Raw genomic sequence first — 142,645 nt, forward strand, 5'->3', positions numbered from 1 at the left:
CTCCAGTGTTCTCTGAAGCCTTGTCCTTCAAGCCACACCTCCTCCACAAAGTCTTACCAAGCCGCCCAGACTCTTAAGCATCACTCCTTCCTCTGAGTTCCCTATTGGGGAATGGCAATAAAAAAAGATATTCTGTCCTCACAGGCACTTTAGTCCACACAACCCAAAGTTCATGGGAGAACTGCGTTCACCGCATACTTAGCTTTGCTCCGTTATGTTTCACCTACTTTCATGTTTATTCCCCACCTCTCACTAGAAGCTCCCTGAGGGCAGGGTTTATTAACAGTTTGGATCCTGTACCTTCAGACACAGCACAGAGTAAATCCCAGGGGGTGTTTGGCCGGGTTCTTGTTGCTTAGGACGTAGTCCGTTCCTGCTCCCTGGGGGGCATCTGGCGGGTTCCCACTGCCCTGAAGTGATTGTCTGGATGCCCAGCTCTGATACAGCCCAACACAAAGCAAAAAACAAGACCCAGTCTTTTCACAACCACTTCCAAAGGGCTGGGATGACTAAACTGTGCTTCCGGTGAAGGAATTTTCCCACTGAACGTATCAAGCGTTTCAAGTCAAAAGAGCCAGGAAATAGGAAAGAAGGCAGCATTTCAGTGGCGGGGGGTGGGGGGGAGCAGGGCAAAGCCCACTAGCTCACTTCCTGTTTTGCCCGGGATCTGTGTGCCAGGTTTCCAGGCAGGCTTCGTGCCACTTTCTCTCTTTCGGAAATGGGAACAGAATTTGTTTTCCTCTGTGTAATCAGTAGGCATATTAGTAGAAGCACACGAGACCATAGGAACTGCTTTGCTCTGGAAATCTGATTATAGGTCATTAGCCCTTTGCAAGATCATTTCTGGGGACGTACAGAAATAGCTGACCTAAGAGGATGCTGGCTTCTCAAGAGACACTTTCACTTTTTACTGATGTCGAGTTAGAAATCAAGATTTCAGTCCTTTAGAAATAAAATAGTTGGGCCATGACTCAATCATGATGCATTTCAACAACGTAAAGGAAGCCTTAACGCAAAGGCTCCTAAAGGTTGAAACTTGTCTCCTAACTTCCGTTTTCCAGTTTTTCTCCGTTAGTCACCACGAGTCTTCTGTGCCCCATGAGGGCCTCCAGGCAGATTAAGTACAAAATCATGATTCGCTCCGCAGAGAAGCAAATCGCCACGGCTTATCTTGAGAAACTACCAAAGGAAAGATGATGAGATGATCTGGCAATGGTTAATTGTCTGCGTTAATTTTCTGGCTAATTCAGGAAAACAAGCCCAAAAGCAGAATTGTCGAGACTATCCATCATCACCTAGACCTGATTTTGCGTATTCCGTAGATAAATCAGCCAGCCTTTCATTCGTCCCTGGCTTGTTTAAAACTAGTTTGGAGCGGGAGTTCCCATCACAGTGCAGAGGAAACGAATCTAGGAACCACGAGGTTGCGGGTTGGATCCCTGGCTTCGCTCTGTTGCTGTGAGCTGTGGTGTGGGTCACAGACGTGGCTCAGATCTGGTGTTGCTGTGGCTGTGGCGCAGGCTGGTGGCTGCAGCTCCAACTAAACCCCTAGCCTGGGAACCTACATATGCCGTGGGTGCAGCCCTCAAAAATACAACAAACAAACAAACCTAGTTTGGACTGTTTAGAGCAATGCATCTGATATGAGATCTTTGTTCCTGGTGGTGGATGGTCCTGGCTCCGACCTTGGCCAGGATCTCGGGAGGCACCATCAAGCATTAGGAGAGGCTGGAGCTGCCTGGGGTGCAGGCAGAGAGCACAAGGGACCAAGGCCAGGGAGGTTGAAGGGGTCCTGGAAAGAAGCAGCAGACAGCAAGCAAGACCAGTGTGTGTGTGATGACAGGTATTTAATTTCCCCTGTGAAACTTTTCTTTGTAAAACTGGAGCCTGGCTTACACATCAGCAAATATGGTGGCTGGAAAAAGAGACCAGATCATAGTCCTCAAACTTGCATTTACTCTCATGAAGCTATGGTGATAAACCAACTCAAAAATTAATGGGCTATGGAATTCCCTTCGTGGCTCAGTGGTTAATGAACCTGACTAGGATCCATGATCCCTGGCCTCGCTCAGTGGATTAAGGATCTGGTGTTGCCGTGAGCTGTGGTGTAGGTCTCAGTCACGGTTCAGATCCGGCACGGCTGTGGCTGTGGTGTAGGCAGGCAGCCCGTAGCTCTGATTTGATCCCTAGCCTGGGAACCTCCATATACCACAAGTGCAGCCCTAAAAAGAAAAAAAAGAAAAAAGAAAGAAAAGGTTCCTTCCTGCAAGTTTGATGAAAGAAAATAAGAAGTCTAAACCTTTTAGATAATGATTGAAAAAAATCAATCATACTCCCAAGCCCTGAGTCTAGTTGTTCGACGTCATTGTGTGACAGTAAAGGGTGTCCTTCAATACACTTTCAGGTTTACCTTGTAAGTAAACTAGAGGTGTAGAAATAGTACAATTTTAGAGTGACAAGCAGCTATACATGCCCCAGAGGCTGAGGATTTTCTGCATTTGAATCCCACGTGTGTAACACCCAGCAGCCCTGCCATTGACACATGTAATCTGAGTAAGTCTACCTTTTCTAAATGATACCCACCGCAAAGCCACCTTTTGTTCCCGGAAGTCAGCGTGTCCACGCGTGAGAACTGCCCCTGCCCTCTCACGCCTTGTTCACTGCTGATTGGACCCGGGGTTCATGCCCATCCTGAGAAGCCAATTAGATTCCATCTCTCAGAGATTTGGGGTTAGGACGCTAGCCAATCTCTGTCAGCCACGTGAATGAGAAGCGATCGGAAGGCAGGGCTGAAAAGGACCATTTGACCTTGAGCACAAGGACAGAGCTTGGCCCAGAGGGATATGACGAACACAGGAAACCCAGAGCCCCAGAGTCGGAATGCAAAGCCTTCGATTTCTTGTTTACTTGTCTAATCCTTCATGTTGCCCCATTCTCGAGGTTTTTTGGTGATCAACCTAAGGACTTTTTATTTATGCATTTATTTTTTGTCTTTTTAGGGCCACACCCGCAGCATATGGAGGTTCCCAGGCTAGGGGTCTAATTGGAGCTGTTGCCGCCTGCCTACACCACAGCCAAGCAACATGGGATCCAAGCCATGTCTGCGACCTACACCACAGCTCACGGCAACGCCGGATCCTTAACCCACGGAGCGAGACCAGGGATTGAACCCTCAACCTCATGGTTCCTAGTCGGATCTGTTAACCACTGAGCCACAACAGGAACTCCAACCTAATGACTTTTTAAGATATATCCCTTTTATAAAATATTTTCCAGGATAGCTTCAGTAGATTTTTATTGCTCAAAACCCAAACAGATCTAATTAAGAAACCCTGCCATGTCAATGTAGCTGAGTATTTAAAATTCATTTCCCACGAGTGTCACTTAAAAGACTTATGATAGTTTTTATTGCTAGTGTAGACATATTTTGGCTCTTTCAAGGTTTTTGATAGGCAAAGTTACATATAAATGCAAGTGTTGGAAATTTACCATCGAAAAGAATGATTATAATTTCATGTATATTATTTAAAGCACTTTCTATAAAATATTTAAAGCAATACCTTACTGATTTGTCTATCAAAAATTTCCTTCTTTTTGGGGGGATTACCAGAGGCAAACTAATACATACAGGATGGATAAATAAGAAATGCCTACTATACAGCACAGGGAACCAAATTCAATATCTTGTGATGAACCACAATGGAACAGAATATATAAAAGTATATGTATAATTGAGTCACTGTCCTGGACAGCAGAAATTAACACAGCATTATAAATCAACTATGCTTCAACAATATTTAAAACAATTTAGGAGTTCCCATCGTGGCGCAGTGGTTAACGAATCCGACTAGGAACCATGAGGTTGTGGATTCGGTCCTTGCCCTTGCTCAGTGGGTTGACGACCTGGCGTTGCCGTGAGCTGTGGTGTAGTTTACAGACGCGGCTCGGATCCCTCGTTGCTGTGGCTCTGGTGTAGGCCAGTGGCTAGAGCTCCAATTCAACCCCTAGCCTGGGAACCTCTATGTGCCACGGAAGCGGCCCAAAGAAACAGCAAAAAGTAAAAAAAAAATAAATAAAAAATAAAAAATAAAACCACGTTATAAAAAAAACAAAAAACAATTTATTTCTTTGAATATTGAAAAAGAATAGTAATTCCAAATTTCCCCTAAAAGACAGTTTATTTATTTTCTTTTTGGCTGCACCCACAGCATGTGGAAATTCCCAGGCCAGGGACTGAACTTGAGCCACCTCAGTGACAACGCAGGATTCTTAATCGACTAGGCTACCAGGGAACTCCCAGAAAGATTTTTGTGTTTGATTCCTTCTAGTTGTTCTTCATGGGAGGACTGATTTACCCCATCCAGGGGAAAGAGAGAGCCCTTTGCTGGCTCTTGAACAAACAATCTCTACTTAGCAAGAGTGCACCAAAGAATTGATCACCTGCAGGGGATCTTGCTAAGTAAATCAGGTCCTTCCAAGTCTTCCTGGATGTAAATCTTGTTAACTTTACCTTTATTTGCAAGTAAGTCCCTGGCAGATGGATGGCAGTGAGGGTGTGAAGATGAGACTCGAACTAAAAATAGATAGATAGATAGATAGATAGATAGATAGATAGATAGATAGATAGATAATAGATTGATGGGTGGATGGATAGATAGATAATAGGTAATACACAAATGACAGACAGATGGATGGATGGATGGATAGATAGATAGATAGATAGATAGATAGATAGATAGATAGATAGATAGATAGATGGATGCACGGATGGACGGACAGACGGACAGACAGACGGATAGAGATATGTGTGTGTGTGTCTACATATTGAAGCCTTATATAAATACCAAGAATTCACGATGAGGTATGACTTTCAGCGCTCTCAAGTACCTCTCCAACCCACTAGAAACCTTCTCGTAAAATCACCTGGACCCTATAATCGTCCAACAGTTTGGGGTACTTTCCAGTACTGTTTTTTGTTTTTGTTTTTGTTTTTTCCTTCTTTTCTTCAGTCCTCTTTGTACTGGGCCTTTTTGCAGTGCCACTAAATACCAATGACTGTGCTTGTCCTGAAAGTGGGTCTTGCTCACTTCTTGAGAGATCTCACTTCACCACAGACTGGTGGTGAAGAGCACAGGCTCTCAAGCCAGACCATCTAGGTTTGAAGCTGGGCTCCGAAACCTACCCCCTGGGTCCCCTGTTTCAAGATTGCTTAAACTTGGCCTCCATCTCATTATCTCCACAATGGAGAAACTAATTGTGCTGACCCCAAAGGGCTGTTGAGAGATTTAAATGAACTCATACGTGTGAAGCCCCTGAAATAGCACTGGTTCATGGCACATGGTGCGTGTTCGCTGGGGTCCGTCAGGTCGTATTTCTGGCTCATTTCTGAACTCCCGGCTGGGCCTCAGTTGTCTCTGCAGCCTCCTCTCCTTTTTCCTGGATCCCTGAGATTTCGGTTGCCAGCCAAACCCTGCTAGGTTTCCTCTCCTGGACACTGTGCCCCACGCTGCTTCATCCACGTCTCCCGGTGAAAGGACCTCATGTGCTGACTTCTCTCGGGAACTCCAGACTCACATTTTTCTACCGATGACTGAGCAGCAAACACCTACAGGTACAGAGACCCGCCCCCCCCCAAGTCATTATGCCAGAAAGGAAATTCATCACCTCCCCCTGGTAGCTTTCCAAACTTTGGCTTACTTCCCTAGCCAAGGAGAAACCTGGGAATTTAGAGACGGTATTGTCATGTTAAGCCTGGCCAGAAAGATGGCAATTGGGGGTGTGGTGTGTGTGTCTGTGTGTCTGTGTCTGTGTGTCTGTGTATGTGTGTCTGTGTATGTGTGAGAGGGTGGATGCGTGTGAGGGTGGCCTTTCAAGCTTTTTAAGGGGTAGAAATAGCATCCACGGGAAGGGTTTGGGAGCAAGATGCGAGTGGCCAGAGGGTAGAACCCAACTCCCTTCTGCTTCTCTGGTCCTGTAAGCTGAAGCCCCTGTTCCCAAAGCAGAGCCTGGATGGAGGAGATGACAACGTGGAGCTCAGGTTACTGACCACAAGAGGGGACTGGATTCCTAAGGAAGAAGCAGCACATGCTAGAAAATGGGGAGGAGGAGAAGACACCAGGAGGGGAAAGGGTTAAAAAAAGGGGGGGGATGGGGAATTCCCTTCATGGCTCAGCAGTTAAGGAACCCGACTAGGATCCATGAGGATGCGGGTTCGATCCCTGGCCTCGCTCAGCGGGTTAAGGATCCTGCATTGCAGTGAGCTGTGGTGTCAGTCGCAGACTCGTCTTGGATCCTGCATTGCTGTGGCTGTGGTGTAGACTGGCGGCTACAGGTCCAAATGGACCCCTAGCCTGGGAACCTTCATATGTCACGGGTTCAGCCTTAAAAATAAGCAAAAAAAAAAAAAAAGAGAGAGAGAGAGAGAGAGAGAGGGACACTAGGGACACTAAGGGAGGGAACAGTGCAGCCTTAAAAGACAGGGTCCTAACCAGGAGCTCCTGGAGCATCTCCTTGCCTGAAAGGGGCCACAGGAAGGGGCTCAGGGGCTCAAAGCCTGTGTTTCCACCCTCTGCCCATTTATGGTTGGGGTTCCTCCCACTGAGGAGAAGCAGTCCTTCTGTGAAGCACTATTTAAACACTCTTCAGAATCCAGTGTGTTTGTTTACTTGAGGCAGAGATTTTCCAAACAGAATCTGGAATGAGGGAAGGGTTTTCACCCTTTCTCCTGAGCTGCAGGCAGCATGGGTGGGCTCCCCAGGGAGACCAGGAGGACTGAGCTGCAGGAACCCTCATTTCACGAGCCCCAAGGTCCTTGGAGAGGGACACACCTGGTCAAAGGTTTGGGGATGATCTGACCCAGCAAGGCATTGTGATATTCTTTTTTTTTTTTTGTCTTTTTGCCTTTTCTAGGGTCACTCCCAAGCCACGTCTGCGACCCACACCACAGCTCACAGCAACGCCAGATCCTCAACCCACTAAGCAAGGCCAGGGATCGAACCTGCAACCTCATGGTTCCTAGTCGGATTCGTTAACCACTGCACCACGACAGGAATTCTGGCATTGTGATATTCTTTTTCTCTGAAGCTTCTCTACTCCCCATCCCTGAAAAAGGATAGCAGCTTCAAGCTATGGAAAACCCCAGGCAGATTCCCTCTTTGTCCCCGAACCAGCAGAGTTTTAAACTCCCACGATGGATTCTTACCCGTTCTACCCTAAAAATGGCTTCCCCGCCTGCCCCTCCATCGGGCTGACCACAGCAGACCCATCAGCAGTCCCTGGGCCACTTCCTCGGCCTCCACGTGCATCTTCTGCTTTCAGAACGGATGACTCAGCTCTCTAGTCTCTAGTATCGTCTTTCCAGAAGAGAAGGCTGCCTCGATTATCCCTTTGCTTTCACGGGGTCCGTGGCTCCCACCCCCATTGGTGAAACTTCCCAGGCAGGTGTCTTCTGCTCGGACCAGGATTTCCCAGTGCCAGGCTGAGGACATTACATGATTTTAATTAGTTGTCACATGGATGGATTCTTTCATTCGAATAATCATTGTAAGGGTGTGTGATAGGCAAATAAAACTAGCAGATCAAAGCTGCGATTGCATGAAGATTATTGCCTACAAGGAGGCTAAAGCGGGCGGCACCATGGCAACCTGCTGATCACAGAATTTGTGAAGGACAGACTGGGGGCTCAGGTGCCTGGGAGAGCTTTTACGCAGAGGAAAATTAGTGTTCTCATTGTTTTATGCACACGTAGGCATGAACCAGGATTCCTCTGCAAGGCAAGCAAGACAACCTTGGAGAACTACACAGTGAAGCTGCTCAAATTGCCTATAAAATTAAAAGATAGTGGCTGAGAGGAGTTCCCGTCGTGACTCAGTGGTTAACGAATCCGACGAGGAACCATGAGGTTGCAGGTTCGATCCCTGGCCTTGCTCAGTGGGTTAAGGATTTGGCATTGCCATGGGCTGTGGGGTAGGTTGCAGACGCCACTCGGATCCCGAGTTGCTGTGGCTGTGGTGTAGGCCGGCATCTACAGCTCCGATTAGCCCCCTCGCCTGGGAACCTCCATGTGCCATGGGAGTGACCCTAGAAAAGGCGAAAAGGGAAAAAACAAAAAAAGATACTGGCCGAGAAATGTTGTGAACTTATAATGAAAGGCATGAATCCTCAGGCTTGGAGATTGGAAGGAGTGCCAAGGAGGTCAAATAAAACTCACAGAGACCCATGGTCGTGTGATCGCGGCACGTCATAGACAGAGCAACGATGTTCGGAAGAATTCCAGGAAGAAAAGAAGTCACACCCAAGGATGACAGTTCAGCTCGCAAACTTCTCAGCAGCAGCCATGGATGCCACCACACCGTGGAACAGCGTTTTCGAGCTGCTGCAAAAACAGGGAACCTAAAATTCCATACTCAGGTAACTAAGGTTGGAGTATGAAGGTGAAATAAAGCTTTTCTTTTTTTTTTCATGGAGTTCCTGTTGTGGCCTATGCCACAGCCACAGCAACTCGGGATCTGAGCCACCTATACCAGAGCTCATGGCAGCGCCAGATCCTTAACCCACTGAGCGAGGCCAGGGATTGAACCCACATCCTCATGGATACTAGTCAGGCTCATGACTGCTGAGGGAACTCCCAACATTATTCACTTTTGACTAAAACAAAACAAACGGTTCTGTGAATAAAAAGAACTTTCTTAATCTGGTAAAAGTTATCTACCAAAACCCGATGCAAAACATGATACTTAGTTGTGAATTGTTAGAAGCATGACTTTTATTTTTTTTAAAGAAACTTATTTATTTATTTATTTATTTATTTTGTCTTTTTAGGGCCACACCTGTGGCATATGGAGGTTCCCAGGCTGGGGGTTGAATCAGAGCCGCAGGCCTACACTTCAGCCACAGCAACGCCAGATCCAAGCTGTGTCTGCGACCTACACCACAGCTCACCGCAATGCTGGATCCTTAACCCACTGAGTGAGGCCCAGGATCGAACCTGCGTCCTCATGGACACTAGTCAGATTCGTTTCCAATGAGCCATGACAGGAACTCCAGAGCATGACTTTTAAAGTTAAGAGCAAAATCAGATACCTGTTATCACAACTTAACATTCATCATTGTATTAGGAGTTTAAGCTTCAGCAGTAAGAGATGAAAAAAGTGCAACAGTTGGAAAAAAGAAACTAAACTACAGTAAATTCCTAAATGACCAATTATCAGAGTTATCATAGAAAACACAGAGAATCAAAAAATATTAGAACTGACAATACGTTGTTGTTGTTTTTTTTTTTTTTTAATTTTTTGGTCATGCCCAAGGCATGCAAAAATTCTTGGGCCAGGAATCAAATCATCTGAGACAGTAATCAGAGCCACAGCAATAAAAACAATGGCTCCTTAACTCTTGGGGCCACAAGGGAACTCCAAGGGTTTTAAAAAAACAGAATTGCATTGCTACATATCATCAATATAATAGTACCCAAACCCACAAGTTTCTCAGGCAAAAATCTAACAATAAGTGTCAGGGAAGTCTGAGTTCCCACTGTGGTGCAGTGGGTTAAGATTCCAACTCCAAAGGCTCGGGTTGCTGTGAAGGTAAAAGTTTGATCTCAGCCTAGTGCAGTGGGTTAAAGGATCTGGCATTGCTGCAGCTGTGGCTCGAGTTCAGTCCCTGGCCTGGGAACTTCCATATGCCATGGGTGCCACCGTCAAAGAAAAAAAAAATCTGAAACTAATTAAAAGAAATAAAAAGGGACTTATATAAAGGTAGAGATATATCTTGTTTATTGGAAGACTGAATATTGTAAAAATACCATTGTCTCCCAAGTAATCTCTGAACTCACTGTATTTCCAACCAAAATCTCTATAGGATTTTGGCAAATGAATTCTAAATATATATGAATTCTAAAATTAAATTTAAGAGATGCTTTTGAAGAAAAGGAACAAGGTAAAGGAATTTTCCCTGCCATGTAAGAAAGCATATTATAAGTTATGATCATTAAGACTGTGGATATTATAATTAATATTGGTTCAGTGATAGGAAAATAGATCGTATCAAGCAAAAATTTGCAAAATTAAACCCTTCATACATGGAAACCATACATGACATTACAAATTTTGGGGGGGAAGGACAAACTCTTCAATAATTGATAGTGGGAGGAGTTCCCTCCTGGCTTAATGGTTAACTCTACTAGCATCCATGAGGACACAGGTTCAATTCCTGGCCTTGCTCAGTGGCTTGAGGATCCAGCATTGCCGTGAGCTGTGGTGTAGGTCGCAGACGCGGCTCAGATCTGGCGTGGCTGTGGCTGTGGTGTAGGCCGGCAGCTGTAGCTCCAATTCAACCCCCAGCCTGGGAACCTCCATATGCCATGGGTGCATCCCTAAAAAGACAAAAAACAAAAAACAAACCCAAAACCTGATGGTGGAAAAACTGATTAATTGTATGGGAAAAAAAATACATACCTGCCTCACACAGTGCACAAAGGAAAAATCTAAGTAAAATAAAGACAGAAGCAAAGGATACACAGGGGCGTCACAGAAGATATTCAAGTAACATGAAACAAAAAATGTTCCAACTCACTTATAATCAGAGAAATGCAAAGTGTCAGGAAAACGAGCCAGGATTTCCATGTCAGAGGAGGAAAAATGTGGAAGTGTGATGACATGAAGCGCTGGGGTGGACGTGGGGCAGGGGACTCTCACACATGCCAGTGGGAGCTTAAACTGGCATATTTGGAGAGCAACTGAGAAACTCATATTTATTTATTTATTTTGTTTTTTAGGGCCCCACCTGCAGCATATGGAGGTTCCCAGGCTAGGGGTTGAGTTGGAGCTGTGGCTGCCAGCCTACCCGACAGCCATAGCAATGCCAGATCCAAGCTGTGTCTGAGACCTACACCACAGCTCATAGTAACACCAGATCCTTAACCCACTGAGCGAGGCCAGGGATCGAACCCACATCCTCATGGATACTAGTCAGGTTTGTTACGGCTGAGCCACCTTGGGAACTCCCAGAGAAATACATATTTAGACTGAAGAGGAGCACCTTTGCAACTTTCAGCACCTCTCACACCCGAGAAACTTTCTCACCCAAGAAAAGAGGTACAAGAATATTTACTGTAACAGCATGTGCAACCAGAAACAATTAAAAACTACCTAAATATCCACCAGGAGTAAAATGGATCAATAAATTGTCGTACATTCATATAAAAGAACGCTATGTAACATCAAAACAAATGAACTTGAACTAAGTGGGTCAACATGGGTAAATCTCTCTTTTTTTTTTTTTTGCTTTTTAGGCTCACACTGGCATATGGAAGTCCCCAGGCTAGGGACTGAATCAGAGCTGCGGCTGCCAGCCTCCACCACAGTCACAGCAATGTAGGACCCGAGACATTCTGTGACCTACACCAGAGCTCCCTGGAAACGATGAATCCTTATCCCACTGAGCAAGGCCAGGGATCAAACCGGCATCCTCATGGATACTAATGGGTTTCATAACCCAACGAGCCACAACAGGGACTCCTGGGCATGCTTCTTCTGTTCTATTTTAATAGACAAATGATATAGACAATTAAAAATGGGGAGTTGAGAATGAAAAACGTTGAGGACTATTATACCAATCCATTCTTACCCAATTTTTATTTCTGCTTTTCCAGCAGAACATTCTTGGTAACTCATTCCTTGAAATCCAGCAAAGTATCAAAGAGGAATCTTCTCTAATTAGGCTTTAAAATCAGATCACAACCTGCAGAGGAGATGCTGGCCTATGCACACCTCCGTGATGATTGCAATGATTTTTTAAAAAACATGAATTACATCACATTTAAACAGTAAACCGTGGCTTTTAAAAAATTTTTTTTCTTTATTTTTATTTTGTATTACTCGATGAATTTTATTACATTTATAGTTGTGCAACGATCATCACAACCTAATTTTATAGCATTTCCATCCCAAACAACTGTGGCTTTTGATGGTTGTTGGAGTTTGACAGTTAGGAAGTGGTTGTGTATTTTAAGACAGAATATGAAATTCAAGCAAATACGCACACAAGAACCAAGTGGGGAGCCTGACACATTGAAGTTTCTTAGTTTGGTTGAAGGGTAAAAGCTCGTTATTAGTTAATGAAAGACATGTGGCTAGATAATAGTTGGTGTATTATTTAGTCCACTGGATGGGCAGGTGCCAGGTACATTTTACGATGTTTCTTTCTATGCCCTTGAGTTTTCCAGGCAAACCCCACGAGCTCCCGCCGCCGCCCCATGTCTAGCTGGGGTCAGACTGGAGCATGGGGTGGCTGCAAGTCGTGAATGCATCTTTGTTCCCGCAAAGCTGGGCTGCCCAGCCCTTACCATTTAAACCTCCATTTTCGGAGACTTGTAACTTGGCCGGGACACTTGATTCATCAGACAACTTTGTGTCAAGGGATTGCTGTGGTGGTTTCTTTCTTTCTTTCTTTCTTTCTTTTGTTTTGTTTTGTTTTTAACAAATTCTGAAAACACCCACACACCCACACCAGGTAAAACAAACCACACCTGCTACGGGGAGCTTGATTTTCTCCCAGCCTTAGTTGCGCTCTCACTTCTTAAGACATTTGGGGAAAGGAGGCAATTAGGAGAGAGGGTGTTTCAATAAGACCTTTGATTAAAAACCAATCATGCTCTTGGCAAGCTTTGTTTACACAATGTCCTTTTAGTTTCCGTGGGGATCTAGAAAGAACTAAGCTATTTGCCAGGGAAAAGGGTGGTCATTTTTCTTTTAGAGAATTTCCTCTGCAGAAAAAAAAAAAAAAACAAAAACCTGGGATCCTACTAAGTCGGTTAAGAAACACCCTGTAGTGAAGACCATGGAATGTTCTAAACAGCAAGAATGAATGGATTTTTGTTTGTTTGTTTGTTTAGGGCCGCACCCGAGGCATATGGAGGTTCCCGGGTTAGGGGTCTAATCAGAGCTGTAGCCACTGCCCTACGCACGCCACAGCCACAGCAACACCAGATCCAAGCAGCATCTTCGACCTACACCGCAGATCATGGCAACGCCGGATACTTAACCCACTGAGCAAGGCCAGGGATCGAACCTGTGTCCTCATGGATATTAGTCAGCTTTGGTTTCCGCTGAGCCACAACGGGAACTCCTTTAGTTGGATTCTTAAGCCACTGTGCCACAGCAGAAGCGCCACCTTCATCATTTTATTCAGCATTTTTGCCAGTCCCCTTGGGATTTCTAAAGTGACACCACATAGTCCTTGGAATTATAATTGTCGTTCCAGCATTTCATCCACTGAGCAAAGCCGAGTGACTTTTCTAAAGTGAATGCTGCCTCTAATCTTCCTTAAGAGATTGAAAATTAAGGCAAAGACACTCCTTTTTCATGTTGGAATTCTGTTTGTGCCTGAGTGCGACTTAGGGACTCACACAGTTTCAAACATTGACTGTATTTAGTTAGTATGTTTCAGAAGAGATCGTTCTGTGTAGAGTCATGCTATAATGAAGTCCTGTTAGAACACATTATTTTGAGGTTTTACTGCTTTATCACATACAATTATCCTGTAAAATGATATACCATCCATTTGGATGTTTCGTTGGAAGTGTCTGATGGAAAAGTTTATTGAAGGAAAGAAATTACCTCAAGACATAAAACATATTATAGCTGATGGACCCCAGAAAATTTTTGTCAAGAGTTTAATTTTTAAAAAGCAATAGGCCATTAAAATGCTTTATTTGTGTGAGTGACAGAGAAATGCATTGACCCCAAGATTATTACATAAACACAAAGGCTTCCTCTGTCTTCCATGGTTGATGCTGCCTTGGATCACTTCTTGCTCCGGGAGTATCCTGCCGCCATATTGTGAGGACACTCAAGCAGCCACAGAAAGGTCAGCTTGGGGGAGACCTGAGGCCCAGGGAGCTCTAGGGAGAATGGACAGTCTGTAAGCAAATTCACTCCCACCAAATGCAAGCTTTTTGAAAACTGGTACAAACAGGCTTTGCTTCTGTGTTTTCAACCATTCATCCCATCTCTGCCAGCAGATTTTCTTCTTGGCAAAAGATATGAAGGGCTTGTGGCTCCATTCTCTTTCCTCTGTTCATCGATAAAAATCAGGTGTCTAATCTGACTATTTAAGATCCTTTGTTTTCTGTTGCAGTTAATTTCAAGCATTGCCTAAGCCATAGATAAAAGAGCTATTTCCTGGAGTTCCTGCTGTGGTGCGGTGGGTGAAGAATCTGACTGCGGTGGCTCGGGTTGCTGCAGAGGTGTGGACTGGATCCCCAGCCTAGGAACTTTTGTATGCTGTGGGCGTCACCTCCTAAATTGATATTTTAGGTGAATGCTTATTAATATCAAGGTGTATTAATAACACTATTATGTGAAAGAAACAAGTTATAAATGGGATATACAAAATGATTGCATTTTGATACAAAATAAATGAAAGCACACACATGGCATATCTCTGGGTGGTGAAATTACAGGTGTTTATTTGTTTCCATTTGCTTCTCTGTATTTTCTAAATTAAAGAAATCAGTATGGGTTGCTTTTGCTATAAGAAAAACATTGAGTTACAAGTATAAAAAATATAATCAGCTACAATTAGAAGGATGTATTCTAAATTGTTTTTAGTATTAATATAAGGTTCCTTAAGTTATTTGCACTGTTTTCCCTTTTTGTGATGAAAATACTGATGAAAACATACTTTAAAAAGTGCTGAACAGAGTTCCCTTCGTGGCGCAGTGGTTAACGAATCCGACTAGGAACCATGAGGTTGCGGGTTCAGTCCCTGCCCTTGCTCAGTGGGTTAAGGATCCGGCATTGCCGTGAGCTGTGGTGTAGGTTGCAGACGCGGCTCGGATCCTGTGTTGCTGTGGCTCTGGCGTAGGCCAGTGGCTACAGCTCCGATTTGACCCCTAGCCTGGGAACCTCCATATGCCGCGGGAGCAGCCCAAGAAATAGCGAAAAAATAAAATAAAATAAAATAAAATAAAATAAAATAAAATAAAATAAAATAAAATAAAATAAAAGGCGTTCCCCTCGTGGCGCAGTGGTTAACGAATCCGACTAGGAACCATGAGGTTGCGGGTTCGGTCCCTGCCCTTGCTCAGTGGGTTAACGATCCGGCGTTGCCGTGAGCTGTGGTGTAGGTCGCAGACACGGCTCGGATCCCGCGTTGCTGTGGCTCTGGCGTAGGCTGGTGGCTACAGCTCCGATTGGACCCCTAGCCTGGGAACCTCCATATGTCGTGGGAACGGCCCAAGAAATAGCAAAAACAAACAAACAAACAAACAAACAAAAACAAAAAAAAAAGTGCTGAACAAGATTGGGAACAAGCTGTAGGTCCATGTAGCTCCAATCATTTTTTCTGACCGCCCCTGGCTCCCCTCCACCCCTCCAACCCACCACCACCATATCTCTGCTCTCCTCTCCCACTCCCACAGTTGGTCTAAAAAATTAACCCGACAATGAAACCCCAACATCAAATGTTATCACTTCCATGTGAAATCTAAAAAAAGGACACAATGTACTTCTTTGCAGAGCAGATACAGACTCACAGACTTTGAAAAACTTATACGGTTTCCAAATGAAACAGGTTGGGGGTTGCGGGGGATACACTGAGGGTTTGGGATGGAAATACTATACAATTTGGTTGTGATGATCACTGTACAACTATAAGTGTAATAAAATTCATTGAGTAATTTAAAAAAATTAAAAAATAAAATCAATTTAACATAATAAATAATATGAGTGAGTATAGACATATTATCACAAAGTCAATGCACATACTATGGCATGTGTTTACATTATGTATATACATTAAGTCTAACATGCGTTATGTTATTTGCCGTGCAAATACAAATTATATAACAACATCCACATATCTTCATGAATAAAAACAATCATCTATCCATGAAAAAAAAAATTAGCCAAACTATCTAAGTGACCCATGGGAGGTGAACCATAGAATTCATTTCAAATGAAATTAAAAAGTCAAATGACATATAGTTATCTGACCTGCTTGAACCGCCCGGCCATGTGCATATTCATGGGACAAGCAAGATCAGTGGGGAGAAAAGATTGACTCTTTGCACATGTCTAGGTGATTCTGAGCGTTTCCAATCTTATTTACCTACAAATAGAAATCTCTTAATTTTTTTTTACCAATGGTTGTTATTATTCTGAATTGTGTCCACTAATATAATGTAACAAATATATATATATACATGTTTATATATATATATATATATTTGTTGTTGTTGTTGTTGTTTTTGCGGCACCCACAGCACATGGAAGCTCCCAGGGCAGGGGTTGAACTTGCACCACCACAGAGACAACACCAGATCCTCAACCCTCTGTGCCACAGCAGGAACTCCAAAACTGTTTCAAAATACAGTAATAGGTTTACTCTGATTTAAAATGGATTAGTTAAAGCACCAGAGTCTGTCTTCCATTTTCGAGGACCCAACTTTTTTGGGGGAATTGTGGAGGACAAGGACGATCTCTGTGCACTTTCAAAACCCACTGGACTGTTTGTTGCTTTTCTTTCCTTTTCAACTCCAGCTTTCATTCTGAGGAACCTCACATCAAGTGTCTCTCCCATGGCAAAAATAATGTTCCAAGTTATCTAAGTTCCATAAAGAATATCATTTTGGATGCCACAAGCTTTTGCGTTTTCAAACTCTCAACCTCAAGCTGTAATTTTCCCCTGCCAGTTTTATCCTGAAGCTTTAAATTAACAACAGAAGAAACAAAAGAGAAGCTACATTTCTCTGATCTAGAAAATTTGGAGGAAGGTGGGGAACAGATGAGAAAACTAGATCAGGAGAAGGAAGCCGCCATATTTTGTTTCTGTTAATCAAAATCACACATTCAGGGGAGTTCCCGTCGTGGCTCATGGTTAATGAATCCGACTAAGAACCATGAGGTTGTGGGTTCGATCCCTGGCCTTGCTCGGTGGGTTAAGGATCTGGCATTGCTGTGAGCTGTGGTGTAGGTTGCAGACGCGGCTCTGATCCTGTGTTGCTGCGGCCCTGGCATAGGCTGGTGGCTACAGCTCTGATTAGATCCCTAGTCTGGGAACCTCCATATGTCACGGATGCGGCCCTAAAAAGACAAAAGACCAAAAAAAAAAAAAAAATCACATATTCAAAATCCTCCCAGTAGCCTGCCCCAAAAGATCAAGCATCAGAGGGGGTGTGGTGCGCTGTCTAGCTGTCTGAGGGTCATAATGGAAGGAGTGACACTTCCTATCTCAGCACTAGTTCAGAATCTATTTAGAAAGAGGACTACAGAGGTTTAAGCATAGCTTCTAACCAGTGCTTTAAAGGAAGACTTGATTTCTATTTTTAGTGACTAAAAAAGAAGGAAAATTTAGCCCATATGCCATGACTTGTTCAAATACCAACATATCTGAACATACCAACATATTTGAAATGACAATAATAACTGTTTCCATAGCAAATATGGTACACAAAAATAACAGAGTTTTGCTTTGTTTTTCTGAATGCTATTTGGAGCCAGTTTTGTTTAAGAAGCTAATCAGGACCAATTCACTTAGTTCAGTTGCTTAGTGCAGAGGCTTCCAGATGGGGATTTCACAGAGCAGTGAGGTTCCCAAATGAATGAAGAAATACATGAACTGGAGAGGAGGGAGCGGAGGCTTAGTAACTTTTCATTTCTCTGAATGAGGAGACATAACCTTCAACCATCATCAATCATCACCAGAATTTCATAAAAGAAAAGACGTTTTTAAGAGAAAAACATCAGGAAGGGAATAATCTCATAATAAAAAATGGTCCTTCAGAGGAAAAAAAAGTAGTTTGAAAAAATTACATTTTCCCAGTATAAATTCTAAGAAAACATAACAGACTAGTATTAGAAACCAGTGGAAACCATTTAACATAATATAGGGGATCAACTTTCCATTTTTAATTCCCATATAAGCTAGTTAAGTTATATTGATCGGTTTCATGGCCCCAGAATGTGTGTTAACGTGTATTTTTTGTTATCTGTTAATTTACTGATTCTCCTATTCAACAAGGGAGTTCCCGTCGTGGCGCAGCGGTTAACGAATCCGACTAGGAACCATGAGGTTGCAGGTTCGATCCCTGGCCTCACTCAGTGGGTTAAGGATCTGGCGTTACCATGAGCTGTGGTGTGGGTCACAGACACGACTCAGATCTGGTGTTGCTGTGGCTGTGGTGTAGGCTGGCAGCAGTAGCTCCTATTGGACCCCTAGCCTGGGAACCTCCATATGCCATGGGTGTGGCCCTAAAAAAAGACTTCCTGTGGTTGTGTTATATATTAGGCACTGATAGAGGTTATGAAGCAAAATACGGTTGTCTCTGTGGTCACAGAAAGTTATAATTCAAGACAAAACATGGCATACAGGGGCAAAAACTCATCAGGGAGGACAGGAGTGGGGAGGGAAAGCTTCTTGGAAGAGGGGGCATTTGAAGCAGATATTGAAGGATGAGAAGATTTCAATAGCTCATGTTAGTTTGGTGGAGAGTGTTACAGAGGGAGGTTAAAAAAAAAAAAATCAGGGAGTTCCCATCGCGGCGCAGTGGTTAACGAATCCGACTAGGAACCATGAGGTTTCGGGTTCGATCCCTGCCCTTGCTCAGCGGGTTAATGATCCGGCATTGCCGTGAGCAGTGGTGTAGGTTGCAGACGCGGCTCGGATCCCGCGTTGCTGTGGCTCTGGCGTAGGCCGGTGGCTACAGCTCCGATTCGACCCCTAGCCTGGGAACCTCCATATGCCTCGAGAGCGGCCCAAGAAATAGCAAAAAGACAAAAAAAAAAAAATCGGGAGTTCCCATCGTGGCATAGTGGAAACAATCAGACTAGGAACCATGAGGTTGCAGGTTTAATCCCTGGCCTCGCTCAGTGGGTTAAGGATCTGGTGTTGCTGTGAGCTGTCATGCAGGCTGACCTCGATCAGTGGGTTAAGAATCTGGCATTGCGGTGGCTGTGGTGCAGGCTGGCAGCTGTAGCTCCAATTGGACCCCCAGCCTGGGAAGCTCCATCTGCCACGGGTGTGGCCCTAAAAAGCAAAACAAACAAAGAAACAAAAAACATCTGAACCGATAAGCCTTGGAAAGGATGACACGTCTTGAAATAATTAGGCTCCATATATATTGGGGAAATGCACCCACACCATATGGAGGTTCCCAGGCTAGGGGATGAAATCAGAGCTGTAGCCGCCAGCCTACGCCACAGCCACAGCAGCGCTGGATCCTTAACCCCCTGAGGGAGCCCAGGGATCGAACCTGAGTCCTCATGGATACTAGTTGGGTTTGTTAACCACTGAGCTAGGACGGGAACTCCCGGGACAGGTCCGTTTACAGAGGATACTCAGAGTCAGGACAAGTGTCTAGACCACGTCTAGTAAAGCCAGGCAGAGCGAGCAAGCAGGCTCAAGGGATGCGGGCACTTCTGACCTTGAAATCAGGACCCATGAGTTTGAGTGTCAGTTCTATTCTCCCCAGGAAACCCTGCAGAATTATTCTCTCCAGGCCTCTATTTTCCAGCTGTAAAATGCGTTCCTCTTTTTTTTTTTTTTTTTGGCCACACCCACAGCACACAAAGGTTCCTGGACCAGAGATCAAACCTACACCATAGCAGTGACCCAAACTGCTATAGTGACAACACACTGCACCTTAGCTCACTGTGCCACAAGAGAACTCCATTCCAGCTGTAAAATGCAATCAATACCTCTATTGCATGCCATTTTATTATCAAATTAGATAAGATGCCATATGTGAAAGGCCAAGGATAGTATCAGATAATAGATTCTGAAATCATTAAAGGCTGCTGGCTGTGGATATTTGTGGAATCATCAAAATTCAGGTTTAGGGAGATTCTCCCATTAACCTGTGGGCTCAGAAAGTGCAAAGCCGTGGGAGCGGATGAGAGGAAAAGGAAGTGAGAGAGATTTGGGCTGCATGGAAGAAGGGGAGTGGAGAGGAGGGCTCCATCTTCTCCTCTATTTGTGGATACATGGGTTGCTTCCATCAAGAACTTGATAAAAAGGGAGTTCCCGTTGTGGCCCAGAGGAAACAAATCTGACTAGTAACCATGAGGATGTGGGTTCCATCCCTGGCCTCGCTCAGTGGGTTAAGGATCCAGCGTTGCCGGGAGCTGTGGTCTAGGTCGCAGACCCCGTTCAGATCCCACGTTGCTGTGGCTACAGTGTAGGCCAACAGCTGTAGCTCCAGTTGGACACCTAACCTGGGAACTTCCATATTCCGCGAGTGTTGCCCTAAGAAGCAACAGCAACAACAACAATAATAATAATAATAAATAAAATCTAGACTTTGATGACATAAGCAGCAGAACTACTGGATTTACCCACAAGCAGCTGCATTCTTCTAGTTTTGCTTTGGTCCCCGCCTTCCTTGGAGGACCCCAGGTCCTGCTCTGTAACCTCTTCTAGGCTTTCCGCACAACCCCACTGCAAAGCTTTCTGGAAATAAAAAGGAATTCCCGCTCTAAAGACTTAAAGCCCAAATGCTAGTCAGCCAACTGATTTGACCTTCAGCGTCACCCTGGTCAAGGACACAGAAGCCGTCCTTCCATTGTGGACAGCTGGCATCAGAAGTCAGACGTGGCATGACCCCGTCCTTTGTTTCACAGCAGTGGCAACAGAGAGCAGACAAGGGACATGTATTTCCCCCAATCATGTGGCCGAAAGGGACTGGACCCCAGGGTCCTCACTCCCAGACCAGCGTTCTTTCTGTGACCTCCAACGTCCTTACCAGCCTTCAAAGATTCTAACCATGATGGAAGCTTTGCCCGGTACTGGAGACTTGGGGACCGTGGTTTGAGGAGGAAGCAGATAAAGGGAAACTGTCTTAGGGACCTGGGAAAGGAGTGCTGGTTCATTGGAAACAGGGCCAGGCTGCATGGCTGGGTTCAGACACTGACTCACAGCACGGCGCTGGGGAGTTTTGTGGCCTCCCCGTGTTTCAACAGCCTCAGCGCCACGCTTGGCTCCAGACCACACAGGCCTTGCTGGGATTGTGAAGGTAGATGATGTAATCCTTATAAAACTCTGTGAGCTATGCAGACGAAAGCCACCCTGTGTCTAGAAAGGCTGGTGTGCCAGCTCTCCAGCCCACATTCTTCCACCCCAAGGTGGTTGATCAGATGCTGCTATGCTCCCTCCAACAGAGCCTCTCGTTGTCATCAGTTAGCTAAGCATTAGGGGTTTTTCCACCTTGATCATTCCTTTTTTTGTGTGTGTGGCTTTTTTTTTTTTTTTTTTGGCTTTTCAGGGCTGCACCCACGGCATACGGAGGTTCCCATGCTAGGGGTCTAATTGGAGCTGTAGCTGCCAGCCTACACCACAGACACAGCAATGCAGGATCGGAGCCGCGTCTGTGACCTACACCACAGCTCACGGCAACGCCAGATCCTTAATCCACTGAGCAAGGCCAGGGATCGAACCCGCAACCTCATGGTTCCTAGTCGATTCATTTCCTCTGCGCCATGATGGGAACTCCCCCTTGATCATTCTTAACCTGGTTGATTCAAAGGTGACTCATTCTAGTTCCTGCAGTTTCAAAATAACTTAAGGTTTTGACCGTTTACTTAAGTCCTTCGTACCTTGGTTTCTCCATTTGCCCAATGAGGAAAATAGGGCTGTATTGAGAGTTAAATAAATTAATGTATGTGTGGCAAATCAACGACACCCCAATGAAACTTTAAAAAGGAAAAAAAAAAAAAGGAAGTTCCGGTTGCAGCTCAGCAGGTTATGAACCCAACTAGTTTCCATGAGGATGTAAGTTCGATCCCTGGCCTCTCTCAGTGGGTTGATGATCCTGTGTGGCTGTGGCTGTGGTGTAGGCTGGCAGCTGCAGCTCCAATTTGACCCCTAGCCTGGGACCTTTCACATGCCGCAGGTGTGGCCCTCAAAAGCCAATCTATAAATAAATACATTTTTAAAGATAAAAAAGGGAAAAAAGAGTTCATGTATCTGGAACAGGGCCTGATACCAAAAAAGTGTGTAATAAGCATTAGCTATCATTCGTATAACCAACTGAATGTGGACATATGAACGCACGCATTCAGTTAAAGAAATAACACGTGTTCTCACCCTAGTGCTCCATGGTTTAGTGTTTGTTCCGAGGTGACGCTGAAGATTTCTGCGGCTGAAGTAGCAAAGCTTCTAGCCAAAGGAGATATCATCACGGCCATGGAGGAGAGCTGGGCTGCTCAGCCCAAGGATTTCTCTGTCTTCCTGTTCGAAATTTGCTTTCTCATCTGTCTTATTTGACAGTGTGTCCTCAGGACCGGGGGCCTCAATCGGTATTGGCTGATGAATGAAAGCTTTTATGAATCTAACCCAAGACAGTGACGTGGAAGATGATCCCAAAGAAGGAGAAGGGATCTAAACTTTCTTTCTTCTTTTTTTTAGTCGTCTTTTAGGGTCACACCCATGGCAGTGTATGGAGGTTCCCAGGCTAGGGGTTGAAGCAGAGCTGCAGTGGCCGACCTATGCCACAGGCATGGCAACGCAGGATCCAAGCCCCATCTGTGACCTACACCCCAGCTCAGGGTAACGCCGGATCCTTAACCCACTGAGCGAGGCCAGGGATTGAACCCACATCCTCATGGATCCTAGTTGAGTTTGTTACCACCGGGCACGAAAGGAGCTAATTTTTTAAAACAGAAAAGAGGAGTGTACACGTAGGAATAGTGTAACTGTTGCCTGATGGATGGATTCCAAGCCTGGAGATAAAAAGCAGAAGGATATCTGTGCAGTTGGACAAGCTGGCCCCGAGAGTCATTGGCTTTTGTTTCTGTTTTTAACCAAGTCGGGTATCTTAGGAAGGCAGCAGAGGGCATTTCTTTTGGACAGCGGTCCTCTGCAGAGATTTCCAGGTGTTAAAAGGGATCATTCTGAAGGTACCACAAAGACACCCTCTTCGAGTGTCTGTGGCCCTGAAAGCAAATCCTTCTTCTTTGTTCTTGGGGTGTTTCTCTGTTCATAATAGCCTCCCACGGTGACCCCAAGTTTCACAGCCTCCCTGAAAGTAAAAGCTGCCCTTTGTGGAGGCATTTCCCGCCTCCTTTCCTACACACACACACGCCTCCGCTTGGCTCCCAGTTATGCCCTTCCTACTAAATGCATCACCGTTGAGTCAAAGGACAGGTCAGAACAACTGTCTCTGCTGTCGTCTCTTCCTCATCATGTTTGTTTAGGTTGACATAGTTTTCTTTTCCTTTTTTTTTTTTTTTTTTGGCCTTTTTAGGGCCGTACCTGCTGCATATGGAGGTTTCCAGGCTAGGGGTCTAATGTGAGCTACAGCTGCCAGCCTACACTACAGCCACAGCAATGCCAGATCTGAGCCGCTTCGCAACCTACACTGAAGCTCACAGCAATGCCGGATCCTTAACCCACTGAGGGAGGCCAGGGATCGAACCTGCAACCTCATGGTTCCTGGTCGGATTCGTTTCCGCTGAGCCATGATGGGAACTCTGTGTTTAGGTTGACATAGTTTTCAAGAAAATTCAACAGGCATTTACTCAGCACCCATTGTGACCAAAACACTGTGCTAGGTCACAAGGCCACACGGAGTTGGTTAGGTGTGGTTTCCCACCTGGCGAATCTTGCACTGACTCACAGGTGGTCACAGTGACTGTGAAATGTTTCAGCATCTCTCTTCAACCTTTCCAAGCTATAGGTTTCTCTTAGGTTGACCTGTCACTTTAGACTTGAAGTTGAACTTGAGCTTGAAGATGAACTTGAGTACCTTGGTCTCTAAGAAACCTACCTGATCCCTTCACCTGGATGTCCCCTCTGAACTTTACATTCTTGATCTCACTTACCTCTTTTTTTTTTTTGTCTTTTTAGGGCCATGCCTGCTGCATATGTAGGTTCCTTATGGCTCCTAGGGGTCGAATTAGAGCTGTAGCCACGGGACTATACCACAGCTCACAGCAACGTCGGATCCTTAACCCACTGAGCAAGGCCAGGGATCAAACTCACGTCCTCCTGGATGCTAGTTGGGTTGGTTAACAGCTGAGGCATGATGGGAACTCAAGCACTTACCTCTTTTATGATGTATTCTGTTTATTTATGTATATGTCAGCCTCCATAATCTGAGGAGGCAGCAGGTGCAGGGAAGGTACCCCAGGAGCCAGAAGACTTGTGCTTGTTTCTGAAGCCAGACTCAGACATGAATCCACCATGAAATCTTGGCCATGCAGCTTAATCTCTAGAACCCTTGGTCCTGTACCTAGAATCAGAAGATTATAATAATGCCTATTTCACAGAATGGATGTGAGAATTAAGGTAGTTATCATATGACTGTGCTTTGTAAACTATTATCCACAGGCTAATTTTATTATCCCCTAAAGGATCTAGCAAAAGGCCTTGCCCATAAAAAACATTTTATTTTATTTCGTTTTATTTCATTTTGCTTTTTAGGACTGCATCTGCCACATATGGAAGGTCCCATGCTAGGGGTCTAATTGGAGCTACAGCTGCCAGCCTACGCCACAGCCACAGCAATGCCAGATCGGAGCTGCACCTGTGACCTACACCACAGCTCATGGCAATGCCGGACTGTTAACCCACTGAGCGAGGCCAGGGATCAAACTTGCAACCTTATGGCTCCTAGTTGGATTCAAAGACACATTTTATTAATATCCATTCAGTTAATGAAAAATGTGGTGTATTATTCTTCTCACTCATATTCTTTTCCTGGCCCACACTGTTAATAGGCTTTTCTGAAATGCCCTACTAGGTTCATGGGGGAGTATTTGTAGGGATCAAAGGGGCTTGCTTGCCAGTGAGACTGCCTTTTTGGATAGTAGGGTCCAAACACCTCCCCACCCACCATCATACTTTATAAGTCCTGCTCCTATCTTAACTGTATATAGTCCCAGATAGGCCCTAGTAGTTAAAACATAGACTTGGAGGAAACAGTCCTGGGTTCAAATCTTGGGTCACCCCGCTTGCTAGTTGTGTGATATGGGCAAATTTTCAAATTGTTCCCAACTTTATTATTCTTTTTTTTTTTTTTTCATCTGTGAAATGAAGATAGCACAGGATTGGACAATGATTAAAACTAGATAATTTTGGAGCTATCTTGTGGTGCAGTTGTTAAGGATCTGGTGTTGTCACTGCATGGCTTGGGTTGCTGCTGTGGTGAGGGTTTGATCCCTGGCCCAGGAATTCCCACAATGCCATGGTTGCGGGGAAAAAAAAATTAGATAAAGTATTGAAAGGAGATTGTGCAAGGAGTTAGTGAGTTAAATAAGCTCAACAAAGGAGAGCTGCACTAATATCCACCCTTAGTTCCTGTACATTCATTGAGCAACTACTATGAGTTGGGTGCTATTCAGGTGCTAGAGAAACACTGTCATCCTGGGAATGACAAAGTCATTGATGACGGTATGAGGGCGCAAGGGCTGGGTCAGAACAACTAGGTGCTCTGCTGGGCACGGTATCCAGAGATGTCACCGAAGGCAGGAGGCGATTCCCGGGAGATGCTTGCAATCCAAAGGGACAGAAGGAGCCCAGTGGGCCAGGACGCATAAATAATCTGAGAAAATGCCCCAGTGGGGAAACGGAGCAGCTCGGACAAAATGGAGCCATGAGGGTTTGTAGATGCTGGATCGTGCGGTTTGCTTTGTGAAGGGACTTAGGCTCTGTTGGGGGGGCACGATGGCTGTGCCCCCTCCCTAGAGAGGACATTTACGTGAGGAGCACGGAGCTGAGAAAACTATCTCAAAGTCAAGAAACTAATTCAGGTGTGGAGCTTCCCAGATCCTCAATCCTGGTCAAGCCCCACGTGTGACTTGCCTCTACAACCGTGTGGTCAGCCAGCAATCGCACCCATCCTGGGGTGACATCCAGGACTGCATGGAATTCCTTCGGCACGTCAGGTTGGCAGCAAAGTGCGTGTCATCTAACCGGCACCTTGATAAACGTCAGTTCTCCGTGCCTAAGCGCTGTGTCGCTAAACCACCAGCGCCACAGCGAGGCCGGACCCCCCCGCCTCCCCTTGTTCCCCGCCTCTTCCAGCCCGGTCAGCAGCCGCCGCACGCCCAGGCCGGCACGCCAGGATGTGCACTCGGGCGGACAAGGAGCGCAGCCGCGACCACTGCGCATGCTCCACGGGCGGGCCGGACCGGCCGGGCGGCGGGCGGGCCGGGCCGAGAGACAGCGCATGCGCAGACCCGCGCCCGGCTCCGTCCAGTGCCGCAGCCGGAAAACCGCAGCGGCGGCGGCTGAGGCGGCGACCGCGCGGGCTGCCGCAGGGGGAGCACCCAGCAGGGCTGGCCGGGCGGGCCCGAGCACCGGGCTGACGGCGTCCGCGGGGCGGCGGCGCGGCGGGGAGTCCGCGCGAGGAGGTGCGGCCGCCGGCGCCCGCGCCGCAGGGACTCAGGCTGTCCGCGGCCCCGCGCCCCGCGGCGGCTCCGGCTGCGCGGGGTGGGGGCGCCCCGAGTCCCGGGTCGCGGCCCCATCGAGCCCCAAGGCCGCGCTCGGGCCGGCGGGCTCCCCCGAGGGCAGGGCCGGGAGCGGGGGCGGCGGGAGGCGGCGCGATGGCGGGACGGCCCCCGCGACGTGACCGCTGAGGACGCCCCCGCCGCGCCTGGCCCGCCGCGCGGAGACAAAGGGGAGGCGCCGCTGGCACGCGCGCTCGCGGGAGGCTCGCGGGGCGGCCGGGACGCGGCGCCGCCACCTTCCGGGCCGAGCGGCCTGGATCCGGACCCCGACCCCGCCCGCGGCCGGCCGCGCGCCCCTCCCCGGCCGCCACCCCGCGGCCGGCGCACCATGTGAAGGGCGGGCCGGTGCCCCAAGCGCGTGGAAGATGGGGGATGCTGCAGACCCCAGGGACGCGAGGAGGACGTTCATTGTTCCGGCCATCAAGCCCTTCGACCACTATGACTTCTCCAGGGCCAAAATCGCCTGCAATTTGGCCTGGCTGGTGGCCAAGGCCTTCGGGACAGGTACGTGGTCCCCTTCCTCCCCCGCAGGATGCGCGCATCCCGGTTTTGTCTCCAGTCCCCAGGTCCCCTCCACGCGTGTCCTCGTACAGGCTCAGGGACGCAGTGGGACACTGGAAGGAGTAAAAACGAAGGGAATAAAGCACGTTTGGTCTTAACCCGAGAGCCCTCGGTTTGGGCAGGTGGGATATGGCCGGATTCCTTTTATTGGTTAGCAAAAGTGGGTGGTTTGTTTTTTTCTTCCTGGTGAGCGATTTTGCCATGTTTTTACATCGGGTGGTTTTCATTTGTGGTATTTTCCCCATTGTGCTGCATTCATTTCCCCCCCAGTCATAACATCACACCACCGAGAAATCTGAGTTGGTTTCGTTATTACTGGAAGAAGGTGGATGGCACCCAGCTCCACATTGATTTTGACATTTGTAACCATGGCTGCGATTCAGGCTCCGTGACTGTGAGGTGGCCTCTGTGGAAGGGCAGCATTAATTTTTGTTGTCTTTCTGTAAGCCTGTGTCCTCTCGTCCCTTTCAGGCTCTATTAAAGGGGTCATTTAAAACCAATATTTGGCTTGCGGGCTGTCGGCTGCTCTTTTCTTTCCGTGTTATCAGGCATGTTCCTTTTTCCAAACATTTTTGGCTTCATAAATTAAGAGAAACAAAAACTCCCTCTTGTGGGATTTTTCTTTTTAATGAAAGAGTTTTTTTGAGGGCACATGCTGTTGACACAAATTGTATAGTGCAGCAGCCATCAAAAAACACTCCCTCCATTACCCAGTCTTTGCAGAATAACAGGAAAAGGGCCTCCTGTTGTAATTCCTTAGCTGTTGCTTTAGGAGCCCATGTTGTGGAAGCCGGAGAAAATTAGCTTTTCATTTGGAGATGCTCCCGGAAGGTAATTTCATCGGATGACTTTGAGTCATTTTGTAAGATTTCTATGCCCTGCTTAATACCATTTGGATATGTAAAATATTTATTGGCATTTAGTATTTACAGACTTTTCTCCAGATGTTACATACAGTTTTTGGCAGTGGGGAGAGGACGTCCAATTTTAGGACCAAGAAATATGTGGGTAAATGGTTTCATTCGTTCTTACTGTTTCAACATATACAGCTGAGGACATTATCAGGACTGCATGTTTAGTTACCCAGCAAATGAATCTCAGTGTTTAGAAAATTGTTTGAATTAGTTTTGAGGGAAATTTCATGTTGCCTTGATTTTATGTTTTTGGCAGCTTTTGTCTTATTTGAATTCTCATGCTGTGATATTGAAGTAGAAAGATGTTCAAGGTTTTAAAACTGTCATCAGGAATAAATATAGCCAAACCATTTATTTTAAAATAATTTAGATTTTAAAGATTTCTTCGGAAATACATATGCACAGTAACACATGGAAGCACACACCAAGTGTTAGTGTATGTTTTTGTTTTCTGGCACCCCTGATCACAGCAGTGAAAATAATAGATTTTAGTCTTAGCTTAAGCATCATGCTGAAGCTAATATCCATTTGGAGGAGCAGTGGAAGCTAGGTAAGGATGTAGAAAAGATGGAACATGATCTCTGTGGAAAAGCTCTGTGTACAAAATGGAAGGCAGAGGGAATCGCAGAAATAATTTTTCTTTCCGAAACTGAGGAAGCTTACAGTACACATGGCACAGCGTTGGCCTAGATTCCCAAAGGGTGCTAAGCAGAACATGGCCAGCTCAGTGGGGACGTGCCAGGCAAGCTTACTGGGCTCTGGACCCTGGACGAACACGCATTGAACACACTTGGAGAAGAGGCGTGAAGAGAGCAGCGTTATCAGTGGAATGTGCTGTGGGCCAGTGCCGTGCTTGGGGCTTTGCATCATGGGGTGCATTTGGGCTTCGCCCAGCTCCATGGTGCAGGCGGTGGGGTCCCCACTTAAGCAAGCACCCCGGTGCAGAAAGCTGGAAACAGCTTCCCCACGATCGCATTTTTAGCCAGGGCAGATGTGAGCTTTGATCGCCTGACTCCAGAGGGTCTGGCGTTGGTGGAGGCAGGGCCCGCCGCTTGTGTGCCCCATGCTTGAGACATGTCCCTACAGCAGCCCTTGGGCAAGGCGGTGCTCTTGTTCTGCAGATGAGAGAGCTCGTGCTGATGAGTTAGCTCAAGATTAAACATCTGGCGAGTGGTGGAGCCTACAGGCCAGCGCAGGTCACTCTGCCTCTGAAGTCCACTCTTTACACCAGCCTGCAGAATCATCCGTTTATCTGCACATGTGAGGAATGTGCACGCGGTACCTGTGAACAGGCTTATTTATTTACCGCTGTTTGAAGAAGAGGCAGGTCTTAGTCTCAGATGGTTTGGATGAACCTCATTGGTACCTCGATACACTTGCCTTGGCAGCAGTTGGAATGGATAGATGTCATTCAAAATGGAATGAAAAACAAGCTCAGACGACCTTAAGAAAGGGACTTAGTAATAAGAAATAATATATTCAGAAATGTTATGTTTGTACATTTGTTTATTTCTTCATCAACAGTCTGAAACTTTGAAAAAATACACATTTGTATGGCGTGAGCAGGAAAAAAGTGGGGTTTCATTTCTCTTGATGTAGATTTTTTTTTTTTCCCTTTGCTACAGACACGGTTCTATGGCAGATGTGAGTAGACAGCATATCTCAGAGGTGTTGCCTAGTGGGAATCACTTGATCATTTAGAACAAACTTAAGTTTTAGGACTTCCTAAAATCACTTCTTTTTTTATTTTTTATTTATTTTTTATTTTATTTTTTTTTGTCTTTTGTCTTTGTTGTTGTTGTTGTTGCTATTTCTTGGGCCGCTCCCACGGCATATGGAGGTTCCCAGGCTAGGGGTTGAATCCGAGCTGTAGCCACCGGCCTACGCCAGAGCCACAGCAACTCGGGATCCGAGCCGCGTCTGCCACCTACACCACAGCTCACGGCAACGCCGGATCGTTAAGCCACTGAGCAAGGGCAGGGACCGAACCCGCAACCTCATGGTTCCTAGTCGGATTCGTTAACCACTGCGCCACGACGGGAACTCCCTAAAATCACTTCTTTAATGATGACCTATAGCATTTTCAGGCACCAATGTAGTCTTTTTTGTGAGAAACTTTCTAAATGTTAACATATTAAGAAGAAGCCAGTTTTGGAACCATATGTTGGAAAGTTCATTTAAAATGATAGCTAGAAATCAATTGTGGGCATAGAATGATCTTCCTGAACTGTACAAAATAAATAAAGCACTGCCATTGTTATCCTAGAAAGCAAATGGAGTATTTACTTAATTTGAAGTCTTGTGTCAGAGTTTGGAATCGCATGCTTTACACTAAAAGTTTTTTTTTTTTTAAACATTAGTTGACAAGCGCTTATTTTTTTATGATTTTTATTCTATTATAGATGATATACAGTGTTCTGTCAATATCTACTGTACAGCAAAGTGGCTTGGTCATACATAAATATATATTCCTTTTTTTCACATTATCGTCCATCATTACAAGTGACTAGATACAGTTCTCAGTGCTACACAGCAGGATCTCATTGCTTATCCATTCCAAAGGCAATAGTTTGCATCTATTAACCCCAGACTCCCAGTCTATCCCACTCCCTCCCCCTCCCCCTCGGCAACCACACGTCTGCTCTCCAGGTCCATGAGTTTCTTTTCTGTGGAAACGTTCATTTGTGCCATATATTAGATTCCAGATATAAGTGAAGTCATATGGTATTTGTCTTTCTAATTTACTTCACTCAGTATGAGAGTCTCTAGTTCCATCCATGTTGCTGCACATGGCATTATTTTGTTCTTTTTTATGGCTGAGTAGTATTCCATTGTGTCTGTGTTCCACATCTTCTCAATCCATTCATCTGTCGATGGACATTTGGGATGTTTCCATGTCTTGGCTATTGTGAATAGTGCTGTAGCGAACATAGGGGTGCATGTGTCTTTTCCAGTGAACGTTTTGTCCGGATATACGCCCAAGAGTGGGATTGCTGGCTTCTATGGCAGTTCTATATTTAATTTTCTGAGGAACCTCCGTACTCTTTTCCATAGTGGTATTCCAAATGGCACAAATCTTTTATTTCGTCCCAGGATGAAGATACAGTTTTGATCAGATAAAGAATAAATTTGCTTAGGTGAATTTTAATCAATAAACAGATAAGATACTCTCATTACATTAAGTAGATTGCAGAAGAGGAAGCAGTTACACTGGGCCGTCTCTCCTGTTTGGACAGTCCAACCCGTGTATGTGGTGGTGTTGCTGAGTTTGCTTTAACTGCTTGGGGGGAAAAAGGAGAGCACAAAACTTTTTTTACGACATCATTCTTCTTATTAAAATCTTGCATGTGGAGTTCTTAGCATGGAACTCAAGAAGGCCCACTTCCTAGTGTCACTTTGTTGTTTCAGCTTTACCAGCTGTCATCCTCCCTTTTGTACCATGTAGGTTGAAACTACGAAATCATTTGCTGTTAGAAACACACCTTATTGCATCATTTTGTATATCCCGGCACATCTTTCTGTAAATTTTTTTTGTTTTCTTTCCTTTTTTTTTTGATTAAAAAATCTGTTTTAAATTTTTCCTTATCCCAACACACTTTGTTGTCCACATCCTGCGTAAGACCTGCCTCTCACGCGCATCCAAAGGTTGTGACGTCCGTGGACAGCACTGTGGTTAAGAGACTGAAGCAGAGAGGCCGGCTGCGAAGTTCCTGCAGGAAGCCGGGCAGGGGCTGGAGAGAGCTTGAGGGAGCCTGGAAAAGCTCGGGTGTATGGACTGCTTGCTGTGTGTCAGTCGCTTTCCACGTAGCATCTCGTTTTTATCCTCACGACGGCCTGAAGAGCTGGACCCTGTTTGTCGCTCCAGTGTTACTGCTGAGGACAGCGAGGCCCAGAGGTTTGGGAGCTCATCCATAGCCCCCCAACTTCCGCAGGTGTATTCCACATCTGATTTCAGGCTTCGCTCTTCATCACTCTCCCGGATGACGAGAAGGCACATGGACAGAAAAACCATTGCAGAGATAGAACCCCTGGTGTTTTTAAATGACCGAATGTGGGTGCCTGCCGAGTTGTTGAAGTATGTAAGAGGATGAGGTCACCTGAGGTTCTAAGGAGAAGGACGTGTACCTGAACGTGTGGGGTTAGGTGGCTGGGAGACTGAGCCGAGATGCGGTTGGCAGAGACAGAGGCCGCAGCGAGCTGGAGTGGGAAGTCACCTGGCAACCTTGACCTTGATGTGTTGGCCAGATAACCTTATCTGAGAACTCCAGTCGAGTCGCTGGCTGTAAATGTCATGTGGAGTATGACTGAGCAGTCGAGGCTGCAGAATAGCAGTTTGAGAATCTTCTCAGTATAAAGTGTCATTGAAATTGGAAATAGATGAGGTCATAAGAGGGAGAGAAAAAAATGTGAGACGGGAATCTGGGTTAGTGAAATCTCGAGGCCTTGGAAGGAGAAGGTTTCAAGGGGGCTGGTCTTGTTGACAGTGTCAGATGCTGCAGGTATTTAAAGGACGCCTTCCTCCTAAGAGTTGTGCTCTAGTAGGTGGGCTGTGATGAATGTTAACTAGAGAAGGGTTCAGAAAATGAGAAGCGGAGTTCCCGTCGTAGCTCAGCAGAAACGAATCCGACTAGTGTCCATGAGGACGCAGGTTCCATCCCTGGCCTCGCTTAGTGGGGTAAGGATCCAGCGTTGGTGGCAGATGCAGCTTGGATCTGCTGTGGCTGTGGCTGTAGTGTAGGCCTGCAGCTGTAGCTCTGATTTGAACCCTAGCCTGGGAACCTCCATATGCTGCAGGTGCAAAAAAAAAAAAAAAAACATCGCAACTGGACAGAAGACATGGGGGTGGGGTGGGGGTGCTCGCAGCCTTGGTGGTCTGTGGAGGAAGACCTGGGAGGTGGAGGTGGAGGTCAGAGGGGGCCGGAGGGGTGGGTCCAGTGGCACATGGGTGTGGCAGGTGGAGCAGGTGGTTTGAGTGCAGGGGGTGGGAACCCAGGTGGTGTTAGGGGGACAGTTGGTCGGTCGGTCGGAGCAGCTGGGTGGAGGAGCTTTATGGGTAAAGTAGCGGGGGTCCAGCTTGAGAGGTGAGTCAGGATTGTTTGAAGGGTGAGCTTAAGGCGTTTTATTATTTTATTATAATTTTATTAAATTAAATAAATTGGTATTTATTGAATAAATACCAATTATTTAGCAGATAAATAAATTATCTTGAGCCCATTGGATTAAAAAGGATGACTACAATGTATTGAGCAGTACTTTTTGTTAAGCGCAGTTTTGAAGATTTGATACGTTATTTCTCAGTCCTCCTCCCACTGCTGAATCGTCATGATAAGCATTTGCTTGGCGTTGTTTAGAAGAAAGACATGACTGGCTCCATCGCACACTGAGGCTCCCTTTGACTCTGTGGTCTCCCATTGTGGAATTGGGGGTGTCTTTCTGTAATAATGTCAAAGAATTCTTTTTATGAAGAATGCTTTTTCACTATGAATTGGGAAAAGTAAAACCGAGGCTGGGATCCCCTCCAGCCAACGCCCTCCTCGGCCCGCGTGGCTGCGCCGAGCATCAGGTCCAGAGGGGTCTGTGAAGTACCCGGAAAGGCTTTTTTTTGCAGTCAGGCAATGGGATGTCAGCTCACTGAAAAAGTCTTTATCTCCCCACTCCATAGTTCACACGTGCCGGTTCCTGGGAATGTGTGCGCGTGTGATCCTGAAAAGCTATTTGGAAGCTGCCACGTTCCCCCACTCCCAGCCCTCTCCTGTGAACCATTTTCTGTCTCTAAAATGGGAATTCAGTCGAATTTTAAGTACTGTCGGCTCTTGGAATAAAAATCATTTGAAATGTTTGAAATATTTTAAGAGACATTGGTCCTCAACAAAGGAAAGTTTCAAAGTAGATGGTTTCATTCCCCCCCCCCCTTGCTGGCATTTTATTGCTAATTTCAAGATTCTTTTTTTTTTTTAACCGTCTTCTTGTTTTCCATTCTCTCCTCTCTCTCCATTTTTTAATGACACTCAAATAACGAGGTTGCTGACTTGTGAATTTTTCTCTAATGTTTGCATTTCGTAGAATTTTGTGTTGTAACAGATTTTGACACAGTGCAGGGAAGATGGTATTGTGGGGAGTGTTAAGACTGGTTTTTTTGGTTTTTTTTTTTTTTAACTGAGGAACAGAACAGTGCGAAGGGGGCCAGGCTGTGTGTGAGAGAAAGAAGGGGTGGGAGAGAGCAGTGCTGACGTCCTCAGGTGAGGACGGCACTGCTCACCTGAGATGGCGTGTGTGTGTGTGTGTGTGTGTGTGTGTGTGTGTGTGCGCGCGCGCGCGCAGCTCAGGTGTGGTGATGCTTGAAATAAAGACAGCAGTGCCAGGCACCCTGCAGGAGGGGAGGGGAGAGGGGAGGGGGCCTGAGATGGGGGTGGGGGTGGGGGCGCAGCTGAGGACCTGGGATTCCTCCGGCTGCTGAGGGGAAGTGGAGGCAGAACCTGACCAGAGCGAGATGGTGGTAGGACATCCTCACTTGTCACACAAAGCCCAGTTGGCCATCTGCAGAGGATTGACTGGAAGCAACCTGGGAGGGGGTGGTGCAAGCCTGGGGGTGGCGTGATGGGAGCCCTTGCTGGTGCCTGGACCAGTCTCACAAAGAGGCTCACAGACCAAACGAGAATGCTTATTAGGGCACGTGGCTTGTGCCGTCAGTTGACAGTGAAAGCGTGGGGGAGGCACGGGGCAGAGTGTACATGCGGAGAGAGGTGCGGCCTCTCCCCCGACCAGCCCCTGGCATCAGCTCGCTTTGTCCACCTCTTTCTGCGGCACTAGCCTTGCCCACAGATGCTGTGGGCCCAAGACCCGGCGCTGAGGTCTGAACAAGGAGCCCAGAGCGACACGAGGTGCACCCTTGCTCCATCAGAGACATGGGGGACAGGTGTGCCTGCCACAGCTGTGGCTTGCCAGGGAACCTGAAAAACAGCCATAGGTTTTGGGTTCCTTGGGCAGAAGACGCGTAAAGCCAGAGTGTGTGTCACCGATTGTGGCCCAGTTAAGCATTCATGAACATTAAATGTTGGTGTGTATGTTGTGTTCATTGCCTGTTGTTTGATGAGTCTCATGCGTCTATAGTATATCGTGAATATTTACTGCCTTGAGTATCTTGCATATCATGAAGAGTCAGCACCTTGGAACCTCACGAACATTGGGTATCATTTGGTTTTTCCATCCCTTTCTGGCTTTAACATAACGCATGCTGCTAACCGCTGACCTTTATTTGATACATGCTTTGAGTTCTCTAACCTTGGTTACTAGTCCTTATCTGTAATACCGTAAAAGGTTCCACATGTTTTACAAACTTAGGCATCTTTTGTAGTAGAATTGAGTAGCCTTGAAAGTAAAAGTACATTTTCTGTACAGGAAAGGCAGGATAAATGCTGTGTTCTTTCCCTTTATTGGGGGAAGTTGGGCCACACTGGACGGATCACTGGCTCCGGAGCATCTGGCAGGGTGTAGTGAAGAGGGGAGAGAGAGAGTTTGAGCAGTGGTGGACGGAAGGAGCAAAGGCTCTGCGGGGGAAGGGAGTGTGGGCGCAGGGGATGAGGGGGCCGGCAGGGACCGTGGGCAGGGACAGGGTCCTGTCTTTCTTGCAGGTCAGGGGAAGGCTCTGAGTCCTTAAAGAAGTAGGGAGGTTCGGAGTGGTGTGTGACTTGTCAGGTTTGCTGATGGGAAATGAGCAGCTTCTGGCTGCAGTAGGGAAGGTTTGGGATGGGGACCAGAGTGAGCATGCAAAGGCAGCAGCTCAGACGGCAGCTCAGGGTGAAAAGCGCCAGAGCCTGGACCAGGCCGGTGTGGGTGGAGGTTGTACGGAGGCAGGGATTTGTACTGGACTTGGTGATGGATTTGACCTGGGGTTCAGGGACAGGCAGGTGTTCATGGTGACTCCCAGGTTCCTGGCTTGTGCCCTCAGTGGTGCTGCCCTCCTTTGATGCAGGGAACACTGGGAAATGATCATGCCTGGGGGAAAATGTTGATTTGGGGTGTTTGGAGGTTTCATGACTTTTTCAGCACAATTTGAAATGTGTAAGATTAGGACCAGGAACCCAGAGTACCCTTTACCCAGAGTTACCGCTTGTTAACGTTTCGGCCACGTGTTTTATTATCATTCTCTCCCTTTCCCTTCCTTCTCCACCAGCACACCCCAGGTGGATATAAGTAAAATATTTCCTGAACTGTTTGAGAATGAATTAGAGACATTGTACCCTCTACCTCTAAACACTTCAGACTGTCTCCTGAGTTGAACAGTACATCTCAGATAATCTCAATAAAATTATGAAGATTAGGAAATATAACTTTGATATGATGCTGTCATCTAATGTGTGTCTTGTTTTCACATTTGCTGTTGTCCTAATGTCCATTACTGCTGCTTTTGCCCTGTTCCAGGATCGAGTCCAGTGTTGCGCATTTGCTTAAAGGGACTTGTCACCTGGTGTTTCCAAAATGCGTTCTGCTCCTGCCTCCCAACTACTCCCTATTTTAAAGACGTCTGGGTAATTGCTGGTGTATGGATGCAGCTGGTAGCTCACCTAGCTTTATAGACAGCTGCCTCCCTTTGCCTGAGCCCAAGCATTTCAGGCGATGGTTCCTTGCAGAGCTGAGCTGGCTGGGCTCAGGATTTATAGTAACAGCGGGAAGGTAGGTTCTTGCTCAAGTCATGGTGCACAAGAAAAACTTGTCTGTTATCCTCTGCACTTCTGGGAGTGCCCTTTCCTGAGCGATTAATTTTTTGCCTCCTTGTACTCTGGAGGTATAGGGAAGGGTGAAATGTCTCATTTTGATTTTGCCTGTTTATTTTCTGATGATGCTGTTTCAGGTTTTTTGTTTTGTTTTGTTTTAAAATATGATACAACTCCAAGGTGGTTTTGTTTTTTTGATGGTAGTCTTGTACTATTGGCAAAATGATAGACATTTTCAGAGTCTAAAACATACTTGGTTCTTGAAGACTTGTTTTTAAAAGTGACCTATTTTATAATACTCAATATGCAGTTTTACATTCTTTTGGGGTGGAATAATCTGTTTTTGTCATATTCTGGAAACATTCTTCGGCTTGCTATGGATCCCTTCCCTCTTCCTTGCTTTTAGGATCTTTTTTAAAACTTATACTTTCCTAACTTAGATTTCTGGATACATTGTAATAAAATGAAAATAGCCCCTAAGCTATGTCTTCCACCTTCCAGCTTCGTGATGTTGGCAAATCATTGTTAATTATTTAAACCATTGTTTTTTTAAAAAAATTTTATTATAATTGATTTACAGTGTTCTGTCAATTTCTCCTGTAGAGCAAAGTGACCCAGTTATACATTTATATATATTCTTTTTTTCTCACATTATCCTCCATCATGCTCCATCCCAAGTGACTAGATACAGTTGCCTGTGCTGTACAGCAGGATCTCATTGCTCATCCAGTTCAAATGCAATAGTTTGCATCTACTAACCCCAAACTCCCAGTCCATCCCACTCCCTCCCCCCTCACCCCAAGGGCTACAGGTCTGTTCTCCAAGTCCATGAGTTTGTTTCTTTTCTGTAGATAGGTTCGTTTGTGCCATATACTAGATTCTACCTATAAGTGATGTCATATGGCATTTGTCTTTCTGACTTAACTTCACTTAGTATGAGAGACTCTGGTTCCATCCATGTTGCTGCACATGGCACTATTTTGTTCTTTTTTATGGCTAAGTGGTATTCCATTATGTGTATATATCACATCTTCTTAATCCATTCATCTGTCCCTGGACATGTGGGTTGTTTCCATGTCTGAGGCTATTGTGAACAGTGCTGCAGTGATCATAGGGGTGCACGTATCTTTTTGTATGAAAGTTGTGTCCATATATATGCCCACGAGTGGGATTGCTGGATCATATGATAGTTCTCTTTTTAGTTTTCTGAGGTGCCTCCATACTGTTTTCCATAGTGGTTGTACCAATTTACATTCCTACCAACAGTGTGGGAGGGTTCCCTTTTCTCCACACCCTCTTCAGCATTTGTTATTTGTAGACGTACTGATAATGGTCATTCTGACCAGTGCGAGGTGGTACCTCAGTGTAGTTTTGATTTGCATTTCTCTGATAATTAATGATGTTGGGCATTTTTTCATGTGCCTGTTGTCCCTCCATATGTCGTCTTTGGAGAAATGTCTGTTTAGATCTTCTGCTGGTTTTGTCATTTGGGTTGTTGAGGGTTTTTGCTGTTGCGTTGTATGAGTTGTTTGTATATTTTGGAGGTTAAGCTCTTGTCGGTTGCATTGTTTGAACCTGTTTTCTCCCCTTCTGTAGGTTGTCTTTTTGTTTTAATGGTTTCCTTTGCTGTGCAAAAGCTTTTAAGTTTGATTAGGTCCCATTGGTTTCTTTTTGTTTTTATTTCTATTGCTTGGGGAGACCGACCTAGGAAAACGTTTGTACAGTTGATGTCAGAGTAAACCATTGTTATTTTGGCATCCGGTTAGCCAGATGATTTAGAGCTAAGACTGCATTTATCAGCTCTGTGGCCTTGGGCAAGGTAACTTTTCTGGAGTTTCTTATCTGTGAAATAGGAGCAAGAGAGCTGTTAGTAGTGAATGACAGAATGCATGTTTAGACAATACCTGCACGCAAAGGAGCTTTTAAGTATCATACGGTCCTAATATTTACCCATACGTTGTCTGGTTTGACAGTTGCACCGCGTTGTTTTAAAGACCACATGTGAGGATGGATGTAAAAGCATTCCGTCACTGTAAGTGGATGCCGGAGAAAGCGGTAATCCTGATAAGGAGCAGTCGCCCTTCTCCGCACAGCTAAGGTTTAGGTACCAAGTCAGCCACATGAGTCGTTTTTTTTATTGTTACAGGAAAAATCTTTTTTTATGTAATTAACAATAGTTACCTTACAGTCAAATAATTTCCCTTCTAAATTTGATCCACTGACACCCTCTTTTTGGTTCCTCTTATCCTGGGACGTAAATGAGCTCCAGCCTCGTGTTCTGGGATTTTCGGGGGGGGGGGGCTCTTGCTGTGGTGGTGCTCAGGTTTGAGGCTGGTTCGCTGCTGGTTAGTGCAGCTGTGGAGGCAGGAGCGGGCTTTCGCTCATGACACGAGGGTGATATGTTCAGACGTCTCCCAAACCCCAGCTTGGTGCACCTGCTCCTGACCTCTTTCCAGAGGTCTGTACCCCAGCTGCCTTGTGGATTTTCAACTTGGGTGTTTGTGCTGTTGTTTCCGACTCAACATGACTAAAACTGTTTGTGATCCTGCTTTTGGAGCTGGTGCTCGCTCAGATTCCCCTTTTCCACTAATGACACACCGCTTCCTGGTGACCTTGGCTATCATCTCTCGCTGCCCCCTTGACCCTGACTTGCCTTTTCCCTGGGTCCCGGGCTTGGGCTTCAGCGTCTCCCTTGCCCTCCACTTCCTCTTGGCTTCTCCTCACTGCTGACCACCGGCCCCCTCACTCCGCATCTCTACTGTCCTCTGTCTCTGATTTTTAGCACATCAGTGTGGAATTCCAGTTTAGTGTCCCCAAACGTCACTCTTACTGCGTCACTTTCCTCCTTCCTCGGTAGCTCTTCTCCAGGGAGCTGTGTACAGTGACATAGCCGTGACTGTGCAGAGGCCTCTCGCTGGGGAGCCGGTGCTCCTGGGCCTGAGTGCAGCCTCCAGGCCGGCTCTGCCTCTGCCCGCGCTCCTCCAGGAGCCCCTTCCCCACCACGGTGTCCAGTCTTCTCTCTGCCCCTGTTCTGCTAGGAAATCCGCTTCTTCTCTGATGCCACAAATCCTGCCTGCTCTTCCTGCCCCATGTCTTTAAGGGGCAGTCATGTCTGCCCACCGAGACGCTTCCTCCTCTGAACGTGAAGCGCTTGCTGGTTTTCATTCAGTCTGTGATCATGTACCGCGTGCTGTGGTCCCCAGTTATGAAGTGATGAACTTGACCGGTCTGTCCAGTCTTGTTGTAGATTATTGGCTCCCCGAGGGTAGGGCTTCTTTCGAATTCCTTGGATTCCCCAGGGACCACACTGGTATGTGCAGTGAACACGCGCTCATTATGATACTGCGGTTTGATGAAACTGTTTCCCTAAATGATGGGACTTTTAGAAAACTTGAAGGTAAAACCGCTAAGGAGCATGATGATATGTCAGTACTGTGAATACATTTTTGAAATGCCGACTTCGATTAGTACTCTGGCATCACTGAGCTTATATTAAAGCTGCCTGTTCAGGAGTTCCCATCATGGCTCAGTGGTTAGTAAACCCGACTAGCATCCATGAGGATGCGGGTTCGATCCCTGGATCCCTGGCCTCGCTCAGTGGGTTAAGGACACAGTGTTGCTGTGAGCTGTGGTGTCGGTTGCAGACATGGCTCGGATCCGGCGTTGCTGTGGTGTAGGCCAGTGGCTATGGTTCTGATTGGACCCCTAGCCTGGGCACCTCCATATGCCATGGGTACAGCCCTAAAAGACAAAAAGACCGGGGGGGAAAAAAAAAAAGCTGCCTGTTCAGGAGGCTCCTCAAACCAGTGACAGCAGGTGGCTGGCCTGGAGCCCTCCATCTCCAGAAAGGCAGGGGCCTGGCTGGTGTCGGGTTCTGTGACTGCAGCTCCCTGTTAGCTTCTTGCTCGGGTGCCTGCCTCTCCTTCCGGGAGACGGGGCTGGTCCTTGGCTGGTGTAGATGAAAAGCCCAGAGCCCGGGGGGGGGCGTGGGGGAACTCGGAAGAGATGCGGGGTGGGAAAGAGGAGAAGAGGGGCCCGCAGTGACAGGTGCTGTGTCCATCCCCTTTGTCAGTAGCCTTGCCACTTCACACTCAAGGCAGGAGCCTGGCGCCTGGCCTTCTTCACTGGAGACGCAGCGAAGAGAGACTCGGAAACTGGTCCCGCCGGGCAGCTGCCCTGTCCGTCTCCCTGGAATGGATCAGTGGGGTGCCCGGGATCCATTCCTTTGCGGGGAAGGATGGGCAGTGGCCAGTGGGAAGGTGGCACCGAGGAGTGGTGCTCTGAGGGGCTTTGAGGAGTGGTTCTTCCCTGCCCACCCTCGGTGGCTTCAGGCTGAGCTCAGAGGGAGAGGCCAAAGGCTTGGTGGCAGAGGCCCAGACGAGGTGAGCGGTTTCTCTTTGGCCACCGGGGCACAGCTTTGGGCAGGTGATTTCTGTTCTCAGGTGTCAAGGCCAGCAGTCCCTGAAGTCGCTGTTACACTGCCTTTCCTGGTTGACTGCTTAAATGTGAGGGATCCACCGGCACTGGTGTTTGGGAATCTTGTTGCTCATTTGAGTGTGCCTGGGGGTCCTTGCCCCAGAGTCCCCAGCCTCCGGTAACACATGTCTGTGTGGGTGCTTTTCAGAGTATACTCGGAACAGTACCTTCTTTCTGTAAAGGAAATTTCTCTCCTTTTCTCCTTCCAGATTATCTGCCCAGGTCCAATAAGTCTTCAGTTAAAGGGTTATGGTTATTTCTAGAAGGAATATTAACTTCCGTGACATAAAAGTAAATCGGTTGTGTTTCTTTTATAACAATCTCGTAAGGATTGTTTTTCCCCTTGATCTTTGTAGAAAACGTGCCCGAGGACCTTGGAGAACCGTTTTACACTGACCAGTATGACCAGGAGCACATCAAGCCTCCCGTGGTTAACTTGCTCCTGTCAGCCGAGCTGTACTGCCGCGCCGGGAGTCTTATTCTCAAGAGCGACGCGGCCAAGCCCCTCCTGGGCCACGACGCTGTGATCCAGGCCTTGGCGCAGAAAGGCCTCTATGTCACCGACCAGGAGAAGCTGGTGACGGAACGTGATCTCCACAAGAAACCCATCCAGATGGTGAGTCTTCATGCGCCCAGGAGGACCTCGCAGTGTGTACGGTTGAGCGGGGATTGTGTTGAAAAACAGGGAAAGCGGCTTTGCGATTGGATTGTCAGCTCTGCCTAGAATTTTAAAAATATCTTATAAACCTCATTCTCAAGTTGTTTTTTTGTGGGGGTTTTTTTGTTTTGTTTTGTTTTGTTTTTTTGTGTTTTTTTTTTTTTTTTTTGTTTTTTGTTTTGTTTTGTTTTTTTGTCTTTTTAGGGCTGCACCCGAGGCATATGGAGGTTCCTGGGCTAGGGGTCAAATCGGAGCTACAGCTGCTGGCCTACGCCACAGCCACAGCAATACAGGATCCGAGCCGCATCTGCAGTCTACACAATAGCTCCCAGCAACACCGGATCCTTAACTCACTGAGCGAGGCCAGGGATCAAACCTGCGTCCTTATGGATGCTAGTCAGATTCTTTTTTCACTGAGCCACGTCGGGAACTCCCTCATTTTCAGGTTAAGGAAGATCTTTTAAAAATTGCAGTATAGTTATTGTACGTCCCTGCTGCTAGCCATTCCCATGCTTGGTTACAGTAGAAGGCGGCAAAGCTGTGTTGGAAACACAGAAGGATGGTGGAAATATGTGTTTACCCTCAAGGAGAGTGTTCCTGTACCTAAGGAAGGGTGACTTGATCTTACCGTGTTTTGTGGTCTCTGCATCACCCGACCGCTGACACCTGCACTGGATGATGTTGAGCTTAGAATCTAGTGAGGAGGCGGACGGGGCAAAGCCAGTCAGCATGAGGAGGTGCTGTCAGTCTGGGTTTAAACCGTGGGCCTTGGAGCAGGCAGGTGGGTGTGCTGGTATCTGCCAGGGAGGCGGGCAGGCTCGTAGGGTGAGTGACTGGTGGGGTTTCAGTGGGCGGGAAACATAGCATGAGGGCTTCTGGGCTCATGTGTGACGGAGGAAGCGTGCTGTGTGTCACAGGTTACGGTGCTATCGGCTCGCAGGCACACATGTGAGGGGGAGCTGAGCCAGGGCTGGGGTTACTGGATGCTGAAGAGGCCATGAGCCAGAGCTAAGGGTTAAGGGTTTTGAACTTCTCTGTGGATTCCAGGATCATGGAATAAGTTGCCGTATTGTTTTCCTGGGGTTGGTGGTAGTGGGTTGTTGACTGTGGTTTTTTTTTTTTTTTTTTTCCCCCGCCTGTGTTAAGCGAACAACATATAGCAAAGTGCCGTGGTGTTATCAGCCTGGGTACAGCCTGCACCTTTCCAACCCTCGGGTCCCCCTGATTTTCTTCTGTCCGTCCGTATGGGGGCCCACCTCCCAGACGACTCCTCGTGTGTAGTTGACCACGTGCCGGGTGGTCACTTCCACTTTCCATCCCCGTGTTGCGTAATTTAATTTGCGCAACAACCCCTGGAGGAAGTGACTTCGTCCCCTTCCGGAGGTCGAGGAGGCGGGTCACGGAGCCAGCAGAGAGGGAGGGCGGCTTCAGGCCTCTCCGCTTCCCTCTGCGTCCCACAGTCTGAGCCCCTGAACTGCGGCTCCACCGGCCGGGGAAGTCTGCTGGTTTGGGGTCTTGGTCCTGGGCCCAGGCTCCCCTCTTCCTGCCTGGACGTCGTGTGCTGGAAGCAGCTGCAGCCTTGGCCTGGAGGACAGCGCCGGGCATGTGGATCATGCTTGGGACCGGGTCTTCCTGGGGACGTGGGCTTCTTGGGTTTTCAGGATGCGCACAGTGACCCCCGGTTACCATTGTTCCCGTGGGGCCGCAGAGGGTGTGGGACGGAGAAGCTGAGCCCGGGGCCAGCGCCTTGTCCCTTGTCCTCTCTCCTCGGCCTCCTCCCTCCCCGCATCCTGTCCAGTTGGCAGCTCCCCTTCTGGTTTCCATGGCAGCCCCATCGCCGGAACTCTCTCATTTACCCATGTGGCAGCTTAAAAAATCTTTTCCCCATTTAAGAAGATGAGAAATTGCCCTTTAGAGCAAAGGGATTATATAAATGTAACGTTACAGTAGTCGTTGAGGACAGTTGACTGTCTCGTCACCCTTGTATAATAACGCCTTGCAAAGCGGTGAGCAGAGCTTGTCTGAGAAAAATTATTTTAAATCCTCCCAACAGTGGTCGAGCAGGGCTTTGCCTTCATGGGTGGTGCTGGGTCTTTCTCTTTCTCAGGAATCATGTGCCGGATTTGGTTCTCTTGGTATTTTGGGGTAACACGTACACCTCAGTTACAGATTCACATTATGTTTTGGCGTCTTACGATCATGCTTATTATGTTCGAGTCAGTGTTTATTTGTAAGAATTTATTTAGAACTCCAGATTACTTTCTCTTAGAAATAAAATCCATGAGTGGTGCTTCTTTGACCAGATGATCTCACAAAAACCTTTATATTTATAATAAAATTGAAGTCATTCAGGCCATGTAGTAATTTATTCAGTTTACTTACAGAGCTTCTGCTGTGTGCTCCTCTTGCTGCTGTGATTCAAAAGAGGTTCTGTCCTTCAGTGGCTCACTTTCTACTGGGGGTGAGAGAAAAATGAGCAACGTTTAATATTCGGTTTAGGGGCACAGAGGCACCCAGCTTGGTCCTTCCTTGCAGCTCAGTTGTGAAGGCCTTGAAGGCATTTGTTTGCCAGGTGGGCACATAGGGTGCTGTGAGGTGGCTCGGGAGAGGGTCCGGGGGGTGCAGGGGGCCTGAGAGCCCAGGCTTTATAGTCCATGGCAGGTGTCAGGGAACCACAAGAAACCAGGCCAGAGAGTTGGATGGGGACGGGGCACAGATGACCTTCTGTGTCACATCGAGTGTCACCTCATCCTGGAGGTGATGGGGCCCTCCCTGGTGTCGGGTTTAAACCGGAGAGGGTGACATCAGACCGGGTCACAGTCAGTCTGTGTCGTGGGAGAGACACACCGTTGGAGGCCCGGAGGTCTTAAGTTTCTCTTTTCTTCTCAGCACCTCTTGAGAACGGTAGGGTGTGTGTAAGTGGAAGCGGGCCTTCCTGTGTACAAAGGAACGGAGTAAGATCGACAGGCATTTTGTTAGGGTATCTGGGGTTTCGTTCGAGTTGCACTTAATCTACTTACCAAGAAGATGGAGGGAAGCGGTTTATTAACATACTCAGTTCCCACCGTGTACTCCAGCCTGGGCGCCGGTGATGAAGTCTCTGCCCTACAGATGCTCCTGGAGATGCGGGGTGGGGTGGGAGGGGGAAAGGACTGGGGGTGCAGAGTTGTGGGACAAGGCCAGGGATGGGATCGAATCTCTGTAACATATTCAGAGTAGCAAAGGCTGAGATATTTGGAGGTGGTCTGACACTGTAGACCTGCCCGCAGTCATTTTTGATTATTGAAGGTGAGATAAATATATCCTAACTAGGACTTTTCATCTTTCACGAAGAGAAGAAAAGATAACTGGATATTCATTGTAGGTTTTTGAGCTTTGGTGGATGGTTTTTCTCTCCGTGTGTGACATGTGGCCTTGGGATATGTAATGAGATATATATGTGTGAATGTAATAGGAACACAGAGATTGAGCCAGTGCTTGGATCAGGTGGTCCCAGCGGTGGTTGGCAGCCTCCACACCCCAGTCTGTGTCAAACAGCTTGATCCCCCAGGACCCCCCCCCCCCCGCCCCCCGCCGTGATACTGACCCATTTGTATAACTGGGTGGATGATGGTAGTTTAGAAAATTGTTTCTTAATTAATGTCAGCAATGAGATTTGAAGAAGGAAAATAGATGATTATTAAAAAAAAACTTTACACACTGTTTCGTTTGGATGCTTGCCTGTGTTTAGACACCTGAATAAATGAGCTTCTGTAACAGAAAAAACAAAAGTTCGCGATACACAGATTCCTTCCAAGAGTCACTGTCACTTGGCTGGAAGGGGTTAGAATGAGTTGTGTTGGAGTTCCCATCATGGCACAGCAGAAATGAATTCCACTAGGAACCATGGGATTGCGGGTTCTATCCCTGGCCTTGCTCAGTGGGTTAAGGATCAGGCGTTGCTGTGAGCTGTGGTGTAGGTCGCCGATGTGGCTTGGATCTGGTGTTGCTGTGGCTGTGGTGTAGGCTGGCAGCTGCAGCTCCAATTCGACCCCTAGCCTGGGAACCTCCATATGCCATGGGTGCGGTCCTTAAATAAAAACCAAAAAAAAAAAAAAAGAATGAGCTGTGATATCAGGAAGTCTTTTTTTTTTTAACTCAGTGAATTTTTATTACATTTATAGGTGTGCAATGATCATCACAGCCCAGTTTTATAGCATTTCCATCCCAAACTCCCAGCCCTTCTCCCCACTCCCAACCTGTCTCCTTTGGAAACCATAAGTTTTTCAAAGTCTGTGAGTCAGTATCTGTTCTGCAAAGAAGTTCATTGCGTCCTTTTTTTTAGATTCTATGTGTAAGTGATAGCATATGACGTTGGTGTCTCACTGTCTGACTAACTTCACTGAGCATAATTTCTAGGTCCATCCGTGTTGCTACAAATGCCGTTATTTCTTTCCTTTTTCTGGCTGAGTAATATTCCACTGTATATATGTTCCACATCTTTATCCACCCGTCTGTCGATGGGCACTTAGGTTGTTTCCATGTCTTGGCTGTTGTGTATAGTGCTGCAGTGAACATTGGAGTACGTGTGTCTTTTCCAGTCATGGTTTTCTCTGGATAGATGCCCAGGAGTGGGTATCAGGAAGTCCTTTTGATGCGCTTGCAAGGATCCAAGGAGCCGATTATTGTTTTACTAAAGCCAAAAATTGTAGGTTGTGGTAAACAAACTAGTAAGCAGATTAAAGAGATGACTTTGGAGAGCAGTGAGGACCGTGAAGAAAGAGGAGTGGGTAATGTGCAGAGTCTGGGCGGGAGGGGAGAGCATCGCAGGCAGAGACCACAGAATAAATAGACCTCACGTCTGGATGGTTGAGTTCCTACCACGAGTTTCCTGGAGGGAACGTTTTCAGGAACTTAACATCTTAGGGCCACGTGTATCACCTTGTAACCTGAGATGTGACCTCCGAGATGCTGCCGGCTGGCCCCGGCGACAGGGCGCAGTGATGAGGAGACCGACCGAGCCTGGCGTCCCCAGAGCAGCATTTTCGTAGCAAAGACGAGCAGTAAAAAGCTAAGCAGGCTGCAATGATTTCAAAGAGTAGTGGCCTCGCCGGAGAAAATACATCAAGAAGAAAGAGGTAGAGGGAGAGACACAGGCTATTTTCATAGGAAGGTTCGGGGACGTCCCGTCTAGAGAGTTGACCTTTGAACTGCGGCCTGAACACCAGCAGGAAGCAGCATGCGACATCTGGGAAAAGAACATTCCAGAGCCAAAGAGGCAGCGCAGTTAATGGCCTTGACGAGGTTGGTGGTGAGCAAGACTGACAGGGAGGGTGGAGTGAGAGCCATGTAGCCAAAGCGTGTGGAGGCCCTGACCGCCCTTAGTTCAGACGTTCTTCCCGGGGACACGGAGCTCCCCGGGGCGTTTTTGTAGAGCAGTGAGTTTAGCCTTTGCCCTCAGGTTGTTTGGTAGAAAGTGGGTACAGGGGCTGGGCTGTGGGGGGTGCACAGGCACAGGGCCCTTAAGTTCAAATCGCCCTCTAGCTACTGAGGATGTGGTTGCACATAAGAGCCTGAGGCCTGGAGGTCTGGGTGGAGATTGCACTTTGGGCGTCAGCAGCGTTTGAAGCTCATGGGATCGAGGGAGAGCATTTATGGTAACTTTAGAAAAACGAACATTTCCGTTCTCAGAAAAATGCCTTAGATGCAGAGATGCTTCCGATATTTTATTAATTGCAATTCTGTGTCTTAGTACCATTTGTTTATTAGGCTTTTCCTTCCCATCTTGGGCAGAGTTTATTCCATGCTGCTAGTTTCTGTGTAACTGTAAGAATATTACCAGGGAGGAGCTCCCTGGTGGCCCAGCCCATGAAGGATCTGGTGTTGTCTGTACCATGGCTCAGGTCTCTGCTGTGGCACGGGTTCGATCCCTGGCCCAGGAACTTTTGCATGTCGTGGCTGTGGCCAGAAATAAACCAAGAGTAAAATGCAAGGTTGCTAAAAAATTTTTTAAAAAGAATATTATCGGGGAAAGCCTGCAAATACAAGGTAAACTGATTTTTTTCAGTTCTTTCTTTTGTTAAATAGCATAGTTATTGATAAACGATAGCATTTTTTCTTGAATCTTTTAATGATCTAAATTAGAATTTAGATTTGAATGTCAGTAGTTAATGATTTGTTAAAAATTAATGTTTTAAAGGAGTTACGTATGTTACAGTCTACCGCAATTATAGAGTGGGCATTGCCAAGACAGGTACCGCCTGTAGGAGTGAGCAGTACTTGTCAGTTTTTTGAAAACGCAGTGCTGGTGAGGTATGACCAGCTCCCAGGGTTAACACAAAGTCTTGATAGTCCTTTGGTGTCTTAGGCATTTCTTTGCCTTGGCTAGAAGGCACAGAGTGAAGACCTGACAGTTTGCTGGGGGGGTGCTGGGCTTTCCTGAGAGTCATGTCACTGGGTTATCTGGGGGCTGGTGGCTGGCAGCACTCATCTTGAGTGCTGACTCCTCTCGGTGAGCACACGCTGGTTAGCTGGTAAGCTGGTTAGCTGGTTGGCTAGAAGAGGCTCTGGCCAGTATCTGTGCGTAGGGGCCTGGCGCCAGCTTAGGTGAGGTTTGGCCTCTTAGCTCCTCCCCTGTGGCCTGTTGCTCTGGGCACCACCTGCCAGCAGGCATTCACCTGGGCAGAGGTGTGACCTCCAGATGCTTGCTGGGTTGGAGGAAAGGTGTTCCTACCTCTTGCTCTGCTCTTGGAGTGTCTGTCCCAGCTGTGTTCAAATCCTGTGGCGATTCCCCTGCTGATAATTCAGCTTTAACCTGCCTTGTAGGTTCTGAAAACAGGGAACGGCAACCTCCCCTGTCACCAAGGGGCACATCCCGGCCTGCCTTTTCCTGTCACTGGCAGTGCTGGTGGGGGGACTGGCTGTGACGGGGCATAACTCTGTGGGTTTCAGTCCCTCTCTTCCTGGGGACCCTGGGACTGTCAGGCACGTTTTTCCTGCACGTCCAGCTGAAAGACCTTTGCTGACAGACTTCCTTTCAGGCAATTTTTTGAGTGTTAAGTGAGCTTTTACTGATGGTTATTTTTATACGGTAAAGCGTATTTCGATGTATCTTATGCAACTTGATTTAGATTTGGAGATTTGAAGCACAGTTTCAGGCCCGGCGTCCATATGTCTGGAAAACTCTCAAATCTGGAAAACTGTAAAACACAGACATGCTTTGAAGTACACCATCTGTGACTGGCTCAACTGTACTAGGAATGTCGTATTGGTCAGCAAATGATAGGACAGGGCTGTCATTTTACATTGTTGGCACGAGGTAACAGCAATTACGTTGAGTGGTGGTGGACAGACCCGAGCTGCTGTGTATAAACTGTCATAAAAATACATCTTGCCCAGGGCACTTACAGTTGGGATGTTTGAAAAATACACATGTTCTGTACCTGAGTCTGGTTTGATTTGCTGGCTACGATCACGCGCCCGCGTGGGTTGTCCATAAAGGCCACCCTGGCTTTGTTGCCCGGGGTTGGCTGTCTTTTCCTGCTCCCACTGTCTCTGCAGGCTTGTTGCAGCCCCACCGTTCGTGGGCCAGGCACCCGGGGGTAAAAGAGAAATCCCCTGATTGAATTCCTTACAGGATTGATGGGTGCAGCAGTGATGATGACAGTGAGGTTTGAAGACTTGTCTTTAGATGATGTCCCACTCTGTAGGCTAATCCCGTAGTCACGCACTGACTGACGCCTGAAGTAATAGGAACGCTGTACCTCGTTGTGTCACTTAACAACTTTAGAGCAACTTTGAGGTACCTTGATCTCGCTTGATGCTTTGTGGAGTGAGAAATTAAGTATTACCCACATTTAGCACCTGACAGAGGTGACGCCCGGTGAAGTCTGAGGGACTTGCAGATCACAGCTTGCTTTTTTGAGATCAGCTTTGGGAATTCTTCCTGTGGTGCAGAGGATCAGTGGCGTCCCTGGAGCCCTGGGACGCAGGTTGCATCCGGCCCTGCACGCTGGGTTAAGTTAAGGACCTGGTGTTGCCGAAGCAGCGGTGTAGGTCGCAATTGCGGCTCAGATCTGATCCCCGGCCTGGGAATGCGTATGCTGTGGGGCGGCCAACAAAAGGAAAAAAAAAATCAACTTAGTTACATGATTTAAGTAAAATATACCTACTTAAATAGTTTGAGTTTTGATCAATGTATACGCTCCTGTAAATACTACTCCATTTAAGGTACAGAGTGTTTTTATCAAACACACACCCCCGCCCCTGCCCTAGTTCCCTTGTGCCTCTTGGCTGTCAGCTCCCTGCCCGCATCCCAGGCTAGGCATCCTTTAAACTCCTTTCTGTCACCCCAGGTGAGTTGTGGCTGTTGTAGAATTTCATGAAAGCATGATGCGAACTCTTTTTAAACTGGATTCCTTTGCTCGTGTTTTGTTGATTCAATCATGTTCTGTGTATTCTGGGTTTTTTTTTTTTTAATTTCTTAGTATTATTCCATTTTGTGAAAACTACAATTTATTTATTCTTTCACTTTTTCTTTCTTTTTTTTTCTTTCTTCTTTTTTTTTTGTCTTTTTGCTATTTCTGTGGGCCGCTCCTGCGGCATATGGAGGTTCCCAGGCTAGGGGTCGAATCGGAGCTGTAGCTGCCGGCCTACACCAGAGCCACAGCAACACAGGATCCGAGCCGCGTCTGCAGCCTACACCACAGCTCACGGCAATGCCGGATCGTTAACCCACTGAGCAAGGGCAGGGACCGAACCCGCAACCTCATGGTTCCTAGTCGGATTCGTTAACCACTGCGCCACGACGGGAACTCCTCATTCACTTTTTCCTTTTTTTTTTGCTTTTTAGGGTCGCACCCTCAGCATATGCAGGTTCCCAGGCTAGGGGTTGAATCAGAGCCATAGCCACTGGCCTACACCACAGCCACAGCAATGCGGGATCCGAATTGCGTCTACAACCTACACCACTGCTCATGGCAACGCCGGATCCTTAACCCACTGAGCAAGGCCAGGGATTGAACCTTCTTCCTCCTCCTGGATGCTAGTCAGATTCTTTAACCACTGAGCCACGACGGCAACTCCTATTCATTCACCTATTGATGGACATTGATGTTGGCAGATTTTGGGCTATTATAAATAAAGCAGCTGTGAACATTTATGTACATTGTTGTGAGAACGTGTATTTTCATTTCTCTTGGGTAAATACCTAGCAGTTGAATTGGTGGCCATATGTAAGTGTGTGTTTTACTTTTAAGTAGCCATCAAGCAGTTTCCCAGAATGGCTGGATTTTTAATTTTACCACCGACAATGTATGAGAATTCCAGTTGCTCCATATCCTTGCTAACACTCTAGGTATTGTCAGTTTTTAATTTTAGCCTTTCTAATGTGAATCACTCTTTGCTTGTGGTTTTAATTTGCATTTCCCTGATAACTGATGTATTTTTGTGTATTTTCATAGGCTTATTGGTCTTTTTTTGGTCAAGTATCTAAATCTTCTTCTCATTTTCCTGTTGGGCTTTTAGTTTTACTACTGTAAAAGTTCTTTGTGTATTCTGACTACGGTCCTTTGTCTCTGATTGTATTGCAAATATTTTTTTCCAGTCTGTGATTTACCTTTTCATTTTCTTTCTTTTTTTTTGTCTTTTTAGGGCTGCATCCACGGCATGTGGAGGTTCCCAGGCTAGGGGTCGAATCAGAGCTCCAGCTGCCGGCCTACACCACAGCCACAGCAACACCAGATCTCCAAGCACATCTTCAACCTACACCACAGCTCATGGCAGCTCGGGATTCTTAACCCACTGAGTGATGCCTGAGATCGAACCTGTGTCTTCATGGATCCTAGTCAGATTGGTTTCTGCTGAGCCACAATGGGAACTCCTACCTTTTCATTTTCTTAATGGTGTCTTTCAAGAAATTTCGTTTTGATGAAGACCAATTTATAATTCTTTTCTTTTATAGGTAGGAAATCTTTGCCTTTGTTGTGGTTGAAAATTTTTTCTCTATCTTATTCTTCTAGAAATGTATAGCTTTACTGTGATTCATTTTGAATTATTATTAGAAGTAGTAATAGTATAAATGGGAGGGAAAAGTTGGAGTTTATTTTATTCTTTTTTTTTTGTCTTTTTCCCATTTTCTTGGGCTGCTCTCGCGGCACATGGAGGTTCCCAGGCTAGGGGTCGAATCGGAGCTGTAGCCACCAGCCTACACCAGAGCCACAGCAACATGGGATCCCAGCTGCGTCTTCGACCTACACCACATCTCAGGGCAACTCCAGATCCTTAACCCACAGAGCAAGGCCGGGGATCAAACCTGCAACCTCACAGTTCCTAGTCGGATTCATTAACCACTGAGCCACAACAGGAACTCCCAGGAGTTTATTTCATTCTTTAACAAGAACATCTGGTTGTTCCAGAACCATTTGTTGAAGTCTGTCCTTTCCCCACTGACTTACTGTGACACAAATGCCATTGATTTAGGGTCTCTTAGGCCAGACACAGTCTTGATCACTGTAGTTTTATAATAAATCTTAAAATCTGGCGGTGTAATTCACTGAACATTGTTGTTCTTTGTCAGAATTGTTTTAGTTATTCCAGGTTCTTTGCATTTCTATGTAAATTTTAGAATCACTTGTCAATTTCTTAAAAAAAAAAAACTAAGGTTTAGCTTAGCCATAGCTTGGAATTCTGCTGCATCTATAGCTCATTTTAGGAGGAATTGATGCTTTAGAATATCGAGTCTTCCTGTGTAAACACACTGTCTTCCCATTTTCTTAAGTTTTCTTGAGTTCATTTCAGCAGTGTGTGTCATTTCGAGTGTATGAATTCAGTACACTTTTTGTTAAATTTTACTCTATTTCACATTTTTTATTTTGATTATAAATGGAATTGTTTTTTAGATTGACTTTCCAGTTGTTCTTTGCTAATATTGGAGGAGTTCCGTTGCATTTTGAACATTGATTTTTGTTAGCTGCCACCTTGCTAAATGCATTTGTCCCTAGTACGGTTTTTGTGGCGTTAGGAGGACTCCCTACATACACAATCGTGAATAAGCACAGATGTACATCTTCCTTCCTGATACAGATGCCTTCCTTTTCCTTGTCTTATTGCACTGCCTGAGACTTCCAGACAGTGTTAAGTAAAAGTGGTGAGACCAGCCATCCTTGCCTTAATTCTGATCGCAGGGAATGTATTTGGTTCTGATTGTTAAGTTTGATGTTAGCTATAGAATTTTCAAGTGTTCTCTAATCACGTTTAGGAGGTTCCCATCCATTCATTCCTGTTTTGCTGAGAATTGTGTGTATGTATGAGTGTTTTAAATCATGAATAGGTGCTGGATTTTGTCAAAAGCTTTTTTTTTTTTTTGCCTCTATCAAGGTGATGTATGGTTCCTGATTTTTTCTGTTGACATGGTTATTGATGTCTAACTGACATTGTTGTGATTAGAGAACATACTTTGTCTGATTTCATTCCCTTAGATATATTGAAACTGGTTTTTTGTCTTTTTGCCTTTTTGCCTTTTCTAGGGCCACTCCCACGGCATATGGAGGTTCCCAGACTAGGGGTTGAATCGGAGCTGTAGCCACCGGCCTACACCAGAGCCACAGCAATGCGGGATCCAAGCCACATCTGAAACCTACCTACACCACAGCTCACAGTAATGCCGGATCCTTAACCCACTGAGCAAGGCCAGGGATCGAACCCACAACCTCATGGTTCCTAGTCAGATTCATTAACCACTGAGTCACGGAAACTCCCAATATTGAAACTGTTCTATGGCTCAGCTTGCCATCTGTCCTGATGCCTGTTTGTTATGTGTATGTTATGAATGTGTATTTCATAGTTCCCATCGTGGCTTAACAGGTTAAGAATCCAACTAGTATCCATGAGGATGTGAGTTCCATCTCTGGCCTCACTCACTGGGTTAAGGATTGGCATTGCTGTGGCTGTGGTGTAGGCTGGCAGCTGCAGCTCTGATTCACCCCCTAGCCTGGGAACCTCCATGTGCCACAGGTGCGGCCCTAGAAAGAAAAAAAAAAAAGAATGTGTATTCTGCTGTTCTTTGTTGTGGTGGTCTGTACATATCAGGTCATTTTGCTTGATGCTTTTCAAGTCTTCCGTATCCTTCGGATTTTCCTTTCACTTATTCTAGTAATTCTTGAAAAAGGACTATTAATAACTTCACGTAATTGTGAATTTCTCTATTTCTCTTTTTAATTCTGTTTTTCATCAAGTATTTTGATTTCTTTCAAGACTTTTCTTTTTTTTCAGAAGTTTGGCTACGAGATACCTATGTGTGGTTTTCTTTATATTTATTCTACATCAGGTTCACTGAAATTTTCGGTTCTATGGTTTGGTTCTGTGTTTAGGTTCGGTGTTTTCTATGTTTCTGCCTCTGGTTTTGGTTCTGTGTGTCACTTCCTGAGGAACCAGCAGACGGTGATCTACAGGAACTAGAGCGTTTCACACTCTGCCGGCAACTTAGGGTGACTGAGGTTCGGCCACTTTTCCCTTTGCGACTAGGAAGCGTTGTGTGGGGGGTGCTCTGATGTGTACCCCATAGTGTCTTTCCCAGGAAAGGGCCACCCGGTGGTTCAGCATCTGTGGGTTTGCTGTGCCCCTGGTCATTGCCGTGTGGTGGTTTAAAAACTGTCATTCCTTCCATTTCTTACCTGGCACTGTCGTGTGAAGAAAAGCTTTCTCTTCCTCCCTTCTCCCCTGGTGACTGTCACCGTGGACTCAGGGGAGCATTTTGTTTCTGGCTAATTGTGTTATAGTTCACTGTTGTCATTAGTCTTTTGCATAGCCCTGTGGGCTCACCCTTGGCCAGTGGGCGCCCCAGGGGCTGGCTCCTGTATCCTGTAGATGTCTCCCCATCCACCTTTGGGTCCTTTTTTCTTTCTGTCACAGCTGTATATTCCAGGCTCACTTTGTGCCTTTCCTGTCTCTGACTTGGAATTAGCCATTTCCTGAAGAACCGTGGGTTTATTTTATTGGGGAGATGTTATTAACCAGATCTGGGCCCAGATGTGTTGATTGTTGCTTTGGTGCTATTGCTTCTAGGCCCTTCTTCAAGATAGGGCTGGGGAGATAAACCCATGTAATCATGTGTCCTTACGACATCCTCCAGTGCGCAATTGGACCAGGACACTCTTGCCCGTCGTCATCTTCAAACGAGCACCTGCCCAGAGCTCCTGCCTGGGGTGCATCCCCAGCCCAGTGCTGCTCCTGGCTGGGGGCAGTTGCATTGCCTGCCATGCCCACATCATTCTGGCTCTGCTGGCTCAGGCCCACGCTCAGCTGCGTCACCCTGGCTTCACCCACCCGCTAGGCTCTTATTAGGATGCGGGCGTGCATCCACATTGCTTTTGTGCAGTTTTCGGTGGAGACTGGGAGCTCCCACCAGGGGGCTGTCTGCCCGGACCCTCCACGTGACCGCCTGGTTACAGAGGGAGCTTTCCGGCCGTCTCCCCAGCCCATGAATTGCCTGTGCTGTTGCTATCACCCCACTTGGTTGATGAGGATAGTGAAGCACGAGAAATCGAGGACCTTGCCCAAGGTCACGTCCTGGGCACAGACTCAAAGTTGAACCCTGGCACTCTGCTTGCTGGTCAGTGGTGCTCCTGGAGCGGAGGGCTCCAGGTGCAGGTGCGGAGAAGCACTGGGAGGGGAGGGTTGGGGAGGGGCAGGCCTGGGACCTCTAGAAGAGGTGTGATTGTGGCCGTGAGCGGGAGGGGCTGTGGAGGCGGGATTTGCCAGGATGCTGTTCTGGGGCTTCTCTGAGGTTGGAGCCAGGAAATGTGTGATTTCTTGATGATGAGCCCGATTTAGAACCACTGCTGCGAGCACTTCCTTTTGTTTACCATGTTTATATGGCTGCTTCCCATCTGTGCCACCGGGCAGAGTCTCAGTTAAACCTGCCGGCCGACCTTGCCTTTGAAGTTAAGTGTGGCTGGAGGAGGTGACGGAGCTGCTCAGGAGAGGTCACTTCTGCCACAGGTCTGGGACGTGCCTCAGGAGAGATGTTGGGGCTAAACTGGTCTCGCATCTACTCCTTTGGCAGTAAAGCTTCGAATCACTTTGGTTCAGCAGTATCATTTCTCCACTGGGTTTGTGATTGTCAGATTCACCAAATGCAAGTGACAGAATGTAAACCAGATGCATAGAAGCAGGATCCAGAACTCTCAGCTGGCCTCTTGGGTTACCCAGTATTTGTTAAATTTAGGCAGCTCAGTATCACTGCGCTAATCGTTACGTGTTGGTAGCATGCTTTTTTTTTTTTTTTAATTATTTTATTTTTCCCCCCCATTGGACAGCATGGGGATCAAGTTACTCTTACATGTATACATTTTTTTCCCCCACCCTTTGTTCTGTTGCAGTATGAGTATCTAGACATAGTTCTCAATGCTACTCAGCAGGATCTCCTTGTAAATCTATTATTCTTAGTTGTATCTGATAACCCCAAGCTCCCGATCCCTCCCACTCCCTCCCTCTCCTGTTGGGCAGCCGCAAGTCTATTCTCCAAGTCCATGATATTCTTTTCTGTGGAGATGTTCATTTGTGCTGGGTATTAGATTCCAGTTATAAGTGATATCATATGGTATTTGTCTTTGTCTTTCTGACTCATCTCACTCAGTATGAGAGTTTCTAGTTCCATTCATGTTGCTGCAAATGGCATTATGTCATTCTTTTTTATGGCTGAGTAGTATTCTATTGTGTATATATACCACCTCTTCCTAATCCAATCATCTGTTGATGGACATTTGGGTTGTTTCCATGTCTTGGCTACTGTGAATAGTGCTGCAATGAACATGCGGGTGCACGTGTCTCTTTTAAGTAGAGTTTTGTCCGGATAGATGCCCAAGAGTGGGATTGCGGGGTCATATGGAAGTTCTATGTATAGATTTCTAAGGTATCTCCAAACTGTTCTCCATAGTGGCTGTACGAGTTTACATTCCCACCAACAGTGCAGGAGGGTTCCCTTTTCTCCACAGCCCCTCCAGCACTTGTTATTTGTGGACATATTAATGATGGCCATTCTGACTGGTGTGAGGTGATATCTCATGGTAGTTTTGATTTGCATTTCTCTTATAATCAGTGATGTTGAGCATTTTTTCATGTGTTTGCTGGCCATCTGTGTATCTTCCTTGGAGAACAGTCTATTTAGGTCTTTAGCCCATTTTTCCATTGATTGATTGGCTTTTTTGCTATTGAGTTGTATAAGTTGCTTATATATTCTAGAGATTAAGCCCTTGTCCGTTGCATCTTTTGAAACTATTTTTTCCCATTCTGTAAGTTGTCTTTTGTTTTCTTTTTGGTTTCCTTTGCTGTGCAAAAGCTTTTCAGTTTGATGAGGTCCCATGGGTTTATTTTTGCTCTTATTTCTTTTGCTTTGGGAGACTGACCTGAGAAAATATTCATGATGTTGATGTCAGAGAGTGTTTTGCCTATGTTTTCTTCTAGGAGTTTGATGGTGTCCTGTCGTATATTTAAGTCTTTCAGCCATTTCGAGTTTACTTTTGTGCATGGTGGTAACATGCTTTTTAACGTTCTCTCTCTTTACTCTCTTCACACATCTGACAAGGTGGGTCCAAGTGAAATGGAAGCGGCAGTTTTGCATGGTCATGAGCAAATGTCATATCAGGAGTTTGATGTCACCTCCCTTGCCAGGCTGCTGGTTGCACTGTTCCATGGGGGGCGGGGGAGGGGGGTGGGCAGAGTGACCTGACTGTTGGATTCAGGTTGGCTGCAGCGTCACTGTGACGCAGGGGCCGTGCTCAGCTCCCCCCGTGGGCTCAGCTAAAATCCTTGCTGCCAGGTGATGCTCTGCCTTTGTTGTTGAGGCCAGTGGTTTTTGCTCCTTGGACCGTGTACTTTTTGATACTCAGAGATTTTTCTTGTCATATAAAAGGACAGATTTTATGTTTGGAAATAAAATTATTTCCTGGAAATTTTTTTTTCTCATACCAAGTATAAAAATCTATCTCAAAGAGATTCTAGCTACTCACATAACAAAGACTATCTAAGAAAGATCATAAATAATTTTTGTTTGTTTTTTGTCTTTTTGCCTTTTCTAGGGCTGCTCCCGCAGCATATGGAGGTTCCCAGGCTAGGAGTCTAATGGGAGGTGTAGCCACTGGCCTACACCACAGCCACAGCAACACAGGATCTGAGCCGTGTCTGCAACCTACACCACAGCTCACGGCAATGCCGCATCCTTAACCCACTAAGCAAGGGCAGGGATCGAACCCGCAACCTCATGGTTCCTAGTCGGATTCGTTAACCACTGAGCCACGACAGGAACTCCCATAAATAATTTCTAAAGTAAATTATATATACCTTTTATCCAGATTAGTTGGAGCCTTAAGAAAGGGAATGTAAATATCTGTGGGAGGAAAATAGAATTAATTGAGCATATTTATTTATTTTTCTTTTTATCATCAGTTCCTAAATAGATGTTTCCTGCCTAAAGTTATGTAGAAGCAAACTTACAGGTTGCTTCTACATGCTAATATTAATAAATAATAATAGATATTATTAAATATTAATAATATTGATAAATATTGATTTTAATAATATCTAAAATACTCCGCTGTCTAGAAAAATAAATGACCCTTCACCTTGACGAACTTATAAAGAGGCTTTGCAGATGTGTGACCGTGGCCTTGCTTGGAGGCCAAGCGGCACCTGAGATGTAATTGACACACCATACAGTTCATCCAGGTGAAGTGCAGGGCGGTGGTTTTAGTCTGCTCAGAGCTGTGTAGGCATCACCACCATCTATTTTAGAAAAGTCTTATCAGCTCAGAAAGAAACCCCACAGCCTTAGTTATTTATCATCCTCTCATCTCCGCACCCCAACCCTAAGCAGCCACAAATCTGACATAGTTGCCCGTGGGCATCGCATATAAATGGAATAATAGAACCGGGTGGGTGGGGGGGGGGTGTGTGTGCATGCCTGGCACCTTTTGTGGCCGGCGTCAGTCTTTGTTCCATTTTATTGCCGAGTTCAATTCCATTCAGGATGGAATGGCTGCATCCTCTGTGCTTATCTGGTCACCAGCTGAGGGGCACTTGGGTTGTTTCTGCCTTTGGGGCTGTTGCAGTAATGCCCACTCTCAAGATTCTGGCAGAGGTTTTGTGTGGACACATGTTTTCATTTCTCTTGGGTCTACACCTAAAAGCAGATGGTCAGATGATAACTGTTTCAGTTTTTGAGCCGCTGCCACACTGTTCCACGGTGGCTGCACTATTTAAAATCCCACCAGCAGTGCTCAAGGGCTCCCGTTTCCCCACATCCTCGCCAATGGTGGTGATTATCTGACTTTTTAATTATAGCCTTCCTGGCAGGAAGTGGTATCTCAGTAGGGTTATAAGTGCTGTTTTACTTGTATCTCCGTGTAAATTAAGGATAAATGAAAATTATGGTAAACCTGTTTATATAAATAAATGATATGCAAAATATTACTTTCTGAATTGGAATTAACCTCCACAAACTATAATCTGACACGTATATGCTGTCGTATCGTTTTAGCAGGATAATTCCAGTTCTTCGGGATGGGCCTGTTACGTCTGTGTCCTCCCATGTCCCCCAGGGCAGCCCGGACATAGTGGTGCGCTGGCCACGCGTCCCCCAGGAGGGCCTGGACACATCGGTGTGCTGGCCACTGCACCAGTGGGCCGAGACCAAGTGTAGTTCAGGAAATGTTTTCTTAGTCTTTTGTTTACATCTGACATAAGAATAGTAAAAGCCATGAAATAGTAGCACTCCTGTGTTAATTAATTTATGCGAGTTGGAGTTCCTTGGTGGCCTGACTATTAAGGATCTGGCGTTGTCACTGCTGTGGTGAGGGTCCCTTCTGTGGCGTGGGTTTGATCCCTGGCCTGGGAACTTTTGCATGGTGCCAGCACAGCCCTCCCAAAAATTACAGCTGATTGATAACCTTCTTACTGACAACACTTAAATGCTCTTCTTTGTTTAATAGCTTTAATATTCATTTCTGATGCAGAAATGTCAGTTATTTTGTCTAGACCCCACTGGTTGGCAATAACAAAAACATAACCCTTTAACGCAGGTCTGGAACCTAGTCTCGGCCTCAGTGAGTTCCCTGGACTCTGGTTTTTTTCCCTCCTTCCCTGAGATACCTAGAAGCCGAGCCAGTCTCACTCTAGGAGGGCATACCCTGTGCTGCCACCTGGCGGTGTCGGTGACAACTGCAGTGCCTCCTGCAACCCCTGGAGCAGGGTCAGCTGGCCTATGGCCTGTGGTGTGGGCTCTGAGCCAGAGTTCTGGTCGAGCCCCTGCCCCATACCTGGCCATGACCTTGGAGAGGTGGCTCGTTTTCTCTTCTATAAAATAGGCTTCATAGTGCATCTCACGGTGCTGTGTTCTGAAGTGAGTTTGCACAAGTGCCGAGAAGCCTGCATGGCCCTCTGCAGGGTGTGGCTGTTCTGCCCTTAACACTTCAGATGGCAGGTTAAATATGTGTATTTTATTTATAGACATAAATTATTCCAAACTGATTGGGTGTAGCCTAAAGTTTATTTTTCACCGTGGATCTTTTCTAGATTCATTCAGTGTATAGTTTCTGTTATACATAATTTTAAGTTTACTTCTATCTCATACTGTAAAGTTAAAGGGTTAAAAAAAATCATGCTAAAATTTGAAGGTTCTTACTTTCAAAGTGGATGAATGTCATATGGAAATAACCATAAGCTCAGCAGTGGAATTTTTTTTTTTTTTTTTTGGTCTTTTTGCTATTTCTTTGGGCCGCTTCTGCGGCATATGGAGGTTCCCAGGCTAGGGGTTGAATCGGAGCTGTAGCCACCGGCCTACGCCAGAGCCACAGCAACACATGATCCGACCTAGCTGTGGTGTAGGTCTGCGTCTGCGACCTACACCACAGCTCACGGCAACGCCGGATCCTTCACCCACTGAGCAAGGGCAGGGACCGAACCCGCAACCTCATGGTTCCTAGTCGGATTCGTTAACCACTGCGCCACGACGGGAACTCCGGAATTTTTTTTTTTAATCTGTTTTGAACTTGGGAAGTAAAGTAATCAGTCAGATGAGCTTTGTTCTTAACATGTAATTACTAATTTTATTTAGTGTTTCCTATTCTACTTTTTGAAGTAAGCTATAGATTTTACATGTATATTTTGTGTACTATAACAAGGTCATTTGTAAGTGACCTTTCTAAGTTTTACTCATTCCTTTCCCATTCTTGTTTTAAGTATGTATATATTTAAGGTGTATAGTACACACGCGTGTGTATACCTGTGTGTGTGTATATTCAGACATTGCGCATGTGTCCGTATCACGGCATCATGTTTTCCACCCAGTATTGAGTCGTGCACATGTTCACCTCTTGTTCAGTAACTTCAGACAGTGAGTTGCTCATTATGGTTGTAATGTTGTTCCTTTTTTGCTGTATATCATACTGGAAAGGTCAGTTCTGTTCGTGCAGCTTTTCTTCTCTGAAATTATACCTGTAGAATAAATTGCCAAGAGAAAGCATCTTCATGAAGAGAAGGTGAATGGTTTAACGGCTCTCGAGAGGTTTGCCCACATGCATTTGTTCAGAAGTGTTGCCCTGTTTAATGCTGTTGAACACTGATCCCTGAGAGCTTTCGTCCCTGAAGCATCGTGCTGGGGCACAGGTGACAGGCAGGTCCTGGCCCTGGGGCTCCAGTCGTGCTGAAAGCCCTCTCGAGTGGCCTGAGCAAAAGGCTGTGCTGGGGCGGATGCGGTGTCCCCTCCGAGTCCAAGGGAGGAAGCGGTGTCTGGACAGTGGCAGAGTGTGAAGATACAGCTTGAATTTAGTAACGATTGATGTTTGGTGTTCTTTCTTGTGATGATGTCTAGTTGTCATTTCCAGAACACGTTTCCTGCCTCACTGGGTGGCTTGACTTCTGCAGCTGTGGACGGACGCGGTGGAAAGAGCGCGCAGGTTCGGACAGACTATTTCAGTTCGGAGCTCCAGCTTCCTCGCGTTAGAAACGTACATGGTGCTTCCTTCAGGGAGTTTCAAGGGTCGTGGAAAGTGTGTGCAGCCTTATTCCCGGAGCCATGCGACACGAGGGGCTGGATGTTAACAAAGAACTTGTGGCACGAGTCAGGCGTGGTGAGAGGAGTCACTGCCCTCGTCACATGGCCTGCTTCCCGCAGGGCCCGTCCTCCTGGTCAGTGCGGCTGGGTTTTCTGTACGCTGCTCCCCGCCTCTGGCCACCCACTTGCTCACTCTCTCGAGTGACCAGCACACCCGCCCCCGGCCTCCCTCAGCCCTTGCAGGTCGCCAGGCGCCGTGTTCGGTGTTGGGATAAGGAGGGACCTTATGGCAGTGCCCCGGCTCCCAGGGGACTCCCTGTCCTCCGGGAGGTCAGGCCTGTCCTGCAGTCGGACTTACTGCTGGTGTAAACCTGTGCTCACTCTAGAAAGAGTGAACCCCTTGGATTGGAAAGGGGACTGGAAAAGCCTCTGCGATGAGGGCGGCAGTCAGACCTCCAACGGGACTTATTCTCTAAGTCAGGAGGGCAACAGAAGCCAGGGCGTGGCGCTCGCAGGAACAGCATGCAGTCTTCTGAGGCTGTTCCGAGTGGAGTGTGGCTGGGGAAGGAAGTGGCAGGTCACAGGGCTAGATGGTAGGTGGGGGCTGGCTGAGAAAGAGCTTTAGTATTTTTAAGGGCTTTAGCCTTTATTATATAGATGATATAGACTTTACCAGAGAATGATAGGATGAAATCTCTGAGTGGGGAAAAGAGCTAGTCCCTAGTTGATTGATTGACTGATTTTGCTTTTTAGGGCCACCCCCGCAGCATATGGAGGTTCCCAGGCTACGAGTCAAATTGGAACTGTAGCCGCCGGCCTATACCACAGCCACAGCAACGTGGGATCTGAGCCACATCTGCGACCTACACCACAGCTCACGGCAACGCCGTGATTCTTAACCCACTGAGCAAGGCCAGGGATCGAACCCGCAACCTCGTGGTTCCTAGTCGGATTCATTTCCGCTGTGCCATGACGGGAACTGCAGTTAGTCCCTAGTTTATAACATCTTCAGAAATAAATCCCAGATGGATTTAAAGTAATAGAAGAGCAGAGGACATGATTTTCTCTATCACTGAGGGGTGTGGGGGGAAGCCTTTTGTAGACATGGGCTAAATTCTGGGGTCGTAAAGGAGAGCATGAGATGGACAGATTCTACCGAGTAAATATTTAGGGGCGTCTGTGCAGCATACTCCACTCTGAATAAAGCCAAAAATCCAAAGACAGGAAGAGCATTTGCTGCCTGAACAACACGGAACCTGTGTACCTAATAAGTAATGAGGAGAGAAAGATGAACACCTCCCAGAGGAAAGGAGGCCAAAGATGCAAGCAGGCAGTTTTCCAAGGAGAAAAGTACAAATGGTTGCTAAACATAGAACGAGGTGCCCATTGTCGTTAATCAGAGAAATGCAAAATCTGAACAAGAGTGGAATTTAACCATCAGCCTGACCCAGGTGATAGACAGTGAGTGGTGGCTCATGTTGGCCAAAATGTGGGCAGACAGGTGCACTGGAAACCTTCTTGGGAGAGATACAAGTTACGGTGACCTTTTCCAGAGGGCAGCAAAGTGATGATTTGTCAAATGTTAGCTCGAGGCTGCGCAGTAGCCCCACAGGGGAAATCACCCTGGAAAACGCAGCGTTGGGGCGCTGTTTGTGGTGCTGAAGGCAGGCAACGGTGTGCGTGTCTCCTTGCCCGCGTGAAGGCACTTCCTGGTGAGAGTGTGAACCGTCCTCAGACCCCGAGTAGGGAGCAGCAATGGGGACAGTACTTTCCGCGTTAGCTCCTTTGTATCGTCTGGGGAGATTAAGGTCCCCACCATGTGACATTTCTATATTAAACCACCCCTCCCAAAACCCAGCAAAGGAGAGAGTAGCACTTCTGGGCTGGGAAGGAGGCTGGGGAAGAAGTCGGGGCCAGGGAATCAGGAGGTTTGCCTGGTTCGGGGTGAGAGCTGGTGGTCTGGACTGGCGGGGGCCGACCAGAGCGGGGAGGGTAGACTGGACTGGACAGACAGCGAGAAGTGGGCTCTGTCCATTGATCGGGCACAGGCAGGGTGACTCTGAAGCATGGATGCCGCACTGCTGGGTGGCCGGCAGCAGCCTGCTCCTGACGCAGGAGGCACAGCCTCGAGGGGAGGTGATTGGTGTCTCAGACGCGGGTCCCCAGCGGCATCTGAGTGCCGTCGGGTTCCAGCTTGTCTGTAGCGTGCAGGTTTATGCTTTCTTAGTAAGGCTTGTCTCCTGCAGCCTTCGGTTCTCCTCCTGTTTGTTGGGGAATAGTATCAACGTGTTAAAATATATAAACAGCAATTTCTAAGTGTGATTTTTTTTTTTTTTGGTCTTTTTTGCCTTTGCTAGGGCCGCTCCTGCGGCATATGGAGGTTCCCAGGCTAGGGGTCAAATCGGAGCTGTAGCCGCTGGCCTATGCCACAGCCACAGCAGTGCCAGATCCAAGCCATATCTGTGATCTGCACCACAGCTCACGGCAACGTCAGATCCTTAACCCACTGAGCAAGGCCAGGGATCGAACCCGCAACCTCATGGTCCCTAGTCGGATTCGTTAACCACTGAGCCACGATGGGAACTCCTAAGTGTGATTTTATTAATTGAAGTCGATTTACAGTATGTTTCAAGAGTACAGCAAAATGACTCAATTAAATGTATGTGTGTATGTATTTCCATTAAAGGTTATTATCAGATACTGAGTATCGTTCCCTGTGCTATGGAGTAGGTCCTTGTTGCTTATCTGTTTTATATGTAATAGTGTGTGCACGCTAACCCCAAACTCCTGATGTATCTCCCTCACCCCTCTCCTTTCCCCTTTGGTCACTGTAAGTTTGTCTTCTGTGTCTGCGGGCCTGTTTCTGTTTTGTAAGTAAGTTCATTTGTGTCATTTTTCCGCGAGTCCGTAGAGGCGACGTTTGGGTGTTTTGTCTTTGTTGTCACTCAGTGTGATACTGTCCAGGTCCATCCATGTCCTGGCTGTTGTGAACAGTGCGGCTGTGAACACAGGGGTGCTCGTGTGTTTTCAGGTTTTAGTTTTGTCGGGATAGATGCCCAGGAGAGGGATGGCAGGATCACACGGCGACTCTATTTTCAGTTTTTTAAGGAGCCTCCTCCGCACTGTTCTCCACAGTGGCTGCCCCTGTTGACATGCCCACCAGCAGTGGAGGAGGGTTCCCTTTTCTCTACACCCCTTCCAGCGTTTACCGTCTGTAGACCTTCTGATGATGGCCGTTCTGATGGATGTGAGGTGGTACTACCTCATAGTAGTTTGGATTTGCATTTCTGTACTAATAGCGATGTTGAACATCTTTTCATGTACCTCTGGGCCGTCTGTATGTCGTCCTCGGAGAAATGTCTGTTTCAGCCTTCAGCCCATTTTTTGATGGTGTGTGTATGCGCGCACGCGCGTGTGTTTATTAAGCTGTATGGGCCGTTTGTACATTGTGGAAATTAATCCCTTGTCAGTCACATCATTTGCAGATATTTTCTCCCAGTCTGTAGGCTGTCGTTTCATTTCGTTGGTGGTTTCCTCTGCTGTGCAAAAGCTTTGACGTTCTCCTAAGAGTGATTTTCACCGTCTGTCCTTGTCTGTGCGTCAGAGCGCTCACGTGGCCATGATGGACGCCCTCATGATGGCTTACGCCGTGGAGATGGTCAGCGTGGAGAGAGTGATCGCCTGTGCCCAGCAGTACTCAGCTTTCTTCCAAGCCACGGACCTGCCGTACGACATTGAGGACGCCGTCATGTACTGGATCAATAAGGTGGGATAGACCAGACTCCCCCCCCCCGGGGGGGGGGAAGGCGCGAACCCCTCCCTGCTCTCTGCTCTGCCCTGAGCATGCGCGTCCCCGAGTTCACACGCTGAGATCGTGTGTTAGGTGATGGTGTTGGGAGCTGAGGCCTCTGGGAGGGTGAATCGGGATGAGAGCCTACCCCTCGTGTGGGGGATCAGTGCCCTTGTGAAAGAGACCACAGAAGCCACAGCGGGAGGACACAGCAGGAGAAGGCCAGGCACACCGCTCTGCTGGCGCCTTGGTCTGCGGCTCCCCGCCCCCCACCGTAGGACGTAAGTGCCGTTGGTGCTTCTGTTGCAATGGCCTGAACGCACTAAGATCCCATCACTCTTTTTGTTTTAAATCGAAATGAAAGCTAAAGTTGTGCAATCTTACTTCAATTTCCCATTCCCTTTAGACCTTGAGGAAAAAAAATACTTAAAATGATGAAAATAGATTTTATGTATTCCACAGTATCTGTAGTTACATCTAATGATTAATCTAGATCCTACCAGATTATTACAGCCTTCAGAACCCTGTGGGTAGAGAACCGTTCACTGCGGTGCTCAGTCAGTGTTTTTTTGCATCCAGGAATGAAAAAGTGTCTCCTGTTTCCAATTAGATGATTTTTAGGTTTGCTTGACTGACTCGCCTAAGATTGTATTGATTGTAGATTTCTCTTCTTGGACATGTTTATGGAACTGGGATTGGTTATTTGTGCTCTGAAGATGCTTCAATTGTTAATTTGTCACTCCCTTTGCCAATTCCAAGTAGTTAGTTCTTTGTCATTCCCTTGCATTTGCGGTGATAAGCCGAGAGGAAGTTAAACCTCATCTGTGAGCCAGACCTGAACAGATTTAAGAGAAGTTACAGCTTTGGGCGTCTGCCCGATGCTCCCACGCGCTGGCAGCAGGAGGCTGCCTGTGGGAGCTCCTACATGGGCTGTCCTTGTGGGCAAGTCCGCAGGGTCAGCCTCCGTGTGGGAGGCCCGTCCGGCACTCCTCCCCAGTCCCTCCCTCTTTCTGCATCTTCAGGGGGCCTCTCCTCCCCCCCTCAGCTGTAAAGAATCCTGGGTGCATCCTGGGACCTTTCATCGTCAGAAACAGCGTGGCCTTGGTGCCCCATTGCAGATTCCCCTCCCTGAATCCTTCCTTCCTGGTCCTGCTCTGGGTAGCTCTGCAGAGCCTCCTGCAGTCCCTTGTCTCATCCAGAGTCCCCCTCGCTGTCCTGGGATGCTCAGCTGCCCCACTGGGACTAGAACAAGGATTCCCCCCCCACCACCCCAGGGTGTTGGTTGGTTCACATTTTACTTAAAATGTAAAGTTTACCACGGTTGACAAAGTGTCATCCAGCCCAGCCCCTGGCTGTGTCCCGTCCCAGGCAGGGCCTCTGTTCCTCTCCCTGCCAGCCGGGGACCACCTCTGGGCCTTTGGATGTGATGTTTGCACCCTGGTGCCTCTGCTCCGTCAGCGCTCAGGCTGGGCGCACCCTCTCCTCGCAGCCTGTCTGAAGCATGTGCTTGGCAAGGCTTACTTTCTCCTCTGATGCTCTGTCTCCTTTACAGCACTGTTCAGAGTCTGTCATTACTGTGCTTATTAAGCATTGAAGAAACCAGAATAATCGCCACGAGGCTGGTACTGTGCCCTCCCTGCTTTTTTCAATTTGGGTGTCTAGACTGGAGCCGTGTTTGGCAGAGAGATGATGTTTAAGAAATCAAGGAGGTTGTTTAAGTTCCAGTATTAGCCTTGGCACTTTAGACCTCTGGAAGTCTGCAGAGAGACGTGGCGACCACTTCTTCAGCATCATCCAGCCTCTTTATGCGGCCGTGTCCACCCTGCTGTTGAGACCATATGATCCAGCCTGAACCTCAGGGTGTGGCCTGTTCTGGTGCCTTCTGTCTCTTCTCTCGCTGTCACATGGCCCTTCTTCAATGGAGTAGATATTGCTCCTTCTGGCTCTTATTTTGGCTCATCCTGACCCAGTTGGCTTTTCTTCTGAATAATGCATCTTCAAGTATTAAAAAAAAAAAAAAAGGCTACCATGGAAAAATGGGAGTAACATGGCTAAAATAGCAGCAGCATTGGCTATAAATGAATTTAAACTTAAAACAGAAGCAAAAAAAGCAAGCTCGCAGAGAACAAGGTGATGCTCAATGGCTGAATCACGCGGGCCACACCCGAACCCTGCAGCCATCGCCTTACGGTACGTGCCCCCGCTCGGGCTCCGTTCCGTCTGTGACCCTCTCTGGGTTCACCCGGCTGGCCTTGTTCTTTCACTTCCTCAGACGCTGAATGTTCCCACCACAGGCCTGTGTTTCACCCTCTGCTGCAGTGCCCTCTTCTCTGGGTCGCTTCCGGGGCTTCTCTGATGCCACATCCCTGCTAAAGTAGGTCCCACTGCCCCCATCTTCTACTCACCTCTTCACTGATCAGTGAATTGCTGCAAATTGCTTTTGGGGGAAGGGTCTTCCCCCCTTTTCCCCTGTTTGTTCCATGCCCCTTGCTCCACGAGGACAGGGACTGTTCTGTATTTGTACCCGCAGCCTCTTCATGGAGTGTCTCACATCCAGTAGACGGTTGCTGAGCGTGTGGGCAGACAAGTGATGCCTCGTGGTTCAGAATATTATGAATGTATGACCCGTTGGCTTTTGGGACAGACTCAGATAAGAACTTTTTTTTTAATCATGAAAATATTTCCAAATCAACAGATGATTAACAGCTGTCTGATAATGAATTAGAAAGTGTTTCTTTTTTAACTTGAAAGAAAGACTTTAAAAGGATAAAAACAAAACCCACAAAAATGTATAAACTTTCCCAGGGGTGGATCCCGTCACGCTCACCCCCTTACCCCCCCCCCCCCATAATTGGTAAGTTAGTCACAATATTTCAAGACCCAGGATGTCATAACTTGAGACACATTTTGCCAGGGCAGAACCTAGGGGTTCCTTTGTCAGGTTGTCCTAGGCCGCTGTGCATCTCCCTCTAGGTCTGGAGAGGGGGTGGGCACCCAGCAGTGGTTCTGACAGCAAGGACCAGGGAATGGGGCACCAGATTGCCAGAAAGACTAGTGCTGGGCGCTGGCATTGTCCCGGCTGACCAGCAGTTGGAGGTTCATGTCTATTTTTTTCTTTTTGTCTTTTAGGGCCGCACCTGCCGCATGTGGAGGTTCCCAGAGTAGGAGTTGAATCAGAACTGCAGTTGCCGGCCTCCACCACAGCCACAGCAACACAGGATCTGAGCGGTGTCTGTGACCTACACCACAGCTCACGGCAACGCTGAATCTTTAACCCACTGAGCGAGGCCAGGGATCGAACCTGCATCCTCATGGATACTTACTAGTCAGATTCGTTTCCACTGAGCCACAGCGGGAACTCCGAGGTTCACGTCTACACCCAGACCCAGAGTGCCCCAGCGGTGGGGAGAGGGTGCTGCTCTGCAGGTGCAAACCAGTGACAGGCAGTGATTGGGGGACGGGGAAGGTGCACTATGTCCACGTGCATATCAGTAGACACAGCAAACGAGGGAACGAAAGAGCTGCAGAGAGTAGGACAGTCTGAAGGACAAAACTAGGAGTTCCCGTAGTGGCACAGTGGTTAACGAATCCGACTAGGAACCATGAGGTTGCGGGTTCGATCCCTGCCCTTGCTCAGTGGGTTAAGGATCCGGTGTGGCTGTTACCTGTGGTGTAGGTCGCAGACGCAGCTTGAATCCCGAGTTGCTGTGGCTGCGGCATAGGCCAGCGGCTACAGCTCCGATTCAACCCCTAGCCTGGGAACCTTCATATGCCGTGAGTGTGGCCCTAAAAAGACCAAAAAAAAAAAAAAAATTGAAGGACAAAACTAAATGCAGGAGTGACTGAATATAAAACATGGAAGAAGAGCCATAGGAAAGAATAAGGTGGCATGGAAGGTGTGTTGGAAAAAAGAATAAAACATAACTTTAGAAATGAAAATGTTTAGTCATTGAAAGAGAACGTTTAAATAGGAGATTCGACAGAGCTTGAAGAGGGGCGTCGGTTAACGAGAAGAAACGACCCAGAGTGAAGCCAGAGAAATGAGGTGGGACCCATGAAATGAGGCCGACGGACTGGAATTCCCGAGAGAGCTTAACGGGGGCTCGGGGTGGGGGGGAGAGACTGTGATTGAAGAGGATGATGGATGAAGATCCTTTACGGAGGTGAAGGATAGAAATTTTCAAATTCAGGAAGCACGGTTTCAACCAGGATAAGTTAAAATAAATCCGCACTTAGATAATGTGGTAATGAAGCGGCAGGAGTCCAGCCTACAAGCCAGTCTCTCGGAGTCCTCTTGTGGCCCAGGGGGTGAAGGATCCGGCGTTGTTGTCCCTGCTGCGGTGCAGGTTCCATCCCTGGCCCAGGGAACTCCAGCGTGCCAGCCGTGGGCTCGGCTAAAAACCGCCACAACAGCAACGGACCGTGTCTCTCAAAGGAAGACCCCTGTCTCTCTCAGTAGACATCCCAGCAGTGAGAACTGAGCCAGAAGACAGCGCACCAGAACCCCCCAAAACGCTAAAGGAAAATCACGCTGAACCCTAGAGGCCTGTGTTTTCCACTCCAGATTCAAGGTATCGGCATGATTTGATCAAAGAAAGGTAGTGTATCATTCAGACCTTTGCAGAAAGAACTCCTGATAGGTTGTACTTTAGGAAGAAAGAAGTTGAAGCTGGAAGAGAAAGCGGGATGTAGGAAGGAGTGATAAACGAGAAACTGATGTGCACACGGGCGATTCCGGGTTACAAACGCCTCCTCAGGTCTAATTCTGAGGCCCTTGAAAAGGAAGAACTGTTTTTCCAGGTAAAGTAACATGAAGGATGAGAGGAGGGGATCTGAGGCTTTAAGCCTGTCTAAGGTTTTTGTATTATTCAAGAGAAAGGGAAAGATACTTACTCTATTTTTATTTCTATTTTTTTTGTCTTTTCTAGGACTGCTCCCGCGGCATATGGAAGTTCCCAGGCTAGGGGTCCAATTGGAGTTGTAGCTACTGGCCTACACCACAGCCACAGCAACGCGGGGTCCGAGCCTCGTCTGCCACCTACGCCACAGCTCATGGCAACGCCGGATCCTTAACCCACTGGGCAAGGCCAGGGATCGAACCCGCAACCTCATGGTTCGTAGTTGGATTCGTTAACCACTGAGTCACAACAGAAACTCCCGGAAAAGATACTAACTCTAGACTTATACTAAGGCAAGGATGCACATGACTGTTTCGTATTTTTCCATGAAAAAATTTAAATAAAAGCAATGTACATTTTAAGATTATTGGCTCTTCAAAAATGAATATGCTATTTTATCGCTTTTTTCTTTATGGCCACACCTGCAGCAAACGGAAGTTCCCAGGCCAGGGATTGAGTCCTGTGCCTCAGCTGTGGCAACACCGGATCCTTGAACCCACTGTGCCACACCGGGAACTCCTAGCACAGTTATTTTGAATGCATGTGCTAGCGCCAGCTGTTCTAGAAATCTCGGGTTCACGGGTCCTGAGCTCATGTTCGGTGGTAAACTGCTTCTGAGTCTGCTCCCCTTCGATGTAATCCTGGAGTTGTGCAAAGGATGTCATGATTCGTTCAGCTTTAGTGGTGGAACTCCCAGGCCAGCATTTGGGCGCTGGTTTAAGAATCACTAAGTTCATTATTTCTGTATGTCTCGTACTTGTCTTGTAGTCTCCCTATGATGGGAGTTAATAAATTATCAACGTGTAAAATGTTCTTATATTCATGAGTTCGGTGTTTCAGCTGATTTATGCTATTCCATCAGCTTCAAGTAGTGGGATTAGGATTTGTCGAAGCCCTTACGGACACGTAGCTCTCTGGTATTACGTTGGGGGTGTACTGTTGCTGAGCGATGGCAGGAGTTTCTATTTATGGAGTGTTAGCCTTTCTCAGTGCATCTTATACATGGTCTCTCTTATTCTCTTATTAGTTGTTTGGTGTAACGATCACCATAAGCCTAACTGCTTAAAGCTTCCATCTCAGTTACTCACCTGTTTTATCCTCAAGTGTGGTCAGTTTCTGTGACGTCACTTTGCCGCGTCCTCTATCTCAGAGTCCCTTGCAAGGTTGCAGTCAAGCTGATGGCCAGTTTGAGGGCGCAAGGGGCCCCCTCCAAGCCCACGTGCCTGTTGGACCGGGGCCTAGGTGTCTCCCTGACTGTTGGCTGAGGCTGCCCCCAGTGCCTTGCTCTGCGGGCTCTGTGCCAGGCAGCTCGGAGCACGGCTGCCGCTTCCTCAGAGCCAGCAGGAGGGAGTCTCCGAGCAAGGAGGACATGCAGTCCACCCTGGGCAGAGGTGACAGCCCGTCACCTCAGCTGCCTTCCATTGCTTAGAAGCCACCAGAGGTCCTGCCCACACTCGAGGGGGTCACTCAGGACCATCTGAGAGCCATAATCCCTGAAACCACTCTAGGAAGTAGGTTTTTTTCAAATTAGCAGCTGAGGCTCAGAAATACCAAGAAATTATTGAAATCATAGCTTGTAAGTCGGGATTTTGAGTCAGACCCTGGACCTTTTCTAATTCTGCTGCCTCTTAACGGTCGATGCTCCAAGATCTTAGTGCTGCAGCCTCACAAACTTAAACACACTGGGAACTATGTCTAGTCACTTGTGATGGGGCATGATCATGTGAGCAAAAGGAATGCATACATGTATGTGTGACTGGGTCACCACGCGGTACAGTAGAAAATCGACAGAACACTCTAAATCAGCTATAATGGAAAAAATACAAATCATTATTTAAGAAAAGAAAACTAAACAAATCTGTGTGTTGGTTAAATCCCTTATAACACCTCAGATAATACCAGGGATAAAGAAGACTCTTTGTAATGATTTATTAAATTGATCATAAATTAAAACTCCTCAGTGTTTTTTTAGTCACTGGAGTGAATTTTAAGCAAGAGAAGTGTGTAGAGAAGTATTGATTTGCTGTGGAGTTACAGCGGCTGATAATGGTATTCATATTTTCCAGAATGCCACCGTTAATTAATTTTAACATTTGTTTATTATTATTGGAATGACCTTGAAATTACTGAGTCAGAATCCAAAATTGTTTAAACTACTCTCAAGAAATATTTTGGAGTTCCTGTCGTGGCACAGTGGTTAAGGAATCTGACTAGGAACCAAGAGGTTGCGGGTTCGATCCCTGCCCTTTCTCAGTGGGTTAATGATCTGGTGTTGCCATGAGCTGTGGTGTAGGTCGCAGTCTCGGCTCGGATCCCGCATTGCTGTGGCTGTGGCGTAGGCTGGCAGGTACAGCTCCGATTCGACCCCTAGCCTGGGAACCTCCATATGCTGCGGGAGCCGCCCAAGAAATGGCAAAAAGACAAAAAAATATATATATATATATATATTTTATGCACCAGAGAGACTATTTCTTGGTCTTCTTGGGCCGATTCGGGCCATTTGAACAAGCTGATAGGAGATACATTAGACCTTCTCCCCAAGAACTTCCCACATGCAGAAGTTTTTCATGTATTTTAACTGTGGCCTTATCAGCATGAAAACCTACTCACGACCCAGGGATATACCTGTGAAATCATAGCTTGAGAATTTGATTCAGAGTATTTCCTATTGATGACAAAAACCATTAATTTTAAGGGAAATTTTTGCTTGCTAGTCCTAAAAGAGATTGTAAGTTTTTGTTTGTTTTGTTTTGTTTTTTGTCTTTTTAGGGCCACATCCGAGGCATGTGGAGGTTCCTAGGCTAGGGGTTGAATCCAAGCTACAGCTGCCAGCCTGCACCACAGCCACAGCAACGCTGGATCCCTTAACCCACTGAGCGAAGCCAGGAATCCTGTGTCCTCATGGACATTAGTCAGATTTGTTTCACCGAGCCATCCTGAGAATGCCGAGATTTTCAAGTTTTTGCTGAGAAAAGTTTTATTGTTTCCTAAGTGTTAAAACTGAAGTGTCCGAGTGCCTTTTTCTTCTAGCCCTCCAGCTCGTTCCTGACACGTGGTAGGTGTTCATCAGATGTTTGATAAAGTTACGAGTTCATTTGAGAATTTCAAACAAAACACCTGTAATACACTTTTTTCGGGTTGGGAAAGGGAAACGTTGATCATTTGACTGGTATTGATAATTGGTATCAGCGCTCTAAACCCAGGCATGTTCAGGTACGTGTTATTTTCTTGTCATATTTGACTAAAAAGTCAAGTGACTGTTTCTGTGTTTTTAAGGTAAATGAGCATTTGAAAGACATAATGGAACAAGAACAGAAATTGAAAGAACACCACACAGTGGAAGCTCCAGGAGGTCAAAAGGTACGTGTTCCTGCAGGGGGAAAGGGGGCCCTTACGAGCCTCTGTGTTCACGTAGGTGTGCGTTTGGGGTGGTGTTAAGTAGTCGCGTTCATCAAAGGATGTGCTGCTCTTAGCGGTCCCCTGGCAAAGCCTCGTCACAGATGCCCCGTAACCTGGATGGAGCTAGAGACTCTCATCCCGAGTGAAGTAAGTCAGAAAGACAAAGGCACATACCGTATGATATCACTTCTATCTGGAATCTAATATATGGCGCAACCAACCTTCCCACAGAAACAAAACTCGTGGATTTGGAGAACTGACTTGTGGTTGCCAAGGGCGAGGGGAAGGGGGAGGGAGTGGGGTGGACCAGGAGTCTGGGGTTAATAGATGCCAACTATCGCCTTTGGAGAGGATAAGCAAGGAGACCCTGCTGGGTCGTGCTGGGAACTGTAGTCACTTGGGATGGAGCATGATAATGTGAGAAGAAGAATGTCTGCCTGTCTGTGTGACTGGCTCACTTGGCTGTACAGCAGAAATTGACAGACCACTGTAAACCAGCTATAATAGAAAAAAATAAAAATCACTACAAAAAATAAATAAAATAAATGCTAAGGAGGTAGACGTGCACAGTGAAGGTTTATCAGATGCTGGTGTTGAGGAAAGATTGTCGGTCACTAGAGCTCAGTTTCCGAGGTCCTTTTGGCAAACGTAATGGTTTTGCCGTCAGTAAAATACATGGAACCGGAAGCAGTCCTCCCGGTATCAGCCTTCTCATGACTTGTATAATAAGACCAGCCTTTAAACTTAAATTCCAGGAGTTAAGTTGTGCACTGGCCATTCTGTGAAGGACCAGAAATGTTAATGTGGTTTTATTCTTTAAAAATTCTTTGAATCAGCTTTAAGAGGTTTCTTCTTTGAAAACGTGTGTGTTTGTTATATACTAAGCCCTAAAGTCTATTTCCCATAATACAGTGCTTCTTAACATCTTTCAAAATGTATTCTAACAAGAGTCCTTTAAACGTGTGGTGTAGCCTTTGAGTTGAGGTATAATTTATATTATTCAGAGATTTTATTTTTCATTTGGATTATTTTAGGTACCTTTACTTGTTTAATTCAGTGAATTTTATTGTCTTTATACTTGGACAGCCATCATCACAACTTAATTTTAGAACATTTCCATCCCAGACCCCAAGCCCATCCCTCCCACGACAGCCTGTCTCCTTGGGTAGCCATAAGTTCTTCAAAGTCTGTGAGTCAGTTTCTGTTCCGCAAATAAGTTCACTGTATCCTTTTTTTAGATTCTACATTTAAGTCATAGCATATGATGTTTGTCTCACTGTCTAACCCCCCTTAGCATGATGATTTCTAGGTCTGTCCATGTTGCTGCAAATACCATTAGTTCATTCCTTTTTCTGGCTGAGTAATATTCCATTGTGTATATGCACCACATCTTCTTGATCCACTCCTCTCTCAATAGACATTTAGGTTGCTTCCGTGTCTTGGCTGTTGTGAATAGTGCTGCAATGAACACTGGAGTACATGTGTCTTTGTGGGTCATGGTTTTCTCTGGGTAGATACCCAGGAGTGGGATTGCTGGATCAAACGATAATTCTATTTTGAGTTTTTTGAGCACTCTCTGTACTCTTTTCCACAGTGGTTGCACCAATTTACGTTCCCACCCACCATGTAAGAGGGTTCCCTTTTCTCCACACCCTCTCCAGCATTTATTGTTTGTAGACTTTTTGATGGTGGCCATTCTGGCTGGTGTGAGGTGGTACCTCATAGTAGTTTTGATTTGCATTTCTGTATAATTGGTGATGTTGAACATCTTTTCATGTGTTTTTTGGCCATCTGTGTGTCTTCTTTGGAGAATTGTCTGCTTAGATCTTCTCCCCATTTTTTTGGTGGGGCTGTTTGTTTTTTTGGTATTGAGCTGCAGGAGGTGTTTATATATTTTGGAGATCAATCCCTTATCAGGCGCTTCATTTGCAAATACATTCTCCCATTCTGTGGGTTGTCTTTTCTTTTTTTTTTTTTTGTCTTTTTTCTATTTCTTTGGGCCGCTCCCGCGGCATATGGAGTTTCCCAGGCTAGGGGTCAAATCGGAGCTGTAGCCACTGGCCTACGCCAGAGCCACAGCAACGCAGGATCCGAGCCGCGTCTGCACCCTACACCACAGCTCACAGCAACGCCGGATCCTTAACCCACTGAGCAAGGGCAGGGACCGAACCTGCAACCTCATGGTTCCTATCGGATTCGTTAATCACTGCGCCACGACGGGAACTCCTGTGGGTTGTCTTTTCATTTTGCTTAGGGTTTCTTTTGCTGTGCAAAAACTTGTAAGTTTAATTGGGTCCCATTTGTGTATTTTTTTATCATCATTACTCTAGGAGGTGAATCTGAGAAGATATCCCTGTGGTTTATGTCAGCGTGTTTGGCCTTTGTTGTCCTCAAAGAGTTTTATCGTACCAGTCTTATGTTTAGGTCTTTAATCCATCTTGAGTTTATTTTGGTGTCCGACGTTAGGGAGTGTTCTCATTCCATTCTTTTCCATCCATGTAGCCGTCCAGCTTTCCCAGCACCACTTCTCGAAGGGCCTGTCCTTTCTCCATGGTGTAAGCACCTCTATGATTATCCAGCACTTCTGTTCATTCTGGGCGAATGTGCTGGTCGTTGATAGTCTGTAAGGAGCAGAGAAAAGCTGAGGGAGAGAGTTGGTTTGTGTAACCCTGACCTCGCCAGGGAGGTTCTACAGATGACCACCTGCGGTTTGGGGATCACCAAGGCTTCCCCCAGTTAGCTCACTGCCCAGCTCCCAAACATGCCACCCATGCGTGGGCCCTCCTTCCCTGTCGGCCTCCCCCAGCTCTGTCCCCGCTGTGTCCCCCAGCCCCTTCCTGGGGTTTCCCTCCCGTTCCTTTCCCTTCCCACAGGAGCTGAACACTTTGCCTTGAAGATGGATTTAATCCTTGCCCCCTAACTCCCACCCCCGTCTCTAATCGGGGATAAGGTTAAGCATCATCCTAAGTTATAGGATCTCCGTAGAAGGCGTGTTTATTATATATTATGATACAGTTCTGTAGTACTGCGTTCACACTGTGAACTAAATGGTGCTTTTATGTGCTGAGTAGAATCCAATACACATCCCTGTGGGAAAAAACGCCATTTGTGTTAGAAACTCAGGACCTCAGGGAAGCAAACCCTGTGGCATCCGGACACAGTTGGGTGCCAGCCCTGACTTCCCTGTGGCACCCGGTCCGTGGGGCTGCGTGCTAACCTCGCCAGGGCTTGTCAGGTGACGGGCGAATGGGTAAGGGGCTGTGACCCTCTGACATCTCAGGGTTAGTCTACATTTTTACTTCCAGCACATAGCCTTTTTGCCTTCATTTGCAAGTGAATTCTGTCCTTTTTCTCACTGTTAAACTCTTTGTGAAAATCGGTGTTAATTTCACACAGTCTTACTGCGAAGTTCCTCACGAATAGACACGCTGCCCCGGCCTGGGCTATGCTATGAAATCACACTCTTAGCTCATGGTGGGATTTTTGGCATTTGAACTGTTTGGTTTGGCTGGAAATATGCTTTTTTTTTTTTGGCTTTTTAGGGCCACACCCCTGACATATGGAGGTTCCCAGGCTAGGGGTCAAATTGGACCTGTAGCTGCTGTCCTACACCACAGCTCACAGCAATGTGGGATCTAGCTGTGTCTGAAACCTACACCACAGCTCACGGGAACACTGGATCCTTAACCCACTGAACAAGGCCAGGGATCAAACCTGCATCCTCATGGATGCTAGTCAGATTCATTTCCACTGCGCCATGACGGGAACTCCAATCATTTTATTCTTGATTTTCCTTCTTATAACAGTGGAGGTCTTCATCCTTTTCTCCTTTCAGGGAAGAAAGTGGGAAAGAGATCACCATGCCTCCACCCACTTCAGCTCGTGCCAGCTGCAGCCCGGATGCCCGGCAGTGGTGTGGCTGTCACCCACCCACCTGTGTGCGGAGCCCAGGGTGTTCCACCTCTTGTCCTTGTCCAGGGTTCCTCCACTCAGCTTTCACTATTACATCCATCTTCTGGGTGAAATACAGGCTGTGTGGAGGGGCTACATTGTCAGTGAATTTAAATTCCAAGGGTATTAAAATTAATGCCGGAATTAAAATTCCAAGGGCATTTCTGTAGGGTCTGTCAAGACCCTCTGATGATATATTTCTGATTGTTGAGCTGGTTGGGGGCTCTGAGAGGAAGGCATTTTAAATACCGCCAGGTCCTAGGGGAATGTTTCATTTAAAGAGTTACTTTCGTTCCAGTTGCTCTTTTTGCTTCCGATCCTCCTTTTGATTCCAGAGTGTGATGTGTAGATAAATTCCAACAGCAGATAAACAAGTACCTTTTTGGTGTAAGTTGCTTGAGCATTTTATATTTTTATTTGCAAAATCTGGCAGCCCTGCCTTAACAACCTCTAAGCCTTAAAGCCAGTGACCTGCGATGCAACATTCATTCTCTGAGTTTGTGCAGGAGTTTCTGCTGTGGCGCAGCGGCTTAAGGATCCTGCATTGTCTCTGCAGCAGCTCAGGTCGTTGCTGAGGCACAGGTTCAATCCCCAGCCTGGCACAGTGGGTTAAGAGTCTGGTGCTGTCACAGCCGTGGTGTAGGTCACAGCTATGGCTCAGATTCCATCCCTGCTCTGGGAACTTCCATGTGCCATGGATGGGTACAGCCAAAAAACGAGTTTGAAGTTCCCATTGTGGCTCAGCAGATTAAGAATCCAACTAGTATCCATGAGCATGTGGGTTCGATCCCTGGTCTCACTCAGTGGGTTAAGGATGTTGAGAGGTAACTGACACACAACATCGTGATTATTGGACTTACAGATGCTGAGAAACAATTGCCACAGTAAGTTTGGTTATAATCCATCATCTCCTGTAAATAGGCTGTCATTCCTTTTTCCTTAGGTTGATTGCATATGGTCAAAATACCGACCACCAAAGTTACTTGCCCACCTCTTCACTGTAGTTACGTTATTCTTTTCAAATACATTTGGGTTATTGGTTTCTGTTTTCTTTTCATGTTTGTTTTTCTTTTTACGGCTACACCTGCAGCATATGGAGGTTCCCAGGCTAGGGGTTGAATCGGAGCTGCAGCTGCTGGCCTACACCACAGCCACAGCAGCTCAGGATCCGAGCTGTCTGTGACCTGCACCACAGTTCACGGCAACGCTGGATCCTTAACCCACTGAGCAAGGCCAGGGAGCGAACCTGCGTCCTCACAGACACTGTGTTGTGTCCTTAACCCGCTGAGTCACCACGGAAACGCCTCATTTCCCGTTTTTTGCCCCAGCCTTGTTGATTTAATCTAGTTTTTTGAATATTAGAACATCATCGTAATTCCAGAATCTGAACTGCACAGAAGGTGGACTCGGGGAAGTCTCCCTCCCCCGTCTCTGCCTCTTCCTCCCCTGACTCCCCACCCACCCTCGCAGGTAACCATTTGGTTTCTCCTTCTTGTGTTTGTTTTTACCCCAGTAAGCACATATGTATATGTTCTTTTTTCTCCTTTCTAACACAAAATGGAATATGTTGATTCTTTTGCAGTTTGCTCTTTTCATTAACAGTATATCCAGGAAACCACCCCTTAATTATATCCCCAGGGATCTTCCTCTTTTTCACAGCAGCTTTGTACTCCTTTGTGTGTATGTATCGTAGTTTTCTCACCCACTTTTCCATGGACGTTTATGTAGTGTCTAGTATCCTGCAATTGCAAATAATGCTAGAGGAGTTCCTGTCATGGTGCAGTGGTTAACAAATCCGACTAGGAACCATGAGGTTGTGGGTTTGATCCCTGGCCTTGCTCAGTGGGTTAAGGATCTGGCGTTGCTGTGAGCTGTGGTGTAGGTCGCAGACGCGGCTCAGATCCTGCGTTGCTGTGGCTCTGGAGTAGGCCAGTGGCTACGGTTCCAATTCGACCCCTAGCCTGGGAACCTCCATATGCCGCGGAAGCAGCCCTAGAAAAGGCAAAAAGGCCAAAAAAATAAAATAAAATAAAATAATGCTAGAGTTCCCATCGCGGCTCAGCGGTAACCAACCCGACTAGTGTCCATGAAGATGCAGGTTTGATCCCTGGCCTCTCTCAGTGGGTAAAGGATCTGGCGTTGCCGTGAGCTGTGGTGCAGGTCACAGACGGCTCAGATCCTGAGTTGCTGTGGCTGTGGTGTAGGCCGGCCGCTGCAGCTCCGATTCGACCCCTCGCCTGGGATCTTCCATATGCTGTGGGTATGGCCCTAAAAATAAAAATTTTAAAAATTAAAAAATAACAAACAGTTCCCCAGGAATAATGTTATTTATATACTTCTGTATTCTTGGATTTTTGGTGTCAATTCCCTAGAAATTGGATTGCTAGGGTGAAGGGAAGATGCATATGTAGTTTGGTAGCTGGTGCCAGAATCTCCTCCAGAGGGATTTGTGTCATTTTACAGCCCCATCAGCAGCTCATCACAGCTTTGGACCCATAGCAGGGAAGAGAGAGGGAAGAGAGGCTTGCGTCTAAGGCGTCATGAGGTGACAGCGTCACAGCTGTGACTAGGCCCTTAAAGGATCCCAACTTTTTGAGGTCTCCAGGGAAGGCACGTCCAACGAGCATCCTCCCAGCAGGGCCCAAGAGCTCCCCGAAGTTCAGGGATTATCCTGGATCCCAGTGACTGTTGATCCCCTGAGGAAGACAGGACTGTTTGGGGAATATTAATGGCACATCCTCAAATGAACCCAATTTTAAGTTGAGCCCACATGTGTGACAGTGGACAGGAGGAATGCTCTGAGTCAGCGCCATTCCGGGGAATCTGAGCTGCCCAGGTCGGTCCCTGCCATCGATGAGGACTTGGCGAGAAGTTCTCCCTCCACCTGTCGTCCAGGGACTGCTGAAAACTCTTAGCTCTCATCATTACTTACATCTTAAAACAGCATTTGAGGTTGCAGCTTGCCCAGTTCTTCCCTGAAAACCAAAGCGGGCGGAGCTGTGGGTCACTTCAGACGTTGTCACCCTGCAGCCAGAACCTGTGCAGAGGCGGGAACAGGGCTGCATGGAGGCTGTGGGTGTGCATTTGTGGTGCGTTCACCCTTTCTAGTGGTGTTGCCTTCAGCTCGCCAGGCCGTGTGTTTTCCCTGCTCCTGTCGGGTCGCCTTCCAGGGCGATGCGAGCCAGTGGAGAGGCGGGGAGGGCCCAAGTCCCAAGTAGTAAGGAGCTCAAGTATTGGGTATTTCACCAGCAATGCAGACTCACTGGAACCCTGGAGACTCCTTTGCCCATTTCCTACCTCGAGTAATCCAGATACTTTGTTGTTATCAGTTTCTTTGTAATGGATTCTTCGAGTCTTGAAAACAAGAAAACTCCTGTTTTTGAAATTCCTATTATCTGTTCGGAACCCTGACACATTCTCAGTGGCTTCCTGCTCTTGCACTTTTTGTGGCTATTTAAACTGCAGCTGCCAAAAAACGTTTGGTCAAATGAGAGATTAAAATATATGAAACAAAAGTATCACACTTATTTTTCCTGACGCAATAGGAAAAATTGTTTGGAAATAATATCTCTTTGTGGGAAGCTGGTGTTTTCTGATTCTTAAAAGTACCTTATTTATATTCTTTTTCCAAATAATCTTATTTTTACTATTAATTTCTGTGGGAGAAACTTTCCACATAAAAGTTGAATATGAATTTTTAGCTCAGATCCCATTCAGTTTGGTTCACTTCAACAAGGCTTTATTTAGGGCTGCCAGGAAGCTGTGCTAGGAAATACAGGGATAAACAGTCACAAATTATTAATTCACATTATCTGAAATTAGGGGTTTATTATAGTCATCTCCTTTAAAGACATGGGGCATTATATTCTTTGGGACACCCCTAGATAGAAAAATGAGTAACATTTATATTCTCTTTATGTTAGCAGCTCCTTGCTTTAGAAACTCTAGTTAAAGATACTAACTGGTAAGAATTGCCGACTATTTTTTTCCCCATTAATTGAAAGAAATTCCTTTTTTTTTTTTTTGCCATTTCTAGGGCCGCTTCCTCGGCACATGGAGGTTCCCAGGCTAGGAGTCTAATCAGAGCTGTAGCCACTGGCCTACGCCACAGCCACAGCCACAGCCACAGATACACTAGATCTGAGCCACATCTGCAACCTACACCACAGCTCACGGCAACGCCAGGTCCTTAGCCCACTGAGCGAGGCCAGGGATCGAACCCGCAATCTCATGGATCCTAGTCAGGTTCATTAACCACTGAGCCACGACGGGAACTCCAGAAATTCTTTATCTAGTTGAAGGAAGGGATTCACTTCTCCTCGCTGTTCACTTTATGCACGCACTTAGCAACAGTCTTCATTCCTTTCCTTTTGGAAGAATACTGCTTGTCAGACCTGGTCTCCAAATGATTACAAGTTTAATGATAGCACAGCCAGCCCTAGAATCTTTCTCCTCCCTCTTGTGACATAGAGTTATTTTTAATATGATGCATGATTCCAGAACTGGGGAATAGGAGTTCCCGTCATGGCTCAGTGGAAACGAATCCGACGAGGAGCCATGAAGTGGCGGGTTCGATCCCAGGCCTCACTCAGTGGGTAAAGGATCCAGCGTCGCCATGAGCTGTGGTGTGGGTTGCAGATGTGGCTCGGATCTGGCATTGCTGTGGCTGTGGCTGTGGCGTAGGCCGGCAGCTGTAGCTCCGATTAGACCCTTAGCCTGGGAACCTCCATATGCCGCGAGTCTGGCCCTGAAAAGCTGAAACCCCAAAACAACTGGGAAATAAAATTCTTTACTGCCAAAATGTGTGTATGTCCTGGCTGTCCTGCAGAGGACTGTCGTGATGGGGGGTGGAGGCCGGGGTCTTTGTCATTAGGAACCTCTATATATTTTAAGCTAAAATTTAAAGTGTTAACATTTTTTAAAATGTCATGAGAACTGTAAGCTTGGAACTCCGTTGTCAGAAGCTTTACTGTCACTTGTTAATTAAAAATAATTCTGATGGATTTTCCCTTCCCTTTTGCTTTTCCCTTTCTTCCTGCTGCTTCCTCTGAAGTCTGCTTCCCAATGGTTTTGGAAACTGGTCCCAGTAAGTCCGCCCGCTTCTTCAGCTGCTCTCCAGACGCGTAGCTGTGCAGTGGTTTGTGTGTGTCTTACTCATACAGTCATCCCTAGAATTCTGTTAGTCACAGGGGAAGAGTATTGGATTTTAAGATATTGGATCTTAACATAAAATATAAAGAATTAAAAAAATCTGTCCAGAGGAGTTCCCATTGTGGCTCAGTGGTAACAAATCTGACTAGTCTCCATGAGGACTCAGGTTCCATCCCTGGCCTCGATCAGTGTGTTAAGGATCCAGCATTGCCATGAGCTGTGGTGCAGGTCGCAGATTCGGCTCGGATCCTGCATTGCTGTGGCTGTGGTGTAGGCCAGTGGCCACAGCTCCGATTGGACCCCTAGCCTGGAAACCTCCATATGCCATGGGTGCAACCGTAAAAAAGACAAAAAAAAAAAAAGAAAAAAAAAGAAAAAAAAAAGAAAATCTGTCCAGAGTTTGGATTAGAAACTTTAGAAATAATTTTAAGTGTAAGCTCGTCTGTCAGTATTCATAGACCATTGGTAACTAGGTAATAAGAAAAGGTATGGATATAGATTTGCATTAGTTTTAAATGGTAGTAAAATTGAATGTAAATTGCATGTGTACATTATTACATTTTAAAATCATCTTTTCGAAAGAACCATTTGGCCTCAATTATAGAGGACACTTTTTGTGTAATAAGTGACACTAGTCTTGGGTTCCTGTCAGTATTGGACCTAAACTGTATTCAGTTCTGGCTTCACTTGAAGAGTTGATCTTTCAGAATGAAATCTGGGGGTTAGACCACTTCAGACGTATTTTATACCCTCAGAAGCAAAAATAATAACTTAGAGGTATACCATAATGCTGACAGATAGAAATTATGTCTCTTTTAAATGGCAGATCTCTCATTTTGTAGAAGGAGCAGGAACTGTTTCCATGCGGCAAGTGTAAAAGACTCTAACTTTCATGAACTGAGAAGGAACTTTTTTTGGGCCCATGACTTCAAGATTAAAAGTTGGTTTCCCTGCTCCATCTTCTACAGTATGATCTTCAGGAAGATGTTTTGGCGTGCTGGTTAGAAATCTCTGTCTGGCCTCAGCATAGGCATTTACAACTACAGCCTTATGAAGCTGTGCATGCGCGTGCGCATACGCACACGCACACACACACACACACACACACACGGGTAGCGCTGCTTGGCAGAGTGCGACAGGACACAGCCCACGGTTCAGTTCTTGGTTCCCCGACCCTGGGTGCCCAGCTCGGTCCAGGTCAGATTGTGGGCCCAGAGAAGCTGGGGCCTTGGGCGCTACTTCCCGCCCGCTTAGAGGATTTCCAAGAGCAGCCGTGCTGTTTCTTGCAGCCAGGGAACAGGGTGAGGGGCTGGAAGAGGCCCCGGGCAGTTCTTTCTCCTTGTCACCCTTCCCCTCCCTCTTTTCCTCTCTTCTCCTGGTTGATATTTTTTTTTTGTCTTTTGTTGTTGTTATTGTTGTTGTTGTTGTTGTTGTTGTTGTTGCTATTTCTTGGGCCGCTCCCTCGGCATATGGAGGTTCCCAGGCTAGGGGTTGAATCGGAGCCGTAGCCACCGGCCCACGCCAGAGCCACAGCAATGCGGGATCCGAGCCGCGTCTGCCACCTACACCACAGCGCACGGCAACGCCGGATCGTTAACCCACTGAGCAAGGCCAGGGATTGAACCTGCAACCTCATGGTTCCTAGTCGGATTCGTTAACCACTGCGCCACGACGGGAACTCCCCTCCTGGTTGATTTTTAAGCTTCTGCCAGCAGCACCATGAGGAGGTTGTCTAAAGATTATGTAAAAGTCAGTAATCAATCAAGGAATTTATGTAGCAGTGCATGTGTGTGATTTTTGTGAGTAAAGGTACTCTGAGCTTGGCACACAGCATCGATACAGACGTGTAGTCTGCACTGATTCTTAAGAACAAGCTCCTCGGAAGATCTTTGCGAGGAAGTGTCCCCGGGGCTTGTGCTCAGGCAGCCAGCGAGAGGGAAGGAGTGATGATGTCGCCTCATTACGGTGGACACCTTTCTGGGGATGTCTGACTTCACTGCCACATAGTAAACCTCCTTCAGTAAATTATTTTTCTATTTTTATTCTCACGAAAGTATGATATTTCGTCATTGTACTTTAATTATGAAATAGAAAGATGACCAATTTAGAGGGAGCGAGAAGAAATGTTAGTTTTGATGACTCAAAAAAACCTCTACTTAAATATCAGTAACCACCATAACTGTAAATTTTGCAAACAAAATACTTGGATGCCCATCTTCATCGAGCCTTCCAGTGTGACTTTTCTGGGCTGGAGGAGGGCTAGTGGCTGATAACAGCTGACCTCTGTACCTGCTTGCCGTGTGTCTGGGGTGTGCTGTGTGTGTCCAGGGTGTGCATTGCGCTGTGTGTGTCTGGGGTGTGCATTGTGCTGTGTGCACATGGAGTGTGCATCGCGCTGTGTGTCCTCCGTCTTGCTGGGAAGGAGGTACTCTCTGATTCACAGATGGGGAAACTGAGAAGTAGGCTTTCAGTAGCTTGTCCAGGATCACAGAGCTAAGAAGTGGCAGAATCAGGACTCGAGCCTGGACATCTGACCCAAGAGCTTGTTCCCTTAGCCTCCGAGTTTTGCAGCACGTCTCGTTTTTAGAGGACTGTCTTACACACATGTATCCGGTCACACCAACCAATCTTTAAAAAAACCCAAAGTTTCTTTTTTTCTGAGAGGGAGCAGAGATCCTATACTTGCTCTGTTGCTAATTCATGGGACCTCAGCGGGGAGGGTTTTTTTGGCTTCGCAGTTGTGGCGCTCTGTGTGCATCCTCGTAACCTTCAGAAGCCAGAACACTCCTCGGGGTGTTGTTATTCCAGTGGCCCGCAGCCCCTTGCTCAGTGCCGGGTTTCCTTTCTGCTCTTCTCCACCCGCCCCCCCACCGCTGCGGCCACTCCTGCGAGTCTTTCCGCCGCTGTTCCGTTCGCTGGCGCTTCCCCTGTGAGAACGTGCCGTCTAGATTGGGTCTCACGTGAAAGTGCGCGAACTTCAGCGTCTGTGGAGGAGCGGGAGTGATGCTTTGGGTACAGAATATTCAGGATCTGTTTTTCGATGCTTCCGCGTTGAGGTTTTTAGGCTCAAAGAACGTCACGTGGATGAGCAGTGTGATGTCATAGTGAGTCCTTAGCCTCAGAACCCCGTGCTGCTGGGAAACAAGGGCTGGCAGTAAATGTTTAGAAGGAGGGGGGTTGTGAGTCATGGGCCTTCTCCTCGACGTGCGCTCTGTCGCCGTGCATGAGAGCCCCGGTCCAGTCTTGCCCTGGGTGTGCAGTTTAGTCTTTACTTACGGTCGTCTCTCTTCTTGTGCTGCAGGCCCGTTACAGGAAGGAGCAGGCGTTGCTTAAGCAACTGCCTTGCATCCCGCTGGTGGAAAACTTGCTGAAGGACGGTGCGGACGGCTGCGCCTTAGCTGCTCTCATTCACTTTTACTGTCCTGATGCTGTCAGGTTAGAGGGTAAGCGCTCCCTTGAAATGCTGCTGAACTGTGAGTACGTGGCCGCAGAGACTTAAAACAACAGTGTTTGATAAGTAACAGAGACTTTTTAAAAAAGAGCATTTGTGGGAGTTCCCATTGTGGCTCAGTGGTTAACGAATCCAACCAGCATCCATGAGGGCGCAGGTTCGATCCCTGCATTGCCATGAGCTGTGGTGTAGGTCGCAGACTCGGCTCAGATCCGGCATAGGCTGGAGGCTGCAGGAGGCTCCGATTCAACCCCTAGCCTGGGAACCTCCATATGCTTCGGGTGCAGCCCTAAAAAGACAAAGAAAAGCAGAGCATTTACATATGATTCTGAGGAAGGCAGTTGAAGGAGGGAGGGTGTGGTTCCCGAGTCTTTCTGTGTAATGAGCACATTTACATGTGTGTGTGTGTGAGAGAGAGAGAGAGAGACACAGATTCTCCGTAGTCGTAGTTGTGTATTTGCATTGTTACTAATTGCAAAATGGACATGAAGTGTGTATTAGCAAAACTAACCCTTGCTCTTTTCCCGTCTGAAGATATTTGCTTGAAAGAAACCATGTCTTTGGCTGACAGCCTGTATAACCTGCAGCTGATTCAGGAGTTCTGCCGAGAGTACCTGAACCAGTGCTGCCACTTCACCCTGGAAGACATGCTCTACGCCGCTTCCTCCATCAAGGTGCCAAGTCATTCCCGCAGCCTCCCCCATGCTTCACGCTTGTTGCAGAAACATATAACTTGATGCGTAAACAGTCTAGCAGCTTGAAGTTAACAGAATTAACTAATTTCGGTAGAAAGGACTTTTGGAAAAAGTTTTTAATTTTCTCCCTGATTTTGTGGTTGGGGATTGATTATGTGCATATGCTGTTAGCTGTGGGTTCCTTTTACAGCTCAGGCTGCATTTGGTCACAGGGCAGAACGAATCTGCTGTCCTGAGGTGGTCAGCAGAATAGTGTGAGCCATAAGCGCTTCTGGTTCCTGGATGGACGCTGAGGTGTGGTGCGAGCTGGACCTGTGGCTGCCTTGGCCTGCGGGTGGGGACGGTGGACTGTCTGGGAAGAAGGGTCCTCAGAGCCTCAGGGTCCCAGAACTGGGGGCACAACCTCAGGAAAGAAAGAGGGGAGGAAATATTAAAATTGTCTGGAAGTGAACCTTTTCAAAAGTAATTCCTTTTAGGAGTTTCCATCGTGGCTCAGTGGTTAACGAACCTGACTAGTAACCATGAGGACGTGGGTTCGATCCCTGGCCTCGGTCAGTGGGTTAAGGATCCGGCGTTGCCGTGAGCTGTGGTGTAGATTGCAGATACAGCTCAGACCCCACATTGCTGTGGCTGTGGCGTGGGCCGGCGGCTACAGCTCTGATTGGATCCCTAGCCTGGGAACCTCCATATGCTGCAGGGGCGGCCCTAAAAAAAAGTGCACAGTAGATATACAGGGATTGTTCGTGGTGGTGAATAGTTGGAAATAGTTCATCTTATAGGGACGTTAGTAAAACGTTTTATAATAGAGTTGAGCTGTTTGAAGGAAGGAAGCAGAGGTGTTCTTATAACAGAAATCACACCAAGACGTCATGAAGTGCAGCAGGCAAGCAGCACACATTACATGTAACACGTAATTTACATGTATTTGAAAATCTTTTTTCTGTGTGTGTGCAGATCTACACACATTCATAGATGCACGGGAAAAGGTCTATAGCGAGACAAACACAAAACTCTTAACCATGGTGTCTTCTTAGTGCAGCATTGGGATTGGGGGGAGCAGTTAAAGTCTACTCTTCCTTTTTATTCTCTGTTCTGTATGTTTGTCTTCTTCGATGCTGTTTAAGATATTGTTTAAGAAGGTTAATATGTAGCTGCATGACAGACTGTCTTAACTAAAAGGAGGAAAGAAGAGCTTTTAAATGAAATTAATTTGGTGTCATTCCTGGAATATGGTGACAGATGTACTGCTGTTTAATCACCGTCAGTTCAGAAAGAAACTCTTCATAAACTTCGGTCCCTGGGAAATTTTTCTCACTGTGCTGACATCTTGTGGTCAAATGGTGCAGTTACATCTTTAGGACGTTACTTCCCAAGGGGCTTACAATAGATTTTTTCCAGCTTCCTTGAGATGTAACCGATACACAGCATCATCTGAGTTTAAGGTGTACAGTGTGTTGACCTGATAGGCATGTTTTGCAAGATGATTTTCACCATGGTGCTAACAGAATTACCCCATCACGTCGCTCCTTGTGAACGCTTAAGGTCTGCTCTTTGACCGTTTCCAAGTATATAACACAGCATCACTAATGGAATTTCTTAGATCCTCTAGAACTTACTTTTTAATTGAGAGTTTGTGCCCCCCCCTTTCCCCACCCAGTCCCTGGTCACCACACTGCTCTCCGTCTTCGGGAGTGTGATTTTCTTAGACTCTGCCTGCAAGGGAGGCGGTGCAGTGTTTGTGGTCAGCTCCCCACCAGACCTCACTTAGCACGATGCCCTCAGGTCCACCTCCATCTAGTCAGCGTCTCAGAGCCAGTAACTCACAAATATTTGAACGTCCCCAGCTTAGTCGCGGTGAGAAAGCAGAGTGGATGACCTCGGAGCCTTTGGGCCTTGAAATTGTTCTGCATTAACCAGGAAGAGGGAGGCACCTGGCACTGCAGAGCGTTTCCAGGGGGTCACTTTGAAAACCAAAATTAGTGTGAAATAAGACCTCACTCAGCAGATGTTGCTCAATAGCAACAATTTCAGTAGATGCCAGGTCCCCAGAGTTTAGAAGGTATGATCTGACCTTAATTATATAAACAGATTTTGTATGGGGCAGTTTTTTAAACTTACTGAATGCCTATAATTAAAATAACTCTTCATGTTTATAGTTTTTAAATGCACTTGACAGTATAAACCTGTAGTGGAAATGCGCTTTTGAAGACCTGCATGTTCCTTTCATTTTAAGCCATTTAAAAAATTATTCAAGGAGTTCCCACTGTGACACAATGGGTTAAGAACCCAACTGCAGCAGCTCAGAGGCGCAGGTTCAGTCCCCAGCATGGCACCATGGGTTAAAGGATCCGGCGTGGCCACTGCTATGGCTCGGATTCAGTCCCTGGGCTGGGAACTCCATGTGCCATGGGTGCGGCCATAAAAAAAAAAATTATTCACATTTTCAAATAGAATTAATAAAAGGCAAATGACATTGTTGACTTATCCTGAATAACTTTTTAAAATCAGGTGGCTCTATCAAATTGTCTAAATAATGTTTTTGTTATGTTTCGAAATGAAGAACTGGCCGGTACCAATCCAGAGGTGCGTGCTTTAGCACCTGCTGTGTGTGCTGTAGCGTTTAGCATCGCCAAGCACATGGAGAAAGTGCTCTTCAACTAGACACCTGGTGATGTCTTGAAGAAGTTTCTTCCAGACCTGGAAAGATCTTACTTTGTTTAAGGCGAACACCGCTCTCTGGGTCTGAGCCGTTCCAGCCGCGGAAGAAGAGCGCCTTGCGTGCTGTCAGATCCTGCACAGCCGGTGGCGCTGAGCCTCCGCGTGAGCAGCAGAGTAGATGGGCAGAGAGGGCTGCGTGGTTGTGTGTGTCTTCTGTCCTAGATGTAGTTGCTAGAGTAGACATGACTCGGTGAAGAGTGATCACTGCTTCAGGCTGTGTTTTCACAGGGAGAGCAGTCGAGTCCTGCTTGTTGCCGCCTCCTGGTCCGGCTGCTCCTAACTGCTCTCATCCCTGTCTCGCTGCCGTAGAGTAACTACTTGGTGTTCATGGCCGAGCTCTTCTGGTGGTTCGAAGTCGTGAAGCCCTCCTTCGTCCAGCCGCGCGTGCTTCGTCCACACGGAGGTGATCTGCATTCCCACCACCAACGCGGAAAGTTGATGCAGCCTCACCGGGTTATTCTTGTAGAGGGAAGCCTGTTACTGTCTCATGTGCCAGCTGGTAGCCTTGATACACTCTGCATCTTTAGTATCGGAAGCCACCAAGGTCTCTGGGGGAGACGGAGGCTGCAGGAGGAAGAGGAGGTGGCCCGAGGGGCCCCGAATCCCAAGGCTGGGCTTGTGGGGCTTTTAGCTTTAACTTTGTCCCACTTTCTTTGAGCATCTTCTGCCCCTATCCCTAGCTTTCGTTCCTTGTTAGTTTTAACATTATTCCCCAGAAGCCACTCAAATTATGGCTTTTGAATTATGTAATTTGAGTTTGCCATTCATCCATAACGAGGCTCGTGTGTATGTTTTTAAGCCTAGGGTGCTTGTGAGTATTCCACTCTCATGATCCGTTATTGCACATGGTAAGATCACTAGTCAGAATCACAGAGGTGAGTTGCTCTGAAGGCCTCTGGAAATAAAGAGCCACACAAAAAAATCTTGCTATGGTTTCTCTAGAGCAAGACAAATTTTCCATTGGCTTCCGCTATAAAACCAGGGGTTTATTTCTATAGGAAAAAAACAATTCCAGTGACAAGTCTGGCCACGCTAGAGAGCTGTCCCCAGACTAACTGGCCAGCACAGAGCACCACCACATGGCCCATCTAGCTCGGTACTTCCCTTGGCTCCACGTCTTTCCTGTTTCCCCTTGTGTCTCCCCTGCCCCCCAAAAAATATTAAAGAAGAGAAGGAGACAGGGAGGGCTGGGGGAGGCATCCACTCCAGTGGATCCACTCCACTCCAGAGCCTCAGCCCTCGCGGCCCAGGCCGAGTTCTGTGAACTACTTGGCAATGGGTGTCTAACCAGCTCTGGCCCCTTGCTTGAGGCAGGGGCTAGACAGCGAGTCATTTTGTGACAAAGCACATTTGGAGAAGACTGGAGACCCTGCCTGAGCCCACTCAGTAAAGCCAGATGTCCTTAGTGGTTACCAGAACCAGTATCTGTACAACTTTTTACTGCTGCCATGGAGTTTTCGTATATACTGTTTCGTATGAAGCCCACTATTCAGAGTACTCAATAGCTGTTCTGCTAGGTCTCAAAGACAGGGAAAAAAATGAGACTTACATACAAAAATATACATTTTACAGTGGGATTAATTATCAGCCCATGAAATTCTGTCTCTGATTACAAAATACCAACTACTTCATAGATGGAAAAGTGACCATGTGTGACTGAAGTTCCAGGAAAGTTTTATTAGAATTAGACACCCACCTGCTTTTATTTTAAATGTCTGCATCTATCTCACACTGAGCCTTTTTTTTCCCTCCAGCCTGAATTAAGTAAGTGTATTTTCTAAGCCAGAGCACTTCAAAAAGAATTTAAAGAAAATACGTCCTTTTGAAAATTATTTAAGGCATTCCCATTATGGCTCAGCGGGTGAAGAACTCAACATAGTGTCCGCGAGCACGCAGGTTCGATCCCTGACCTCGCTCAGTGGGTTAAGGATCCAGTGTTGCCACAGGTGTGCTGTAGGTCACAGACGCAGCTCGCATCTGGTGTGGCTGTGGCTGTGGCGTACATAGGCTGGCACCTGCAGCTCCCGTTCAACCCCTAGCCCAGGAACTTCCATATGCTACAAGTGTGGCCCTAAAAAGGAAAAAAAAAATGATTTAAGAAAACTAAATACACTGTGATTTCTCTGTAAGTAATAAGGAAGATTGAGAGACATTTATTGGTGGTTCAGAACTCTTGAAATAACCTGGGAAACATGCTGAGTATGTGACTCTGAGGGTTTCCTCTCTCGTTGTAGCAGAACCTGTGGATGGTTTGCCATCGGCCCCCGTGGCAAGCACCTCCCTGGACAGCTCTGGCCTCGCACCCAGGTAATCCACAGTGTCCGTTCCACACGCTGACAAAATCAGACTTTATCCCCTTAGCGCATTCGACTTTTCAGTTGGGTTTTGAACTAAAGGTTTCATTAACTTCCCTTATTAAAGCCTGTTTTTAATGTCAGCAGTGTAATCGAAATTTGCAGTGAAATGAATGTTTTATAAATAGGATTTTGAAATTTGCAGTGAAATGAATGTTTTATAAATAGGCTTGTATGAATCACACTGAAGAGGAAGAATATATTCTAAGTCATCAGCCTGAAACTGATCTTCTGCTATGTAACTTGTTTATACCTGAGATTATATAATGCTTAAAGAGAAGTAACTCTTAGGCCTCAGGGGCATTTTTTAAATCTTATTTGGATTTTTTAATTTTTTAATATTTTTGTAAACTTTTAAGGCGGTTTTCAATGCTGGATTTTTTTTTTTTTTTTTTTGGTGCTGGTTACTATAATTATTGAGAAATGACAATGAGATGTTTATTGTCATATGGAATCTTTATCTAATGCCTTAGTGCCTAATATCAGGAACTGAATTGAAAACAAACATATTAGGATAACCCTAGCTTCTGAACCAGGTAGGTGATAGAGACATTAACTTGTTTAAAATGTGAAAAGGGGAGTTCCCGTCGTGGTGCAGTGGTTAACGAATCCGACTAGGAACCATGAGGTTGCGGGTTCGATCCCTGGCCTTGATCAGTGGGTTAACGATCCGGCGTTGCCCTGAGCTGTGGTGTAGGTTGCAGACGCGGCTCGGATCCCGCGTTGCTGTGTCTCTAGTGTAGGCCGGCGGCTGTAGCTCCGATTTGACCCCTAGCCTGGGAACCTCCATATGCCACAGGAGCGGCCCAAGAAATAGAAAAAAGACAAAAAAAAAAGTGAAAAGGCAGATCCTGTGAGCAGCTTTTAATGTGAATTCATTAGAACCAAAAACATATATTGACTCTGGACTCCCCAGTTTATCTGAATTTTTTTTTTTTTTTTTTTTTTAGTGTAAAGCAGATGTATCTTGTGGGGTTTTTTAAGAAATTCAAGCAGGTCTGTTACAAAATACATTTAAAAATTATGAATAAGAAATTGAAGGTACTTTTTGCGTGACTTCTCAGTTTAACCTAAAAATGCGACCTTGTGCTGGTGCTGTCACCTGCTCCTCTCTGCTCTATGCTAACAGGTGGGCACAGAAGCGCTACAGCTCTTACCACCTCTGCAGGGCTTCTTAGCGCTGTGCGCGTCTGGTCTCGGAAACTTGCCTGAGGGATAGGAAAGCGCTGTCCTCCCCTCTCCCTCTGACTTACTCCTGTCGCCTCCATCAGGGCTTCTGTTGGGTAACGGGCTCCTAGACGTGCCATGGAGGGGCCGCCCCGGGAGCCTCTCCAGCTTACCCTCCGGGAAACCTGTCTACACCCTGTCTCCTTGGCCTTCCCGGAGCTGCTTGTGTAGTGACAGCTCCATCCTTGAAAATGTAGAAGACACTCGATCGTCAAGGTCGTAACTCTCATACTATTAAATCTTTAAAACCTCTGAAACCTGCCACTTAAAAGACGAGGTTAGGAGTTCCCATCGTGGCGCAGCGGAAATGAATCTGACTAGGAACCATGAGGTTTCAGGTTCTATCCCTGGCCTCACTAAGTGAGTTAAGGATCCGGTGTTGCCATGAGCTGTGGTGTAGGTCGCAGACAAGGCTCGGATCCTGCACTGCTGTGGCTGTGGTATAGGTGGGCGGCTACAGCTCCGATTCGACCCCTAGCCTGGGAAGCCCCATCTGCTGCCGGTGCAGCCCTAAAAAGACTAGGTTATTCCATAATTGTTACTTCTAGGAACTGCATGGACAACCTTCCACATCTCTGACGCTGGAACTGCCTTCAGAGCCTCTGGAACACTCGTCTCATCTCTGCCTCTCGGAGGTCTGAGTGGCTGCCCTTTTCCCACTGTCCCAGCAGAGGGACCTGCCGCAGCCAGATGGGGATCTCAGTCCTTTCCTTGGAGTGTTGCTATGCCATCCTCTCTTTTCTGAGTTTCCCTGTGGTCCATTTGTAGTTAGTTCCCCCTTTGTAGAATTTCTCCCTTCCCAAGAATAATGCAGTCACATCTACAGGTGCCATTGCACTTAAACAGTGACCTTAGAAGGAGAAAAGCCGAAGGGAGCAAACAGCAAAGCAGGATGTTTCTAGCGGCTGCCCTTCACACTTGCTGTGAGCCTGTCGGGGTGACGCCACATCCGAGTCCTCTGGATGTGGAAGGAGGGCAGTGAGCACGGTTGAGCCGTTACTTGGGGAGGGAGAACGGCGGGGACGTATGTTGATAAGCCGTGTCTCTCCAGGTCTCACCGTAGACAGAGACCGTGGAGAAGGGGGAGGTGATGGAGCAGCGTGGGTGCCCCTCTCCCTGTCAGTCCTCGGACGGAGTGATGGCAGGTCGGGAGGCACACAGAAGCAGACACAGCTCTGCGGGGTCTCTAGGATGTGCTGCTTTGGGAAAGCTCATGAATTCAGCTTTCGTTGCATAGTAAGACCCCAGTATTGGGGTTTACCTCTGCAGCCCTAGTTGGCGTACTCATGATCACAGGTGGCACTGCCGAGAGGTTGCTGAGAAGCCCCTGCGTCCCCTCCCCGTTGTAGTCCCAGCCGGTGGGTGGGGTGCTTACCGCGCATGCTGCAGGACAGACTTGAAACTCAGAAAAAGAGGCTAAATTCAGGCCCAGTGTCCCCATAATTTGAGAACTAGGCTCATCCCCCACATGAATTGGAATAGGGTGGGATTGAGTAGAGGAAGCGGCAGGACACACAAACCCCAGCAGGCACTGGGTGCCGCTCCCCGAGCCGGGAGGCGCCAGGCTCTTATGAGGATTTATCACACCTCTGCTTTCAGAGAGACTTGGATGCCACCAAAATCTCTCCAACTGATGACTTTCGCTTCTTTAATTCTCAGTTTTTCTCTTTGTAAAGTGAAACTAATGTGCCACCTCTTACCTCGCAAGGACACTGAGCCATTTGTGAACATAGCATTTCAAACTCTCAGGCTAAGACACGAAATACCTAGATGTGTGTCATCACTGCCATTCGTTGATTTAAACACTGTACTTCCTTCCTTTTTCTTTTCACCTGGGATGGAGACTCAGAAGTGACAGTGTTGTTTCTGACTCCAGCCACTCTGTGGAGAATTTCTGTGAACGAGCCAGACCCTGATGACATTTTATGTACTTTGTCTTGCAGTGGGGGAGGAGCCGCGTTGACACACTGGCGCCATCCTTTGTCCTCTAGACGCTCGCGTCCCCAAGCTCACCCTTCAGCCTCAGGTAGTGTATTTGAAATACCCGAGGAGAATGCCGTTTAAGTGGTCAGCTGGAAAAGGATCGGGAAGTAAATGGAAATAAACAAAAATAGGAAATAAACAAAAATAACACCTTTTTTTTTTTCTAAAAGGTGTTATATACACACTCAGAGGTCGATCTGTTTCTCTGGGCTTGTTTTTCTTAGCTGATCTTTATTTTTCCATTTGTACCTGTCACCTTATGTGACTCTGTTAAGCTGGTATAAGCTAACGTTTTTTCCCCTGATATCAGTGACTTTTACTTTTATGCATTTGAAGGAGGAATCCGACGGTCGTCATCCATGTCTTACGTTGATGGCTTCATAGGGACATGGCCCAAGGAGAAAAGGTAAGCAAAGGATTTCTTTTCAGTTAACCTTACATTGTGAAGAAACACTCATCCCCCGTCTCTGTCTCTCTCTCCCTCTGTCTCTCTCTGTCTCTGTCTCTCTCTGTCTCTGTCTCTTTCTTGCTGTCTCTCTCTGGCTCTGGCTCTCTGGCTCTCTCTATCTCTGTCTCTATCTCTGTCTGTCTCTGGACTCTCTCCTTTGTTGTTAGCCAAGTCACATAGACCTCTGATTAGTCCCCTCACAGGAAAAGGGCACCCTGGACAGGATGGAGAAGCCACAGGGCCCAGATGAACGGAGGGGCTGCCAGCCTGACCCTCACCTGGGCAACAGTGTGATTATGAGAAATGGGAAGGAGAGGCGCTATCAAGTCATATGACTGTTGTCGTTCACTGATACCAGATGGTTTCTTTTCCGGGATTGATTAGGGATTTTCTCTTTAATTTTTTTTCAGATCATCAGTGCATGGAGTTTCGTTTGATATTTCCTTTGATAAGGAGAATACCGTGCAGCGGTCCACCCCAAACCGAGGAATCACGCGTTCTATTAGTAACGAAGGACTTAGTCTGAACAACAACCGTGTAGCTAAGAATGTGAGGAAAAACCTGTCCTTCAAGCCAGTAAATGGGGAGGAGGAAGCGGGAAGCATCGAGGAGGAGCTTCACCTGGGCTCCCACGGTGACCTGACGTCGTACGCGCCCCTGAACACAGACGAGCTCAACTCCAACGAGAGCGCCTGCTACCGGCTCCCAAACGGAGCCTTACAGAACCGGGTGATCCTGGACGAGTTTGGCAACCAGGTTGGCCCCCCGAGCATCGAGGAAGCCCTGCAGATCATCCACGACACCGAGAAGCCCGCCCGCTCCCCCCAGCCAGGCCAGCTCGCCAACGGCTTCTTCCTGCACAGCCAGGAGCTGAGCATCCTGAACTCCAACCTCCTGCTCAGGACCAGCCCCGAAAACATGACCGACACCAAGGGGGCCTTGAGCCCCGTCACCGACACCACGGAGGTGGACACCGGCATCCACGTCCCCTCGGAGGACATTGCCGAGACCATGGACGAGGACTCGTCCCTGAGAGACTACACCGTGAGCCTGGACTCGGACGTGGACGACGGGTCCAAACTGCCCCCGGACCACGAGGCGCCGGCCGGCCAGCCCAGGGAGGCCCCGAGCCCCTGCCCCAGCCCCGCCAGCACCAGGTCCCAGCCAGGCAGCAGCGCGTCCTCCGGCTCTGGCGTGAAGATGACCAGCTTCGCCGAGCAGAAGTTCCGGAAGCTGAACCACGCCGACGGGAGGAGCAGCGGCAGCAGCTCGCAGAAGACGACGCCCGAGGGCTCGGAGCTGAACATCCCGCACGTGGTGGCCTGGGCCCAGGGCCCCGAGGAGCCGAGCCCGGCACCCACCCGGGACACCACGCAGCTGCTGGCCTCGGAGATGGTGCACCTGCGCATGAAGCTGGAGGAGAAGCGGCGCGCCATCGAAGCCCAGAAGAAGAAGGTGGAGGCCGCCTTCACGCGGCAGCGGCAGAAGATGGGGAGGACGGCCTTTCTCACGGTCGTGAAGAAGAAAGGGGACGGGGCCGCCCCGCTCCGGGAGGAGGCCGCCGGCGCGGAGGACGACAAGGTGTTCACGGACCGCGCCAAGGACAGGGAGCCGCCGCAGGCGAGCGGCCAGAGGAGCAAGTCCCTGGCGGACATCAAGGAGGGCGTGGAGAGCCCCGCGGGCCGGTGGCTGCGGTCGCCAACCACGCCCGGGGACCCCGAGAGGCCGTGGGGCCTGGCCAGCCCGTCGGAGGAGCCGGCGGCCGAGGGGGAGCTGCTGGAGTACACCCGCTCCATCGAGAAGCTGAACGCCTCCCTGCACTTCCTGCAGCAGGAGATGCAGCGCCTGTCACTGCAGCAGGAGCTGCTCATGCAGATGCGGGAGCAGCAGGCCTGGGCCGCCTCCCCGAACAAGCAGCCCCGGGACTGCAGGCCTCCCCGGCAGCCAGCTGACGCCCCCCGGCCCACCCACCCGTCCCCCCAGCCCTCTGGCAGGAAGGGCACATCTTTCTCTGTGAAAAATCAGAGGACTCCCAGGCCCAATGACTTAAAAATCACGCCTTTGAACCGAACGCTGACGCCGCCCCGGTCGGTGGACAGCCTCCCTCGGCTCCGGAGGTTCTCGCCCAGCCAGGTCCCCATCCAGACGAGGTCCTTCGTGTGTCTGGGTGACGCAGGCGAACCTCAGGCGCAGGAGGCCAGGCCCAGGGAGGAGGCGAAGGAGGAGGGGGTGCCCACGGGGGCTGAGGGGCAGTGGGGCCGTGACCCTGAAGGCAAGGACACCCCACCTCCGCCCCCCGCGCCTCTGGAGGGCCCTGCCCCGAGCGGGGAGCAGGTGGATCAGCCCGCAGAGCCTCCTCCAAGACCTGTTCTCCCATCTGCAGCTGCTGCTCCTAAAAGCGTGAACCTGATTGAAGTTTCCCTCTCAGATCTGAAACCCCCTGAAAAGGCTGATGTATCTGTTGAAAAGTATGACGGAGAAAGTGATAAAGAACAATTTGATGATGACCAGAAAGTATGCTGTGGATTCTTTTTTAAGGTAAAACCGACTGCTTGATTCTCAGCCTCTTCATTAGTGGGTGTGTTGAGCTGACCCGCTGGCTTCTTTGGCCGGCAGTCCCTCTGCTACAGGTCTGCCGTTCGTCCTAGAGTGTCCTTGGTGTTGGCCCGTCCTCGGTGGGTGCAGCACCGCAGGCATCCTGATTTCTAGAACCATCTCCTTCATCGCCTTGAGACACATGCTCAAGACGTGCGGGTTTTTTCCACTCGCCTCTCTCTCTCACACCTTCACCAAAGCCTTTTAAAAAAACCAAGTGATTCGAATCTCTTCCAAAAGTTCCTCAGTCGCCAGTCTGTAAAAAGCTGTTCATAACTTGGCATTGCGTGTAAGTCTGTTTTAGTTTCTTCTCTTCACGTTGACCATCTTCCTTTACACTTTTGCTTTTTAAAAAAATCTTCTAGGAGTTCCCATTGTGACTAATATCCATGAGGACGCAGGTTCCATCCCTGGTCTCGCTCAGTGGGTTAAGGATCTGGCGGCATAGGTCATAGATGCGGCTCGGGTCCCGTGTGGCTGTGGCTGTGGTGTAGGCCTACCCCTAGCCTGGGACCTTCCATATGCCAGAGTGTGGCCCTAAAAAAAAAAAAAAAAAAAAAAACTTCTAAAAACTGACCAGACAGAATATTGCAAAGGTGAAGCATTTAAAAATGTCCTTTTTTTTTTTTTTTTTGTCTTTAGGGCTGCACCTGCAGCGTATGGAAGTTCCCAGGTTAGGGATCTAATCAGAGCTATAGCCACCAGCCTACACCTCAACCACAGCAATGCCAGATCCAAGCCACCTCTCTGAGCTTACACCACTGCTCACAGCAACGCCGGATCCTTAACCCACTGAGCAAGGCCAGGGATTGAACCTGAAACCTCATGGTTCCCAGTCGGATTCGTTTCGGCTGCGCCACGACAGGAACTCCTAAAAGTGTCTGGTTTGTGAGTTCCCGTTGTGGTACAGTAAAAACGAATCCGACTAGTATCCATGAGGATGTGGGTTTAGTCCCTGGCCTCGATCAGTGGGTCAGGGATCCGCTGTTGCCATGAGCTGTGGTGTAGGTCAGAGATGCAGCTCGGATCCTAAGTTGCTGTGGCTCTACCCCTAGCCTGGGAACTTCCACATGCCACAGGTGCAGCCCTAAAAAGAAAAAAAAAAAAAGATACTTTAAAAAAATGCTCAGTTTGGGGAGTTTCCGTCGTGGCTCAGCGGAAACAAATCCAACTGGGAACCATGAGGTTGTGGGTTCAATCCGTGGCCTCGCTCAGTGGGTCAAGGATCCCTCGTCGCCGTGAGCTGTGGTGTAGGTCAGACGTGGCTCGGATCTGGCGTTGCTGTGGCTCTGGCATAGGCCGCCGGCAGCAACAGCTCTGATTGGACCCCTAGCCTAGGAATCTCCATATGCTGCGGGTGCAGCCCTAAAAATAAAAGGACAAAAGATAAACCAAAAAAATGTACAGTTTGGGGAGTTGCCATTAGGAGGACTCCCCAGAAGCACTGGCCAGGGTGCAGCATCTGACCCCGAGTGTCAGGATGGCATTGGGTGTAACGTATATGTAAACAGCACTGCAGCCCCTTAATTAGCACCAAGCAAGAGCTCCTCTTGATGGGAATGTCTTTTTAAAATTTTTTATTTTATTGATGTGTAGTTGATTTACAGTGTTGTGTTAATTTGGGTGGCAATATCTTGAAATTTATCCTAGAAGTTAGAACAAGGAGTTCCTGTCGTGGCGCAGTGGTTAACGAATCCGACTAGGAACCATGAGGTTGCGGGTTCGGTCCCTGCCCTTGCTCAGTGGGTTAACGATCCAGCGTTGCCGTGAGCTGTGGTGTAGGTCGCAGACGCGGCTCGGATCCCGCGTTGCTGTGGCTCTGGCGTAGGCTGGTGGCTACAGCTCCGATTGGACCCCTAGCCTGGGAACCTCCATATGCCACGGGAGCGGCCCAAGAAATAGCAACAACAACAACAACAACAACAACAACAAAAAGAAGTTAGAACAAGAAAAGCCCAGTAGGAGTTCCCTGGTGGCCCAGCGTTAAGGTCTCAGCATTGCCACTGCTGTGGCCCAGGTTCAGTCCCTGGCACATGCCAGGGTGCAACCAAAAAAAAAAAAACACCCTAATAATATTTTTTTAAATTTTGTCCTGTCATCCATTATTTTCATCTTTATATTTTTCTGTGTTTTCCAATTTATGGTTTTTTATAATCAGAAGCATGTGTGTATGTATGGTACTCACACGTTTCTTTTTTCTCTTCAGTGACTAAAATAGATCCGCTTCTGATCCTGACTAGCTCCACAGTTTGGAGTATAGATAGAAAAGACAGCACTGGAGGGTGACAGTTTATAATTTCAGATTTTATGTGGACGTCTCCAGGCCAGGGATCAAATCCAAGCCGCCGCTGTGACCATGCCAGGCCCTTCACCCACTGCACCACAGCGGACACTCCTAATTCAGATTTAAACGAACAGCCCTGTTGGATTGAAAACTCACAGATACTGAGGTAGTTTTACCTTGGATCATTAAGTGTTGGAAATGGGTAACTTCCTTTGAAGTTGGCCGTAGAGAGGTGGCCCCGTAGGCTCTTTTAACGTTTAGCAATTTGAATGTGAGTTGTGTTTTGTCTCCTCTTAACCATGTAAAACCCTTTTTTTTTTTTTTTGGTTTTTGTCTTTTTAGGTCCACACCTGCAGCACACGGAGGATCCCAGGCTAGGGGTCGAATTGGAGCTGTTGCTGCCAGCCTACACCACAGCCACAGCAACGCCAGATCCAAGCCGCATCTGTGACCTACACCACAGCTCACGGCAAAACTCCTATTTTTAATAGGATGCTGCTGTAGACACTAACAGACGGGTTTCATTTCGGGGGCCCTTGCCCCACCTGCTCCTGCAGAGGAAGGAGAACAGAGGGCGCCTCCCCCTCCTGAGTGTTAAAGGGCCCGTCCCCCCAGCGTCATTCTCTTCCCCTCTGTTCTCACCGCCCGGGGCCCCCTCGCCTGGTTGGGATAGCTCAGGGGTGCCCTGCCCGTCTCTGGGGTGCATCCGGTGTCCACGCCACCCCTCAGGACAGCTGTTCCAGGGCCTTGGCCCCTGGGGTGTCTAGATGAAGCCACAGGCTAATCCTGGGCTGGCTCCCACCTGGACTGCTGTGTTAGCTGCTCTGTAGGACTGATGTCAGGCCCCGCCGCGGTCGCCCCCCCCCACTCCCCTGCATGCTCCTGGCAGCGCTGGTGACCCAGAGCTTTGCGCTGTCGTTGGTTCCTTTGGCTGTGGTCTCTCTTACTAGACCGAGAGCTCCTAGAGTCCCTGCGTCTTTGACCACCGTAAAGGGCCTGGCGACTCGCAGAGCGTGCGGGTCGTATCGTTCACCACGAAGCGTGGACGCTTCAATCGACTGTCTGGGCAGCATCTTCCGACCATCTCCACTCAGAGTCCGTCTGTGTCTGGGCCTCTGTGCAAAGCCCCTGGCCTGTGCATCTTCCCATGTGACAGGCGATGGATAAGAGCTGCCTGATCCTTCTCCTATTTCAGCACCTGTGAGGCCCGACACCACGCTGTGAATCAGGCACCCGCACCCAGGGCAGCGTGTGGGTTAAGCCTTACGAGGCGTCATTACGACAGGGACCTCCTTCTGCAGGGGGTACTCTCCTGACTTCTGGGCCAAGGAGGCCTGCAGGTCCCCGCCGAGCTCTGGGCTAGGGGTGCAGGTAGGCCCGCCTGCTCTTCAGAGGAGACACTTCAGTACAGACCAAGCACACTAACAATTTTTTAAAAATCACGCGGCGATAGTTCCTTTTATACGGTAGAACTTTGGGTAGCTAACTTTTTTTTTGGTGCTTTTGAGTTTTCTATTGCAAGCATGTATTTTAAATACATGCTAAAATGCTGTTTTGAAAATTATGGGGAAACTCTCCGCATTATAAATTATTCATTAGGGTCCAAAAAACTTTGTCTTTTTTCCCCCTTTTGTTTTTTTCTTTGCTAATTTCCTAGGTAGTGAAAACATGTAATTAAAGACGCTTCGTGTCCTTTGTTACTTGATCCAAAGCATTCCCACTCTAATTCATTTCTTCCTCGTAATTTCTGGAACACGTGGTAGGATTGGAATAAGGTGGGTTTGGAATAAGGTTGGACAGACAGCTTGGATTTTGAGTTGTAAGAGTAACCGCCAAGCGTGGCCAAACAATTGAAGACGAGAATACTGGTACCTGCAACGATTCATCTTTCTCAATGAAATTCATTCTTAGGATGATCAAAAAGCAGAAAATGATATGGCAATGAAGCGAGCAGCTTTGTTGGAGAAACGATTAAGAAGAGAAAAGGAGACTCAGCTTCGGAAACAGCAGCTGGAGGCGGAGATGGAGCATAAGAAAGAGGAGACCAGGTGAGACATTGCCTTCAGGTGGCTCTAGGCACTGCTGACACGGGAGCACGTCTGTGGACCGTGGTTAAGACCCAGCAGTTTCTCATTTGCTTTCATTTTTTCCTTTTTGGCCGATTCTGCATCATATGAGAGTTCCTTAACCCCCTGAGCCACCAGGGAACTCGCTCATTAACCCTCTTAGTACCAGATTTTTTGAGACGTGCAGTATATAGAGACAACTGAATTCTGATTTGGGCTGCTTTTTAGAAGTTAATTTATCTTCACGAAGTCTACCTGAGATATACATATACATATATATATATACACACACACATATATGTATATATATATATATATATTTTTTTTTTTTGTCTTTTAGGGCCACACCAACAGCATATGAAGGTTCTCAGGCTAGGGGTCGAATAGGAGCTGTAGCCACTGGCCTACGCCAGAGCCACAGAAACACCAGATCCGAGCCGCATCTGCAACCTACACCACAGCTCATGGCAACGCCAGATCCTTAACCCACTAAGTGAGGCCAGGGACCGAACCCGCAACCTCATGGGTCCTAGTCGGATTGGTTAACCACTGCACCACAACGGGAACTCCTGATTGCATATCTTTATCCTAAGTTTGAGGCATCTTAAAGTTCTCCAGAAGCATTAACTTTTTTTTTTTTTTTTGGTCTTTTTTAGGCTGCACGCTTGGCATATGGAGGTTCCCAGGCTAGGGGTCCAATCGGAGCTGTAGCCACCAGCCTACACCACAGCCACAGCAACACCAGGTCCGAGCCTCATCTTTGACTTAGACCACAGCTCACAGCAACGCTGGATCCTTAACCCACTGAGAGAGGCTTGGGATTGAACCTACATTGTCACGGATGCTAGTCAGGTTCTTAACCCACTGAACCACAACGGGAACTCCCAGAAACATTAACTTAACACCCCTGGGTTTTACACACCCGCACACTCAAACTTTTTAAAGTAGTTCTTTGATTTATTAATGATGTGTTTAAGTAACCTACATTAATTATCTTCAGTACAGTTTGAAAGGAACCATTTTTTCCCCAGGAGCTGAGGTCTCTCCAGCATCTCTTGTCTTTGTTGTGCAGAGGAAGAAATCTAACGGGGAGTTCCCGTCGTGGTGCAGTGGTTAACGAATCCGACTAGGAACCATGAGGTTGCGGGTTCGGTCCCTGCCCTTGCTCAGTGGGTTAACGATCCGGCGTTGCCGTGAGCTGTGGTGTAGGTTGTAGACACGGCTCAGATCCCACGTTGCTATGGCTGTGGTGTAGGCTGGTGGCTACAGCTCCGATTAGACCCCTAGCCTGGGAATCTCCATATGCCATGGGAGCGGCCCAAGAAATAGCAAAAAAAAGACCAAAAAAAAAAAAAGAAAGAAACGAAAGAAATCTATCGGCTTGGTCTCCTAGGCGGAAAACCGAGGAAGAGCGTCAGAAGAAGGAGGATGAGAGGGCGCGCAGGGAGTTCATCAGGCAGGAGTACATGAGGCGGAAGCAGCTGAAACTCATGGAAGACATGGACACGGTGCTCAGACCCCGTCCTCAGGCGGCAAAGCAGAAGAGGCAGCGCCCCAAGTCTGTCCACAGAGACCACATCGAGTCCCCCAAGACCCCCAGCAAGGGTCCTCCAGGTAACAGCCCATCCCGAAGAGTCTGCTCATAGGAAACACCAGCCTGGGCGGCGGTGCTGACCCTGGGGCTGTGGAACCCTAGACAGGCACCGTGGGAGCGAGTGGAAAACCGGGAGGAGCAGCAAGTGTTTTTCAGCAGACTGTTAGGTGCGCATGCATCTATTCAGCAGACCCAGTGCAAACGCCAGAAACTCCAATTGAGATACTAGCCCAGGAGTTCTCAGTGGAAACAAATCAGACTAGGAACCGTGAGGTTGCAGGTTCAATCCCCAGCCTCACTCAGTGGGTTAAGGATCTGGCGTGGCTGTGGCTGTGGTGTAGGCCAGCAGCTGTAGCTCCAATTAGACCCTTTAGCCTGGGAGCCTCCATATGTCGCAGGTACAGCCCTAAAAAAAAAGAAAAGACCGAATAAATAAATACTAACCTGTTGGGGAGCTCTGCCCTCAGGCAGAATCTGCCTGATGATTAACTGCCTTTTCGGTTCTGGTGAAGTAGAGGAGAATGTACAAGAAACCATGTGGTGAGGAGGTCAGGGGTTCATGAGTTAAGAGAGAAATGGTCAGAAATCCAAATTTATAATTTCTGGAATCGAGAAAATATATCTTTTTTCTAAATTCAACATGCATACTCTTTTTTTTTTAATATTTAGTTTATCAAAACCACCGTAAAATTTTAGAGAATTCCCATAGATATTCTAAAACTGAAGTACAACAGTGTAACATTGACAGTCGAAGGAGAACCCCCCCCTGCAGACATAGAAAACAAACTTACAGTGACCAGAGGGACAGGAGGGAGGGGTAACTTTACACCCTACTGTGTGTAAAATACATAAACGACAAGGATCTATTATATAGCACAGGGACTATGTTATAATAACCTACAGGGGAAAGAATCTGCAGAAGAAAAAAATGTATATGTATAGATATAGATATGTATCTCTCTGAGTTACTTTGCTGTATTCCTGAAATTCGTATGAATCAGTTCAATTGGTACGAATTTCAGGAATACGGCAAAGTGATTCAGTTAAATAAAGCGACCTGCGCCTTTTCTAGCCAGTTAAGTTTGATACCCAGTAGTGGCTGAAATTAAATTATTTTTCCATCCAGGAATGCGATGTTCCTGAATATGTTCTATTGTTTTTGCTAATTTCTTTGCGAATTTTCTCTTTGTTAATTTGGCCCCTTATAGTCGCTGTATCATGTCTTGCATGGCTCCATTGTTTCTGGCCTAAGCCCTCATAGCAATTAGGTTTATCGTTTTTTCCTCTCTGTCCCGTTCTATTGCGCTATAATCTGCATCCAGCACCACAGATTTAAGGTGTGCAGGGTCCTGGTGGGACCCATGCACGTCGCAAGGTGATGACCACAGGAAATGCACCGACCATCCGTCACCTCGTAGAGATGCAGGATTAGAGGAGAAAAGCATGTCTTTCCTTGTGGTGGGAACTCTTAGGACTTCCTTGCCCAGCACCTCTCCCGGTGACGCACACGGTGTCACCTGGACGTCACAGTCTTCGAGCTGGAAGCCGGACCCTCCTCGGGCCTCCCCCACCTCTGCTGACCACCAGGCTGGCGTCTCTCTACGTTTGTTTGTTGGAGTCGAATTGACCTGCAGCGCTGTGTTAGTTCCCGACACAGCGTGGTGGTTCGTGTGCTCTTTGTGTGCATCTCAGAAATGACCAGCCTTAGCCTAGTTACAACCTGTCACTGGGCAAAGACGTTGCGTAGTTACGAGTATGGTCTCCATGCCGCGCTTCTCCTCCCGGAATCTTCCCTCGCTTATTTCCTCACTTCTCCGCAATAGCTTCCTTGCTAATTGTAAGTAAACGGTGCCTGTGTGCAGCAAGCCTGTGTTGAAAGGGTTCGGAAGGGAGAAGAGACGCCGCCAGCCCAGGCGCCACATGCCGGTGTTCCCTAAAGAACAGACCCTTGTCCGGTTGCTCCTTTAAAATGCGTGACTTTGTTTTCATTCAGGATGACGACTTTATCGTGTTTTTCAGTCTCTAGCCTTTCCCTGGCTTCGCTGAACACGGGCGATAACGAGAGCGTGCAGTCCGGCAAGGGGACCCCGAGGTGAGTCCCAGCACCTGCTTGTCCCGGGAGACAGTGAGTCAAAGTCGCTAAGCTGTGTGAGTGTTGCTGGCTGGGACAGGGTGGGTTTCTGTTAAAGGAAATTCACATGTAAAGAGGTCTGGAGTTCCCGTCGTGGCTCAGCAGAAACCAATCTGACTAGCATCCGGTCCGTCCCTGGCCTCGCACAGCGGGTTAAGGATCCGGCATTGCTGTGGCTGTGGTGTAGCCCAGTGGTTACAGCTCCGATTCAGCCCCTAGCCTGGAAATCTCCATATGCCGCAGGTGTGGCCCTAAGAGAAAAAAAAAAGAGAGAGAGAGACATAAAGAGATCTGTTCATCTTTTGGTGTTTTTTATCTTTTAGAATTTTAGAATTGTGACATTGATAAGACATTAACCGTAACCGTGTATCAGCCCTTGCTGACGTGGTTGTGATAAAGCCATGGTAGAAACAGAAATGCCTTATCTGTATAATCCTGCCGGCCTCTCTGGTTTTTTCCCACCAAATATAAAGAGGTTTTTCCCTATTAAAATAATTCCAAAGTAAGTTGCTTACGACTTAGGAAAGATCTTTTTTTTTTTTTTTTTGGGCATGCTTGCTCTTCCTTTCTCCAGGAAATACATTAGAAGCAAAATTCAGTATGTCGTTATCATAAATTGTATCATACGATATTATACCATCTTATTTTACACTCTAATACCCATATAAAGAAAGGACGTTCTAGTGACAGTCCTCAGCTCTGAGCTGTAATCTTTTGTTTGTTTGTTTGTTTTCGCTTTTTTAGGGCCTCACCTGCGGCATTTGGAGGTTTCCAGGCTAGGGGTCTCATCGGAGCTGTAGCTCCTGGCCTACACCACAGCCACAGCAACATCGGGATCCAAGCCACATCTGCGACCTACACCACAGGTCATGGCAATGCCAGATCCTTAACCCACTGAGAGAGGCCAGGGATCGAACCTGCAACTTCATGGATCCTAGTCAGGTTCACTAACCGCTGAGCCACGAAGGGAACTCCACTGGGCTGTAATCTTTGTGTTACCATCCTGTTGCATTAATTTGCCAGTTGTCACGTGGCAAGACATTCATTCGGTCATTCAGCCGATATTAATGAAGTGGTGGCTGCGTCCGGGCACTTGGCCCGTGTCGCTGTGAACAAGCAGATGACCACCGTCTTTCGGTCTGCGAGCCTCGTGGCTGATTTGGTTGGCGCTCAGGGTATGCTCCGACCCCCAGCGGCTTCCCCTGGTGGAGACCTAACATCGTGTCATCTGTTCCTAGGTCAGAGTCTGTGGAAGGCTTCCTCTCTCCAAGCCGCTGTGGGAGCCGGAACGGAGAGAAGGACTGGGAGAACGCGTCGACCACCTCCTCGGTGGCTTCGGGCACAGAGTACACGGGTCAGTGCCTGTGCCTCCTGGGGGAGCCGGGGGACCCGGCTGAGGATAGGCTCGGGCTGTGCTTGTGGCCTGGTCTGAACGCGGGAGGCCGAGCAGAAACAGCAGCTCGGGCGGTGCCTCTCGGTGCTGTGGTTCCACCTGGGCAGGGAGTGGTTTGTCCCCGATGAAGTAGATGTTTCCAGAAAGCTCTTACACCTCATGCCCTCCCCTTCTCATGTAAAAATGCTGGTCATTGTCGTCATGTGGGTCTGAAGTTTTGGAGAGGGCCCCTCAGCTGTACGTGGGTGCCAAGTCCGAGGGGGGTCAGGGGTGGGGCGGCGCGAACACACCAGGTCCTTTCTGGAACAGCGAGTCTTGTCGGGAACAGCACATCTCGAAGAAGCATGGAGAGGCCCTGAGAGATGAGGGGACGCCCCGGGCCTGGGGGCGCCCGGCCTCACCGATCCTGCCAGGCACTCTTCTGTGTGAGGAGGTAAAAGCAGGTAGACTAGAATGGAGGGAAGAAGGCTTTTAGGAAGTGAAGCCGGAAGGAGGAGGCGAGCGGAGGTGAGCAGCTGAGGGGTGCAGAGGGCCACCAAGGCTGGGACCCCTGAAGGCCCAAGGAGGTGGAGCTCGCTCTCTGTGATTCTTCTTCCTCCCTATTTTGTGGCTTTTTTTTTTTTTTTTGGCTCTTTAGAGCCACTTGGGTGGCACATGGAGGTTCCCAGGCTAGGGGCCAACTCAGAGCTGCAGCTGCTGGCCTACACCACAGCCATAGCAACGCCGGATCCTTAACCCACTGAGCGGGGCCAGGGATCGAACCTGCATCCTCATGGATGTTAGATCTGTTTCCCCGGAGCCACAATGGGAACTCCCACTATTCTGTGGCTTTTAATACAGCCTCTGTCCACCAGCCCAACAACCTTTTAGGCCAGGGTCCAGCTGCGTTTGCTGGCCACTGTGCTGAACCACAAGCTGCAAGGTTGCAGTGCTCCTGGACCAGCTCGGCCCGGCTTTCAGATGACTATTCAATTTGGGAGAATCCTGTGAGCTGCAGAACTACGGGTAGCTGGGAGTCATTTATACCACAGAAACACTACACTCAGGGTTCAGCTTTCTCCCTGAAGAATTGGTTTCTGGGCATACTTCTCAGGGCTCCCGGGCGGAGTTGAGTTAGTGTGCAGCAGGAGGGGGCTTGCAAGGTGCGAGGCCCTTGGCAGGTGTCCCAGGAAAGGGGCACAGAGTGAGGAAAGAGACAGAGGCAGGGAAGAAGGAAAAGATGAAGCCTCTTCTTTATCTTTGAAAGGCTTAACTTGCTCTTGGTCCCATTCTGCTTTAAGCTCACCCATAACCTTCCAGCCCTGGGAAGGAAGGTGAGGGCGTGACAGTGACAGCGGTGCCTGGCCCCAGCACCCCCTCCAGGGTGGCCTCCAGGGCCACTCAGCTCCCTCCAGGTTCTGATTGCAGATCAGAGGCCTGCAGGCACAGTGAGTGGTTTCCTCTCACAGCGGTTCACTGGCAGGGGACCAGGTGCATCATCGAAACAGGATGGTTTCCGCAGTTCCCATCGTGGCTCAGTGGTTAACAAATCCGACTAGGAACCATGAGGTTGCAGGTTCAATCCCTGGCCTCACTCAGTGGGTTAAGGATCCGGCGTTGCCGTGAGCTGTGGTGTAGGTTGCAGATGCAGCTCGGATCCTGCATTGCTGTGGCTGTGGCGTAGGCTGGCGGCTGCAGCTCCGATGAGACCCCTAGCCTGGGAACCTCCATATGCCGCGGGTGTGGCCCTAAAAAGACAAAAAAAGAAAGAAAGAAACAGCAGGGTTTCTGACTCGGGAGTGTTACTTGCATGACGATATGACGTTCTGTCCATAGGACCAAAGCTCTACAAAGAACCCAGTGCGAAGTCCAATAAGCACATCATTCAGAATGCTTTAGCCCATTGCTGTTTGGCTGGGAAAGTCAACGAAGGTCAGAAGAAGAAAATACTGGAGGTGAGCGTGTTTGTATGAAAGCGGCTTTTGGGAACGCGGAAAAGTTGCAGGAGTCCTTAAAGACGCAGCTCAGGCTTAAATAATAACACGCTTGCAGATCACGTAACCCGCCGGTGTCAGGTGAAGCTGTCTCGCAAAGGAGGTCATCCCTGCCTGGTGGTTAGTGGTCAGTGGTCGAGACAGTTTCCTAAGACCAGGATTGAGCAGATCCTTCAGGTCTTTTTTTAAGTTCCTCCAGGATTATAATGTCCACACTGAGCCACCGGGCACCTCAGTGGCAAGGCGTTGGCACACCCTTTCCATCCCGGTGCGCCGTGCTTGTATGACGTGCATCTCATTTTAACTATGAAGAATGTATATATTAGGAGTTCCCACTGTGGTGCAGTGGGTTAAGAATCGGACCACAGCAGTGGTCACTGTGGAGGTGTGGGTTCAATCCTGGCCCGGTGCGTGGGATTAAAGGATCTCTGTGGTGTGGGTCAGATTCAGTCCCTGGCCCGGGAACTTCCATACGCCGTAGGTGCAGCCATAAAGAAAAAAACATTATATTTTGAATGACATGTCATAAAGTTGACCGAGAAACGTGTTACCAGTTGTGTAAGCTGTAATCAGCACCACGTCCAGGACTTCTCAGTGTTTCGTTTTTGTTTCTTATCCTAAAGGAAATGGAGAAGTCAGATGCCAACAACTTCCTGATCTTGTTCCGGGACTCAGGCTGCCAGTTCAGGTCTTTGTATACTTACTGCCCAGAAACTGAGGAAATTAATAAGCTGACTGGGATAGGCCCCAAATCCATCACGAAAAAGATGATCGAGGGGCTTTACAAGTATAATTCTGACCGGAAACAGTTTAGCCACATACCTGCTAAAACATTATCCGCCAGCGTCGATGCCATCACCATCCACAGCCACCTGTGGCAGAGCAAGAGGCCCGTGACGCCCAAGAAACTGCTCCCCACCAAAGCCTAGGCGCCGCCGTGGGGAGGGACCTGCTTCAGAACACTCGCCGTGAATTTGCACTTCATCTTTCCTGCCTGTAGAAAACCTTTCTAGTTGCCAACAGACTTGTACCATTGAAACTGGACCCCCGGCTCCGTTGTCATGACAACTGGAATGTGGCGTCCCTGTGGAGCGCGGTGGGCACCCCAGGAGGGGGCCGAGGGCCAGCAGGGAGGCATGTCTGCCCGGCTCTGGACCCGCTGATGCTCCGACTTCTCGTGGACACTACTTGGACTGAGGGTTGAAATACGGCTACGATGACGGATGATGTGTTTTTCTTGTTGCCTTTTGTTTGTTTGTTTGTTTGTTTTTATTTTAACTTTTTAACATACATGCTTGTCTTCAGGTGGTTTACTTTGCTATTTTTCTCCCCGGGGGCTTGTTCCAAGACACCTTTGTGTTTTTGTTTCCTGTGGTGATCATGAGAGTAGGAAGTGGGCCTCAGGCAGAGGCAGCTCCGTCTTCCTGACGATGCTGAGAACACTAGTGTTTCGTTGTACAGGGACCCGTCAGGTTTTAATGGTGTCAGAGCCTTTGCCGGAGTTCCTCTGCTAAGTATTAACGACCGTGTATTTATTATCCCCTCAAGTGTTAAGGTTCCTCTGTGGGTGAGAGGAGGCGTTGTGAAGAGCTGCTATAGGTTTGCTTATTAAACCATACGAGCTGAACCAAGAAGACACTTCAAAGAGGGTGCTGATCAAATCAGTGCTGTTTTGACACCACTTCTGGCCAACTCAGAATAATTTAGATTGTTCTCTTAACAAAAAAGGCTTTCTGTCTCTTTTGAATAATGTCACTTTATAAGCTGGCAGAAGTGAATGACACTTTTGAGAGGAGTCTTTGAATCGGAAGATCTCAGACTTCCTGCCACAAGTTCTCAAGAGGTCTTTACATTATATTTATAACGGATAGCAAAATTATATTTAGAATTTTTAAACATGTACAAAGGGCTACATTTTAATTTTAAAATGGCTTCACATTATTTTACTTAAATATTGAGTTCCTCTTCTTTTTTCATCCTTTTCAAGTGGGACCGCTTAGATTAAGTACACACTTGAAATCTTCTCTCCAGGAGTGATCGGTGTTCCTTGAACGATGTGTACCAGAGGGTTAGTTGGGGAAAAACTTCATTCTCAGGAAAAGACTTGAATGATCATGTGACCCTGTTATGTTTCAGTGTTGTGACAACTGTGTAAACTTAGAGGGAAAGACAGTATTATGTCATATCGGAGATGCGTCGTTTGTTTTCTTTCACGGGAAGTAGAGACTAAAATATATACATTTCTCTAACCGAGTTGTTTAGAGAAAGACCTAATATCTCATATGGTGTATTTACTTATTTTAAAAAAAAGTAGGAATGAGATGTCCCTCCGCTGTACTTTTCTGTCATTAAAAGGCCTTTTAGGCATCAGTGTGTCTGGGTTACCCACCTTCTCTAAAATGCTGTCAATATTTTACTGTAATTTATGTTCTTATATTTATGTATATTTGTTAAAACTGTAAAAAAAAAATTTTTTTTTTTTTTACAGATTTTTCTCCAATACCTGTGCAAGATCCATGTGTAGCTCCAAATGATTTGTGATCCTACTGTTTGCATGTAAGAGACCAGGATGTGTAACTCTCCTATTTTAAGTGTATCCACACTGTGTATAGAATCTAGAGACCCCACCTGGGCGGTGCGCGCGTGTCTCGCCTCGCCTTTCGGGCCACCGTCGCTGTCACGGTTGGAGGAAATGGTGATGGAACACAGGCTTCACTTGCCCGACGAAGAACCGTACGTGACTCTAATCCAAACGTGGTAACTAACAATCAGAATTAACAAGCAGTGGACGTTACTCAGTTTGTTCTTTTCAACCCATTAAGTCTCCCTCCCCAAAGCACTCTTCTTTGCGGTTTCCTGGCCATTACTTTTTTTTTTTTTTTTAATTGGATGCAAGACAACAGAGGAACTGTGTAAAACCAGACAGGACCCCCCCCCCCCCCGTTCCTCAAGTCACGTGTGTCCAAAGGCGAATGTCCTTAAATGTCTAAAGGTGGACTGTGACTATTGCCACAATAGTTCAAGGCTGTCGGTATAGTATTTTGCTTTATTCCTGCAGAAGGACTAGGGATGTATTTCTTGGAGTCTGCAGGTTTTTTTAAAAAAAAATTATGTTTGGGAAATTATGTAAATGAAAATTATGCTCTTTCATGAAGTCTGGAGCTTTTTTCATCCACCTTCCTGAAACACACTGGTGCTTCTCATCCCTGGAGGTCAGAGTATTAGGGGTCATTTTTTCCGTTTGTTTGCCAAATATCTGTCCTGGTCACCAGTGCGGCCCGTCAGAGTTTGCTGTCTGACGCGGCTTTGGAAAGCTTTTCCTTCCTCTCGGCTTTTCAGTTTTGTTCGAGAATGACTGTTACAGTTTTTATTTGGCTGTTTCAAGCCAGATCCAGCTTTTTCAGTGTGGTTTCATGGACACTCTGGGCGATGTCCAGCGTATGGTTTGCTTACCGGCCACTCCAGAGCATTGCTTACCGGTTTTTTAAGATGCTATGCTGTAAAATACCGTCAGATTTGCTATTTCCTGGTACCGTGTGGTGGTTCCCCTTTCATGAATAAAAGCATGGCACCAAATGATTCCTTTTCTGCTTCTTGAAGAAAATAGAGAGTTTGAGTGATGTTATTTGCGTGGTTGTCCTACCTCTTTACCTCTGTTGAAGTTGAACAATTCACTATTCCCAAGAGTCAAGACATCATCGGAATCCTGACTGAGGCGGTGTTAAAAAGTCTGAAGCTTCTGTGTCCGGCTCAGACGGTCTGCGTGATGGCGTTCAAATGCTTGTGCTCATCTTACGTTAACTTTGTCCTTGTCGCTTCACTCTCTTTTGGTGAATAAGTCGTTGAAGGGCAGCAGGAGGAAGCCTCCCTGCCTTTGGAGTTGATGGGAGCCACCCCCTGACCTGCTTTCTGTCAGTTTCACTTTGATTTTGCTCATGTTCCCCATTCAGACGAGAGCAGTTGAAAAAGCAAAAATCTAAAAAGTTTACCACCACCCCCAAAGTCTTCCTACCTATTTCTGTACCCGAAGAAGTCTCTGCAGTTGCGGCCCTGTGACGGGAGCGTGCAGCACAGGTCAGAACAGTAAAGGAAACCGCTGTTGGGCTGTGACCTGGGGCCGGGTGTTGCACAGACACCTGTGCGGTGAGCTGGCGGTTCTGTCATCCCTTCGAAGTCATGGATGCTTGAGAGACAGTCTCCTTAAAATGGCAGGTCTGCTCTTAGACAAATGAGAAGTTACATCTGTCATTGAGGGTCTCTGCCAGCTGCTGTCACACAGGGTCTAGAGTCTCTGCATCACCTGCTCTTGGCACCCGGGGCCCACGGGCCTCCCGCACCTCCGACAAGCTTGTTTCGTGCTTACCATCCCTGCAGTGTCCGTGACTACCGCCACCTCCACCCCTGGGTATGTCAGAAAGAAAGAAAAAAAACATATTTTACTTTCCATTGGGGAGGATAAAGGAAATTAAGTTAAATGTTTTAAGACCCACTGAGGTTTTTTTTTTTTTTTTTCTAGGGCCACTCCTGAGGCATATGGAGATTCCCAGGCTAGGGGTCTAATTGGAGCCACTGGCCTACACCAGAGCCACAGCAACAGGGGATCTGAACCGAGTCTGTGACCTACACCCCAGCTCACGGCAATGCTGGATCCTTAACCCCCACTGTGCAAGGGCAGGGACTGAACCTGCAACCTCAGGGTTCCAAGTCAGATTCATTAACCACTGAGCCAGGTTTTTTTTTTTTAATGCTGGAGGCAGAGCCACCGTGGCCCCTCAGCCGCTGAGGTATTTCATCCTGCTCCACCCCATCTGGATCTGCTCCTTCGGGGGCTGCGACCCTCCCCCTCCATCCCCCCTGCCGAAGAGGGGGACAGGTCACAGGCTCTAGGACCAGGCATCGGTGACTGCTCTCAGCTGCAGGGGTCCCGGCCCCACCCACTTATTCACCCTTGCAGGTGCGCGTGCCTGAACAAGGGACCTGCTGTCGTGTTACCTCGTGATGTAAGAGGCTCTGATGGGCTTTCTGTGACGAGGTGAGCCCTTTACAGACCAGGGTGATGGGGTGAGTGCCTGCATCGGGGACACAGAGCTGAAAGGGGCAGTGGCACAGCTGGAGTGTAAGCCTACAGGTTGCAGGTCCCTTCCCGGTGCCACGGGCCCCGGGTCCCGCCGCTGAAGTTGCTGTGGGATAAAGTCTGACAGCTGCACCGGCAGGCAGCACGTTCGCCGAGGGAAAATAGCACTTGCTGTCGAAGTGGAGTTCCTTCTCTCCTGATTCTCTACCCACACGGCAGCGGCAGCAGCAGCTAAAACGAGGCTGGCCTGCTCCCAGGATCCACAGGATGAGCAGTGGAGGGATTGCAGGTGTGCTGGGAAGAAACTGATCCTGCTAATAACTAATTAACAGTCGCTGGGCGCGAGGCTCTTACTGCTGACTGTCCCTCGGGGAACTGCTATCCAGAGGCGGTGCGGTTAGAGTTTTAAGACAATGGATGGAGCTTCTGCTATGATGAGGTGAGGACTGAAAGTCCTGGGCAGGAAACCGCTTTTATTCTCTGAACATGTTGTATAAAAGCCGACTCCATAGGGAACAGAAGACTCTCTCAGGTTATCAGCCAGTCCGAGGTGTCCTCAGACCTGGGTTGTGAGCTGCAGAGACACCCTTTGGCCTTAAAGCCTGCTTGCCGATCACAGCAGTTCAGCAAGGGCGCTGTGTGGTAACTGCCTCCTTTTGACTCCGAGCCGGAGGCGGCTGCTCTGTGGCCCATCCACCAGACGTGGAGGTGCAGTGCAGGGTGTGCAGGGGGCACTTTGGGGGTTTATGCTTGGACTCCTTAGCCTATACTGGACTCCACACAGCGGTGGTCAGCTACTGTGTGCCAAGCGGGTCTGTGCAGGCAGGCACCCAGATTCGGACGCAGCTCAGTCTGGTTTGTCCTGGGCCACCCCCACTTTCCTACCGAAGATATGTTTGCCTGTCGCTTGTGAGCCCAACGTGGCTTTCCTGGCCTGACCCCCTCTGGTTCTCTCTCTCACACACATACACACACACACAGACACACACACACACACACATACACACGCAGTTCCCTGGGCCCCAGGGCACCTGCCGATCACGGCCACTTCCCAGTGCCTTCCTGCCTCTCCGGGCCCCGTCCTTCCCCCGAGTTGGGGCCCTGTCTTGAGGCTATGCTGCCCTTCAGGGCCTCCAGCCCTGAAGGCCTCCGACGGACCTGTGCGTCTCCCTGCGATTCCCACCTTTACCTGGATGTTCACAGCCACCCTCAGCTAAGCTGCCCAGAGACCAGCTCCTTCCCGACAAGCCTCCTCCTTCCTCATCCATCCCGGACTCCCCGTCATACAGCCCCCCTCCCCGCCCGGCCTCCAGGTCACATCTGTCCCTTGCGCTCTCTGTCTCTGTCTCTCTCAAGTTCCCCACGCAGGGCTGCATCCCCCCCAGGCACCATGGCCCGGTGAATGTGGGGACGGGCAGCTGTGAGTGGGGCTCACTTACTTCACGGCTCCTGGGTTTTTCTTTGAGGTGCAAGGCCAGGGTGGAGGGGAGGCGGTGGGGGGGAGTAACCTCTGCACTGGGGTCTCTGAAGGACTTCTGCAGCTTTTCATGTGCCCCCATGCCCCCTCTTCTCGCGAGGGCCCCTGTGTGCTGCCCTCCCCCTGGGGCAGGACACGGCAGTGACTGGTGCTAAAACCCATTCTCTCTGATTACTTGGGGGCTTTCCTGTCTTAGGCTATCTGACAGATGTGGCCTCTGCAGGGTGAGGGTGTGAGGGGCAGGATGGGGGGCGTGGACAGGGTAGGGAGGGGCAGGGTGGTGGGGTGGGAAAGGCAGGGTAGGGGGAAGGACTCGGGAAGAGTATGAGGAGGGGGGAAGGACGGGGGTTGGGGAAGGAGGGCATGGTCAGGTAGAAGCGGGGGTGGGGGGGGAGACGGCCAGATGGGGGTAGGAAGGGCAGGGTTGGGAGAAGGGCAGGATTGGGGGGGGAGGGCAGGATTGGGGAGGAGGACAGTTTGGGGAAGGGCAGGATTGGAGAAGGACAGGGCCGGGGGGAAAGGGCAGGATGGGGGTAGGGCTGGGTTGGGGGAAGGGCATAGTCAGGTGGAAAGGGGGAGGTGGGCAGGATGGGGGGAGGGCAGGGTCGGGGAAGGGCAGGATGGGGGGGCGGGAAGGTCAGGGTTGCAGCACCAAGAGGGCCTGCTCCCCCCACCCCGAATTCCTGCTGCAAATAACCAGCCTCCCCCCCACCCCAGGCCCCACCTTGCACAGCGGCTTTCTGTGAAGTCACTGAAAACGCATGGCAGGTCCACTTGAGCCGCTTGTATGGGCAGAGCAGTCAGTACGAAGGGAGCTGTGGCTTCCTTTCCAAACGGAGGGACTTCCCTTGTCGGCCAGGTCTCTGACCTGTATGTCTTCCCCTGTGACGACGGTGGCCTGGCCGTGGGAGTCTCGCTTTCCTTGAAAGCGGCCCTCTTCCCCTCCCCCACCCGGAGTGCCCTGTGAGGGCGCAGCCCTGAGCCGGTTCACAACTGCCAGGCTCTCACTCTGAGTCACCGCGGTGCAGGCGGGACGCTGATGCCCTCTCCCAGCCGCCGGATTTAGTCCTGAAACCCTCTGCTCGGCCCTGGCATCCAGGGTGGGGCCCCCTCCCTGATGTCTGCCTGCCCCTTGGGTGGAGAGGCTGCAGGCAGGGAGGGGGGCTGCTCCCTGCCTCCCCCGACACCTATCTCTACCCTGTCCATGCACACGCATGCACATGCCCATGCACACATACACACATGCACACACACGCAGCCACATGGTAGGCTCAGGTGTGTGGTCTAAGAAACCCACCCTGGTACCAGCCAGCCAGTCACTGAGTAAAACCGGGGGCTCCCCGATGCCAGATCCCCATCATCCAGAGCCTAGGGACAGCGGGCAGAGGACTCAGTGGCCACCCGTTAACCCCCATGGATGCCCCTGCCTGTGCCTCGGCCCCACCCCGTCAGCATCTGCAGCAGAAGCCCCCTGACCCCAGGCCCAGGGACCTGCGGTGACTGAGTCTAGGAGATGCCAGATGGCCGGGACCTCTTGGTGGTTCCCAGAGCCCCTCCAAACCATCACCCACCACCCACTATGTGCAAAGAAGCCAGTGGGGGAGGGGTGCTGGAGCCCTGCTCAGACCCCGAGGGGAGTCGGGGGGCCCTTCCCCAGTGCTCTCTCTAAACCCGCTCGCCCTAAGATGTGGGAACTGGAGCCCAGCAGCGTCCGATGATCAGGTCACAAAGCTGACGTGGAGGCCAGACTCTGACACAACCATCTGACCCATTTGCTCACTGGCCAGAAGCGGGTACATTATGAATTCAACATCAGTACACTGTGGGGTGTTTTAAAAAATGTTTTTTAATTTAATGATGTTGAGAAAGTTCGACAGAAATCTGGGGGAAAAAAGATTACACTCTAGGGAGTTGCTATCGTGACTTAGCAGTAATGAACCCAACTAGTATCCGTGAGGACGTGGGTTCCATCCCTGGCCTCACTCAGTGGGTTAAGGATCTGGCATTGCCATGAGCTGTGGTGTAGATCGCAGATGCAGCGCAGATCCCGTGTTGCTATAGCTGTGGCTGTGGTGTAGGCTGGTGGCTACGACTCCGAATGGACCCCTAGCCTGGGAACCTAAAAAGACAAAAAAAATTTTTTTTAATAAATAAATAAAAAGATTACACTCTAGGTGGATTTAAAAGGAGGATACAGAATTTTAACAAGAATAGAATTGGATGTTTTTAGAAAGAAGAAAGTAACATTCTAAACCCTGAAACTTGCTAGGACCAACAAATTTGACTATGAAAATGTAAAACTAAAAGTTAAAAATAGCTAGAAGAGTGGAAAAATATTTGAAGCAATTGTGACAAGGATGAATCGTTCATACAAATTAATAAGAAATATAAAATAGGAGTTCCCGTCGTGGCTCAGCAAACCCGACTAGCATCCATGAGGACTCGGGTTCGATCCCTGGCCTCACTCAGTGGGTTAAGGATCCGGCATTGCTGTGGGCTGCGGTATAGGTAGCAGACACAGCTCGGATCCCTCGTTGCTGTGGCTGTGGTGTAGGCCAGCGGCTACAGCTCCAATTAGACCCCTAGCCCGGGAATGTCCATATGCTATGGGTGAGGCCCTAAAAGACAAAAAGACAAAAAAAAAAAAAAGAAAGAAAGAAATATAAAATAATAGCTCAATATCTGAAGGCTATGTTAATTAGGCAGTTCACATAAGAGGAATTACATTTGGAAAGATTTCCGATCTTACTGTTTTCAAGGAAATGTAAATTAAAATGAGGTACCATTTCATCTCATAATCTAGTGAAGTGGAAAAATACATTTTACTGATGAATATCTCTAACCAGATTGCACTGAACCTCCGACTTCCTTCAGTGCCTGATAATTACTGCTCAGTGCAAGCATTTGTATCAAACTATGAAAATTTTCATAGCCTTTGACCATCGCGAGGGTATTTATGCCCTGAAAACAGTGAGAAAAGGTTGTAGTGCATTTAGGACAAATTTCTGTAACAGCAAAAAAAAAAGAAAAAAATACTACCAACCACCTAAATATCCAAAATTAAGGGATTAGAAAATTAAGCAACTTAGCAAAGTGCGCATTTGCACTAAGTGAGAAAAGCAGACTCAAACTGTGCACATCCTGATTACACATAAGCCTCTGAAACCATTGTGTAAAAAATACATACGTGGAGAATATCTGAGATGGAAAGCGGACAAAACAGGGAAACTTAAGCATAACGGGATCGCAGGTGAATTCTCTACTTTTGAAAATGTCCTCCCCCGACTGGAAAGAATGCCACCACCACGTTGCTGCAGGAAGGCCAGGACGGCTGTTCTTAGTCCACATTCTGCGATGCGCCAGTGGCTGTGCTGTTGAAAGAGGCAAGGTAGAATTTTCAAAACGTTTCCGGAAGAGTTAAGCTGTACCAAAAAAAAAAAAAAAAAAAATTAACACTGGGGGAGAGGGGTAAGAGCTTAAATACACAGCCCAGGAAGAGCCAGACATCAAACAGATGTGCTCCTGGAAGCCATCTAGTGCAAAGCGCTGGATATTTAGGTATCGAGGTGCATCCTCTGATCTCAGGCTCGTGGGGGTCACAGCGATTGAGGGGCGAGCCCCCCTCACCTTAGGAGTTGGTAATGGTGGGGCAACAGGGTCCCGAGGCTCCAAGGTCCCGAGATGGGCATAAAGGGCCACCCCCCAGGCCTGGCAGAAAGAACCCGCCTGGCACACCGGGCCACAGCCCCAGGAAGCAAGCATCTCTGTGTTTTTTAATAAACAACCTATTTCTGCTTCCCTTTGCCCCCTCTGCCCTTCTTGGCCCCCTCGCCTCATTCTTCTCCCTCACCTGGCGGTTTCCATGCATTCATCTGGAGCTTTCAGAATCACTGGCCTGTTTCCCCCACCCCCACCACCAAGCAAAATCACAGAACCACAGCCCCCCACCACCACCTTCCAGAGAAAGAGGCCGCAGCCTCCAGGCCTCCTGGAACGTGAGCATCCTTGCAGCCACCTCAGGATCAGACAGCAGCCCCTCAGGGTTCCAGGCCCCAGGGGTCTTTGGGGGGAATCCGGCCTGGGGCCAGGATGCCGTGGATACCAGGCAGAGTCCACCCTCCCAGGCCTGGTCTCTTGCCTGCCTCCCCAACCTGTAACTGGCCCAGGACAGATATTTCTCTCCTTAAACTCCATCTCTGGGGAGCTCCAGGGACCAGAGGGGCTGTAAGCTAGGGTAACCCTATGTCCCAGTTTGCCCAGAACAGGCCAGGTTTAGGGCGCAGCTTAATGACAATAATACCTATTTCATTCTCAGAAATGCCCTGGTTTGGGTTCTAAATTATTTCACCTCCCCACCTCACATCAACAGGACCTGGAACACGCACAAGCCTCTCCGTGGTCCCGACCCACCTGCTGCCCAGGCTCCTGAGTCCTGCTCTGAGACCCTCAACGCCACATTCTCTCTTGAAGGGCTCCTCTCCTCCTAGCCTCGCTGCCACTCACCTGGGTTCCCCCCTCTCCCTGTTCCAACGCAAACAATGACAACAGCCCACAGCAGGTGCCCTGGCTGCAGCCTCCTCTCCTTGCGTCCACGGTTCTGCACAGACCTGCTCAGAGCAGGTGGGGGGGTGGGTATGCCCTCCTCAAAATGTCCAGTGGCTCCTACAGGTGACATCTGAGTCCTCCGCTGCCTTTCCCGCGTCCCCTCCTGCCACCTCCTCCCACCTGGACCCTGCTGCTCTAATTCCTCCTTCAGCCCCTTCTCTGGAGCCGAGCTCAGGAGCCACCTCGGGAGAGGTTCTGACTCCCTCTTCCCATCCAGAAGCAGCTACTCCCGCCTCCCAGCTCCCTAAGGACCATTAACACAACAGCACGGCTGACCTTGAGCAGGCATCCTACACCTGGATCTAGCTCCTCTGCTGAATCAGTGACACTGCCCCCACAAGGTCAAAAAACGGGCATCTGTCACTCTCGAGATACCCCAAACAGTGCCTGCCACATGGTGAGGCTTGCTCTAATAGGACTGAATCAATAAAACAGATAATTAATCCGCTTCAAAGTTGTAACGCCAGGTTACCCAAGGGGTCATTCATTCCTGGTGATGACACACACTGTCACATCAGTTCCGGAACAGCAGCTCACGGGAGGACGACCGCTTAAGAAGAGTGGGCACCCCGCCTCCAAACTCTCCTTGGTCCCACCGGCTCCTTCAAGGCCAGACTGCACCCCCACCCCCCTCCTGAACCCTCCCCTGCCTCTCAGCCCATAGGGCAGCTCACTCTTCTTTGAGAGGCCTGACTTCCGACTCCAGATGTCAGAGAGGGACCTCAGGTGCTGAGTCAGGCATCTTCTGTCCTCTTCCATACGGAGCTCACATCTGCCTGTGGCTCCACAGGAAGGTTTTGGCGGATGGAGGGAGTCAGGGAACCGCTGGGATTTGAATTCCAGCTTTCTTCCAGACAGGCTGACGCTCTCTCTTCAGCTTAAAACCCTTTCCCTTTGGCTCCATGAGAACCTGCCCTGGTCAGAAAAGCCAAGCTCTGGACTGAGACATTTAATCCGGCATCTCTGCAGGCCAGCGCCCCTTAGAGCCTGACTGGAGGTAGGCCCCGGGGGGGGGGGGGGGGGGGGTTCAGGCTCCCCCCACCAGATCTACTGTGCCCAGCTGGCACAGCCCCTCTTCCCTAGAGAGCAGGAGGCACTTCCCCGGATAAAATCCTCACTCTGGGTCCTGTCTCCTCACAGAGATGGGGAGCAGCATGAACAGGGGCGAGAGATAGTGGGAATGGGGATGGATTGGGGCGTCCCCAGCCTCCTGCACCAGCGTCAGACCCCTGAGGCATCAGCGACTGGTGGAGGGAGGGACAGGCCAACCTCCCAGACCTCAGCACTTTTTCCCCAAGGCCCCGCACCCACCCTACCCCGAGCTGGGAAGCCCGCCCTGCCCGGGAGGCTAGCCCCAAATCTTCAGCCACATCTCCGCCACAGGGGCCTGCCCTTCCCTCCCCCTTCTCCCCTTCCCCCCCTTCTCCCCTTCCCCCCTTCTCCCCTTCCCCCCCCTCCTCTCCCCCTCCTCCCCCTCTCCCCACCTCCTCCTCCCCCACCCCTTCCTGCCCACCCAGTCGCTCCGGTCGAGGTGGCAGGAAGGGAGGTGCTGGGCACCGGCCGTGAAGAGCCATCCCGCGCTCGGCACCGCGTTTGCCCGCTCGCTCGGCACTGCGTCTGCCCAGGCCTCGCTGGCCATGCGCCCCACGGAGCCCTGGAGCTCCAGCCCGGCGCCGACGTTCTGGGACTACTACGGGTCGGGTGCCCCCGAGGAGCTGGAGGTGTGCGCGGCCCCGGACCTGCCCTACAGCTACGCCTACATCCCCGCGCTCTACCTGGTGGCCTTCTGCGTGGGCCTGCTGGGCAACGCCTTCGTGGTGCGGCTGCTGGTGGAGCGGCGCGGCCCGCGGCGGCTCGTGGACACCTTCGTGCTGCACCTGGCGGCCGCTGACCTGTGCTTCGTGTTGACGCTGCCGCTGTGGGCCGCGGCGGCGGCGCGGGGCGGCCACTGGCCCTTCGGCGAGGGCTTGTGCAAGCTCAGCAGCTTCGCGCTGGCCGGCACGCGCTGCGCGGGCGCCCTGCTGCTGGCCGGCCTCAGCGTGGACCGCTACCTGGCCGTGGGCCGCCCGCTGGCCGCGCGCGCCTGGCGCACCCGGCGCTGCGCACTGGCCGCGTGCGGCGGCGTGTGGGCCGCGGCCCTGGCGGCCGGCCTGCCCTCGCTGGCCTTCCGCGGGCTGCGGCCGCTGCCCGGGGGCGGAGGCAGCCAGTGCGGCGAGGAGCCGTCCGATGCCTTCCAGGGCCTGAGCCTGCTGCTGCTGCTGCTGACCCTGGCGCTGCCCTTGGCCGTCACCGTCGTCTGCTACTGCCGAGTGTTGCACCGCCTGCGCGGGCCGCCGCACATGGGCCGTGCCCGGAGCCGCTCTCTGCGCATCATCTTCGCCGTCGAGGGCGCCTTCGTGGGCTCCTGGCTGCCCTTCTGCGCCCTGCGCGCCGTCTTCCACCTGGCGCGCCTGGGCGCGCTGCCGCTGCCCTGCCCCCTGCTGCTGGCGCTGCGCTGGGGCCTCACCGTCGCCACCTGCCTGGCCTTCGTCAACAGCTGCGCCAACCCGCTCATCTACCTGCTTCTGGACCGCTCGTTCCGCGCACAGCTGCGGCGGCGTGGGGCCTGCGGGCGCGGCGACTCCATGGCGCGCGGGGGCAGCTCGGCGTCCTCGCTCTCTGGCGACGACAGCTCCCCGTTCCGGAGCCAGGGCCGCGGGGGGCCCCGAGCCCTGACTTCCGCGGCGGTCGCGTAGCTGTGGGCAGCAGCGGAGCCCCGAGGAGCCGGAGGCGCAGCCACACGGGCCGGCCCCTAACCCCCACCCCGACCTGCCTCCCGGACCTGCCTCCCCAGGCTGCTCCGCCGCCGGCACTGCCAGCTCTCCCAGAACCTCAGCTTTTCCAGCCTCCCCCAAGCCAGGCGGCTGAGACCAGCTCTTCTCTTGTTCTGCCCAGTGGCGCCTGGTCTAATTGTCCGCAACCCAATAAGAGGCCTGTGCGATGGAGCCCACGGCAGCGGGGGCACCCGCGGGTCCCCCAAATCCGGGAGAAGAGAGTGGACCTGCCTTCTCTGCACCATCAGCGGTAGCACGGCCAGACCCGCAGAAGCACTCTTGCTTGTCTCAGGCTCTCCCTTACAACCCCTACAATCGCCTCTGCCTTCTGAGAAATATCTTCTCCCAGTCAGACCCTCTGGCCCCTCACTGAAAATCCTATGTGGGACCTCCTACCTGCAGCCCTCCTTGGTGGCTGAGATCTTGGCATCATTACTCACCATCAGTTCAGATCTTCATTTGCAAAGCTCATCAAAGCGCGGGAACCAGCCTTGCTGGGGGCTCCCCAGGCCATTCCTCCTGGTGATTTCCCAGCTCCAGGCCCTGGGTTTATATCCCCACCCCTTCACCCCCACCTCCGCAAGCAGCGCCACTCACCCCAGAAGCTCTCCTGCCCCGTCCCTCTGGACAGAGGATTCTGGAATCTCTCGCCAGGCACTGGGGGGTCTCTGCATCCCTCAGCCGGGACACCAGGCCCCTCTGTGAGTTCCCCTTTTTCAATAAATGCTTTTGCTGCCTGGCCCACAGCTGTGTCTGTCTTTACTTGGGCAGGGGAGGTGATGTGAGAGTCAGGAGGTGAATCGAACACAGGGTCACACAAAACTCAACCCAAGAGTTGAGGTTGACCTCAGGTGCTCCGGGTTTGATATGAAGTCTGGGACCAAGAGAGCTCTCGGCCCCACTGTGGGCACAGTGAGCCCTCAGGCCAGTGCTTCGTTTATTCTTCTTTTAAAGGACAGTTCCCATTTTAAAGGTTACAGAGAGACAGAAAAGGGGGGGCATCTGCCAGGCAGGTGTCACTTCAAAGAGGAAATGTGTCATTGCGACTCTCAAGCCAGTGTGGGACGTTTCCTCCTGTATGTTTCAAGACCCTCGGTACAAATGTTTAAGAGTATCCATTTTCTGGCTCGGTGACACCCTTTGGGATTCCTGGAGCGGCTGGACATTCAAGGTTTATACTGTAAGAGGATTTAGCCTAAAAAAAATGGTTGTCAGTGTGGAAAGGAACTCAGAAATTCTCTCTGGGGAGCTCCCGTTCTGGCTCAGGGAAACGAATCCGATTAGGAACCATGAGGTTGAGGGTTCAATCCTTGGCCTTGCTCAGTGGGTTAAGGATCCAGCGTTGGCCATTGCTGTGAGCTTTGATGTAGGTCACAGATGCAGCTTCGATCTGGTGTTGCTGTGGCTGTGGTGTAGGTCAGCCGCTGTAGCTCCGATTGGACCCCTAGTCTGGGAACCTCCATAGGCCATGGGTGTGGCCCTAAAAAGCCAAAAAAAAAAAAAAAAAAAACACAAAAAACCAACCAAACAAAAAAAGAAGTTCTCCCTTGGGGCCCCCCTCGGGCAGCCCTCCCCTTGGTCTAGTGCCACCCAATTGCTCTTCTGCCACCCAATTGGGGCATTGGAATAGAGCCTGCCTGTCAGCTTGCCCTAGCTGGTCAAGCTAGGAAGAAACACACAACACACCCAGGCACCTCCCACCCTGGCAGGGAGGAAGCCTTACAGCCTTCGGTCAGCGAGGCCAGCAAGACCCATCCCAGACATTTTGATACCCCAGAGCTCAGGTCCACTGAGGCCCTCCCTCGCCTCACCATTGCAAGGCAATAATTCCAAGCCAAGACTTAAAGCCTCAGGATCCTTGGGATCCAGCTCCCCTCAGGGTATTTTTTTTTTTTTTTGCTGTGGTGGCGGGGGGGGGGGGTGCTGGAGACCTCAGCTTTCTGGGCTGTTCTGCCAGAGCCCCCAGCTCATCTCCTGCCACCTTGCTTCTCCCCACCTGCTGACAACGTGAGCTCCCTAAAGACAGACAGGAAGAAAGCTTCTCCCCCTCCCCACCCCCAGCCCCAGTAGATATCAAAACTCAGCATTTTCCTCCGTTGCCGGGAGACTGGAAAATGCTGATAAATTAAAAGAGAAAAGGGTAACAAAATTGCTCGTGTAACCCACACCCTTCAAGCCTGGAGGCTATAAAACAGTCATTTTTAAAACATCCCTGTCACTGAAGCAAACCCCGTGGACCACAGCCCTTCGGGTAAATGTTGCTGTTTTCTTTTTCTGGCATGGGTCTTAAGCACCCTCGGTGTCTCTTTTTAGCCATGTTTTCTCTCTGTGTTTGTTGTTTGTCTCTCTGGTCAGGATGTGAGCTCAAATGGAGTGTGTCTGTTTGGCTTGATGATGTGTCTCCAGTACTCAGGGAAGGGAGCGGGAGGGGGCTACGGGGCGGGGGGGACCCTTAACCTCCTGTGGAGGGAATGATCCTTGGGTTCCTGCCTATAAAATAGTAAGAAATCATGTAAAGAGTAAAAGGGAGGCTGGTGAATTTTTTTTTTTTAATTAAAGTACACTCGCCTTGCAATGTTGTGCCAATTTCTGTTGCACAGCCTAGTGACCTGGCCATACATACGTTCTTTTTTTGGTTGTCTTTCACCAAGGTCTATCCCAGGAGACTGGCTAGAGTTCCTGGCGCTGTACCGCAGGACCTCATTGCTCATCCATTCTTTTTTTTTTTTTTTTTGTCTTTTTGCTATTTCTTGGGCTGCTCCCGTGGCATATGGAGGTTCCCAGGCTAGGGGTCCAATCGGAGCTGTAGCCACTGGCCTACGCCAGAGCCACAGCAACGAGGGATCCGAGCCACATCTGCAACCTACACCACAGCTCACGGCAATGCTGGATCTTTAACCCACTGAGCAAGGGCAGGAACCAAACCCACAACCTCATGGTTCCTAGTCAGATTCATTAACCACTGCGCCACGACGGGAACTCCTGCTCATCCATTTCAAATGCAATAGTTTGCATCGACCAACCCCACGCTCCCCGTCCATCCCACTCCCTCCCCCTCCCCCTTGGCAACCACAGGTCGCATTTGATGTATGATTTCTATAAGGCCACACTGGAAAGGCTGGAGGAAATACAGCCAGTGTGGACAGTGGTTGTGTAGGGGGAGGGAACTGTAGCCCCTGTCTCTGCCTTGAAAGTTTTATGAGTTGTTGGTTTTTTAGGGTGCTTTTCTGGCTATGCCTGAAGCAGGTGGAAGTTCCAGGGCTAGAAATGGAACCTGGGCCACAGGACTCATCAGACCCACTTCAGTGACAATGTTGAATCCTTAATCCCTTGAGCCACCAGGGAACTCCCTTCAATAAGCTTTTTTATTTTTATTTTATTTTACTTTAATTTTTATTTTTTTTATCTTTGGTCATTTTAGGGCTGCACCCTCAGCATATGGAGGTTCCCAGGGTAGGGGTGGAATTGGAGCTGTAGCTACTGGCCTATACCACAGCCATAGCAACGCCAGATCCAAGCTGCATCTGCGACCTACACCACAGCTCAGGGCAACATCAGATCCTTAACCCGCTGAGCGAGGCCAGGGATCAAACCTGCATCCTCATGGATACTAGTCAGATTCATTTCCTCTGAGCCATGATGGGAACGTCTATATATTTTTTTTTTTTTTTAAGCAGCTGTACCTGTGGCATATGGAAGTTCCTGGGCTAGGAGGTGATCGGAGCTGGAACTGCAGCTGCTGGCCTATGCCATAGTCACCACAATGCCAGATCCAAGCCTCATTTGTGACCTACACTGCAGCTGTGACAAGGCCGGATCCTTAACCCACTGAGTGAAGCCAGGGATCGGACCCACATCCTCACGGACACTCTGTTGGGTTCCTAACCCGCTGAGCCACAACGGGAACTCCCATCCACAAACTTGTTTTAAGGGCGGTGAACAAAGAGCTGTCATGCTACCCAGGTAACTCGGCAGACTCGCCAGAACCAGACTGGGCCCTAAAGGCAGACTCGGTCCTGACCCAGAGCAGTCACAGCCGGTGCCTTCCAGGGGCACCTCCGCCAGCCTCCTGCAGCTTCTCTTTCTTCATGTGAAGGATGGAGACGGTCCTGTCTGCTTGGGCAGCTCACAGATCAGAGGAAACCCATGTTCTTAAGAGGACTTTAAACTGATGTTATTTATTTATTTATTTATTTATTTATTTATTTAGTCTTTTTAGGGCCGCACCTGAGGCATATGGAGGTTTCGGAGCTGGAGCCACTGGCCTACACCACAGCTCACAGCAACGCTGGATCCTTAACCCACTGAGCAAGGCCAGGGATTGAACCTGCAACCTCATGGTTCCTAGTCGGATTGGTTAACCACTGAGCCACGACGGGAACTGATGATTTAGACAGATGGCCCCCAGGAGCCCTGCCTTCAGGCCTGTCTGGGTCCAGGCCTGGCTGCCCTCCCCTGCCCGTTGTCTGGGGCCACAGAGGAGCCGTGGGGTGGAGCTGCCCTGGCTGTTTAAAGGTTGGGCACATGGCCTGTGTGATTCTGATTTCACATCTTATGACTAATTCTGGGCTTTCTTGGGCTCTTTCTCAGGGCACCGTGGTGGCCCAGGGCCCCGGGGTGAGTGATCTGGGGAGTTCACAGGAGTGGCAGAGCAGCCGAGGCTGTGCCTGGGACTGTGACTCAGCGCCCGCGTCACTTGGGACATGGTGAGCACGCTTCTTTGTGGGAGCTCATGCGGTTTAGATCCTGGGCTGCCTCGGCTGGGACACCCCTGGCCCTGTCAAGACCCCCGCCTCAGTTCAGTGGAGCCCAGTGTGGTGCTGAGTGCGGGGGAGGGAGAAAGGGAAGGAGGAAGTGAGGGCTGACACCACGCTTCCTCTGGATGCCATCGAAGCCACGCGTCTGCTGAGTGGGCAGTGCCGCCTTTCTGGGGAGCGGGCGCTGCGTGAGATTCTTATACGTCTGTCGTAGCCATCAGAGCTGGAGGCCAGGTCTGTTCTGTTCGTTCTAAGAGAAGGATGCGGAGGCCCAGGCACGGGGAGTCGCCTGCTCAGGGTGACAGCAGTCCCTCTTGCTCTGCAGCACGGCAGGTGTTTGTCAAAAGCTGGTGTGCATGGCTTCTTGGCTCTCACGACCCTGGGGCAAGCGGGGAACCATCAGTCCATCTTGCTCAGGAAAGCAACTGGTCAGGGTCACAGGTCAGCAGCAGGGCAGATTAAGCCTCAGCCACTCCCCTGCCTCTCCCTTCCCCCACCCCTGCCACCTTCTCATGGGCGACACCTAGCTCACGCCTGGGGACACCCAGACACAGCCTCTCTCTTAAAAGTCGAAAGTCCGTCCCCTCCCTCCACCCCCCCCCCGCCACACCCCTGCCAAATGAGTGTTACAGGAATGCAGCTTCTTTGCTAAAAAAAAAAAAAAAAAGGAAATGATAGGAAAACATAAAGGAAAAATATGGAAAATACCCACCACTCCATCAAAGAGATACCTTCGTTTTCTATGTATACGATAACACATGTATAATTTTGCAGCTACAATAGGGTCAGGGTGTATGAGACCAAACCCTGAATCTATTTCATTCTCAAGTGTATCTCCCGGGCCAGCCACCAGATAGGCCTTCAGGAATTGTATTCAGACTGTGGAGTCTGTGCATTAATTTGTAGGCTGCTTCCTTCACACGGCAGGATGCTGCATGTTATGATGTCCTTAGACGGTAATCTAAACATCTTTTTAAGGTGACACGACATCCTTGCATGAAATGATAAGCCAGACTGATTTAACAGATCCCTTAGCCTTTTCTATTTTTCTTCAATTTTTCACTCCTTTTTCTTTTTCTTTTTTTTTTGTCTTTTTGCCTTTTCTTGAGCTGCTCCCACGGCATATGGAGGTTCCCAGGCTAGGGGTCGAATCGGAGCTGTAGCCACCGGCCTACGCCAGAGCCACAGCAAAGTGGGATCTGAGCTGCATCTGCGAGCTACCCCACAGCTCACGGTAATGCCAGATCCTTAACCCACTGAGCAAGGCCAGGGATCGAACCCTCCACCTCATGGTTCCTAGTCAGATTCGTTAGCCACTGCGCCACGACGGGAACTCCCCGATTTTTCACTCTTATAATTAATTCAGTGAGAACCCTCTTTATACCAAAATCTTTATATTCATTTCTGATTCTTCAGGACAAATTCCTAGAAGCGAAATTACTCATCAGAGATCATGACACCACTTAGGACCAGGGTACCTTGTGCCGAATTGTTGAAAAATTCACATTCTCTCAAGAGGCGTGTGAGCACCTGTTCACCACGCCCTTAGCAAACACCAGGCACTGCGGTTGTAAAAATAATATTTGCCCATTTGGTATCTGCCCAACTTTAAAAGAGTATATATTACCATCTTGTTATATCACTTCAAAGGTGTTTTATACACAACATATTATCACAGTATCCCCTGCAATAATGTATTAAAATAATGGCTACTATTCACTATCTGTTGAGCACTATTTATTACGACAGATGTTGAGCTGGGGTTTTTGATACACCATCTGATTAATCCTCACAACAGCTTTTTTTTTTTTTTGCCCTTTTGTCTTTTTAGGGCTGCACCTGCAGCACATGGAGGTTCCCAAGCTAGGGGTCTAATCGGAGCTACAGCTGCCAGCCTACACCACAGCCACAGCAACACCAGATCCAAGCCACGTCTGCGACCTATACCACAGCTCATGGCAACACCAGATCCTCAACCCACTGGGTGAGGCCAGGGATCGAACCCGCAACCTCGTGGATACTAGTTGGGCTCCTTTCTGCTGCGCCACAGTGGGAACTCCCCTAACACCTCCTCTTCATCAGATATCCAAACACCCTTTCCTGGGCAGTGGGGGGACCCTGAGGTCGGGGTCCTGACCTAGAGGAACACAGCTGAAGCCCACCATCCCCATGCTGCCCGGTGGCCCCAGCAGGCGCCGGCAGGTGGAAGATGCTGGGCTTAGAGAGGCAGTAGCCAGAGGGGTGGCAGCTGCTGCGTCTGGGAGGCTGTGGTTTTGCCCCAGGAAGATGTGCCAGACGAGTGACTCATTTAGGTCCTGCTCTGAAAATGACTGTCCTCGGCGTGCACTTTCCTGGTCCCCCGCTTTCCTGGGTCTATGCCCCCCCCCCACACACACACCCTAAATCAAGCAGGTCGAGCCTGGCTGTCCCCACGCTGAAGTCCCAGCATCCTATAGGTCCCAGGCCCCACTCAGTGTTTTCTGTCTTTTCAAAGTTTTGTTTTTCTGAAAGTTTCACCTCAAATTTTCTCAGGTCTCTCTCTCTCTCTTTTTTTTTTTTTGGGCCGACCCAAGGTATATGGAGCTCCCGGGCTGGGGATCAGATCTGAGCTGTCACTGAGACCTAAGCCACAGCTGCAGCAGCGCCGCATCCCTAACCCGCTGTGCAGGGCCAGGATCGAACCTGTCTCCCGGTGTTCCCAAGAGGCCGCTAACCTGTTGCGCCACAGAGGGAACTCCTCAGGTCTCATATTCTAAAGCTGTGTCCCCATAAGGAGAGAAAGATCCTATTCACAGGCAGATAATCCAGGACCGCCCTGCCCGAGGGAGTTCATTTTCATTTTCTCGCATCCTTTCCCAGCCCTGACCCCATCCCATCTCACTGCTGCAGCCACAAGGTGAAATCCTGTGAGTCACGAGCTGCCCTGACTTTTTTTTTTCTTTTTCAGAAGGTATGGTAAACATTTTTCCTTGCCACTACACGGATGTCATAGTGCTGGGGCTGAAGACGCTCCCCGTGGAGGGGCCTCGGGATGATTAAGGGGCTCCCCCGCCTTGGGATGGTTAGGGTGCCTGGTGCTCCCCTTTTCCTCCGGATCCAGGGCTGGTCTGAATGTGTGTCCCCAACCCCCTGCCACCCAGATCTCCTCTGGGCTTATCGCCTCCCAAAAGCCATGTGACCCACCACCCCTCTCGGCTCAGATCCTTAACTCACTGAGCTAGGCCAAGGATCGAACCTGTGTCCTCATGGATCCTAGTCAGATTCATTAATCACTGAGTCACCATGGGAACTCCCAGCCTGGGAGTTTCTGCATGCCACTGTGAGTGTGGCCAAAAACAAAACAAAACAAAACAAAAAGATGGGAACTGGAGGCTGGAGGCGAACTGGCTTCAACAAAGAAAAACAAAGCCATCTGGACCTTTCATTTGGGTAAAATGTTATTTTCCTTTTCCTATTTCTTTTTTCTTGAAACCGAAAATCACACTAAGCATTCTGTCCTGTGATAGAGTCCCTTTGGTCCATCACTGAGTTCCAGAGTGTCAGCATCACAAGTGACCCTTCGGAGAAAGCCCGTGACCCCATAGGCTGGGTGCCTGCAGCCCAGGCATGTCCCACACAGCCCAGGGCGTCCCCTGCAGGGAGAGGGACTAGGCTTCATCCGCTGTGGCCACTCTGCTGAGGCTCTGTGTCTGGTCATAGACTCCAGCCCTGGGTGAGCTCAGGTAAGGGGGCCTCTCTGGTCCCTGTCGGCCCAAAGGGTCCACAATCCCCTGATTGTGGGCCCAGCCTGTTCTCCAGAGGCCTACCTAGTTTACTGCCTTAAAAAATATTTTAAATATTTTATCAAATGCATCCATCAAAGGCCAGAAGCTTATATCCATCAATTAAAAATGAAAGAATCCAGGCAGGAGTTCCCACTGTGGCACAGGGGGTTAAGGATCTGGTGTTGCTGCAGCTGTGGCTCAGATTCAGTCTCTTGCCTGGGAACCTCCACAGGCTGCAGGTGCAGCCAAAAAAAAAAAAAAAAAAAGTCAAGGCAGAACGACACACACGCGCGCGCACACATACACACACACACATGCACGCACACACGCACACATACACTCAACCATGTCATCTTCTACTATAAACAACCCCATCAACAAAAGGCCAAAGAAAGACAAACAAGTACAATTCATGCATTGGTCCGCTTAATAAATGCTTTTTGATATTTTAAGAGGCTGTTTCTCTGGATCCTGCATTGAAAGAGCCACAGCACACTGTGCTACCAGATGTTCCAATGGGAGAGACACCTAAGCAGAGGCTGCCCAGGGTTCCCCCGCACGTGGGATAAATAGGGAGCTTGTTAAATGTCCATGGACGGATGAATGGATTAGGAAGATGTGGTATTACGGAATACTACTCAGCTGTGAAAAAGAACATAATGATGCCATTTGCGGCAACATGGATGGAACTAGAGACTCTCATCCTGAGCGAAGTAAGTCAGAAAGAGAAAGACAAATACCATATGATATCACTTATCTCTGGAATCTAATATACCACACAAATGAACGTTTCCACAGAAGAGAAACTTATAAACTTGGAGAACAGACTTGTGGTGGCCAAGGGGGAGGGGGAGGGAGAGGGAGGGGGAGGGACTGGGAATCTGAGGTTCATAGATGCCAGCTATTGCCTTTGGAATGGATTAGCAATGAGATCCTGCTGTATAGCCCTGGGAACTCTATCTAGTTACTCGTGATGGAGCCTGATGGAGGATAATGTGAGAAAAAGAATGTATATATATGTATGTGTGACTGGGTCCCTTTGCTGAACAGCAGAAAATCGACAGAACACTGTAAACCAGCTATAGTGGAAAAAATAGAACTCATTTAAAAAAACAGGGAGCTTGTTGGAAAATGCAATGAACCCACGTGGACGTCCTCTGGGGGTTTTCTCGTATCACAATCTGAATTGGGAAGATTGATCACTAAGAAGGCAACTGCTCGCATTGTTTGAAGTTTATTGTTTTTAAAAGATTATCTTAAATAGACAGAGAAAAATCTCCTTTTGCAACCTCTGATAAAATAACTGATTCAGGCCACAGCCACGGTGTTTGTTAGATACTGAAACCACGAGGGGGAAGCGAGGGGACGACAGCAAGATGCTGTCCCCATGCAGATTAGCTCCCAGGGACAAGGGGGAGACAGTCAGATGGTGGTGGGGGGCTGCCACCCCCAGCCTCCGGTCAACCCCACATCCTGTAAGAGGATCGGTCAGAGGTTACAAGGCTCCGAGTGAAGAGGGCGACCGAGCACCAGGCACCACCTGTGAGGTGTTCCTGCCGGAACCCAGACCCAGGATCCAGGTCAAGCCTTTGCCGTTAAGTCCCAGGTTGCAGGGGGTGTGGGGTGGGGAGCAACTTAAATGCAGTGTGAGGAGGGAACAGATGAAACGCAGGATGTGGGACACTGCATGAGGGCAACGAACCTGAAAGTCACTACCTCGATTGAAAAAAAAATTAGGTGGAGGGTAACGATTAAAAGAGCAGGATGCAGTTTCCTTCATGGCTCAGTGGTTAATGAAACCGACTAGGATCCATGAGGATGCAGGCTTGATCTCTGGCCTGGGATCAGCAGGGGGTTTAGGATCCAGCATTGCAGTGAGCTGTGGTGTAGGTTGCAGATGCGGCTTGGATCCCCTGTTGCTGTGACTGTGGTGGAGGCTGGAGGCTGCAGCTCCAATTCAACTCCAAGCCTGGGAACTTACTATGCTGCAAGGGGGGCCCTAAAAAGCCAAAAAACAAAACAAAACAAAACAAAAAAAACAAAAACAACAACAACAAAAATCTAGGTGGAGGGTCACGATTAAAAGAGCAGAATGCAACATGTAGACCTGACTTGGGGTCTTTTTAATTCCTGAAGCCCCAGGACCCTGCACACTGGCACATAGTAAATGCAGTATAAAAACACCTCACTAGAGCCAGATACAAACAGACTTTTTTTTTTTTTTTTTGGTGTACCCGTGACATGTGGAAGTTCCCAAGCCAAGGATCGAACCTGCATCATTAGGCGCAGTGACAATATCGGATCCTTAATCCTACTGAGCCACCAGGGAACTCCTAAACAGACTAACTTAAAAAGACAGGATTGGCCAAAAAAGAAAAAAAAGAAGTGGGAGTTCCTGTCGTGGCTCAGTGGTTAACAAATCCGACTAGGAATCATGAGGTTGCAGGTTTGATCCCTGGCGTTGCTCAGTGGGTTAAGGGTCCGGCGTTGCTGTGGTGTAGGTTGCAGACGCGGCTCGGATCCTGTGTTGCTGTGTCTCTGGAGTAGGCTGGCGGCTACAGCTCCGATTGGACCCCTAGCCTGGGAACCTCCATATGCTGTGAGAGCGGCCCAAGAAATGGCAAAAAGACAAAACATAAAATAAATAAATAAATAAAAGGATTGGGACAGTTGGAGAACTCTGAATGGACTTGGTTTTAGGTGATATGAAGGAATTATTATGCTAATGGTCACACATTATAGATGAAAAGGTCCAATTTTTTTCCGAGATGCATTCCAAAATATTAGAACTGATGGGTTACCAGGCCTGGGATTTTCTTTAAAATATTTCCTTAAAGAAAAGATAAACTATAAAAATACAGGGAAATGTTGATAATGACTACGTCTGGGCAATGGATAAATAAGAGTTCATCATACTAGACTCCATTTTTTTTCCCCTTGTTTTTAGGGCCGCACCCGTGGCATATGGAGGTTCCCAGGCTAGGGGTCCAATCGGGGCTACAGCTGCCGGCCTACACCACAGCCACAGCAAGGCCAGATCCGAGCCAAGTCTGCGACCTCACCACAGCTCATGGCAACGCCAGATCCTTAATCCACTGAGTGGGGCCAGGGATCAAACCCACAACCTCATGGTTCCTAGTCAGATTTGCTGCTACTGCGCCATGATGGGAACGCCCTAGACTCTATTTTATTAATGTTGGAAAGACTTCATATTAGGTTTTGAACTATTTAATTACAGAAATTTCACCTACAGAGGGAGTGGGATGGATCAGGAGTTTGGGGTTAGTAGATGCAAACTGTTACAGTTAGAGTGGATAAGCCACGAAGCCCTGCTGTATAGCATGGGGAACTACATCCAATTACGTGAGCGAACAGGATAGAAGATTCTATGAGAAAAGGAAGGTATATATGTGTGACTGGGCTACTTTGCTGCACAGCAGCAAATCAACTATAATTTAAAATTTTTAAAAAATAAAACAAGGGCGTTCCCTTCATGGCTCCCTGGTTAACAAACCCAACTAGGATCCACGAGGTTGCGGGTTCGATCCCTGGCCTCCCTCAGTGGGTTAAGGATCCGGTGTCGCCATGAGCTGTGGTGTAGGTTGAAGACCTGGCTCGGATCTGATGTTGCTGTGGCTGTGGTGTAGGCCAGCAGCTACAGCTCGAATTAGTCCCCTAGCCTGGGAATCTCCATATGCTGCTGGTGCAGCCCTAAAAAGAAAAAAAAAAAAAATCAATTAATTAAAAAAAAGAAAAAAGGGAAAAAAGCAAAGAAGAGAAACTGCACCTAGAGAAGGAATACATTTTCACAGCACAAAGCTCACACTGAAATGGTAAACCTCACGCCCTCTGTGCCCCCTCCCCAGAAGTAACCACTGGCCCCTTTTGGGCGCATAGTAATTGTTTTTCAGTTTCTTATCTATTCCTTTTGGAAGCTCTGCTCCTAACAGGTGGTGAGAATAGGGGAATCACCCACTTTCTAGCATCCAAAACAACAGTGAGCTATTTGAGGTTTCTTGAACCAACCGGGCTATGGGCATCTTCCCGATTTCAGCCTGGGGGTTCCTGCCCATTCTGACAGGGCCCCAGCCAGCCTGTGCTTCAAGGCCCTGTTCCTCCTAGGGACTCTCGGCCCCCCCACAGAAACTGCCCCCCCCCTCCGGAGCAAGCAAAGCACCCAGAACACTTTAGTAAATGCATTTATGTATTTTTTTGTTTGTTTTGTCTTTTTTTTTTTTTGCCTTTTCTAGGGCCACGCCTGCGGCATATGGAGGTTCCCAGGCTAGGGGTCTAATCGGAGCTGTAGCTGCCGGCCTACACCAGAGCCATGGCAATGCCAGATCTGAGCCACGTCTTCGACCTACACCACAGCTCACTGCAACGCTGGATCCTTAATCCACTGAGGGAGGCCAGGAATTGAACCCACGACCTCATGGTTCCTAGTCAGATTCGTTAACCACTGAGCCACGATGGGAACTCCTAGTAAATGCATTTATGAATACATGGAAATGCACTGATCTAAGTCACTGGGTCACAGAGCAGTGGGGACAGGAGTGGCTGGGACCGGGCCTCAGAGGGAGGTGCCATGTAGCTGGGTTTATGGACCATTTTGACGGATTTAAACAGCATCTGACCGCATTTGAAACCAACCTCCTTTCAAAACACACTCCTTTCTCATCACTGAGTAGTTTAAGAGCCACCAAAGTGGGGAGGCACTAATTTGTTTTCAGTTAAGCAGTGCCAAGGCCACAGGCCACCGCCTGGTCCAAGGAGGAGGTTGGCCTTTTGAAGCCCTGAGCTGCAAAACCACAGGAAGTGAAACTTGGTCACTGGTAAACAGGTTTGGAACATGAAAGATGCAGTTATCATACAGAAATATTGTTATTTTCCCGAGAAATGAGAAAATAACACGAGAAAGAAGAAAACCCTTTTTTCCCCCAAGATAAGGGATGTGAAAAAACCTTTTTCAAAAAAATCACTGCCTTCTGGAGGGAGCTGACTCCTTGCAGCACACGTTTCTCTGTGTGATGTCATGATCCTTGGCCATGCGCGGTGTCCTGTCACTCCCATTTTTCCGAGGAAGAAACCAAGGCAGTTTGACTCCAAAACTCATATTCTCAACATCCCTCCCAAACCATGTACCTGAGCCACTCAAGGTGCACCTACCAGGTGAGGAAAAGGCCGCAGATGGGCCAGGCGGGTTTCTGGGGGGGCATCACACCCCAGGCCTTAGAGAGGGGAGGCGTGGCTGGAGTCCTGGCAACAATCCAGTCCTGATCAGAGCAGCAACCCCCCGCCTCCCAGCAGCACCCCTTCCTGGGTCCTCAGCTGCCCCCAGGGGAGACCCCATGGGGCCCTGAGAATGGGATCTTGCCGGGCCTGGTGGGATTCTCCACTCCACCCCCCCACCCCCCCCTCCCAGGGAGGAAGTGGGGTGGGGACCTGCGGCCAGTGTCCACCCTGTGCCATCTAACCAGCTCTCCGGGACCCACGAGGAGCTTGGAGCAGAGCTGCCCTCAGGACCCACCCCCAGGCCCCGGGGGTCCTCCCCATCCCAATGCTGGTCTCTGCCGAAGTGGAAAGCCCACCCCCCAAATGCCTGCCTCCCTTGCTCTGGTATTTAACTTTATCTCTGCAGTTGTAGTATTTAAAACACAATCCACTACCTTTGCTTAAAGTTCCTGATTCTCTTTGGGTGTTCCTGCGGGGAAAGCCAGAGGCCGGGGTGGTGGCGCGAGCCGGACACGTAGTCCTGGGGAGGATGGAGGGTAGGCGGGAGCCCAGGGCTGGTAGGGACGGAGGGTCCAGGTCCTGCCCCGGCCGTGGGGAGCGAGGCAGGGTCCCCGCTGGACCGAAGCTCCAGCCGGCTCTCCCTCTGGGCGCACGGAGACCACAGGGAACGGGTCCGCCGGGAACTGTCGCCCCCTGGTGGTCTGGGCGGGGGGAGCAGGGCGAGGGAGGGCGCCGCAGGACCTCGGTCCAGGCCGTGCTCAGATTTTGTCCTGCCTCGGAATGGAGGGGCCGGAGAGGAAGGGGAGGAGGAGATAAGGCACAGGAAAAAATGAAAGAGGAGCAAGAACGCAGGTGGAGAGGGTGCGGGACGGGACCCTAAACTCAGGAGAGAACCCAGAGAGAACCCCTGGCTTGGAGGACGCTGGCGCCTTGGGCGGTGGGCTCCTCCCCTACCTGAGGCAGGTCTGGAGCCTGAGCCCCGGTGATGGGTCTGCCTCGCGCTCCAAGCAGCTCTGACTTCTGTCTGGCCCCAGGGTCAGGGCTCCCTTCCGTCGAGGGGAGGAGTGACGCCCCCTGGCTTGACTCCCAAGTCGGTTTTCCACAGGTGGCAGAGCTACTCACTGGGACCCAGCCTGCGCCGGTCAAGGGTTCTGGCGGCAGAGGCAGAGGCCCAGGCAGCGCCCCTCCTGCACCTGCCCTACTGCGAGCTGCAGGATGCGGTCAGGAGAGGAAGTGGGGCCTCGGCTCCGAGTCATCCTGGAGTTTCCCAAGAGCTTCTGGCCTAGGGCATCGACAGGGCACGGTCTGGGTCACAGAGCAGGAGGGGAGAGGGAGGGGCGGGCAGGGCCAGGGCATCATCCACCAGGCAGGGAAAGGTCTGGGTGAGCCCCCTCCACTGGGAGTGTGGAAGGGGGGAATGGGGCGGGGTTCAGGGTACAGACAGGCTGCTGCACAACTACCGAGCGGCTTTCAGACGCTCAGCTGTGGACACGCTACCCTGCTCCCCTTTCTCCTCCCCAGCAGGGACTCAGAAAATTTCCCAAAGACCCACCACCACGCCCCAGAAAGCCCATCTGATGATCGATGGAGGCGAGCCGCAGGCGCCTTCAGCCAAACCAGGAAGGAAAGAAGACTGATGGGGGCTTGGTGGGTTCTTTAAGCTGCCTGCCCCTCCCTCCACAGTCTGGGTGGGTCAGGCCCCAGCTAGGGCTCAGCTTCTGCTTTCTAGCCCACTGTTCAGATGCCTAAGGCCTCCTGCCCAAACCAGCGCCTGGCGCTGGGCTGCAGAGACGAGGACACGTCCTGCCTGACACCTCTGAATTTTCAGTAAAGTGATTGAAGCTATGCCAATCAGATTTCGTGTGAAAATGATGGATTTCCTGCTTTGTGTTTGTTCAGGGCTGCACCCATGGCACATGGAAGTTCCCAGATTAGGGGTCGAATTGGAGCTACAGCTGCCGGCCTACACCACAGCCACAGCAATACCAAATCTGAGCCACCACTTCCGAGACCTACACCCCAGCTTGCAGCAAAGCCAGATCCTTAGCCCACTGAGCGAGGCCAGGGATCAAAACCACACCCTCACAGACCCTATGTCAGGTTCTTAACCCACTGAGCCATAACAGGAACTCCTCCAGCTTTGTTTTGAAAATAGAAGGCTTTTCCTTGTGGCCACATTTGCAGTGACAGCCCCTTGGAGACAAAGCCTGAGTTTTGAATTTGCCGCAGTCTCCATCAAGCCCTTTCGTGCTCACACCTCCCCTGCAGCCCACACCAAGGCCAGGTGAGAGCTGCACTGACGGGGAATAAATGCCAGAACTCTAGGAGTTCCTGTTGTGGCTCAGTGGTTAACGAAACCGACTAGGAACCATGAGGTTGCGGGTTCGATCCCTGGCCTTGATCAGTGGGTTAAGGATCCGGCGTTGCCGTGAGCTGTGGGGTGGATCGCAGATGTGGCTCGGATCCCGTGTGGCTGTGGCTGTGGTGTAGGCCGGTGGCTACAGCTCTGATTAGAGCCCTGGGAACCTCCATGTGCTGTGGGTGCGGCCCTAGAAAAGACAAAAAGACAAAAAAAAAAAAAAAGCCAGAACTCTTGGCCCTGACACGCTCCCTCCCTTCACTGTCTGTCTGGTCCCTCAGGTTAGGGCTATGGAATCAGAAAACGTCTCTTACTGGCTGTGCCTTTAACCCTAAACTATTGAGCTTCTTTTTCTGGGCCTCCGATTCCTTGTCTGCACATGAAGATAACAGTATTGTTACGAATCTCAACCTACAGTCCCAGGTTTGCAAGACACACGTATTTCTTTCAAATTAGTGTGATTCTGTTCTGGGACTGGTGAGATGAAGATACTCAACACCACTAATTATTAGAGAAATGCCAACCAAAACTACACTGAGGTACCATCTCGCACAGGTCAGAATGGCCATTATCAGTACGTCTACAAATAACAAATGCTGGAGGGGGCGTGGAGAAAAGGGAGCCCTCCTGCACTGCTGGTGGGAATGTAAGTTGGTATAACCACTAAGCAAATCAGTATGCAGGTTCCTTAGAAAACTAAATATAGAACTACCCTATGACCCAGCAATCCCATTCCTGGGCATATATCTGGACGAAACTTTCAGACAAAAAGATATATGCACCCCTATATTCGTTGTAGCACTATTCACAATAGCCAAGAAACAGAAACAACCTAAACGGCCATCAACAGATGAATGGATGGAGGAGTTCCCATCGAGGCTCAGCAGAAACGAATCTGACTAATACCCATGAGGATGCAGGTTTGATCCCTGGCCTCGCTCAGTGGGTTCAGGATCCGTCATTGTCGTGAGATGTGGTGTAAGTCACAGACAGGGCTTGGATCCCACGTTGCTGTGGCTGTGGTGTAGGCTGGCAGCTACAGCTCTGATTTCACCCATGGCCTGGGAACCTCCATATGCCGCGGGTGGGGCCGTAGAAAAGACAAAAAAAAAACAAAAAAAAACCCAAAACAGATGAATGGATTGAGAAGATGTGGTACATATACACAATGGAATACTACTCAGCCATAAAAAAGAACAAAATAATGCCATGTGCAGCAACATGGATGCAACTAGAGAGTCTCATCCTAAGTGAAATAAGTCAGAAAGAGAAAGACAAATACCGTATGATATCACTTATACGTGGAATCTAAAATCTGGCATAAATAAACCTACCTACATAACAGAAACAGACTCAAAGACATAGAGAACAGACTTGTGGTTGCCAAGGGGGAGGCAGGAGGGAGTGGGATGCACTGGGAGTTTGGGTTTAGTAGATGCAAACTATTGCATTTAGAGTAGATAAGCAATGAGGTCCTGCTGTAGCCAATGACTTGGGATAGAACATGATGGATGATAGGAAAAGAAAAAGAACGTATATATGTGTGTGCCTAGATCACTTTGCTGTACAGCAGAAATTGACACAATATTGTACATTAACTATACGTTAATAGAAAAAAATTGTTGTCTTTTTAGGGCCACACCCACAGCATATGTGGGTTCTCAGGCTAGGGGTCCAATCAGAGCTATAGCCTCTGGTCTATGCCACAGCCACATCAATGCAGGATCCGAGCCACATCTGCAACCTACACTACAGCTCATGGAAAAGTTGGATCCTTAACCCACTGCACGAGCCCAGGGATTGAACCCGCATCCTCATGGATGCTAGTCAGATTCATTCACCGCTGAGCCATGACAGGAACTCCTAAAATTTTTTTTTAAATTCCATTTTCTCATGCAGTCTCCTTGACGGCTTAGGGGAGCCCAGAAAGTGGGGACGGCTGCCATCCTGGTTGCTCTGACCCTCAGGGGTTTCTAGGAGCTGGAGCTCCTGGCCCCTGGACATATTTGGTGCAATAATCTGTTAAGGACAGAAATCTGGGATCCCACACCCCAACTCCCACCCCCACTGGGGTCTGGCCACTCCAGAGGCTCTGCACAAGGCAGTACAGGATCCCTGCGCTCGGAGCGTCTTCTCTCCCCTACCTTCCCAGTCCGTCTCACCTGTTTCCAGACCCTGAAAAGCCTCTTCCCTGCTCTTGTTTCTCAGCAATACCCCCCACTGGCATGGTCTAAGTGGGCTCTGGGCTGAAGCCTTTATTATTATTATTATTTTTGCTTTTTAGGGCTGTACCCGAGGCATATGGAGGTTTCCAGGCTAGGAGTCCAATCAGAGCTGTAGCCACTGGCCTACACCACAGCCACAGCCACAGCCACATGGGATCTGATCTACAACTGTGACCTACACCACAGCTCACGACAACACCACAATCCTTAACCCACTGAGCGAGGCCAGGGATCGAACCTGCAACCTCACGGATCCTAGTCAGATTCGCTTCCGCCGTGCCATGACAGGCACTCCAGAAGCCTTTAGGAAGCCTCTGCTTCCCACCCAGACTAGATGGAGGGGGAAGGGGTCCAGATCAGTATTTCAACAAATCATCCCATGGCCTGAGTGATGATGATAAGGCTCACCTTTGGAGATGCTTTGCTCTGCCCGCCCCTTAAGGGTTCC

General features: G+C 48.7%; 2 protein-coding genes across 4 annotated transcripts; both read left to right on the top strand.

Annotated features, from left to right (window-relative positions):
* The first annotated feature begins 26,663 nt into the window (after nt 1-26,663).
* CAMSAP2 (calmodulin regulated spectrin associated protein family member 2) lies at nt 26,664-113,470 on the top strand. Of its 3 annotated transcripts, XM_047754530.1 has the most exons (18): nt 26,664-26,945; nt 41,463-41,722; nt 65,395-65,556; nt 73,755-73,838; nt 82,882-82,914; nt 86,281-86,422; nt 86,965-87,104; nt 90,153-90,246; nt 92,078-92,150; nt 95,368-95,450; nt 95,744-95,813; nt 96,266-98,393; nt 102,646-102,782; nt 104,194-104,414; nt 106,414-106,486; nt 107,764-107,879; nt 109,734-109,852; nt 110,515-113,470. In XM_047754530.1, exons 1-18 carry the CDS (start codon nt 26,807-26,809, stop codon nt 110,818-110,820), a joined length of 4,380 nt encoding a protein of 1,459 aa, XP_047610486.1. In that variant the 5' UTR covers nt 26,664-26,806; the 3' UTR covers nt 110,821-113,470. The 3 variants fall into 3 exon arrangements, with proteins under 3 accessions (XP_047610486.1, XP_047610484.1, XP_047610485.1); XM_047754528.1 differs by lacking the exon at nt 82,882-82,914; XM_047754529.1 differs by lacking the exon at nt 82,882-82,914 and having other exon boundaries at nt 92,081-92,150.
* Nucleotides 113,471-122,573: 9,103 nt separating this feature from the next.
* On the top strand, nt 122,574-124,602 carry GPR25 (G protein-coupled receptor 25). The gene has a single exon (XM_047755407.1). It carries the CDS (start codon nt 122,685-122,687, stop codon nt 123,780-123,782), a length of 1,098 nt encoding a protein of 365 aa, XP_047611363.1. The 5' UTR covers nt 122,574-122,684; the 3' UTR covers nt 123,783-124,602.
* The last annotated feature ends 18,043 nt before the right edge of the window (nt 124,603-142,645 follow it).

This window comes from Phacochoerus africanus, chromosome 12, assembly GCF_016906955.1.
Source record: "Phacochoerus africanus isolate WHEZ1 chromosome 12, ROS_Pafr_v1, whole genome shotgun sequence".
Taxonomy (NCBI): domain Eukaryota; kingdom Metazoa; phylum Chordata; class Mammalia; order Artiodactyla; family Suidae; genus Phacochoerus; species Phacochoerus africanus.

What these genes read in the sequence shown, in the direction of transcription:
- CAMSAP2 (XM_047754530.1), top strand. Translation starts at nt 26,807, where the DNA reads ATGGGGGATGCTGCAGACCCCAGGGACGCGAGGAGGACGTTCATTGTT. An exon ending in TGATGCTGTCAGGTTAGAGG is followed by an intron (nt 86,423 to 86,964) that starts GTAAGCGCTCCC and finishes TCCCGTCTGAAG; the next exon opens with ATATTTGCTTGAAAGAAACC. An exon ending in CCCCAGCAAGGGTCCTCCAG is followed by an intron (nt 104,415 to 106,413) that starts GTAACAGCCCAT and finishes CGTGTTTTTCAG; the next exon opens with TCTCTAGCCTTTCCCTGGCT.
- GPR25 (XM_047755407.1), top strand. Translation starts at nt 122,685, where the DNA reads ATGCGCCCCACGGAGCCCTGGAGCTCCAGCCCGGCGCCGACGTTCTGG.